The sequence below is a fragment of the Adiantum capillus-veneris genome, chromosome 10, assembly GCF_014529385.1.
Source record: "Adiantum capillus-veneris isolate H3 chromosome 10, ASM1452938v2, whole genome shotgun sequence".
In the NCBI taxonomy this organism is placed as follows: Eukaryota; Viridiplantae; Streptophyta; class Polypodiopsida; order Polypodiales; family Pteridaceae; genus Adiantum; species Adiantum capillus-veneris.
This window is the reverse complement of record NC_140940.1, coordinates 157,579,645-157,723,823: the sequence shown is the minus strand read 5'-3', so window position 1 is coordinate 157,723,823 and position 144,179 is coordinate 157,579,645. Positions and strand designations below refer to the sequence as shown.

General features: G+C 42.0%; 1 protein-coding gene across 2 annotated transcripts; it reads left to right on the top strand.

Annotated features, from left to right (window-relative positions):
• The first annotated feature begins 38,560 nt into the window (after positions 1-38,560).
• Positions 38,561-118,447, top strand: OVA1 (methionyl-tRNA synthetase / methionine-tRNA ligase / MetRS (cpMetRS)). Of its 2 annotated transcripts, XM_086522280.1 has the most exons (13): positions 38,561-38,969; positions 39,312-39,455; positions 39,613-39,762; positions 40,686-40,853; positions 40,927-41,051; positions 41,251-41,344; positions 41,440-41,538; positions 112,809-112,989; positions 113,485-113,600; positions 113,706-113,861; positions 117,701-117,829; positions 117,925-118,119; positions 118,268-118,447. In XM_086522280.1, the coding sequence occupies exons 1-12, from the start codon at positions 38,574-38,576 to the stop codon at positions 118,087-118,089; spliced, it is 1,923 nt and encodes a 640-aa protein (XP_086378406.1). In that variant the 5' UTR covers positions 38,561-38,573; the 3' UTR covers positions 118,090-118,119; positions 118,268-118,447. The 2 variants fall into 2 exon arrangements, with proteins under 2 accessions (XP_086378406.1, XP_086378405.1); XM_086522279.1 differs by having other exon boundaries at positions 117,925-118,447.
• The last annotated feature ends 25,732 nt before the right edge of the window (positions 118,448-144,179 follow it).

The following is a 144,179-nucleotide window of genomic DNA, read 5'->3' as shown; positions in this document are numbered from 1 at the left end:
CACTGTGTTGAGTGCGTGAGTGTCTTTTGGACTTCCTCCTTCACTTACCACTATACTACAATGACTTCGACTCTTATGCTCATCTATACTAGCGTGAGCGACAAAATGTAATTATACTCAAATCTTCTAGATTGAGCAGTACCTAGAATAACTAAGATGCTTGGACCATAGAGAATATTACATGAAGGTTTGGGACTAACGCCTTGCTCATTTAGTGGCTTAGCTGCCCGACTCTGACTTTTATGCCATGTATTTTTAATGCCGACTTGGACTTACCTGTTCAAGGCCAGAAACCCAATTCCATAAGTTCTTGAAATTTAGGCCTCTTCCATTGTGTTGGTCTTTGGATGCCACCATTTTGTCGAGTAGATTGGCATATTTTGGCTCCTCTTGACTTGCTTCGATTGTATGTTGATACTTCTTTGTAAAACAAGTCCTTTCGCTCTGATAGGGCTTGATGTAGCCTTTGCGTTAATTTCCATGAAAAGCAATTGTCGAGATGTGTGGGCTCCCTATGATTGAGTTTCCACTAGCAATTTTGGAACCCATCTTGTTTTTGGTCCTTGTGTGACCGTCTTTCGCATTTTATCTTCTTCTATAATTTGATGGACACTAGGCTTCGATATCCAAACCTGATGATTTTCGTTGTAAAAGCCTTGATTTTGTAACTGATGACAAGGTATCCATCTGTAGATTGCAGCAGCCTTGGTTGTAATTGACTTCTGTTGGCTTTTGGTTGTCATTGCTTGCTTTGGGGTAGAAGCTTGTGCTGCCTGATTTCTCTTCGTTGTTCCAGATTGAGCTACAATTTGTGATAACCATATTTGTGTGTTACCTTCATAAAATCCTTGTGCTTTGAGTAGCTTAAGTGGAATCATCCGCTGCCTCACCTATCTTTCTTGGGTACTTTGACTAGCGTCTGACTTTTGTATCCAAACTTGTCGCATTTCTTGCTTGGAAGGTCTTTTCTTCTGCCTTTTGTGGGTTTTCTTTCTCCTATTTGAGTTGTTTGTCTTGCGTTTATAGCGCATCTTGTTCTTTGTAGAACACTTTGCCATGAGGTGGGTAGGTCTAGGCGATTACTTTAGGATTTTTGGCCCAAACATTAGTGTTTCCTTGGAACTAGCCATGAGCACTGATTGACTCATTTGATGCTACCCACCCTATCACCTTTTGTTGATGTTGAACTTGTGCTTCATGTATCCAAATTGGGTCTTTGACTTTGATATGCTATTTGGATACCAACACTTGGTTGACATTATTTGGCTTCTTCCTAATGCTTTGATGTGATGGAAACTTTGGTTGATAGACTTTTTGTCTTGGTTTCCATTGCATTGTCGATGGTTTGGCTCTTGATGTAGAGGCTTCACGGGAAGTTTGATGGAAGCTTGTTGAAGGTAAATTCGTCTTGCGAGTTTGATATACTTCAAATTTTACCTTTGCTTTACCTTTTTTTGCTATGCTTGGTTGATCCTTTTTTGCATTGATTTGGGGTTCTTTTGGGATTTCTAATGGTGTCAGTGCTGAAGCTTTTCCTTGTGGTTGAAAGAAGATGTTCCTCCAGCTTTCTGTCAGGATCATACTCTCTTTTATATGGTGGGAGTCAATTATGTGGAAAGTATCCTTGTACTCCCCAGTACTAGCTTCTACCACTCCAAAGCTAGGAATCGGCATTTTTTGAACTTGTGTACACGATGTCCTCTAGCTCGATGATTGGTGGCTTTCCCATCATGATCCACATTCCATAATTCATTATATTCTTTGTTGCTTTTGGATCTATCATGGCTGAACATGTGATTTTGAGTCATGTTTCTCCGCATATGCTAAATTTGATCATCCTAGGAGACAATCGATCTTCTTCCTTATCCCTGTGCTTCTTTTGATCTTGAGTTTGTTGAGATTTGTCGTTGAACTTGGAAGCTTTTCTCCTTCATCTACTTTCATTTGCACTTTTTTTGGAGTCGGCTTCTTTGAAATAGCTTTTACCGATTCTTTAGGTATGGCAATGATGACATATTCTCGTTGTTGCTCTGCTTCCTTCTTGTGTACTTTGGCATCATGCTCCATGACGTAGCTATATGTTTCACCTTTTCTGATTTTACACTCACAAACTTCATTAAATTCCTTCAACACCTTTATCATAAATAAGGGAGTTATATCATACCCACCTTCATCACAAAATTTAGTCAAGGTCACCTCATTCACGCGGACATCAAGAGTTGCCAGTATTTGATCCCATCCAAAGGCTTTAAATAACTCCTCTGGAAAAGGTTCTGGTACATATGCCTCATCTTCTACTGAACGCTCTAGGATGCAATCTTGCTTTCTAAGACTTCCACTCTTAGGAGCTCCGTACATCCAAATATGTGCTTTGCTTTCCAAATCAGTTGTGGAGTTTAAGTCTTCCCCCGGGGTTCGCACTACATCTCTACAACTATGATCTTTGACACTGATTTTTGTTGTGACCTCTTTGTGTCTCAAGTAGATATAGCTATAGCCCCAGTCTTGTACCATTTTAAGCTGACGCATGAATGATCTACCCAATATGGTATCAAAGTTGCTGCTCTTGTCAAAATTCATTATGGCAAAGATATGCTCATACTATATGCCACACGAGGATACAATGATTTGTTCTAATATTTCTATTGGTTTCTCCATGTATCCATCTTCTAATTGCAGTTTCGTTTGATTTTTCCTAAGAGCAAGCTTTCCCCATTTTTTCCATATTTTCTTTGGTTGCAATGGCAATTCCTGCCCCACTATCTAATATGACAACCGTCTTTACGCCTTTGTACTCAAGTGGTAAAGTGGTGTTTCCTTCTTCTCCTTCATAGTAATCACCCACCTTATTTACTTGTATTGGCTTTGTTTGTGGCTTCTTAGGCGAGGTGTCATCCATGTTTTTGTACGCAAGTTGGTCATGTGAAGGGATTTTCAAGACCATCTTTTCCAGGTTTTTGCCCATTTGGCCCTATAGATGCGGTCTAATTTTTAGTAGCTCTAAGAGATAAAGTGTGCATTGTATAGGAGAAGACATCAATTCATGCAAGCTCTTGGTATCCATCATTTGTGGTGTGGATTTCCACTAAGAAGGTACCATTTTAACCTCCGATTTTGTCTCGTATTCTCCTATGAAAGATGGCAAAGTCTTTAGAGAGCATGGTTTACTCTCTTCAGATGCGACAGACCCAACATCCCCATATAGAGATCGTATATCCCCTGGGAAAAATTCGTGATCCATGTTGATCTCAGGGATAGGTGCTGACTGTAAAGTAGCACTACCATCTTTTCAGTTTTTGATTGATTCCTAAGGATTGTGGCCATGGTTCTTCTACCTCCGGAATAGGCATCATTGCTTGTGAGCCCATCCCATCTGTGGTATTGGCTACTTCCCGTGTATCTCTTGGCTCTTTCTCTTTGTTTACAATACCATGACTTTTTGACTCCTGGATGTTTTTACTGACTAGCACCTCCATTTTTGGAGCATTTGGAATTGGTTCCATAAGAGCTTGGACCTTTTGGATGAGCTCCTTGCACATTTGCAACCTCTCTTTTTCATACCCTGGATGAGGATATGTCGGCCATCTATCCTCCTGGGTTTGGTTGGGATTTAGCCTAGCTTCATAGGCCTTCAAAATTGCATCTAAAGGTTCAAAGACTTTTTCCACTAAGACTAAAACTCCCGAGTTAGTCTTTGACTCTTTAGGTCCCTTTGCGTTTTTGTTCCTTTTGTGCTCTTGTGTAAGATGCTCTCTTGTTTAATTTAGTTCATTTTCCAAAGCAGCTTTCTCCTTCGGCCTCTTTAATTTCATTTTATCTCGTCTACCTTTCCATGATCTTCTTTTGAAGGTTCTCATTGATTTGTTCTCAAATTCTGTTTGAATAGGCAATGTGGCTTTTTCAGCTGGTTTGTTTTTGGCAGCTTCTTGAGCTTGAGCTCAAGTCATCACGTTTAAAGGAATGGCGGATTCTACCTCAGATCCACTTGAAGAAGGCATTACGCCTACAATGTTCATTGTTGCTTTCCCCCTGTAATTTGGATTTTTAGCATAGTGTTGGCGTAGATGGTCTATCCCACAACGTTCACAAAATACAAATAATTCGATTTGTGGACCCTTGTTTGGACAACTTCGTGCCCAATGATCACCTCCACATTCATAGCATGGACCTTCTTGTTTCATAGCTAGAGATCTAGCCAATGGTTGTTCTTGCCTTTTGAGGATGTTCTTTGAACCATACTCCTTATGATTGGCTATGAACATGAGCATATTTGCATCCATGGAGTACAGGTTTCTCATGGGTTGTGGCACATATGCTAGTTGAGTGTAGTTGACTATCACTCTCCCATCATTCAAAAGTGGTGGTTTTTGCCCTACCACACATTGTGTCTTTGGTTGAGTGTTACACCATGGAGTGGGATGATCCCCTCCACAAGTATTACATCTCCTCAATTGAGATTGATGTACATTTAGTTTCTGTATGTAGCCTTGGTTTATTCTTCTAATCACCCCCTAAACCACTTGTTCAATGATTGGTTCCCAAAGAGTTTGAACATCTTGCTTTGTGGTTGATTCGCTCTTTGGAGACGAGAGGCTACTGATCATGTTGTCTGTATCTTCAGTCACCTCTTTGTAGGCCTTGCAATAGTCAACTAGATATAGAGCTTCTCTAGTGAGTTGCTCAAATGTTGTGCATCCTTTTAGATGTAGGTCCTTTTTGAGAGTTTCATTCCTCAAGCCCTCTATGAAGAGAACTGATAATCTCTCATCTTGCGGTAACTCTCTCACAGGACATCTATCAATGTATTGTTTGAAGCGAAGCAAAGCTTCCTTCACTCTTTCATTCGCTTTTTGTTTGAAAGTGTAGATTTGGGACACTGTGTTATGTTTGATTCTCCTTTTTGAGAACTCCTATGCAATGGTTGGAACCGATTCAAAGTTGTTCCTTCAAATGTCAACCCAAATCCCTCATATTGAGTATGGAAATCTGCAATTTGTTCAGCTCTCAACACTTGTTTGAAGAGATAGACATGAGCATATGGATCCCTTGACCCACTGTACTTTGTCTTGACACATTGAGCCACTTGATATGGTCTTAATCTTTGGGGTTTGGTCACTAATCTAACCAATTCGTTGTCTCTTGGAAAGACATCTCTCATTTGCTCCTCTCGTCTTGGAGAAAATCCTAGCGGAATCCTCTTTGATATGCGCTCTGGCATCATTTTTGACTGAAAGTAAGTAGAGATTAGAGTACCCTTGTATGTATATCTCTCGAGGTCAATGGGATCAACAAGTTTGTACTCACGTCCATACTTATCTACCATCAAAACTTTCACTCCGTGGGCATCTGTATATGTGAATGCATAGAGGTTTTTATGGGTGGTCAACTCTCTAGCATAAGGCTCTATACACTTGTAGAAGATATATGGATCCCCATTTTTGAATCTATATATGCCCTCATGAGCATAATCTGTAAGCACTCTCATGGATTCATTGGCTTTGATGAATCTCACGTCCGGTTTGTTGATCAGAGGATGCCTCTCCTCTATGTATTCTCCCAATCCCCCTATTGTTGGCATTGTTGCATTTTTCATGTCTCTGAGTGGAGTAGAAAACCCTGGTGGTGGATGATTTGTCATGGTTAAGGCTCACTCAAAAGTCTCAAGATAGTCCTTGACAATCCCAACTTGTCTTAGTGCAACTTATCTCTTTTTGCCCCTGGTAAGGTCTCTCAAAAGTCAGGAATTTGTGACTCTTTTGGTCTTTGAAAACTAGTTTTGGCCCACAAGCTTTCTTCCTAGCTATACCTGACTCAATTTGGAGTTGTCTATCAAAAGTTAGAGCAATTTTGGTGAACTGCACTTGAAACAGCACTCAAAATAGTCTCAGGACCAAAAAACAGGAACTTTGGCTTGTATCTTGGTCTCCAGAAGGTATTTTTAGCTCAAACTTGAGATTTGGGATATACTCAAGTATGTTTACAAGATCATCAAGTTAGATACCCCCACTATGTTGAGAGGTGTATGGATCTCGATCCATGTTCCTGTCAATTTTTTTTAAAATTACTCCAAATTTTGACTGTGTGTAGACAAGGTCAAGGTCATATGCAAGCTATATACCAATTTTCATCAAATTCTGAAATTGAGGTACAAGGATCACGATCCATGTTCAACCACATCTGGACTTGTCCTCTTAGGAGTTTGTTCCTAACTATCTCAAATATTTTTGGATTTGGACTTGTTTTGACAGATCAAATGACCAACACTAGGTCTGTACTGTGGTTTTTTGTCTGTCACTTGATTTTTTTCCTTTTTATCCAAATTTGCTCAATTTTTTTCCAAAATTGGACTTGGGGATATTTTTTCTTGTGTAAGCACTACTGATGTGGAAAGTTTCAGGTCAAGCTGTCACTGTGGGTACATGGATCGCGATCCGTGTTTGGAGCCCAAATTGACTTCTCTTGGTACCATCAGATTCAGCATGATTAAGACGTCCTATGGTATCAAAGTTTTTGAAAATGGACCTTTGGATTGAAAGTTAGGTCTGTTCTATCACTTTGTCAGAGTACTTTGAAGTTTCGGGCTTTTTAACAGGTTTTTGATATCCAATTTCACTTTTGAAAAGACCACTAGATTCCTTGTGATGTCCTCTAGCTACGGTGCAAGTTTGGTATCAGACTGTGACAAAGGAACATGGATCGTGATCCATGTACCTATGTGTCAGATTGCACTGAAACTTGGCACACAGCTTGTCCTTGGTCTCTTGATTCCTTCTATATGGTTTTTGTATGTCAGGCAAAAGTCAATTCACAGGTCTGTTTTAGAGTTTTCACCTTGAACAATTTATGGAACTTTTGATGACTTTTTTCGACTTTTTTGACAAAAACTCCTTTGGAGACTTTTGTTCACAATGGTCTCTGCTACAGGCTTTGAAAAGATTTTTTTCAAAAATTTCTCAAGGGTACATGGATCGTGATCCATGTTCCACCACTTTTGGATCTGAATTTTTGGTGTGCTAATAGCTTATGATGTTTGTAGACTGCTCACCAAGAATTTTTTAATTTGGAACAATTTTGCCCAACCAAAACTGACTTCTACAGTCTGCTGCGACAGTTTTAACAATGTTCAATTTTTAGCTCTTTTCACCACTTTTTTTAACTTTTTTGCATTTGGCTCCTTTGGGAAAAGTGTTTGTCTATGTCTTAGCTACCTACTTCTAAAATCTCAATCAAAAAAATTTCAAGAAGTTTTCATGAGGTACATGGATCGCGATCCATGTTTGGAAGCCAAAGTGACATTTCTTGGTACCATCAGGACGAGCATGTTTATTGGATGCTATGGTATCAAAAGTTTTGGATTTGGACCAGTTTTTGTCATTCAAAAGCAAGTTTTTCTGTCTGTCCTACGATTTTTTGGCTATCTGGAAAAATTTTGGTGTTTTTGCAACTTTTTTCAATTTTTTGCTATGGCCCCTTTTGGCAAAGTCGCTCCAAATGATATTAGGGATGTACTTGTCAAATATCAGCCCCAAATGTCAAAAAGGTACATGGATCGCGATCCATGTTTGGCAGCATTTTTCCATGAATTTTGCTATGTTGGTTCTTTATCTCTTGTAGAAGCCAAATCTTACCCCTTTTTGAATTTGGATCCTAGAAAGTTGAAAAAACCCAACTTTCGTGTCCGCAATGCCTGTTTTGCTGTTTTTTGCCCTAACAGTCAATTCTGATGTGATTTTTGAATTTTTCTTTCAAGAAACCTTGATCAAAGCAGTATCCCACTGATGCACACTGTAATTGATCACTTTTCAACAAAAATGGTCTCTAGGGTACATGGATCGCGATCCATGTTCCTCCACAGATTCTGGCCAAACTTCTCAAATTGCTTTTAGAGAGTCTGCTAATGCCCTTGATCCACAAATTTTTGAATTTGGATCACTTTTGAGGTCTCTACCATCTAATTTTCAAAATTTCAGAGTTATGGTCATTTCGGCCAAAATATGATTTTCACCCTTTTTTCCTCAATCTTTTAGCCCAAATTTGATGGTGGTAGTTTCTACTTACGCTACTCCTAAGTATTGAAATGAAACATAAAACAAAAACAAACAAAACGGTACAAAATAAAGTCGTAACGGAAAACGGCACAACACTCTGAAAGCATAGAGAAAATCAAAGAATGAAATGCTTTTGGCTATCTCACTCACAATCCTCTTTACTTCTTAAGAATAGATCTAGCAAGTCCTCGACTTCTAGACTTCATCAAGCACTAAACCGCGTGTCTAGCTGCTTCACTGCTAAGGTGTAAATGGAATGGAGAGACAAATCTTTTAAAAAGAAGACGCTCTAAATATGCACTAGGTCACTCATCATTCAAGGATCATATCCCCGACAGCGGCGCCAATGTTAGCAGGTCGCCATGATGGACGTCTACAACATAACTTTCTGGCACTCTCATAATGTCAATACTCAGGAAAAGTGACTCGGATGGGACACGGAGACTCTATGAGATCTTCAATCTCACGAAGTGAACCTTAACAAGAAAACACACTAGCTCAACAAGCAAACCAACACTCAATGATCAGGGAAATCTGCCTATGTCCTTTCTCACAGCTCTAGGTCATCACGCCATTTTGGCACTCGAACGGACTCAAAATGCAATGAAACTTTAGGAGGAGGTCTAGGACACCTAGGGGCACTATCCTAGCAAGTATTGTTGCAATCCAAAATGGTACCAAAATCACAATCCATCATGAAAAAGGTCCTGAAAACTGCAACAGGACTATTCATAACTGTTGTCCTGTGGTCTAAGAACAGTCTCCTATGGTCAAAATGACTAAAATCAGCAATTTAAGCACTCAAATCTGCAATTATAACTCACAAATGCGTAGTCACAAACCACAACAAAACTGACAATGCTTACACTTAAATTAAAGAGCAAATAGAGAGGAACACAATGCAACTTTCGGATTTGAAAACTGATTACCCATTCATTAGTTGCATCAAAAAATTGGAGCAGCTCGTAGCTTGAGCGTATGTTTTTTGAGCTCCCACTTCTTCTCAAGATAAGCCTCCTTTCACATTAAGGTTATTGACCTTTATATCTAGGGCATTGTAAATGGCCAGTGGCCGGCTCACACGGACCTTTCCATATATCATTACAACATTACAACTCAAGGGATTGATCCACTACTCTATAGTTAGGATTTACACAGAGTATTACTACACTAGCTCAAAAAACTAATAGAGTACAAATATGGTGTCCAGCTATGTGTCCGACCAATTGGACGCCCGTTTGATCTGTCCTCAGATAATTATAAATTAGTTATTTACACTCTCATTTTGTAATTTTGCAACCAAGAAACCTTTATGGATTTTTTAACTCATTTTATTCTCACAAGAATATCAAAACCTTAATCACAATCCAGGGAATCTATGTCCGTATTGTATGTGACCTCTATGATTCTTAGGCAATAAATTGACATATCTTCTTTCATAAGTTTGGTCTAGAATTAGCACACTATGACCCTAAGATCTTTAACAAGATAGTTAGGTCAAATGAAAAAAAAATTGAGACTCTGAAATAATTTTTAGGTGAGTTAGATGATGATAACCACCCTATGGCCTAAAGGCCATGAGGTGTCATGTGATATGCTATAAGGTGTCTCCATAGAGAGCCAAGTGATTTGCACCCTATGGCTCTAAGGTCATAGGGTATCCCAAATGGTCATGTGCTCTTCTAGAGATTCTATGTTATCACCCTATGGCTTTAAGGTTTTAGGGTAGTCCAAATGCTTTCAGGGGATCCTATGACCCTAAGTCCATAAGGGGACATGTCTACAAAGAACTCTATGATCCTCAAGTCAAAGAGTTCTCTAACCAAACCCATAGCTTTATTTGACACACTATAAATGGACTATAATAAACATCTTAGGTTCACTTAGCTTTAAAGTACTACATAATATATCTTATGACCATATATATGTAGGGTGCTATTTGCTTCAATACATTTATTGTAGAAAAACTCAAACTCACAAGTTGACATTTTTCAAATAAATTGAGAGAAAAAAACTAAATTTCAATATTTTGAACAACATGGGTGGATTTGAAATGGAAAAAATAAGATAAATTGATAAATGTAATAATCTGAGAATCAATGATGTAATATCATGGGTGGATAGCTTAACTTGTTTCCTGTACACTTTCTAGAATAGCATCAGCACTTGCATCCAATGGTTCTTCTGTTTCTTCTTCCTTTGACTCCTTGGAATTGAAAATCTCTATGGTATCTACACTTGCCCACCTTTGAAGATCAGGGTCTTCATCCACTATGGAATGACAAAGAGATTCCAATTGCGTCATTTGATCATCAATACAGGCAACTGATACTACCTTTGTCTATTGTTGTAGTGCCTCTTTAGTCTCATAGCCTAATGAGAAGATGTCTATTACTTGATCATCTTCTTTGACACAAATGCATTTGATTGTACAAAGTAGAAAAAAGACTTTGGTCGGGTCACAGCATCATACTTGTTTTTGTTGATGCAGAGAGAATGTGTTGGCTCCAACAATGACTCTTTAACCCTAGAATAGCTGGTGTATTTCTCTTCTTGACTAAATAATGGCCAAAATCAAAAAAGTACTTCACAAAGAGCACATGTTTGGATAGTCACTGATGCTATTAAGAATCTCAAAGGTAGAACATGCATTTCATACCATCTAGCTTTTTCAAAAACTACCTTCTCGAGGGAGGCAGCATGTTGATACTTAACAAAGCCAAGATTACAAACTCTAATGGTTGATGTGCCACACCACATACTCCATCAATTACTTTAGCAAATTGCACTCCACCCACTAGATATAAGACTTTTGTGTGTTATATCTATGATACACACACCAATACAAATTGTAGAGCTATTCTCATTGCAAAAAAAACTCAATGCCTTCCAAATTATTTCCAATGCAGTTGGTTGTCCATGGTAAAGTAAACTGCAAAGTAAAAGTTCCATTCTTTCTTTTCTGCAATGATCCATTGCACATATCCCTTGGTGATATCTAGAAGTGGTTGTTTCTCCTTTGCTTTTTGTAGCTCAATATTAAGCCATTGAGTACAGCTTGTGAAGAGAGATTTGTAGATCTCATCTGTAATGTTATAATGAGACTTACATTCTACCCATGAGGTAGCGTTTGCAGATGGATCTAGCTCTTTAAACAGCACTACCATTCGAGCCATAAAAATCTTGGTCTACTTTAAGTTCATTGCACGTGCAGAGAGGTCAAACATGTTTGCTTGATGTGGTTGCCTCAGTAAGCATATTTTCTCTTCTATCACCTCCTATGGTAGGAGCTTGAAATCACTATCTTCTAAACCTTTGAGGCATGTGAAAGTTGTTATGCATGGTTTTTTTCCATGAGAATCTGATGCATAATACTTCTCCAAGATGTTTACCCAATGCTCGTAGATTTCATCATCATACATGACCATGTGTCCTTCTCTATTGGGAAATGATTGATGATTGAACGTGATGTTTGCCACATTTACAACGGCCTTCAAAATAAACAAAAAAGAAAGTAACTTTATTTCAAGACGTATCTGTAAAGAAAATGAGCATAGGGAAGTGCTCGCATCACATGACAAATAGGAACTTCTGCCTTGGGTTTTGCTAGTTTAGAGTAGGCAATCCACTGACTACGACCATGCTTTAAGACCTCCACATAAGGTTGCTGCTTCAATGTTGTTATTGTCTCCATATTCTCCATTTTTTATATTAAATTTCAACCTCGTTGGGAGCATCTACCATTATCCTTGCAGTTCAAAACTTATAAAACTCTTGCCTAGAAGCATACTTAGTGCTCTTGTTGCGCAAAAAAACTATAGTTGCTATGATGGAATGTTGGCTAGAGAGAATCCAATAGTGGTATGTAGCTAGCTTGTCTCCATGCAATTCAGCTATTTGGAGAGGCAATTTTGTAATTGGATTATTCGGTATCAGGTCTACTGGAGTGGAGACTGGTCTAGAGTGCCCTGCAAGCTGCTTCAAAAGGTATTTCACATACATATCTGACAAGGGTCTGCATTTGTAGGCTTTTGGTGCAAGGTTGCATTAGTTTAGTGGGATTACTTGCATAAATTGCACTTCAAATTTAAAATAGTGTGCAATTCCAACATATTCATCTAGCCCACTCTTAGAAGTTTTTGCAACTTATTTATCAAGATCTTTCTCTTTTGGTTGGACAGTAGAGTTCAACACAGCTAAGGAGGTTGAGTCCATGACCATTGCCACAGAGCGGGTTTCAATTGTTGGGGCTACAGGTACACTAACATGTCTTGCTTGTTGAGTCTCTAAGGGTATAATTGAAAGATCTACTTGGGCCACATCTATACTATTTTCTCCAAATGAGGGATTCTCACTCCCCTCAAGAGTCTTAGCTTGACTTACTTTACCTATATTGTCATTCTTCCGCTTCTTATTGTTCTTTGTGCTGCTCAATCTACCCAAATATTGAGTGAGTTTCTAAAAGCCCTCAATATCTATTGATAGCCATTTTTTGGCTCTTGTTAATTGCCATAGTGAGCTACCTCACCCTATCAAAATCACCCAAACATTGTGGCTATCTTCACTGTTTCATTGTACAAGGCATGTGTGAGTTAGGGGACTTTTCCCATATCTACTTAAAACCCTCAGCTAGCTAGTCATTGGGTTAGTTGAACCAAAAAAATAAATCAAATAAAATAATATTTATATAAATTATGGCTCATTTCTGTGTAAATATTTCATTTTATATAGAGCCTAAATATAAGGAATTACTATAAATATATTTTATATCTATTAAAATATTTATATTTAGCTAAACGTTATTTGCCTATATATACTATATATATATATATTGGCTCACCATCATCGCAATTTTTCTTACCATTTTGCATACTCTTTATTCCATATAGAAATATTTTCATGCCAGCTTCTCTTATTTTTGGTGTGAATCCACTCCAAGGAAAAACCTCAAAAAAACACCTTCCACCATCAATCATTGCCTTTCACTAAATTCCTATTTTCTACATGTATTTTTCCTTTCCTCTTGTAAATAAATTTACATCAATAGAAACAAGGGAAAATTACCAAAATACCGCTCTAATTTGAGGAAATTCCCAAAATACCCCTCAAATTTCAAAAATTCCCAAAATGCCCTCGAAATTTTGTCATAAATTCCCAAAATGTCCTTCAAATTTTCCAAAATTCCCAAAATACCCCTTGTTGTGAGACTAAATTTCTCAAAAAATAATTTTTTTTATAGGTCTTCACAAGAAGAGTGATTGTCTATCATACAAGATGCTAAAACTACAATTGAGTTGGTTACGTAGGCTTTGGAGATGAATTGCTTCATTATTTTTAGACATAATTGCCTTTTTTGCGATGGTAACTGGTGACAAATTACATGTTGAGCACTCAAAAACGGATCTCTAATTTCCTCAAATTAGAGGGGTATTTTGGTAATTTTCCCTAGAAACAAATGAGAGCCCTCCTCATTTGATTCCCTATATTTTTATATATTTATTTTTTATTTGTATAACTCACACTATTTTAGATTCTATAAATTGTTTATATATACTAGCTTGTTTTCTTCATCATATCCATATAGTATATTTATGCATAATTCACAACCATACATATTTTCAAACCTCTAAGAATTTATGAGGTTGTGCTCTCACGCAAGCAGTGGCTCACCTTTGGGGCCTTATGCAAATTCAACAAAAGGGAGGCCACTGAAGACTTTTTTGTGAAGAAAACTAAGCATTTTGGTGGGATTTTTTTAATCCATCTCCACTTTGTATTTGAAGCGGTGGTTAGAAGACAAAATGTGGACCAAGAGCTGAATAATCACCTTAAAAATTTTGATAATTTTTTGGAGCTACCACCGGTGAGATTGGATTTTTTTGTGTAGACCCCAATCTGTCCACTTTTCTCACAAGGTAACCAATAGTCTTCTCTCACCTCCTTTCCTACTTCCACACACACACACACACACTCATTCCTCTCCATCCCTCACTCAAACCTGCAGTTTTCATGGCTTCTTTCATCTTCTTCACCATTCCCATCTCTGCCTTACTCCATAGCTCAAAAATTATCATATCTAGACACATATAGCTCAATTTCTATCTCTAAAATCCATTAGGAGAAAGTTGGACTCAATTTGGGGCCCTGTGAGAGGTAATCTTGAAAAGTACAAAAGTAGTTTTTTGGTATTCTATTTCTCATAGTACATGTAAAAGTTTTCTTGATCACTTAAATGCATGCTCGTACAAAATGCTTTTCGAGAGCCCGACTTAAGTTTGCACCAAAATCCATGTCCGTGAATCTTTATGAGTGATGTGATGTGCGATGAGAGAAAACACATAAGATGTATTTTCAAAATACAAAAAGAACACCATGGATGCATGAGGAACATCCAAAAACTTTATGATAGCACTTTAAAACACCGAAATCCGACGTCTCTAGCTCAAGATACAACCGTTTTAAGCCTAGGGCCGCATGAGGTCAGAACCAAGCAAATGGAGGCCCCCAAGACTCCTCATGGGCCTTTATTTTCTTGGTTTTGACCCCTTCACAGTCTTAAATCGTAACCCTATCAAGTACAATCCGTTCGAATTTGAATTACAAGTACCTCATAAAAAGGTGATTAATGGTTGTGTGAGATAGCAACAGTTGCTCATAAAAAGGTGCTCGGCGCTTTTGCAAGATGTCATTATCAACAATCACCTCACTTTTCTCATGACAATGATAATTTCACCAAAATGTTTTTCATGGGTATTTTCAAAAATGAGACAAAAGGCTTCTCAACGTAAACTTAGCCTTCTTCCTATTGGCTAAGGAGCATTCTCTCACTAGAGCTTAAAGGCCCAAAAAATGAGTTCATTTCTTTACTAAGGAAACTCATATTACCATAACCTCTTCATTCTTTCACAAAAAGAAAAAAACTCAACAAATAACCAAGCTAAAGCTCCAAAAAAGAAGGAGTTTGATGATGAAAAATTCAACTTTTCCATGGTCACAAGAACTACACCGACAGAGTTCTACAACCGCTTCATTCACTGCAGAAGATAGGTGAAAACTTCCTTTTCCATCTTGTGATTTCCATCAAAATGTGTATATTCTAATCCTTATCTTACTTTTTATCATTGTATAAATCATATAATGCACCTTGAGTGCATATGCCATGTAGTTTTACCCCATCCTACTAGCTACAAACTACTAACACTAATGGCTAACCCTTTCTTGTACATTGCACCCACTCTACTCTACCTTGGAGTAGGCAAACTCAAACTAAAAATCATTCACCTCTCTATAATCTTCTCTAATTCACCTCAATAATATTCTCCTCTTGAGCCCACATCCATATGACTCAAGAGACAAGAGAGCCGCACTCTCATAAGAACATATAAAAAATTTCATAAACATGTTTTTCTATGTAAATGTTGATCAAGAGATAATCCTAATAAGAGCTCTCCTAACCTATAAATAGAGCCCTTTTTCCTTTTCCCTTTTCACCTCGGGCCGCTTCAATTTTGGTGCCCCCATTGAGGACGGCTTGTGTATGTTTTTTTGTAGGTTCAACCTTTAGCATAGTCAGGTAGTAGTTTGCATGAATCACGAGAATTTGTATGATCCTTTCATTCCCATTGTTGCAAGGCAAAAGGTACACATAATTGTTAGTACTAAGTTACAATTTCAATATGTAATTCATACAATTTTAGGTCCTCTTAGGTTGGCTAAGATAAACGCTTTTGTAAATCCTTTTATTTTGCCTTTCATTAGGTACGATCTTAGTTTGGATGTCTATATTTTTGTTTTGTTTTAAGCATTAGGGCATGCATAAACCATGGATAATGGCCCATGAATAGAGGTTTTTCCCTTCCATTTCACTCCACACATTAGAATAAACGTTGCAATTAGTAGGAAGATCCATTTTCAACAACATATGGTGTTCATGTTTGGTGCCCAAAGAGTATGACAAATTCTTGCATCACCAAACCCTGTCATCCTGCCTCTTGTTAACTATCATAGATCATTTGATGTGCATGTTTCTATTTTGTTGTAGAATAGATTGCAATTTAGAAAATTTATTATGTAAATATTTTTTAGAAAAAAAAAATATTGTTGTCACTTTGAAATTGATTTATTGGAAAGCCAATGCCAAATGTCTGGATATCCTCTTTTCTTTGGAGAGCCTGGAGAGCATGCAGAATTATTTTAAGAAAATTTCAAGATGTCTTGCCGTATCGAAAGGATAGTACTCGATTAAGAACATATAGAAATGCTTGAGGTGGTCTTTAGGAAAGATGGTAGCACTTGGTTTGACTCTTTGCTTGATGAAGCTAAGGAAAATTACATGGAAGTTGTGAATCATTTCAAGGAATACTTCTTTGATCCCCAAAATACTCAAAAACTATGGCAAGACATTGTTTCTCATAAGCAAAAAGACTTAGATGACTACTACTTGTACAAGCAAGAGTTTCTGCATCTTTGGGCTCTATGGATACGAAATGTTGCTAACCCTGATGATGGCACATAATTTCTAAAGAAGGAGAGGTTCATAGCCGGACTCTTTCCTGATCTTAAGGTAAAAGTTGAGGCGGGTGTACCTGCTACCTTTGATGCAACTAAAACTAGGGTTGTTGAGAAGTATAGGAAACTCAAGTGCCTAATATAGGGTCGTAGACCCAAGGAAAAATTGCAAGAATCAACATCTAGAGAGATTCTTGAGGTAACAACTGAGGTGATTGATAAGATAAATGATTCCTTGAGCAATTTATCAATTCACCTTGCACAACCTGTAGGTCCCAAGGGACAAACAAAGAAAGATGAGGAGCGAGATCCATGACCCAAGAGAGTACAAAAATGTTGTAATTGCAAGGAATCTGGGCATGGGATGTATAATTGTCCTTGGCCCCGTGGGGAGCCAGGGAGACCTAACTTGAATTACCCAATGATGAATGCACGTGAAGGAACTAGTCAACAACCACTGCCTCTACAAAGGCCAAATGGAGCAAGACCACCTCCACAAGGAATAGAAAGAGTTCCACCTTTTTCAGATTCAAATGTGCATGTGGTAGAGGTGAAAAATTCAAATGAGGTTGACATGGAAGCAAATGGCATTAAGCGTGGCCATGGAAAAGGTAAGGAGAAAGAAGGATTCACGTCACAAAGTGATCATGGACGAGAAAAGAAGGTGAAGGAGACTAAGAAAATGAAGAGGACTCCATGTCGTATCAACCTCTAAGACTTACCTCTTGGACATGGTATGGACCCATACAACTTGTTGGAAGACATCAGAGGTAAGGGTCCTGATATCTCATGGCCTCAATTTCTTGCATTATGTCCATAAGTTAGGTGGGATTTAATGAAGGCAATTAGCACTACAAGAAAGGTAAAAGAGTGTGTGCCTCTTGTAAAAATTTCACGAGCTAAAATGAATGAGGACATTACACCGATGCTAGACTGTTACATCAAAGGAAGGTTAGTTAGGAAAGGTCTAGTGGATGAGGGTGCACAGATTTTCATCATGACAGAGGAACTCATGCAGAGAATAGGCATTCACATCCATGAGACACCTAAAATCAAAGTAAAAAGGGCAAACAATAGCAAGGCTAGTGCATAGGCATTTGTAAAAATGTTTTTGTGGAGGCATTTGGCATTAGGAAGGCAGTGGATTTGTATGTTATGTCTACCAAAGAAAATGGTTACCCATTTATCTTTGGAAGACCATGGCTAATGAAAATGTGAGCTTTGTAGGATTGGAAAAGTGGAAAGTTGATTTGCAGGAATGAAAATCATAAGAATGTTTCCTTTGACATGAAGGAGCAACATGAAGAGAAGCTTCATGAAGAATAATCTGAAAGTGAGCTTTGCAGGATTAGAACAGTGGAAAATTTATTTGCAGGAATGACAATCATAAGAAGGTTGTCTTTGACATGAAGGAGCAACGTCAAGAGAATCTCCATGAAGAATCATCTCAAAGTGAGATGGAGGAAGAGTGGACTGATAGCACTTCAGAAGAAGAAGGTAGCAATAGCACTACGGAAGAGGAGACTTCCATTAAAGTCATTGGGGTGAGGTTTAATCCAAACAACCAAAAGACCGATTATCAAGGTTTGGAGGAGGTAGGTTCCCAAGAGAAGCAAAATGTGGAATATGAAGGAATCTTAGAAGGTATGTTGTCTACAACACTTACAAAGGATGAAAGAGAGGAGTTCAAATGTAACATTTAATGGCCTAATAACTTGTGTGTAGCGGAAATGAGCATGAACATAGTGGGCATTTCATTAGAATAGATTCCTAATGAGAATTACAAGAGTTCTTGGGTGGAGAGAGCAACAAAAAGCATAACACCTAGTTAGATAGCATCAACAATACTTTCAAAAGAGAGAGAAATTAAGCTAATGACAACAGTTGAGAACCGGATTTGCATGGAGCCGGTCCCCCCTCCAAAAGGCTTTGTATTATGGTTTCTCCCATCAAGAGAGACATTGTACAATACAATTCTTTGTGTTCCTTCAAGACTAGCTAGTGCAATGAAGATGAAAGCTTCATGCACTAAGAAAACACTTAGCAAACACAACTTGAATTATCCCCGTTCTCAGACCCAAGACCTCACACACCTTCGAATATGGTGAGAGCTAGCAGGGTATGAGAGTAGATTGAGAAGAAGAAGGAGTATCTTACGAGAAAGATGTACATCTCCTCACATAATCACTCATATTATCATAGCTTAGCTTAGTAATTAGCTTGGTAGAGGAGATTAGCATGCATTGAAGCTTGGCTCTTGGTTGGATTTGCATCCACATGCCAAGAGAGTGTTGATGTAGGCTTCTATCTCACAAGCTTGGAGTAGGTGATGAGTTCTCCATTAAAGCTTGGAAAGAGATAGTCTTCTCTTTCTTCACACATGAGCTTGTGTGAGTGTGAGTGTGTGTGTGTGATAATGCCTTGCAAAAATCAGCCCCCTCTCTCTCTCTTGGGCGAGCCCTCTTGCTATTTGCTCTTGCTGAGCCCTCATTGGCTCTCCCCAAGTCAAGCCAATGACAATTAAGCAGCATAAGTGATAGCCTTCTGACATGTGTCCCCCTTTCCCCTTTTGTGAGAGCTTTAGGTAATTAAATAATTAAACTAAACTCTCATTGGACCCCTTTGCCTCCTGGCCAATAGGAATCAGGCAAGCCATTGGGCTCCTGAATGCTCATTGGACCCCTTGGGAGACTGCCCAATAGTCTTCTAGGAGACTTAATTCTCATTGGTTTCTTTTATTAAATGTTTTTAAATTAATTAAACTAGATTTACTTTAGCTTAATTCTCATTGGTCTACTTCAAGGGTCATCCAATACAAACTAGGCACACCTTGTGGGCATCTGGCCTAGGGAACTGACATGTGTCCCTCATTCCCTTTGTGTAAAGGAAGCCTGTGTGTGTGCGTGGCTTTCTCTCTCATCCCCTAGAAGAAGGGCTCGCCCCCTCCCATGTAGGGATATGCATTGACTTTGGAGAGCACACAAAGCATCCAATTCCCCCTAAGCTTTAACCCTTTGGACACAACCTTTGAATTTTGGAACCTTAGCATTTTTTAAGTCTTAATGGGCTGAACCTTAGGGTCTTTTTAGCCCATTGTTGCACATGGCTCTTTTGCAGATGGCCCCCCATTTGGATCCCTATTTTCCCTCCTTTGGATCCCTATTGTGGCCGGTCTGCAAGCTTAACCAATATTCTAGCCTTTTCTCCTCTGGCACTTCCCCACATTAAATGATCAGTTTAATATGAGAAAATCATTTAGGAGAATTAGATATTGATTATTATGACATCAAAGGTGTGTTAAGGAAATTTCCTAGGATTTTTGCTAAAGACTACATTGACGTACATGGAGTAGATGTTGTTCAGCACAAGATTGAGTTAAAGTCTGAGGCCACACCTAAAGCTCAGAAGCTATGAAGGCTAGGAGGTATCAAGGAGTAGGATATACTCAAGAAGGTAAGAAAGTTTCTAGCAGCAGGTTTTATTTATCTAGTGGATAATTTAAAGTGGGTCTCTCCTGTTGTTGTCACTCCCAAGAAGAATGGCAAGTGGAGGGTGTGTGTGGATTACCATCCACTAAATAAGGCAACAAGAAGAGATCACTTTTCTCTCCCTTTTCAGGATGAGATACAAATGAGATAGCTGGTCACAAGAAGTACACTATGTGTGATGGTTACTCAAGTTACTTTCAAATAGGTATCGCATTGGAAGATCATTTGAAAACAATCTTCATCACTCCTCCTTGGGGTTGTTATGCTTTTAGAGTCATGTAATCTGGCCTGACAAATTCTTCTGCAACTTTCCAATGCTTCATGAACATGGCGTTTCAAGAAATTTTTGGAAAGTCCATTAGGGTTTTTATTGATGACATTTGCATTTATAGTTCAAATCCATTGCACCTACAGAGAGTAGAAGAAGGTTTGAAGAAATTGTACAACATGGGAGGTCAACTCAACCCCGACAAGTGCCACATAGGTGAGGATGAAGTGATCTTACTTGGTCATAAAGTTTCTTACAAAGGCATCGCGGTGGATTCTTCAAAGGCAAAGGCTCTTATTGAGTTACCATCACCCAAGAGTCTTAAGGAGGGCATCTCATTCGTTCAAAAGGTGAAGTATATGTCATGCTTCATTCACTTAGCCTCGGAGTTACTTCACCCCTTGTAAAAATTGACACAACAAGTAGAATTTGCATGGTCTGATGAGCTTGAAGAGTACATTTGTAACATTAAATACTATCAGAGCGACCAACACTCATGCCTCCTTTTTGGGAGTACACATTCTTTGTTAGCTCCTCTAGTGTTGGAAAAGAAATAATTGGTGTTGTTTTGCTACAACAAGATCCCCACAATACCAGGATGTGACCCATCTATTTTGTTAGTAGGGTCATGAATGCCTTAGAGAGATGCTACACAGAGGTAGAACTCATGATGCTTTCTCTCATGTTTGCGGTGAGAAAGTCTAGGTCCTACTTGCTACCAGAACCTTTTGTAATTCTCACTGCAATTTTTTTTTCCCCTTGGGTGTCATCTCAAATGAATCTTAGTACTAGGATCTCTAAGTGGATTATGGAGTTGCAAGAGTTTCAATATTATTTCAAGGTAGAAGACAATGTGTGTGCACAATTGACAGTGATTCTCACTTAAAGGGTGCATGAAAAGGAGATTAAAGTGCCCAAAGTAAAGACCCTACCATTGCCACCACCAAAAAGTATTCCTAATTCTTTTACCTTATTCTTTGATGGAGCTTTTCAACGTAATCTACCAGGTTCAACTAGCAATAATCAAGCAGAATACAACACACTACTTCATGGTTTAAAGATGTGCATTGGCCAAGGTATACAACGTCTCATGGTAAAGGGGGGTACACTTCTCATTGTAAAGCAGATTTTAGGAATTTGGGCATGCAAGAATGAAAGCCTAAGGAAAAAATTTCATGCCATTCATAGGTTGTTTAATCAGTTTGAAGAAGTGCAACTATATCATATTCCTAGGAAACAAAATGAAGATGCAGATTTACTTGCACAACAAGCAGTTACATGTGTTGAGAAATAAGTGCAGGTCATCATGGTGGCAGTAGCTGTCAAGAAACCAAGGTACTAGGGATTTGAGTCATTGGCTCCCATTATTGGATACATTTTGGAGGGCGAGTTTCCACAAGATTTCACAAAATCTCAGAAGAGGAGACTCATGAAGAATGCAAGTGTCTATCTCTTCCTAGAAGGCTCCCTCTATCAAAGAGGGAAGGATCAAGTGTGCATAAGAGTACTTATTATTGAGGAAACTCCAACCATTTTTAAAGGGTTGCATGAGGAAGCATGTGGTGTTCATTTTTCCCAAGAGTTAACCGTGAAGAAGATTTTTCTTGCGGCCAAGCCTGCATGTGGATGTCTAGAATTGGTGTAAAAGCTGTCACAATTGTCAGGTAAATGTAAATAGAATACTGGTACATGGTCCAAGGCAAATTGTGCTTGCAAATAAACCCTTGGAAAAGTGGGGCATTGATGCTATGGGTCCTTTGCCTAGAACAAAAAATGGTAAACTCTACATTCTAGTGGCTGTTGATTACATGACTAAGTGGGTAGAGGCTCAAAGTATGGCAAGGGTAAATGGAAAAATAGTGAGCAAATTTTTCTACACTAATATTTTTTTATATTTGGCACACCTTTGGAGATTGTTTTTGATAATGGTCCAAGGTTCAAGAAGGTTTTACTCATTGAAGTTTGTGAAGAGCTTCACATTCTCCATCATCATAGCACACCCTACTACCCACAATCAAATGTTTTGGTGGAGGAGGCTAATGTTGTCATTGTAAGCATCATTAGAAAGATGGTGCAAAATAAGACAAAGTTGTGGGAGGACTTCTTGGATGGTGCCTTGTGGGCGTATCGAACCACACATAGGGAAGCCACAGACTTCACACAATTTCACTTGGTCTATGGTCAAGAGGCTTTATAGCTAAACTAATCACTATCACTTGATTAACATAATTTAGCATGTTTCACAAAATTAGAGAGAGGAAGAGGGGGAAGAGAGAGATGAATGGATTACACGACCAAAAAAATTCATAACTTAAAGTATGCAAAATGTTTATGAATCATCTTCCAAAAGATCCCTACAAGAAGCATCATCCAATTCTAAGCCCATGGCTCCTAAATTAATAGCGAGAGAAACGGAATTGTCATTTGTGGATGCGTTGGCTTCATCATCTTCAAATTTGTCATCCTCCATCTCATAATCTTCATCATCATGACAATCATCCTCGCTAAGACTTGAGGCCACCGGATGTGATTCATCGACCTCCCTCTCCTTTGTCTCCCCCCCCCTCATCCAAAGTAGGAGGTGGAAGAAGGTCAAAGATGGTCTCCACTTCATTAGTGGAAAAAATGGTTCTCCCTCGAGGTGTTACGAGAATTACGAATCAAAGTTTTGGTTGATGGATTGATGGGATATAGATGACCTATAGAAGAGAAGCTCAAAGTGAGTAACACTAGTATAATTAATGTTATAAGCAAATAAAAATAAAAAAGGTAGTCATTCATCTGCTCACAATTGCATGGAAAAACTAAATTGTTAGACCTCCCTGTGTGATGCATACTAGAGTCCACCATGTAGAGGCCATTCTCATGTTGTCTAGACACATTTGCAAACCACTTGCACTCAAAGATGAAGGTATGAAAGGTTCTAAAATTAACCTTTAGTATCCTTTCAATAGTTCTACAATACCTGGCTTCATCACCATCTGTGTCAAAGTTGCCCATGATGCCACAGTCCATGGTGCTTCTATGCTCATCAATGTGGCGTGTACAAAAGTGACGACCCATTGACCACATAAAGGAAAGGCACTACAAAATAAGAAAATATATTTTCTCAATTACAAAAGATAAAATCAAGAAAAAACTTTACAATATGGTTTAGGTATATAAGTACTCTACCTTTGGTACACAGCCTTGTGCATACTCCCATTCTTTGTCTATGATGTCTTCTCCGCGCGCTTTGCCTTTGGTCATTCTTTCATGAATCCACTCCTCGCTTATGAGATCTGGGAAACATGCAAGGTGTTTAGGCATTGGGGGTGCCCTCCTTCCTCCATGCACTTGTTTCCATGCTTTTCTCTCTTGCAAACGCCTTGCCTTTTCCATTGTCTACAAGTCCACCCACTTGGTCATAACCTTTGCATTGAGAATACAAAAGTTATTGACCACTCGGGATAGATTCATATCCATGTTAAATAGTTTTCCATTTCCACTTGGCAAGTGAGAAGTCATCCTCGCATCTTCTTCGTATGAGCACATGCGAAGCATTGAAGGATCAATTTGTGCCAAATACTCTGAGATGTAAACAAATTCCTCTTGCACGATCCACCCGTTGGCCATACATGCCTCTGGTTGAGACCGTAGCCGCAAAAATCTTTGAGTCTTTAAAAATCTCTCTAAGAAGAACATCCATCGTGCGTGTACTACTTCACATGTATCGATCTCCTCCACCACGTGAACCAAGAAGTGGATTTGACTAAGAAGGACCAATTGAGGAAATGCATCTCAATGGCACACATAGTTTCTGTTGCAAGTGTTTGAGCAACAGGGATAGCACCTATTTCAATTTCCTTGGAGCTAACAAATCTGCAAGAAAACACACAAGGATACACTAAGTGCTAGTTGAGATTAATGTACACATAAAAAAAGTGTAGTTGAGTGAAGTCTTGTGGTGTACCTTACTACCTCTCCAAGTTTGAAAATAGCATCCCTGACTTTCTTGTCCCGACATATACACATACTCACCGGCAGAATGAACTACAATGTAAATTAGGGGAAGGGAAAGTAAGAGAAATTCATACACACAAACTATAGATAGAATAGGGAGAGGGGCATTAGCTGAAGCATCTTGTGTCAATCGTGGAACTTCAACCCATACAAAAAGAACGCTTCCACCCTTCTTCGCTTTTGTGAAAGCTCTCTTTGACGACCTCATGTATACTGTTGGTGTGCAAATAAACGCAATGGTACCCTTCACTTTGTCTAATTCTTCTTTGGCTAGCATCCATGGTGCTTTAGGAAGCACAATCTTCCCATTGGGGGCACGGCATGGAGTAGCAAAGGCGTGGAGACGTTTCAAGACTTTCAAATCCTCCCTCGCACCCAATGAGTCCTTCTTGCCAATAATGTGGTCCCACGAGGTTTGGGCTACATTCTTGAATATGTGCATGGGATCCAAGAGGTGTTGTATTTTTAAGTCCTTCCAATATGCAAGCCTTAAAAATAGAGAGGATGTTTAATTCAAAGCATTTATATTTAGTCATATGTGCCCTAAAAATTAAACCATTAATCAAAGAAAATTACGTATTTCAATAAAAAAAGAGAAATGACTCAAAATTCAAAGAGAATAAAGTGCAATGAGTGCTACAAGTTTTTAAAAATAAAGTACAATCGGTACTTTCACTAAATGGGTTGATTTTCTAATCGCAAATATCTAAAAGTACTTTAAAAGTGCACTTAAAAAACATCTAAAAGTACCATAAAAATAAGTACTCAGAAAAAAATTAAAGTCCTCATCAAAAATATCAAAAGGCTAAAATGACATTATTGATATCTAAGGGTAGAGGGGGTGATTTGCAACCCTTCCCCCCCAGTGCTACCTCGGATATGTTTGTATCCGTTTGAAATTATGTTGCACGGTACTATATGCGGTAATGGCAGCAGTAATAACCGTGGTAATAGTCGCGGTAATGACTGGTGCCTAAAAAAGGAAGAAGGACAGAGTATGCGGCGTTTTTGTTGTATACTATGTCCTCTTCCTCTCGGCCATCATGCCTGCTCCAAGCTCCCTCCTCCCTACTCCACCTCTCTCTCTCTCTCTCTCTCTCTCTCTCTCTCTCTCTCTCGTCCATCTCTCTCCACCTTCTCTCTCACACAAACACACACACACACACACACACACACACCCACACACACACACACATTTTGGTTCGTTTCCAAAGGAGTTTCTTTTTGTTTGCAAATGGAGTCTTCAAAGGGGGTTTACCGCGATTGTCACAGGATGCTCATCCTAACGGTCGACCATTCTACAACTTAAGGTAATCTCAAAACATCCTCCCCTCCCTCCCCCCCCCCCCCCCCCCCTTTCCTATTGTATTCTACTCCACACACACACATTTGCATGCATAAATGTAGAAACAAAGCGAGAAAGAGAAGTGCACATACCTCATTCATTTGACGTAGATTGCTTAGTGAAGTAGACTGTGAGTGTGTGTGTGTGTGTTTCTCTCTCATCCCCTACTTCCAGAGCTCGCCCCCTCCTATGTAGGAACCTTTGAAGACTTTCTATACACACACAAATCATCCAATTTAACTAAGCTTTGACCATTGGACACAACCTTTGAATTTTGGAACCTTAGCCTTTTGGAAGTCTTAATGGGCTGAACCTTAGGGGCTTTAAAGCCCATTGTTGCACATTGCTCTTTTGCAGATGGCCCCCCCTTTGGATCCCTATTTTCCCTCCTTTTGATCCCTATTGTGGCCGGTTTGCCAGCTTAACCAATATTTTAGCTTTTTCTCCCTTGACACTTCCCCACATTAAATGATCAGTTTAACATGAGAAAATCATTTAGGAGAATTAGATATTAGTTATTATGACAGAGAGAGAAATAGAGAGAAAGAGGGGGAGGGAAAGAGAGAGGGAGGGAGAGGGAGACAAAGAGAGAGTTGAACTCAAGACCTGTTATTTAAGAGGGAAATGGCATAACCAATCTACAACACTTGGTGCTAGAAAGGTTATACCATTTTCCTCTTTTTATTAGCACGAGCGCGCACACACACACACACACACACACACTCGAGAAGAAGAGTTTTAACATCGTAGGAAACTATCCCAAGAGACTTTAAAGATTTAGCCGACGAGGAGAGTTGAACTCAAGACCTTCTATTTAAGATGGAAATGGCATAACCAATCTACCACACTTGGGTGATAGAAACGTTATACCATTTTCCTCTTTTTATTAGCACACACACACACACACACACACACACACACCCGAGAAGAAGAGAGTTTTAACGTCGTAGGAAACTATCCCAAGAGACCTTAAAGATCTAGCCGACAAGGAGAGTTGAACTCAAGACCTGTTATTTAAGAGGGAAATGCCATAACCAATCTACCACACTTGGGTGATAAAAAGGTTATACCATTTTCCTCTTTTTAATAGCACACCTTAAAGATCAAAAAACCGATTTGAAAAATGGCAATGAATTAAACACTTCTTCAGATAATCTTTTTTGCATAGAACCAGCTTCCTAGAAGTAGTCCGCTTGATCTGGAAAAGCAATAAAATCAAGAGATAAACATTTTCTTGATAGGGAGATTCTTCCCTCTTCCTTTGACATAGCTTCTAGCTTTATTACGTCCTTCAGAAGACCCAGGTCTAGAAGAGGGGGATAGAAATGAGGTGATAGAGTGAGAAGCAGAACTAGTCAACAGAGGCCTTTTAAGAGTTGGTTTTAAAAGCATAGTTTTATAAAATATAAAAAAAGAGAAGGAAAGAGAGATATACAGAGAGAGATGAAGAGATAAGTCCATCCATTCTCCAGATGTAACATATAATGAATCAGTTCAAAGGTTAAGCTAGTGTTAGACCAAGCCAGAGGTAGGATGTGGTAGATCAAATCCTGTAATACCAAGTAATATATATATATATATATATATATAGAGAGAGAGAGAGAGAGAGAGAGAGAGAGAGAGAGACCCACCCTTACCCAGGGGAAGATCTTCCACTTGGTGAGGGGGGTCATCACCAAGTGGTGAGACCTCCCCTACAACCAATGTATCAGTGTATGAGTGTTAGAAGTTCAATAATAGTCTCCTTGTCAGCCAAGCATAGGGGCCAATAGTTTTTAGCGAGAAAATTCCTAACCGTGCCTTGTAGTTCTTTCATGGAAAAACTATTTGCCTTATATTTCCTTATAAGGTGACAAATTGCCGGAAAGGCTAAGAATGAGCCCGAGGATGAGTACATAATCAAATATACCATGCCGAGACAGGTTTTTAGAGCTATCTTATGTGGACGATTACTCTTCCTTTTGACGTATTCGATCATGCTCAGGTGCAGATTGTCTCTTTTCCAGGAGAATTTTGTGACAAACCTTCCAGTTAATGGAGAAAGAAGTGATAACTCTATATTCAGAAATACTGTTTTAGTAATGATATTCAACCCGGTATCGTTCAAGCACTCCAATGAGGTAGGTTCAATTTGAAGTGTGTCGGGATATATTAGTGGTAAGTATTTTGCAAAATTGGGATTGTTTAAACTCAATAATCATCCATATATCTGTAGGTATGCCGAAAGAGTGTTAGGTCAATAGTGGTGTCCGTTGTCTCCAGTTGTTTCAGTACCCATCTATACTCAAAAAAAGCAAGGTAGAGATTGCACATAATAGGTGAACATGAGAATCCCATAGGGATACCATGGATCTGCCGAAAGCATTGATTCCCTAACAAAACAAAGCAATTCTAAAATAACCATTGAATAATCATAATCAGACCACACTGATTATAGTGAGTGGGTGGTCCTTTATGTGCGTTTTTTACCCATCTGGGACTCCGGTAAGTGAAATTGCGTGATAACCTATCAAACTTCTTTTTTCAAAAACCCATTTAATAATCTGTTGTAGGACAGAAAACAGCCCCAAAGGTTCAAATAGTGATATGTTTTCATAGCATTGCGTGATATCTGATGAAAACATGAAAAAGATGCACTGTGGTAGATTAATGAACACCTCAGTCGCATTTTTTACTAGCCAAAAGTTATTCACTTGAAGCCCCGTGAAGGTCTTAGCTGCTATAAATTTTTCTTCGCAGATGTTGGTAAAGTCAGTGAGAATGAGATTGAGACACACAGTAATTACGTTTGTGGCGTGTAACATAATGCAATTAGAGGCATCTGAAATCCACCTAAACTTGTGTTTGTGACTCTTATACGTGGGAAATAGTGAAGGTAGTTTAGAACTATGAGTGTCTAGTTTTAAGTTACTCAGTGAAATACCTAGGTATCGTGTGGTTTCTTCTGGACACATTTCAGATATCAGGAACTCTAGTCCTTTAAGTCTAGCCTCAACTGCTACTTTGGCTAGGTGATTGCAGCTAAGAGTAGGTATATGAGGGGCTTTGTCAAGTCCTACCACAAACCAATCTTGTTTTAGTTTATTTATCATATATAGCAGTGAAGGAGATAGCCAAGTTGTTTCCTAGATTAACCATGTCGGTGGGATTGCTCCAATACATGTTTGAAAATATGAGAAAATATAATCAGAAAGTCTAGCATGTTGTAGACTTTCTAAATTCAATATCTTGGCTATGTTAGCCAAGCAGGTAAGTAGTGCGGCAAAGGCCAAGTGTGGGTTTAAAGGTTGTAAGGGGATATGATTTAGACCTTTACTTAACAGGTCTTTGATTTCCTTTGGACCAATTAAAGATAGATCTATAGTACAAACGTGTTGTCCAAACTCACCAAAATCCGAACAGTAGTCTCTAAAAAGAGGACATGTGCATGATGGTTGTTTGTCAGAAGACAAAAATTCTGTAGAGTATACAAAATTCTTCGATGGTGAGTCAAAGGTCCAACCAAAAGTCAATTCATCTAACATATTAGTATTGCCAAACAATTGTTGAAAGGCATTTTGCATCAAAGACTTTGGTGTATAAAGATCAAAAAACCGATTTGAAAAATGGCAATGAATTAAACGCTTCTTCAGATAGTCTTTTTTGCATAGAACCAGCTTCCCAGAAGTAGTCCGCTTGATCTGAAAAAGCAATAAAATCAAGAGTTAAACATTTTCTTGATAGGGAGATTCTTTCCTCTTCCTTTGACATAGCTTCTAGCTTTATTACGTCCTTCACAAGACCCGGGTGTAGAAGAGGGGGATAGAAATGAGGTGATAGAGTGAGAAGCAGAACTAGTCAACAAAGGCCTTTTAAGAGTGGGGGACTCATTTGTATCTAGTGATGGTTTGAGAAGGGATAAAATATGTTTGATCCCTTTAGAAGCACTAAGATTTGAAAGTAAATGACTAGGTGCATCTAACTTTAGCTCCTTCAGAGCCTCATACATGAAATTCCTGAAGTGTAGATATGCAATCTGGGCTCGCACAGCTTCCTTAGCTTGGTCACCAAGCCATGAACAGATCATAGGTAAAAAATGCTCCTCCGTGTGTGATGGGAAGAGGTCCTCCAGATGGTTGAGAAGAAACCAGATGGCATGATCAAACCAGAGGACGTTGCTTTCACAGTCTGCTTTTGCATCCAAAGCTTTACAAGCACACTTGATGTAGGTATAGTAGATGTTCCAAATAGACTCAGAGTAGAATTCACTGGTTTGTTTAGAAAAGGTCATCGTCCCCTTGGTTCTAACATAGATGCCTGATAAGACCGGGCATTTCCTAGAATCCAAGAAGTGCATACTGAAAGATGCTTTTATTACATCACCAGTAGAGGCCAGTAGAGCTGCTAAGAAGACCCAAGTCTCTATAGGGATGGGTGCAATAAAAGCTTTGTTCTGAAGTTCCCAAAGCTGATGGTCAAGCTCAATTCCTTCGATTACAATCTGCCTAGGAGGGAGAAAATGAAAACATTTAGAGACTTTTGGAACCATATCAAGTAAAGAAGTTTCACTTGACGAGCTAAGTCCCTGTTGAAAGCTTTTTACTGCTTCCAGAGCCGCATCATCCCTACAAAAAAGGCCTTTAGGAGCCTTAGCAGGATCGAATGATTTAGTGGAAGCAAAACATGAAGTGAGGCCACATAATTTTTTGATGAAGTTAGATAGGTCGGCTCCCTTAGCTGAGAATTGTAGCAAATCAGTTTTATGACTTATTTAATAGGAGATAGATTGGAAGCCAATCCTACATATGAAGTAACCCTTCCTTTGAATCAGCAACCAGGTTGGCGAGGATCAAAACCCAGTCGTTGAAAGTTAACAGATTCATGATCGAATCATGGGCCTCTGTTACTTTTGAGTGTTGGTTCAGGAGGGAAATGGCTAAAGCATCTCGGATCAGTTTAATCATGAGCAGGATGCCAGTGAGAAGGGCAAGGTAGAAAGGTCAAGGGTAGCAGAGATAGGGATAATCTGAAGCCAGAAACAGGAAAATATTAGTAAGATCCATAAGAGGAGTTGGTAAGTATTCCACAACCAAGACAGAAGGTCATAACGGTTGTGTGGGATACTCCCTATCCCAGAAAATATGGTTGCAAGCCATATCTTCTAAGGATATAAATTCTGTAGACTAGGTCTTGGTGCTCTAGGGCAACCCGAGGGCCGAAAAGCACCCATGTGCTTAAGGAGAGAGAGTTTTAACTATTAACAATATACATAACACATGAAATATTCTACAAAGACCTTGGCCTACAGATAAAGTAAAAAGTCATGCATTTCTTTCGACAGTTTATCCAAAGCAAATACATCATAGTAACAGGCCATTAAAGGGTATGATGGTCCTGTTATAGTCCAATAGTTACAAGTACATCACTTCATCTTCTAAATCAATAGCCAAGGAGAGGACACCCTTACCTGCATCCACAGTAAGAAAACGAACCATTCGTTAGCTTCCAAACAGCATTGCAGGTAACTGGGGTGACCTAGTTGTCATCCATGTCACCAAGGTATCAAAAAAAGAAAAATCATGCTGCTAAGGTTTAAAGTGATTAGTAATATTTTATTTCCAGAATCTAGAATAAAATTTTGAAAAAACTTTCCAGTTTAAGTTCAAGTTTAGTTCTTTCCTTCCGTACTTTTAAGTGAAGTTTTTATAGACCTGAATAGTGTTCCCGCCATACCAATTATTTCTTATGTTACTGTGAAGTCAAGTTAAACAATCATTGGCATGGATGTCCTCTTCTACCGGTATTTCCACCATCAAAAAGATTTCAAAAAACCTATTTTAGTGAGTTATAGCAATCTTTGAGTCACAGCTTCTCTTCAAAAAAATTCCATAGTAATGTTCCGAGATCATAATCAGCCGAAAGAAGAACCTTTTACCACCAACCATTCAGTCTAGGTAGCAGTTTAATTCACCAGCAATCGAGTGGAAAAAGCCAGTCATCTTATCCAATATACCACTACTAGATAGTGCCAAGAGTCGGCAAAAACCAGTCGGCAAAAAAGGACCAGTCAAGACTAGCAAGGGATATCTTACCTTTATATATATCAATCATTGGCACGGATCCTCACAAAGTTGAACATAATCAGATAGCCTAGGCCAGCATAGGATAGCTTACCCTTGCATATATCAGTCATCGGCAAGGATCCTCACAAAGTCGAACATGATTCGAGACCATAATCAACAGAAAGAAGAACCTTTTACCACCAGCCATTCAGTCTAGGCTGCAATTTAATTCACAGCAATTCAGTCGAAAAAGCCAGTCATTCTATCCAATATACCACTACCAGATAGTGCCAAGAGTTGGCAAAAACCAATCGGCCAAAAAAACAGTCAAGACTAGCAAAGAATATCTTACCTTTACATATCCCATCCCTCGGCAAGGATCCTCACACAGTCGAACATAATCAGATAGTCTAGACCAGCATAGGATAGCTTAACTTTACATATATCAATCATTGGCAAGGATCCTCACAAAGTCAAACATGATCCGAGACCATAATCAGCAGAAAGAAGAACCTTTTACCACCATCCATTTAGTCTAGGCAACAGTTTAATTCATCAGTACTCCAGTCGGAAATACCAGTCGGCAAAAAAACCGGTCAAGACCAGCATAAGATAGCTTACCTTTATATGTATCAATCATTGGCAAGGATCCTCACAAAGTCAAACAGTTAATCTCAGTCCAACCCCTGATTAAACACAACATTACCAAATATTGCTAAGAGTTAAGGTATACCAAGCCCAACCCCTCAAACTAAGAGATAAGAGCAGTCTAACAGCCCGAGACCACCATATAGTGCCAAGAGTCAAGGTATATCAATCCCAAAAAGTCGGTCAGTAGTGAATGTACAACAAACCAGTCAGTTAAAAAAAACCCAGTCTAGACCAGCATAGGATATCTCCCCCTCTCATATATCAAAACATCGGCAAGGATCATCACACAGTTGAACAATCAACCTTAGTCCAACCACTGATTAGACACCCTACTACCAGATATAGGCAAGAGTCAAGGTAAGTCAAGCCCAACTCCTCGATCTGAGATAGAAGAGCAGTCCAACAGCCCGCGACTACTCTTTGTCTCAAACATTACTCCATAGTGGATACAATGATCCGTGCATCAATCCGAAGCCACTGATTAGACTTATCATTACCAGATATTGCCAAAAGCTTCGAAGTTCCCCATTAGAAATTGCAAGAGCATATAAATTATTTTGCATAGTTCAAACCGAAAATGGTGTAATCAATAGCAGTGAATACCCAACAGAAAAACCATCATTTCAGTCCGTTATATAAAAGCAAACCATACCCAAAGTGCCATTTAGTATTAAAATCACACAAGGTACCTCTGTAGATTCGGCCAGTGATTTTTTGTTGGGAGCCATCACCAAAAGACTTGCAGAGATGAATCCTCTCACCCACGGTATAGTGTGTGCAACAATATTGAAAAAGACAAGGTGGAACCTCTCACACCCTTACCCACTCAATGTATGCAAAAACAAGAAAGAACAAAATATCCTTTGCTCAATGACAGCTAAGTGAGCGTTATGCTCACCTTTAGAAGGATCCTCACAAAGTTGAACATGATTCGAGACCATAATCAGCAGAAAGAAGAACCTTTTACCACCAGCCATTCAGTGTAGGCGGCAGTTTAATTCACAGCAATCCAGTCGAAAAAGCCAGTCATTCTATCCAATATACCACTATCAGATAGTGCCAAGAGTCGGCAAAAACCAATCGGCCAAAAAAACAGTCAAGACCAGCAAATAATATCTTACCTTTACATATCCCATCCCTCGGCAAGGATCCTCACACATTCAAACATAATCAGATAGTCTATACCAGCATAGGATAGCTTACCTTTACATATATCAGTCATCGATAAGGATCCTCACAAAGTCGAACATGATCCGAGACCATAATCAGCAGGAAGAAGAACCTTTTACCACCAGCCATTCAGTCTAGGCAACATTTTAATTCATCAGTACTTCAGTCGGAAAAACCAGTCACCCTATTACTATACCACTACCAGATATTGACAAGATTCGGCAAAAACCAGTCAAGACCAGCATAAGATAGCTTACCTTTATATGTATCAATCATTGGCAAGGATCCTCACAAAATCAAACAGTTAATCTCAATCCAACCCCTGATTAAACACATTACCAGATATTGCTAAGAGTTAAGGTATACCAAGCCCAACCCCTCAAACTGAGAGAGAAGAGCAGTCTAACAGCCCAAGACCACCATATAGTGCCAAGAGTCAAGGTATATCAACCCCAGAAAGTCAGTCAGCAGTGAATGTACAACAAACCAATCAGTAAAAAAAAACCCAGTCTAGACCAGCATAGGATATCTCCCCCTCTCATATATCAAAACATCAGCAAGGATCATCACACAGTCGAACAATCAACCTTACTCCAACCACTGATTAGACACCCCACTACCAGATATTGGCAAGAGTCGAGGTAAGTCAAGCCCAACTCCTCAATCTCAGATAGAAGAGCAGTCCAACAACCCGCGGCTACTCTTTGTCTCAAACATTACTCCATAGTGGATACAATGATCCGTGCATCAGTCCGAAACCACTGATCAGACTTGTCATTACCACATATTGCCAAAAGCTTCTAAGTTCCCCATTAGAAATTACAAGAGCATATAAATTATTTTGCATAGTTCAAACCGAAAATGGTGTAATCAACAACAGTGAAATACCCAACAGAAAAACCATCATTTCAGTCCGTTATATCAAAGCAAACCATACCCAAAGTGCCATTTAGTATTAAAATCACACAAGGTACCTTTGTAGATTCGGTCAGTGATTTTTTGTTGGGAGCCATCACCAAAAGACTCGCAGAGATGAATCCTCTCACCCACGGTATAGTGTGTGCAACAATATTGAAAAAGACAAGGTGAAACCTCTCACACCCTTACCCACTCAATGTATGCAAAAACATGAAAGAACAGAATATCCTTTCCTCAATGGCAGCTAAGTGAGCGTTATGCTCACCTTTATAAGGTAGTGTCAAGCCTTGTAGTCTCTCGCCTCCGGCCGGGGAGCCCGCTCACGAGCACATGGAGTCTGGCGTCGCATTCGAATGCCCACCCACCCGCGCAGGGGCGGTGCTAGTTGCATGCACCCCAAAGATAGCAAGCGGCATCTGCAACATCCCACAGAGAAGCTCTGATTTCCTATCATGCCGCGCTGTGCCTTCAAGTGATGATTAGTGAACTTTCCCCAATAATACATGACCCAAATATAGCTGGCGTCCAAAAATTATGGGTTTCATACACCTTATGGCCAAACCATGTTCCCACGGTAAAGAGTTACCACATGGTAGCATACAAATACTTACATGACCTAAATCCTCATGAGGATATTATAGTTATTCCCAAGTTTTGAAAGAGGGAGAGGGAAGCCCAGTCGGGCCATATGGTCATTACCTGATAGTTTTAAAAGCATAGTTTTATAAAATATAAAAAAAGAGAAGGAAAGAGAGATATACAGAGAGAGATGAAGAGATAAGGCCATCCATTCTCCAGATGTAACATATAATGAATCAGTTCAGAGGTTAAGCTAGTTTTAGACCAAGCCAGAGGTAGGATGTGGTAGATCAAATCCCGTTGATACCAAGTATAGAGAGAGAGAGAGAGAGAGAGAGAGAGAGAGAGAGAGAGAGAGAGAGAGAGAGAGAGAGAGAGAGAGGAATAAAGAAAGAGAGAGAGAGAGAGAGAGAGAGAGAGAGAGAGAGAGAGAGAGAGAAAGAGGGGGAGGAAAAGAGAGAGAGATAGAGAAAGAGGGGGAGGGATAGATAGAGAAAGTGAGAGAGGGAGAGAGAGGTATATTTTTGATTTTGTATAGTGCTTTGAAAAAGACCTTTACGTGAAGCCGATGGAATTCATAAATTACTTTCTACTCTCTTTTCCTTACCTTCTCTATCTTTCTCTCGCTCTTTCTCCCCACGGACGCGACATTAGGTTGGACTGCTTTCAACGGTATCGTACCTCAGAATGGAGGTAGGCATGTAATGTGCATAGTAATCCCTCGAACAAGGAGCTGCTGTGAAGAGATGCTGCGCAAGAAGCACAATAAAGAAGTTCTTCTTCAAAGCACTCTACACAAGCATGAGCATTCTCACACTGCGCACAACACAAAACGATGGCTACATTTACAAGCCATAACACTTTATCTCTACTCAAAACTATGGCTACATTTACGTAATTGTATATATATTTGTGTCTACATATATATTTGTTTATACATGTATATAGGCACTAAGTACGAGAGCATAGCACCCGAAGGTTAGACGCTTCCTCTTGGGTATAGTCCTTTTTTAATCGTGGTGTTGCGGTCATTGATCCACTCATGCATGTATTACCGCGAAGTACCTTTGGTTTTACCACGATTGAGACTATGATGATATCTAAAGAGGTGCCAACTGACCTTTGGCACTACTAGCCCCTACTTAGGTCTACTAGTATGTATATGTATCTACGTGCTTATGTGCATATATACTTGTGTACGTATGTATAGATGAGTGAGTAGGGGGGGAAAGCTAAATCTCATATTGCTCTTTGTAATGTAGATGTCAGACGGGAGACCACCTGGTTCGGAGTAGCCATCTGGCTCTTCTTTTGGTTGGTTTACATCCCAGGTGGGCTACCACCCGGGGTGGACATCGCCTTCAGTGGACCCAAGTCTTGAGGCGGTGAGAACAAGCAAAGAAATAAAGATTATTTGTGGCTAGTTAATCCTAAACCACGAGCGTTATAGGTTTATTTTTGTTAATTGCAGGCATGGCCATCCTACACCTACTCTACTCAAGTTCCTGCACCGATTGTAGATCCAAACCTACAATGGGCTATCTCTTTACGAGACTAGTACCTCCGTTCAATGGAGGGATTGTTTGGCTGCTACACTCCGCAAAGCAGCTTGCGACCTAAGGTCTTCAAACGCACGTGCCTCTGGAGACAATGAGGAGGAGCAGGAGGATTAGATAGAAAAAATATTTGTCCAAACTTTCATAAAGTCCCAATGCAGCACAATGTATATACAACTATTTTCATTTTATTTGTAACTTTTTTAAGTAGTTGATCTTCTGCACATTAAATTGTCAAGGTACAATAAATTCAATTTCAATAAATTTTTAATGTATATTCTTTCAAAAAACAATTGATGTTTCATTGTTTTATGCAGGTAAAAAATAAAGGTGCTCATTTGGGCCACCCAATTTTGGGTGGCCCAAATGAGCACCTTTATTTTTGAATAGGCGTTTAGCGGTAATTAACGCGGTAATATCAATGGCAAGTAACGCGATAATAGCTGCGGGTATATTCTCGCAAATTACCGCGATTATTGCTTGTAAACCACTATCGCGTTTTTAGCCGCGGTTATTGCCGCGTACACAATATTTTCTCTTTCTATTTTCCTATGTTTTTCCACGGCAATGCTAGCGGTTATGGATTAGTCCTCTTATAGTGCTAGAGGCAAGAGCTGGCAATGTTTACATGGCACCCGAGTGGGTGATGGCACACCAACCCTATCTATTCCAAAGAGCATTCAAAGGAATTTAAATGTTTTTAAAGCAATTACCTCAAAATTGTGAATATATATATATATATATATATATATATATATATATATAGAGAGAGAGAGAGAGAGAGAGAGAGTATGAGGGAGAGAAAAATTGTATCGTGAAAGAGAGAAGCTCATCGGTGAGCATTAAGCAACACGTAGGTAGAGAGTCAGAAGAGAATACTTTTGCTAGGTGGAAGAGGCCGTCCTAGGCAGGTGGCTTACCTCTTTCGGCATAGCTTGAGTGGCGGACATCGACAAGATGCACGCCGTTGACATCGCCTCTTTGGGCACCTACACGTGGCCTAACGCTGCAAATGGCAAGTGCATCACTTCCCTTCTCAAACTCATGCAGTGTTATCTTTGTGTAGAGCAAGGGATTCTCTCTAAATGTGATATGTTGAAATGTACTTGTACGAGGATATGCCCAACAAAGCAATCAATTTTGTTGAATGTGCTCCATGTGCTCTTTGGTTGATGTATGTGTGTGTGTGTTTTCGTGCGTTTTTTGTCTCTGTATGTCTCAAGCTACCAGTTGTTGCTAAAGGCGGTAGAGTGGACTACTATTGCAAATAGAGAAATATTAAACATGCCAAAGTTAAGCATTGTGATGGATACGTTGATCATTAACGAAGTCAAAGGTTCAAAGATAGAGAAAGGTAGAGACGAATATGATTTAAACAAATGTTCATGATATGTAGATTTCTTTAGAGGCGGTGTGAGTCCCATCACCCCCCTATATTTCGTTGCTATTTTGTTTTTCAAAATGGGCAGCGCCTACCATAAATTTGTATAATACTCTCGACATAGACAATGTAGCTTCCATGCACATACTGCACAGTGTTAGGATTTGAAGGGCAACCTATTCTTTCAAAAGATGGGTTGTAGAAAAATGCACCCTTTCCTGTAGAAGGGTCTATTTTCAGTTTGCCCTTCCAATGAGAAAATTTCGCATAATTTACAAAGCAAGATACTATATTCTGTCAATTAGTATAACGAGTATACATATAGATATTGTAAATGAGCATTAATATATATAAAATGTTTTTTAATTAGCCCTTCCATTGACATGTACTCTATTTTTTTCACTCTTCTCTATAGAAGGATAATTTTTGAACAAGCTCTTCCATTGATAGACTCAAAAAAACTTTGGCCTTCATAGGACCTGCAAAATGCCTTAAGAAGGGAAGATGGGCGTCAAATCCTATGACGGTGACGTGACATGCACTTATACAATGACAATTTCTGCATAATTTGTAAGTATATAATAATCATTGTTTAAATTTGGCAGGCCTCGTGATTTTATGGTGTTGTTGAGAGTTCCATCGAAGCTGATTCGGGAGTTCAAGACTATGAGGACCAGCTCTTTTCATCTGCTCAAACCCCCATATTCACCCTCTGTGTCGTCTTATCGTTCCCGCACTTACTGCTCCGCACTCGTGAGTTACAACGGATCGCCTGCAGCAGTTCGTTTTTGTAAAAGAGCGCGGTTTACGAAGAGATCAGAAGCAAACTATGTGAACTCAGCCTTTTGCACCGTAGCACAGAGCTCAAATGAAGCAGACATTGTGAGGTCACTGGCAGATAAAGCTTCTAACAAACCCTTTATAATCACTACCCCCCTCTACTATGTCAATGCTTCCCCTCACATGGGTAGCGCTTACCCCACCATTGCTGCTGATGCCCTCAGCAGATTTCAGGTACGCCAATGTCACATACTACAATACTTTTGACTATTATCGCCAAGAATTTTGATGATAGGGGTGACTGTATCATGGGAGAGACTCAGCACTCTGCGTTTTGTCCTTTTTGTAATAGAGAATTAATGCAGATAAGGAATTCCAAACCTTATGCCTCTAGAGTACCAACAGTTGTACTTGACTTCATGTTCACCTTGGGTAGCAAGACTATGCTTAGGTCATAGCATAATGTTGGGTCATAGTTCAGAGTGAATCTTGATTGGTGTTACAGATTATTTGAAGGTTCTGTTTACTTTGTTTAAACTCCAAGATGTCAGTATTATGTTTTTGGCTGGCCTGCAGAGACTGCAAGGAGAGAAAGTAATCTTTATCACAGGAACTGATGAACATGGAGAGAAGATTGCTCTTGCAGCAGCTGTCAATGGCCGTGCACCCAAGGAACACTGTGACATAATTTCAGAGGACTATCAATCTTTGTGGAAAGATGTAGAGAGCTTAACCTGTTAGTTCCAGCTTGATTCTGATTTGTTTTCAAGTTTACCTTCTGTTATTTCAATCATTCTTCTTTTGTGAAATCCATGAGTTTCTATTTTAAGCTCTCTGATGTGACATTCTGCTTCTTCTGTTTTTTTCTTGAATGCAGCTGGATATTAGCTATGATAAGTTTATACGTACGACAAACAGCCGCCATGAAAAGATTGTTGATGAGTTTTACAGGAGAGTTTATGACAAGGGTGACATTTACAGAGCTGATTATGAGGGTCTATACTGCATCAACTGTGAAGAATTCAAGGTTGGTGATATTCTTATGTTATGTATTTTTTCTTTCTTTGAGTTGGAGAATAGGCATGTGACGTGAAAGACGAGCAAAGCAGACTACAGGGTTGTGGTGTTTTTTGTTAGTATAATGCATAGTTTTTTGCTCACGTGCCTGATTGGCCAACCATGCTTCCGGACGCGTACGAGCATGATTGACGTATGATTGCCTTTTCCATACATGGGGCAACGAATTTAATAATCCGGCAAAATTTAATTGTCTATGATGTTTAAACTTTAAACTTTAAAGTTTTAATGTATTCTGTGGTTTTGTGTTGCTCTAATGCTCTCTAGTGTTTCAAAGTTTAAACTTGCATTCTGTGGTTTTTGTGCTGCACTCTAGTGTCTTTTAGGGTGCCGTATGGTATTCCACGTATGGAATCTTCAGGGGGTTTGAAGTGGGCTTGTGGCGGGCTTCCATACCCGCCCGCGTATGCCGCATGGTTGATGTTAGAAAAAACTATGATATAATGCATGCATTTATGTGTGTGTTTCGGTGTACATTTAGGCATGCATACATCATTAGCTGTAAAAAACCCAAAGTCTGGTGACACTCCATTATTTGTGTCTTGTTGGTGCTTTAGCTACAAAAGGGCAATGCCAGCAGCACAGGCCGGGGGGCCAACACGGCATACTTGACCAAGAATTAACTGTAAATTAACAGAGGTTCTCTTGGCTTATTTTCATGTTTAGAATTCTTTATCTAGTTTGTAGTCTGGGCTTGATATTTATCATATATTTGGCCTAAACGCCCGTGCAAAAGTGCACCATGACTGTAGACAATGACATATTCCCACAGAATGTACATACACAAACACATTGAGCACTCATTGCAAACCCAATTAATATAACAAATGAAAAATATGTGATAAGAAATTGTTCTCTTTTCTGTTATGCTAGGAGGAGAAAGACTTACTGGAACATAAATGCTGCCCAATTCATCGCAAGCCTTGTGATTTTCGGAAAGAAGACAACTTCTTTTTTGCTCTGTCCAATTACCAGAAGGAGCTTGATGGTCTACTGTCTTCAGACTCGAAGTTTGTGCAGCCCAATTTTCGGTTAAATGAGGTAGCTTTTCTTTTTCGATGAGGGTGTGGGTATCGTCTTTCCCATGTAGTTATAAGAGATTGCGTTCTAGCAGGTTGTTGGATGGGTCAAGGATGGCCTGCGTGACTTCTCCATATCTCGAGCGGCAGTTGAATGGGGTATTCCTGTGCCCATGGACGTGAAGCAAACCATCTATGTCTGGTTTGATGCTCTTTTAGGGTAGGTGTGATGTAACCGGCAAATGACATTACACTTTTGTGTCTTACTTGTTTTTTGGTTCACTACTCAAATATGTATGCCAGTTCCATGTCCGGCAAGCGACAAGCTAAGAGTGGCTTGAACTGCTAAGATAAGTAGGAGATTTAATGTGAAATCTGTGCTCTGTTTGTCTACATCTTAGCAGCTTTTTGCATTTCAGATATGTTTCAGCTTTGCTACCTGAGGATTTAGAACCAACCCTAGAGAATGCACTCAATGCCGGTTGGCCAGCGTCTGTACACATCATAGGAAAGGTTATATCTGTTGACGAAGGCTTTGTAGAAGCAGAAAATTTGTGCTAAGATTCTAATCCTGTATAGAGATTTATTTGTTGAAACCTTTGTTTCAGGACATTTTAAGGTTTCATGCAGTTTATTGGCCTGCAATGCTGATGTCTGCAGGCTTTCCGCTTCCCAAAACTGTTTTTGGGCATGGATTTTTAACCAAGGCAAGCTCCTTTCGATTTTCCGTACTCCAAAATTCTGGTGTTGTTACAATTCTATCAAAACACTTTTCTGACAGTCATTTTACCTTTTCTGGGTGTTCATCTGTGCATCAGTTTTCATAGTTTTGACTTCATTTGCTACGATAAAGAATTAGGTGCTCTCTTTCTCTCTCTTTGTGCATATTAGACTTTGTGAATAGTAGGTGTCACAAACTGCTATAAAGAGCAGAGCCAACCTTCAGATCACGGTTGAGGGGCCTAAACCCTAAGAAGAACAAGTAACAGAAGAACAAGTCCTACCATATGGAGACCCCGTCCGATGGGGCCCCGACTTAAAGTAAAGCAGGACCCACACACACACACACCAAGAATTACGCAAAAGCTGATGACGTGGCAGCTGTACGGATGCTCCGAATTTTCCGCTGACATGATTACGTGGCACTGTTCGGATATCCGTGTTTTGCGCTGACTGGTGACGTGGCAGTTGTACGGATTTCCGTGATTTACGCTGGCAGCTTTTGGGCATTGCTTGTGGACCAGATGCTTTTGAGTTTGAAGGCTTTTCATGTAAACTGCTTTTGGGCCTAGGGCCTTTAAATATGAGGCCATGGTTCATTCTCTGGCATGCTTCGTGGAGAAGGTGCAGAGTCTGGAGTACCGGCTTGTACTGTGTTGATGCAATATAAAGAAATACCAAAAGGGGCGCCAAGGTTTGGGGCCAATACTCTCTGGGGTGGAATTCCGCCACTCCATGTCGCATGTCGTCTCTCTTTCTCTCTCTCAGTTTAGTTGTTATTGAAGTGCTAAAAGTCTGTTCAGTTTGTTCTTTTCTATTGGTACGTGGTGCCTGTCTTGTGACAGTGGTATCAGAGTTTCAGGCGTATGCTTTTCTGAAAGCATACCGGTCCTACCAAAGAGCAGTCAGAGAGATGGCACTTTCCAAGTCTATTAGAATTTTATTTGAAGTATCTTCGAGCCCCGACCCCGGACTTATTAGCCACTCCCACCGTTCATATATCACACATCGGGCGCGCTCCCATCTTCACTGCTCATGTCTTACAGGGCATAAGCCAAAAAGATCACTTACAAGAGAAGGATCCAAGATTTGTTTCGAGCTGCTTTTTTTTTCTCAGAGGCAGTGCCATGCAGATGTTGATGTCTATAGCTACCAAGCCGCACACTCCAAGGACTTGGCAAGCTTTCAAGAAAATTTTTGCCCAAAGTTATATTGTTTTTGACATCTTCCTTCGAAGTGCAACTTCTGGTAGAGTGGGAATGCTTTCCATGGAAACCCTAGAAGATTTATAACTTGAAATTTCTCGACATCTCTCAGGAGGTGTCTCTTTTCAAGCTAAAGACCTTGGAGGTCCGATGTGACTGCTATATTTTGGGACTACCATCACTGCCACAGGAACGCTGTCTGGCCAAGAGCTTATGGACCATGGTGCGGTCAGCTACGACCTTATGGAAGGAACGTAACCCTAATTTTTGGTGTAGGTTTCGGGATGGAAAGTCAGTCGACTTTTCGAGCTTGACTAATGTCGAGATTGCTTTTTAAGTTAGAGTTCTGTTTTAACTTGTTTGGTGATCCTGTTTGAAATTTGTTTGAAATGGATGGTATCTGTTTTGGTGCCGGTTTGAATTTGTTTGACTTTGGTTTTCAATGATTGGTGATTTTACTCTTGGGTGGAGAAGTGAGAAATACTGTTTTGGTATTGTTTGAACCTTGGAACGACGCATGCCGATGTCTGGGGAGTGTTTGTAATAGGCTTGGACACTCCAAGTCGAGAATCCACCGCGACACCACAATAAATCACTTCAAAACAGTTCACAGTTCACAATTGATTCGACACTGGCCCGACGGAGTTCCGTGCCTAGAGATGTTGGCCCCAAAGATTGGCGCCCCTTTCGGTATTTCTTTTTGTATTAATCTGTTGCAAAAGTACAAGTGAGTGGGAGGCTCTCACTCTTAGACTCTGCGTCCAGATGCTCTGAGAAGTAGGAAGCCTGTCCACTTATTTAAAGGGTTTACAAGGATGCCAAAAGCAGAGCCCCAAAAGCTGAGAATTAAAAGCCCGTCTCTCTCTTGAGAGAAATAAAGCAAAACCTCTCTCTCTCTCTCTCATATTGTGTAGCCAAAATAAAGCAAAGCCACACAAAAAGCTACCAGTTTTCTGTACGTAAAATTTGCAACCCCAGCAGTACGGAATCCCGTGTTATGTGCCGCAATTTGCGGGCTTGTTCGTACGGTGCCTGCCACATCAACATTACAATGGGTGGGGGTTCTTGCAAGAGAGGATGTGTGTGTGTACTGGGCAGCCAGTAGCCACGTCACCAGTTTGTGACATACCCCCCTCTTGAAAGCATTGTAATTGCCCTCGATTACGCCTGCAAAACAGACAGAAGCCATAAACTGTCTTAGAGACTGACTGTTAGTACCAACGCACGAGAAACACACATCTAGCACATGTATCAATCAGCAATCACATCACACGACATCACAGAACATCACAGGACATCACATGACAAATCACATTCAACATTTATATGGATCTCAGACCATGATTTATCGGCAATGCAATTAGCAATCGCATCTAGATCTACTTAGGACCTCATAAATGCCCGATTGACTAATCCCTATTGTAACCATGTCTATCGAGATCATTTAGACCAAAATGCTGCAATCATTTCGTCTATCAGTTCCTGCACTCAAACAAGTCAAGAACAAATCAGTTTCATATTATCCGGAATTCCATTTCATAAAGTCATACAACAGAATACTGTCAGCTCTCACTATCCTTGAAGCTCAAAGAGACATCAGTGACTCTAGTATTAAAAAATCGAGGCATCTGTTGACAAAGGAGCGGAGTAACTCCCCTCTTGTGCATACCCATTGCACCAGATATCCGGCCAAGTTGAATTCGGGGTTCCATTTGGAATAGACTATGCTAAACCAAAAGCTTCAAGGTAAAGTTTCACAATGTGAGGAGTATCTGCTAGGTCCTCCTTCTCCATCCACTTCGCATCCAATGTAGGATAGTTCTTGAATTTAACCAAGAACCGCCTTCTCCCTTTACCCTTAATCTTTCTATCCTTATGTGCCAATATCTGTTCTAGAACAAGGATCTCCTCGTTTTCTTCCACTTCGGGTTGCTCATCAAGCTCCCTATCTTTGGGCACATCGCCTTTAAAGGCTTCAAGAGACACATAAAATGCATTGTGAATCCTCCAAGTGTCGGGCAGTTCCAGTTGGAAGGAGACATCATGATTTTCTCGGAGATCTGGAAAGGTCCGTAGTATCGCATACTAAGCTTTGGAAAAAGCCTCTCCTTCCCCTTTTTCTTTCTCAGGCATGCCTCCTCAAAACCTAAGAGCACCCAATCATTCTCCTTCAATTTCAACTCGCGACGATGGTGTCTACTGCCCTTTTCTGTCTTTCTTGAGATTTTTGCAAAGCCTTGCGGACCTTGGCAAAAGCCGTGTCCAAGTCGCGCGTGTACTCATCGGCTTCAAAAATCTTATCTTTCGTGCTTAGGAAGGGTAGAACCTTCGTAGCACCTTTAATAATCTCAAATGGCGCCTTCCCCATCGAAGAGTGTATCGTGTTGTTGTAGGCAAGTTCCACCAAAGGTAGATACTTTTCCCATTGAGTCTTTTGATCCGAGATGTAAGACTTCAATAAATCTAAAACCATTGAATTGGCAATCTCAGATTGCTCGTCAGTCTGCGGGTGAAAAGATGACAAGAACTGCAACCGCGTGCCAATGTTCTCCCAAATAGCCTTCCAAAACAAACTCGTGAATCTGGGGTCCCTATCGAAGACAATCGTCTCGGGCATGCCATGTAATCTGAAGATCTGGGCCACATCCAATCTTGCTAAGTGATCCGGCTTGAGTGTTTTCTTCATTGGAATGAAATGAGCCTGCTTGCTAAATCTGTCAATAACAGTCCAGATTCCATTGTGATTACTCTGTGTTCTCGGGAGATCAAAAATGAAATCCATTGCAATACTTTCCTAGGGGCGGGTGGGTATGGGCAAAGGCTGTAACAATCCCTGTGCTTTATGCTTGTCAAACTTGACCTTCTGGCATACCAAGCAACTGCGCACAAACTTGTCCACATCCTTTTTGAGTCTCGGCCAAAAGAACTATCTCTCTACCCCTTTCAAGGTGGTAGCAATGCCGCAGTGACCCGTAAAAGGTGGACAGTGGCATTCGGTCATAGCCTTTTCCCTCAATGGCTGTGTAACGCACAACATGGTTTTCCTCATCAAGTAGCCATCCCAAATGGAATATCCCGCTACTGTCTCGCCATCCCGTATCTGTGTGAAAATGTCTGCAAAATCTGTATCTGTGGCATACGATCGACCATATCCTCGAAGCTCCTATGATGTATCGCAGAAATAGCCAGAATCAACGGCTTTTGAGACAAAGCATCTACCACCAAATTCTTCTGTCCCTGCACATAGACAATCTGGAAGTGTAACTGTGACAAGATGTTCGCCCACCGCTTTTGGTTTTCTGATAGTTGCTTTTGTGACAAGAAGTAGCATAAACTCTGATGGTCTGTGAAGACAGTAAAATCCGCTCTGAGTAGGTAATGTCGCCACTGAGCAAGAGCATGGATAACCGCCAAAAGCTCTTTCTTATAAATCTGTGCTGTCCATTCCGGCCTTGAGAACAATCGGCTCTGGTAGGCAATGACATGGCCTTCTTGCATTAAGATCGCACCCAGACTACGACCACAAGCATCACAATATACTTCAAATGACTTCTGCAAGTCCGACAAAGTCAAAACTGGTCCTGTAGTCAATTTCTCTTTCAAAGTGTGAAAGGCAGTCACCTCTGTGGGTCCCCACGAGAAAGGGACTCCTTTCTGTGTCAAGATATGCAAAGGGGAAGCAACCTCTGCAAACTTTCTAATGAACTGCCTGTGGTACGAACACAATCCCAAGAAGCTTCTAACTTCATGGACATTCTTCAAATCGGGCCAATCACGGATAGTCTCTATCTTGGCCAGGTCCATCTGCACTCCCACTGCTGAGACAATGTGTCCCAAAAAGTGTATTTCTGGTAAGAAAAATTCACTTTTCTTTGCACTAATCACCAACTTGTGATCTCGTAATGCCTGAAAGACCTGAAGCGGATGTTCTGTATGTTCTGCCTCATCCTTGGAGAAAACAATGATGTCGTCAAAGAAAGTGCCAACAAATAGTCTGTACTCTCGAAAAATCCTGTCCATCATCCGGTTAAATGTCGCAGGAGCAATGGTTAGGCCAAAAGGCATCACCAAAAAACTCAAATAACCCAAAAGTTGTCCGAAAGGCTGTCTTGTAGACATCTCCCGGCACGATTCGGATATGATGATATCCGCTTTTCAAGTCGATCCTGCTAAAGCACGAGGATCCCTGTAATCGGTCAAGTATATCATTGATTCTAGGAATTGAAAATCTGTTCTCGATGGTGATTTTTTTTAGAGCTCTATTATCGATGCACATTCTCCAAGATCCGTCTTTCTTCAAAACCAACAACACAAGAGAGTAGGACGGTGAAGTACTAGGCCGGACAAGACCCTTTTCCAAGAGGTCTTTCACTTGGTTCATAATTTCTTCATATTGGGCTCTGCACACACGGTAAGGCGGCCGGTTCAGTGGTGCGCTTCTAGGTATCAGATCAATGGTATGATCCTCAGGACGAGCGGGTGGTAACTTACCTGGCAGGCCCTTTGAGAAGCAATCAGCATGAGAGTGGAGATAATCTTGGCGTTCTTTATCAAGTTCAGACATATTTATCCTATTCTCATCATTCATCTCTCTCAAAAAGATCGAGTAAACAAACAGACTGGATTTCATTAATTTTGAAATGGCCGACGCCGATACAATAGGGGCAGACTCGCCCTTAAGTTTTACATCGAGTACAATGGTTCTGCCCCTCTGTAGTCAAAGGCGCTTTTCTTGCCCGATAATCGACCACGGTGTTGTTCTTGTGGTACCAGGGAATTCTGTCACGAGTGTGTGGCAACTTTACTTGTTGATTTCTTTTTGGGGAAATTTTATTGGACTTGTTTTAAAGCACCCCTCTGGAAATGCCAATGCCCGAGTTGCATGGTGTGAGGCGGACAATGAGAGTCTAGGCCGGACGGTCAGTGAGCATTGAAGTTGGGCAAATGGACTAAGGTTAGCCACGGTGGGGCTACGCGTGTAAATCACCTGATAGCTGGCAGACATTGCATTTTCCGATGTGGTTCCAGTGGTGATTGATGGTCAGACGACCAGTGTGAGTGCCGTGGAAGCATCTCCTAAAATTTAGGGAACTGCTATTTTTGACCTGAAAACGTGTTCGTGTCATTACCTCCGGTATGACAAGGGGAACATTTTATTACTTTGCCGTGAAGTCAACTGGGCAACCGGTCGGGAGATTTTTAGGCGGCAACCCCGAAGCGGGAAATGGCTTGTAAATGCGCCAAGTGGCACATTTTTGTGCACTTTCCTCATGCAAGAAGAAGTGGCGCTGAATTTATACCTGGGAGGCTCATTTGCAAGCTCTCTGTCACAGGTTAAGAGCTATGGAGTGCTTCCGTTCCCTCTTATGTACAGTGCGGTGCTAGGAGTGATGCCCTGCACGCTATGCACTTCTCTCTCTCCCCCCTATGAGTAGTTATGTTATGCCCCTCAAGTGGGCTTCTCATTTGACCAATGTACAGTTGTGTGGGTTCATGCGCGATTGCCGAGGCAAGAGCCTCTTGCTTAGGTACTGGATTAGCTAGTGGCTAATCCCCCGCAAGTACAGGTGAGTTCGGAGAGGATTCACGTGCGAAATCACGTCCGATTCAAAGGGCAAGTAGCCCTAAAGGTGCGGGAGCTCGAGGACTTGCTATGGATGCGACCGGCATGCGAAACGGAGCCCGAAACAGGGAATTACAGCCTGCTGTGTATTTTTGCAGGTTTAGGGTTTCGGCCCTAAACATACCCTAATTCCCCCAGGAGGTTCGGGGACGCGAGGGGACCGTTGTAGAGGTGATTTGGCGCATTTTCGGGGCAGAAAACGGAGAATTCAGCGTGCTGCAGATTCTCGCCAGGTCTTGCGAAGTGTCGGGAAAGTCGTCTATTTGGTGGGGATACTGACTGTGAAGCGTCCTAGTGCAGTTATGCTATCGAAATCGGGCCAAAACAAATGGAATTCAGCCCTGATTGTGCGGGGCAGCTTGTAGGAAATCACAGCTTTTATTCCCTCCGTTAAAGAATAAAGAAATACCGAAAGGGGCTCCAACCTTTGGGGCCTACTGGTGTCGCTGTCTGCTTGGGAGCATTTTAGCTTCTGGCCGTGCTTTTGTTTTGAAGTGTAATCCCATTCCCAGTTACAGGTTCCTTTTAAGTCATTGCTTTGTGTCGTAAAGTCAAGTGTTAAAGAATCGGGTGAAAGCTAACGTCTACCGGCCTACGGGCCGGTTTCATGGTTCCGTTGTCGAGACAAGATCACTTTTTCCTCACGAAGTGAGCCTTGGTTGGTTTGCGGCGAAGATACAAAGCACAGGAACTTGGAATTACACTATGGCTGACAGGACAGACGATGCTAGAGAAGAGGGTTCCTCTTCCCGTGGTAGACAGGCTATTCCTTTACAGCATGAAGTTGGCGAGAGTTCACGACCGCCACTGTCTACACCTTTTGTTCGTGTGAATGCACATCGAGAACAGGTTCAAGGATTCATGACTGGGCACTTTGAAGAGGATGCATTCAGGACACAGTTAGTTGCTGCTGTGAATGTCTTCACTCAGTTGGTGCAGAATCCCAGGTTTATGGATTATCTGCAAGCACCATAAAAGTCAAGAGCAGGCAAGAGAATGCCCTTAGCGTACAGAGCCCGTTGAGGCTCAAGCCCAGGTCCCCCATGCGATTGAGCAGGATAGGGAGCATTCACATGTTGTGGAGTCACGTCAGGCTCCTAGACAAGTCCCTCCTGTCCATGAACAGGTGGCGAGGATCCCTACTACACAGGTTTTTCCAGTTCAACCGGCCACCTTTCAGGGTCAAAATGCTGCATTGAATGGACAGGGAACCAGTCTCCAGGCAATGCGTCAAGTTTTTCCACTACCCACGGTACATCCTGGGTATTTCGGGGGTGGATCCGTGTTCCAAAGTATGGCTGGTTATGCGCCTGGAAACCAGCAGTACATGCTTGGAACAATGTTTGGGGGTATGCATGGCATAATGCCAAACCTCATGTATGGTAACATTGGCATGCAGCAAGGCTTTCAGAGCAATCAGGGCCAGTTTGGGGTGCCACAGGTCAATTTTGGCATGGTTGGTTTTTCTGGACAGTAGCCAGATATGGCACCTTTGATGCAGAATCTCAATGACCAAGGGGCACAGATGGTCCCTACTACAGTGCCCATGCTGCAGACGCTTCCCTATGACAATTTGGGGCCAATAGAGAAGCCAAAACCGTACAAAGAAGGTGGTGCAGCTGTGAAGTTCGGCACCTTTAGTGGCTTCGAGGATAAAGCGAAGGCTCTCACTTTCCTCCAACAGTTTGATACAGCTTATGCAGGAGGGAGTTTTACGGAGGCCTCTAAAGTAAGGAAAGTTGCCACTTTCGTAAAGGACAATGCGCTCACATGGTGGACGACATTGTTAATGCAAGGACAGGCACGCGCCACTTGGGTTTACTTCAAGCAAATGAATTTGAAGCCGACGTCATGACAGATTGGCACCAGCTTACTTCGGCTACATGCAAGAGCTTGCTGGAGTACAATAGGAGGTTCTGTAAAGCGTTACTCTCAGTGACCTCCTACAGATTTGTGCCATTGACAGAGCAGATAGAGAAGTACTGTTGTGGGTTGCCTAAAGGGCTTCGCGATTACTGTACCAAGAACAGAGTGGCTACCCTCACTCAGCTTATGGAAGTTGCTAACACTGGTCTTGCCTTGTTGAAAGGAGAAGACAATGGGTTTCCGAGCGAGCAACGAGAAAGGAGGGCAGCAAAAGAAAAATTCAGCAAAGCAGCCCTTTACGAGAGCGGCTCCTGAAGCGTCCCAAGGGCCAGCTAGGTTCAATAAAGGCAAAGGTTCAGTCGAGACTTCTAGAGCGCAGGCAAGGAAGCGGAAAAGAAAGCCTTTTATGCGTAAGACGCCCGAGGAAAAGAAGGTCTTGATGGTTGAAAACAAGTGCTTTATGTGCGAGCAGACTGGTCATTTTGCAACCAACTGTCCACAAAAGAAAAGGCCAGCTGACTCAGATGACAAAGAGGACAGGAAAGGAAAGAAGCCTATGCCCTCGGCAGGTTTAGTGCCAGACATGTTGGGCGACAGGCCTAGTACAGATGCCAGTGAGTTATGCAGAGCGTGGGGTAAAGTTAGAGACCAGATGGCACTTATCTTCTTTGATCTAGGTGCCAAAGCGAACTTTATCACGCCAGAATTAGCTATGAAGCTGGGCATCAAAGCTGAAGAGATGGGTATACCGCAGAGGTAGGATTGGCATGTCCTGGCCACTCAGAGTGCGTTACTCCCATCATTGGAAAGCTGCGTCTGCATATTCAGTCGTATGTGGACACAGAAGAGTTCTACATCATGCCACTGGAAGGATGCGATGTCTTGTTGGGGATCCCGTGGATGTTCCGAGTGCATGGAGTCTTGGATGCCTACACAAGAAGATCACTGTACAGCATAGGGGCAAAACTCACATCTTGGATGTAAAGCTAAAAGGAGAGTTAGTCCCTATTGTATCTGCTTTTGCTATCACTTCTGTAATAAAGAATCATCTTTCTGCGTACTTGGTTTTTGCACGTGATGTTTCAAATAGTTGCTAGTCAAATTTATCTGTGTTAGATGAAGACATGTTAGCATTTTTGCAGAAGTTTAATGGCTGTTTTTTTGATTCATCACTGTCTCAACTACCGCCGGAGAGGCCCGAGGATCATGCGATTGATTTGGTGCCAGGTTGTAGCCCACCAAATAGGCCACCGTATAGGGTTAGTGAGGCGCAACGGAAAGAGATTATGAGCCAAGTGGAGGAGCTCTTAGAGAAAGGGTTGATTCAGCCTAGCTCGTCACCCTATTGCTCTCCAGTTCTCTTAGTACAGAAAAAGGATGGCTCGTGGCGCATGTGTATTGACTACCGTGCGTTGAATAAGAATACCATCAAGAACTGGTTTCCTATTCCAAGGATTGATGATATTCTTGACCGCCTTGAGGGTGCGGGGATTTTCAACAGGATCGACCTTAAAAATGGGTACCATCAGATTCGAATTAGGCCTGAGGATGTGCACAAGACTGCGTTTAGAACGACATTTGGTCTCTATGAGTTCTTAGTGATGCCATTTGGTCTTACGAATGCTCTTGCTACGTTCAATCAGAGTTACCCGGAACGCGGAACGGGAACGGCGACGGGCCTCCCTGCGGAACGGGGGAACGGGAATGGGCCCGGAACGGGAACGGCGCGGAACGGCAGGCTAAAAAAACACCCAAATATTATTATTTTTAGCGTTATGTGTTTGAATACAAGTAGTATTAGAGTCCTTTGACTCTAATACCCACAAAAAACACGATTCGAAGACCATTTAACCTTATTATGACTTGATTGGGATGTGAGGCGCCCAGAGCACATAGCCAGATGAACAACATAGCGAGATGAACAACAATGAGCAAACACAATGCCCATAGTACATACACAATGCTCTCAAATAATTGCAAGAGTAGTAGTCAGAGATAACACTTTTGAATTAATTATGGCTAACATAGTAACAAGCCTCAAGGGCCGCCAGCGGCCAAGGTGCTACAAAAAAACCAAAGGGGGGCAAAGTTCAAACCAGACTTCAGTGACCACAATACCAAAAGACTGAAGGTGACAAATACCATAAAGATGCTAGTAGCTACAAATGGCAAAGAGGGCAAGGCTCAAGCAGCCATACAAAAAGGTGGATAAATGGCAAAGACTCAAGACTCAAGAGCCACTAGCCTGAGAGGCCTCCCAATCCGTAGTAGCCGGCTGTAAATCATGCACATCCTCCCATTCCTCATCATCGAGGTCTAGGTCCGGCTCGATCTCAGCCACAGATGAAGTACCTGGTGTTGGTGGATGTGCATCTCCACCCGCCTGAGAAGCCTCTTGCTCCATCTCCCACTGTGTAAAAGGATCTGTCTGTTTGTCTGTACTCTTGCAAAGCATTTTCAAATTTGCGCTGACGAAGACAAGATCATTAGCCTTCTCCACTCCAAGACGATTCCTCTTCTTGGAAGCAATGTGGCTAAAGGTACTCCACAATTGCTCCAAGCATGAGGTACTAACTGACTGGCTGAGAATACGGATCGCCAATCTCTGAAGCTCAGGGCCATCATAGCCATAGTCCTCCCACCAAAGCACTGAACCTATTTTCCTGCGATCAATCTGAGCATCTGGACTGCCAAATGACCCTCGCATCTCTCTGTACTGTCTTAGCTGATCTCTGACAATGCGTCGCCCATCTCTGTCTAGAACCATCTTGTTTAAGATCTCTGTAAATTGGTTCATGACTTCCCTATCTGTCTCTTGCCCTGCACCTTGGAACTCTGGATCCACCATGTACGCTGCCCCGTGTAAAGGAGAGGCATATGAATTCCACCTCGAGCTGCAAAGCGCATGGATCTCCTCATATCGCTCTGCGTTCGGCTCAAGCTGTGCAAGCTGCTCAATCATGCGGTCCATTGCCTCATAAATCTTGCCAATGCAAGGATCCATGCCATCCAGAACTCGAAGCAATGCAAGGATCCATGCCATCCAGAACTCGAAGCAAATGAACCACCGGTTTTACCTGTGCATCTAGACTCTTGAGCTCCTTCCAGAACTCAAGATCCTCTGCCTTATCCTTGCACAAAATCCCTGTAACTGTCTTTGCATAGGGGGAGGTGGTGAACTCATCACTGATGAAGACCTGTCGGACCGCATTTTGACATTCAGACAGCCTGCGTACAAGAAGAAAGTTGAATGCGAAGCGGGTATCTGAATACTTTAGAAGCACTTTGCCGCCCGACCTCTTGAGGTACTCACTCCGAACCAAGTTGTGATTGTTGATGAAAGTAACCATCTTCACTGCATCAGCAATGACTGGAGCAATCCAGTCTAGCTTGCCGATGTCTTTCAGAAGGTTGTTCAAGCAGTGTGCCATGCAAAAGCACACTGTCACATGCGGATAGTGGCCCTCTATGATAGCTGCTGCTGCCCTGTTTGATGCCTCCCCATCTGTGACAAAGGCCACCACGTGTTGCTCACCGATGGTTTCTATGGCTGCTTTCCACTCTGCAGAGAGGACATCGGCGGACTTGCCACTCTCAGTGGCATCATGAGAGTGCACAAAGTACATCTCTCCACTGGAGTATGCGACGAGACCATGGATAGATCTCTTCCTTGTATCGCTCCACCCGTCAGCAATGAGGGAAACGCCATGTTTTGCCCAAAGACGCTGAATGTTGAGGGTTGCTTGCTCCACGATAGCCTTCTCTCGATCGAGCAAGGTGGTTCGGAGAGCCTCTGAAGATGGCGGCACATAGCCGGTGCCATACTCTCCTATCTGTTACACCATGACTTTCCAATACTCCGACCTATTTCGATCAAACATAGAAGAGGTTAGTATCAAAAAAGTGGAAACGACGATAACGGAAGAAATGAGAGAGAAGATTGATGAATCATAAAACAATGTACATACCTCGCTGCGACAAATGGGATATGGTCGTGATAGAAGAATCGGGCCACGGCCGCATCCACCTCTTCTTTCTTCTTTGGGTCCCAAGAGGTGGTAAGGGTCTTTTGGCGACGAATTGGACCTTTTGAAGATGCACCAACACCTACACCGGGTAGAGAGGAAGAAGGGAAAATGAGGGTCTTTGGATCAATACCTTTGCATGCCGGCTTGGCTTTATGGTTGAATTGCCGATCCTTTTCCTCGAGCTCCTTCCTCTTCTCGATGGTTACGTTGGCACAAAATTTCACCTCATGTCCCGGCACTCGAAGAAAGTGTGCCCTCACTTTGTCATGCCCCCCTTTCCGCGTGTAAGAGCATAGCTTGCATCCCCATGCACGAGAACCTCCCGCCGCCGACAAGGTGCCCTCCGAGGTCACTTCATCCCACCACGACCATTCCTTCGCCTTTTGAGTGTTGCCCGAATGAACGGAGGGGGTTGAACGAGAAGAAGAGGCCATGGATGATGGATTATCCGTGAAAGAGAGAGCTTGATCTTGAACTTTGAGAGAGAGAGGGATTGAGAGAGAGAGGCTTGCCGCTTGATTCCGTGAGAGCTTGAGCCTTGAGCCTTGAAAGTTGAGGGTTAGAACTTAGAAGTTAGCCCAAGAGAGAGAGAGGTTGAGAGCTTGAGCCTTGAGGCATGCCGCGGCGCCACACTATGGCTTGAGAGTTGAGAGCAAGCTAGGGAGAATGAGCTTGGCTTGAGAGTTGAGAGCAAGGCTCAAGCAAGGGAGAATGGGCCTTGAGGCTTGATGAGTGTGTGAAGAATGGGGGAGGAGGGGGGCATTATATACTTTTTTGATTGCTGAAAATGGCCATTGGCTGCCTAACAGTCATTTTTTTCAATTTCAAAAACTGCCGTTTATGGCCGTTGGGGCCGTTCCGGTCCGTTCTGTCCCGTTCCAGCCCGTTCTGGTCGTCCCGTTCCGGTCGTCCCGTTCCGGTGACAGTTTCCAGCCGGAACGCCGTTCCGTTCCGACGCGTTCCAGAAAATCCCAGCCGGCCGGAACGCCGTTCTGGCGTTCCAAGGCCCGAAATGTCCGTTCCCTGGTAACTATGCGTTCAATAGGATGATGGATAGGATCTTCCGTCCATATTAGAACTTTGTTGGCACATTCTTTGATGACATGATAGTCTACTCGAAGAATGAAGAGGAGCATAGGCATCACTTGACCATTGTGTTCGAAGAGTTGCGCAGGAACAGATTGCTCATCAATGGCAAGAAAAGCGAGTTCTTCTTGGAAGAGATCCACTTTCTCGGACACATTGTGTCAAAGGATGGTGTCCGAATGGATCCTGCGAAGGTGGAAGCAATCAAGACATGGCCAGCTCTAAGGACTGTGCACGATGTCCGTAGCTTCTTAGGGCTATGTTCTTACTATAGAAATTCATTCGCAACTTTGCAGAGATTGTTTCACCTTTACATGCTTTGCAAAAGAAAGAGGTCACTTTCAGATGGACCCAGAAAGAGATTTCAGCTTTTAATCTCTTAAAGGGAAAGATGACTTCAGATCAAGTCATTGTTTTGCCAGATCTCAGGAAGTCATTTGTGGTTCAGTGTGACGCTTGTGGCAGTAGCATTGGTGCAATGCTATAATGCAAGATGGCAGGGTCTATGAGAGCAGAATCTTGCAAGGGCCAGAGATGACCATGCAGGTCTATGAAAAAGAGTTACTGGCTGTGATTCATGCCCTCTTAAGTTGGAAACACTATCTCCTGGGTGCTGATTTTGTTGTCCAAACGGATCATCAGACCTTGCGATACTTTCTGACATAGTCAAAGCTATCGGAAAAGCATATGCGATGGGCAAACATTCTCTCCATGTTTCACTTCCAAATTGTGCATGTGGAAGGCAAGAAGAATGTTGTGGCTGATGCGTTATCAAGAAAGCCACAAATTTCAGCTGTGTCAATTCCTTATCATCATGAGCTTGATGACATGAAGGAACAATATGTAAATGACGAAGATTTTGCAAGGATCTTCGAATAGTTACAGGAAGGACAACGTCATGAGCACTACCTCCTCAGAGATGGTTTTATGATGATGCATGGCAGACTCTGCGTCACTAGGCCATTGCGACATAAGGTCATGGTAGAGAGTCATGTCCCACCGTATGCAGGGCATCGTGGTATAGATGCTACAGTGAAATCGGTTGAGACATTCTTTTATTGGCCTACCTTGAGGAGAGATGTGGATGCCTTTGTGCGAGCATGCGTGATTTGCCAAAAGGTCAAGTTTGACAGGCAAAAGGCACTAGGGCTGTTACAGCCATTGCCGATTCCAGATAAACCATGGGAAAGCATAGCAATGGGTTTTATCTTTGATCTTCCAAGAACACAGACAAGGAATGATGGAATCTAGACCATTTTTTGCAGATTCAGCAAGGAAGCTCATTTCATTCCTGTTAGGAAGAAGATAAAACCATATCAGATGGCACGTCTTTTAATGTCTGTATCTTTAAGTACCATGGTATGCCACAGTCGATTGTCAATGACTGTGACCCACGGATGACAAGTCTATTCTGGAGAGGCATATTTGAGAATATGGGCACTACGCTTAAGTTCTTATCGTCGTTTCATCCACAGACAGATGGGCAGTCAGAAGAGGCAAATTCTATTGTCTTGGATCTGCTTAAGTGCTATGTGTTAGAGCACAAGGCGAAGTGGGAGCAGTATTTGCTGTTGGTTGAATATGCGTACAATAACACAGTGCATTCTTCAACAAGCAAAGCACCTTTTGAAATTGTCGAAGGTCATGTGAAAGTTCCTCCCATTTTGCATACCAAGGAAAAGATCTTTTAGGCATATCAATATGTACAGAATATGGATGAAATGTACCAGAAGATAAAGCATGCCCTTGAAAGGACACAGGCAAAGCAAAAGAAAGTTGCTGATCTCCATCGTCGTGAATTGCTGTTTTCACTTGGTGATTGGGTACTGTTGCGGTTTGAAAAGGCACGCTTAAAGAAGCAAAAAGGTAAAGAAAGTCTTTTTACAAAGCTTAGTATGTGCTATTATGGGCCTTTTCAAGTAACAAAGAAGATCAGTGACGTCAGTTATAGGCTGAAATTGCTTGAGAACTGGAAAATTCACAATGCATTTCACGTGAGTCTTTTCAAACCATTTATTGGTGATGTGCCAGAGGATATGCCAGTTGAAGAGCAGCCAGAAGTTGAAGAGCTTGATGAAATTTTGGTCCCAGAACAGATCATGGCACACAAGGAAAGAAAAGTCAAAGGCAAGGTTACAAGGCGATATTTGGTGAAGTTCAAGAACTATGCACCCATCGATGCCAAGTGGATGGAAGAGAGTGAACTGTTAGAGTCACCAAATGTATTGTAGCTCTACCTTGAAGCCTTTGGTTTACCACCTACGTATTCTCCAACTCAAGAAGAGTTTGGTCAAAAGGAAAAAGACCTGCGCTAGAGAGGGGTGACCCAGGAGCTAGCACTTCTCATGTATCTATGGATTTAGTGCAATAGAAGTGTACCTGCTTGGCAATTGCCCTTAGGGAATAAAAGTTTTGTCCAAAAGTTTGTTCAGTGCTATAGAAGTAAGTATGTCTTGTCAGTTGTCAAGAGTACAGTAATTCCTTCTAATGAGTACATGTTGACGTATTTTTAAACTGTTGGTTTATTATGCTTGAAAGGATTCGAAGTGTACTAAAAGTTATGGACTCTATTAAAGCTAGTGGCACAGTGTGAAAGCTATCCACTATGTCAATGGAACAGTCTCATAGGTAGACCATACATGAGTTAACAAGTGTTGATTACACGAGTGTTAACTACGAGCATGTATGTCTCGTACCATGTCGACCAGGTGTGTACACATGAAAAGGTTGACAACCGTGATATGGTGTCCACGAAGTGTTGTACACACTAATGGATTGATATTCATGCAAACGAGGGCGTTCGCGATTTCAAGAGGGGGGTATGTCACGAGTCTGTGGCAACTTTACTTGTTGATTTCTTTTTGGGGAAATTTTATTCGACTTGTTTTAAAGCACCCCTCTGGAAATGCCAATGCCCGAGTTGCATGGTGTGAGGCGGACAGTGAGAGTCTAGGCCGGATGGCCAGTGAGCACCGAAGTTGTGCAAATGGACTAAGGTTAGCCACGGTGGGGCTACGAGTGTAAATCACCTGATAGCTGGCCGACATTGCATTTTCCGATGTGGTTCGAGTGGTGATTGATGGTCAGACGACCAGTGTGAGTGCCGTGGAAGCATCTCCTAAAATTTATGGAACTGCTATTTTGGACTTGAAAATGTGTTCGCGTCATTACCTCCGGTATGACAAGGGGAACATTTTATTACTCTGCCGCGAAGTCAACTGGGCAACCGGTTGGGAGATTTTTAGGCGGCAACCCCGAAATGGGAAATGGCTTGTAAACGCGCCAAGTGGCACATTTCTGTGCACTTTCCTCATGCAAGAAGAAGTGGCGCTGAATTTATACCTGGGAGGCTCATTTGCAAGCTCTCTGTCACAGGTTAAGAGCTATGGAATGCTTCCTTTCCCTCTTATGTACAGTGTGGTGCCAGGAGTGATGCCCTGCATGCTACGCACTGCTCTCTCTCCCCCCTACGAGCAGTTATGTTATGCCCCTCAGGTGGGCTTCTCATTTGACCAATGTACAGTTGTGTGGGTTCATGCGCGATTGCCGAGGCAAGAGCCTCTTTCACAGGTACTGGATTAGCTAGTGGCTAATCCCCCGTAGGTACAGGTGAGTTCGGAGAGGTTTCACGTGCGAAATCTCGTCCGATTCAAAGGGCAAGTAGCCCTACGGGTGCGAGAGCTCGAGGACTTGCTACGGATGCGACCGGCATGCGAAACGGAGCCCGAAACAGGGAATTACAGCCTGCTGTGTATTTTTGCAGGTTTAGGGTTTCGGCCCTAAACGGACCCTAATACCCTCCGGAGGTTCGGGGACGTGAGGGGATCGCCGTAGAGGTGATTTAGCTTATTTTCGGGGCAGAAAACAGAGAATTCAGCGTGCTGCAGATTCTCGCCAGGTTTTGCAAAGTGTCCGTATGTGTCGGGAAAGTCATCTATTGCGTGGGGATTCTGACTGTGAAGCGTCCTAGTACAATTATGCTACCGAAATCGGGCCAGAACAGATGGAATTCAGCTCAAATTGTGCGGGGCAGCTTGTAGGAAATCACAGCTTTTATTTCCTCTGTTAAAGAATAAAGAAATACCGAAAGGGGCACCAACCTTTGGGGCCTACAGGTGTCGCTGTCTACTTGGGAGCATTTTAGCTTCCTGGCCGTGCTTTTGTTTTGAAGTGTAATCCCATTCTGAGTTACAGGTTCCTTTTAAGTCATTGCTTTGTGTCGTAAAGTCAAGTGTTAAAGAATCGGGTGAAAGCTAACATCTACCGCCCTACGGGCCGATTTCAAATTCCCAAGAGGACATCACAACCTTCGAAAGGCATTATGTAGAAGTCCTCATGCCCCAAATACCCCTTAACAATGCAACCGAAAATTGCCAATGACAGGTGTAATGGTTGCGTCCTTGCCGGGTGCGGCTAGAACTGCCTTTGCTAGTGGTCCCATCCCATCGGGTGTGATCTCGAGCCTCGTCGCCAATTCAAGTGAAATGAAGTTGGCCTTGGCTCCTTCATCAAAGAAGATCAGGGCTTCTTGGTCTTTTACTTTGCCCCAAGCTCGTCAAAGTTCTGTGCTCTCGTCCATCGTGCTGGGGTCAGTACCCACGCAACTGAACCCACGCAATCTGGAACCAGTCTTGTTTTCATTTTGCCTTTTCGTCCACGTTCCTCAGCTGCTCTCGAACTGTCAGGTCTTTGTCATTCTGTCCTTTCGACGCCTTTTTAGGGCACTTCGCGGAGATATGTCTAGTTTTCCTGCATCCAAAACACTTTCCCTCTTTGATGTAAAGAGCTCTCTCTTGAGGAGCGAGTTTGGGTCGTGGATCCTTTTCTTTCTTTTCTGGGTTACTCTTCCTCTTTCTACTTTTATTTTTCGAAGTCTGTTTGGTCCTTTACGTCATGATTTCATCTGTGGGGTATGTCAAACTGCCTGAATGAATGGCAAAACCCCGTTTTGCATGACTCATCAGTTCCTGAATGGAAGCTGACTTTTGTTCTAAGCAATGATCTCGGATCTTTGTAGGAAGACCCAAGGTAAACCGCTCAATTTGTTCTTTGAACGAGATCTTCTTAAATGAAAAGGCGGGTAGAAAAGAGCTCCAGAATCTCTCGCAATATGTCACGTGACACATCCAACCCTATGTGTCTGTGGACAAGCTACATCATGACCAGGGTTCAGTCAGTCAAGTCAGTCTAGAATAGGAAGCGATCTGGCACTTTTGTGAGTGTTCGCAGACACTTAGAGTAGATGCATATCCTCCGGTTGCACACAGCATGACCATCAGATTCCAGTCAGATCCCATCAGTAGCATTTTTACAGTGCATAGACCTATTTTTCCTATTTTTGACATTTTTCACTTATTATTTTTAAATGACTTTTGTTGGAAAGTAGGTAAGGGCAAATTTGCTAAGTTTGTATAAGCAAACCTAGCGCTAGCACTTTTTGGCAGAAGAGGCCGCGGGAGCACCTTGCTCAACAGGCAACTTCTTAGCAAGACAACCCCTGTGAAAACTCTAGCGTTTTTAGCATTGAAGAAGGCCTAGCGTTTTTGTATTAGATCAGCCAACGTTTTTACACTTGCAGATTCACGACGACAGTAGACAGTAGATCAGCCCTAGCGTTAGCAGTTTCCCCCACAACAATAGATCAGCCGTAGCATTAGCAGTTTTCCTCAGCAAGGACAGATTTCAGCCCCTAGCGTTTTTGGTTTGCATATCAACCTCAACGTTTTTGTAGACCTTCACGACAAGGACATCAAGAACACTAGCGTTTTCAGTTTTCAGCAGTTAGTACCCGCAAAAGAAGTCCCAAACCTTGCAGGTCTCACCTTCCCGCAATAGCATATCCTCGCCACACGGTTAGATCTCGCGTAGTTCACAGTTTCAGACCGGAAAACGCAGATTTCAGCATCTGCGTTTTCAACTCGTTGTCGTTGCATCGTCGTCATCGCCGTTGTCATCGACATAGCATCAGAATTCAATAGATAAAGATATGCAGATTTCAGTCATTAGCATTTTCAGATTTCAGCCCGTCTCGTTGTCGTCCTCATCGTCGGCAAGTCCAAGCATTGTAGAGATTTGTGCAATCATAAGTAGACCGCTCTCGCCATAGAGAGTGGGGCCCTTGGAGGAGGGTTTGACATCTCTTGGTGTCGTATTTTCTTCTCTCTCTATCTCTCAGTCTCATGCATTTCCATTCACAGTGTCCATTCACTTTGATTGTGTCCATTGCACTCTCTCACTAAAGGAACGGAAGGCTCTCCCTTTTGTAAGTAAAAGGAACCTTGAGCACAGTTCGGAGCACTCATCTTGAGCAAAGTTCAATATTCACTTCCGCTGCACCTTACATTGGTATCAGAGCTTTGGCAGTGTTTTGTATCACTCAAGGAAAGAACTAAATTTTTTTTTTTGCTTATTGTAGTCGCACGTAACCCAAGTCCTCTTGGGCGTGTCGATTCCTAATCTCGTTTTTGAAGAGTGACAGGTAACCCAAGAAAGAAGGTTCAAGGGCTTGTCCAACCTCCCCTTGTGCCTCTTTTCACTCATTGAGAGCGGACCGTGCACTTAGCAGCCGGCCAATCGACGTGAGGTGGGAAAAAGCAACCTTGGTGTGAGCGCAAGGCCGCCAAGGGGTGCGCCCACGGAAAAGAGCAGAACTCGCGTGAAGAGAAGATCCTTCTCTAACACAGATTGCAAGCGAAAGAAGGACCGCAAGAACCTCAAGAACCGCAAGAACTCAAGAACTTCAAGAACCCTAGAATCTCAAGAACCCAAGAACCTCAAGACCCTCAAGAACCCAAGACCCTCAAGAACCAAAGACCCACAAGAACCCAAGTTCCTCATGAACTTAAGAACCCATGACTTCAGTGGATGATCATCACTCGAAGCGGAATGGATACTTCGCTTGGAGGTGATGAGCATGAGAGAGGCGAAGAAGAATTTTCCCTACTAGGAGGTTTTTCTGACCCTCCCCCTTCCCCATCTACGACAAGGATTGCACTAACTCCTATGGAGGCTTTCGACAAGAGGATGATGAACAAGGAGTTAGAACGCAAAGCAAGAAACGCAGAAAGAATGGCAGCCATAGATCGTTAAACCGCAGAAAGAAGGGCAGCCATAGATCGTGAATATGAAGCAAGAATGGAAGCCATAGAGCGTGAGCACGAGCAAGCACGCCTGGAAAGACAAGCAGAATTTGATCGCGAGAACAAAGCAAGAAAAGAAAAGAGCGACCAACACATGAAAGAGTTCTTGCGACTCTTTTCTCAAGTTCAGACACAGATGCAAGAGATTCGGGAAAAGGAGACTCTCTCAGTCTCTTCTTCTCCAAAGCATGACACACCTGATTTGCATGATGATTTGAATGATAATGACAAGCATGATGGATTGCATGATAATGACAAGCATGATGATTTGCATGATGATCAAGATGTGATCTCTCACAAGCATGATGATTTGCATGAAGATGATGTGATTGTTCACAAGGATGATGTGTTAGTTGATACTTTCTCTAGTGAAGCTAACCTCATTGCAGATTCGGTCAATCACGAAGAATCGATCTTGGCTCTCAAGTTGAGATCCAAAGAACCCCATCAGGAAGAACCCCCTCAGAAAGAATCCCCTCAGGAAGAACCGATCTTAGCTCTCGCGCCGAGGTCCATAGAACCCCCATAGGAAGTACTATGTGTTTGAATGATTAGTCAGCACGCATTGTTTGAGTGTTTCATTCGTGATTGTTTCCTGTATTTTAGTCAGCGTCTTTATGTGACCCCTTTTCCTAGGCATGACATATTGTACGTTGAGTACGTTTCACTCATGAATGAGCACGGATGTATGCGGATTATTCATGAAAAGCTGCAAAGTATAGATTCAAGGAAGTCACATTTCATGTTTCTTCCTTGGCACGAGACAATTGTGGAAAGAGCACAAGAAAGTATGAGCACCAAGGCTCAACATGTCCATTGTGGTTTGCCATAGTTGATTGATTTGGATCCGAAAGACAAGATTCGATCTCATTGTTTGCGTGTGTGTGGTGAACGGTTTGGCACTCCGTCTATTTGTTCATCTACATTGCATGCATAGTCTTTTAGGAAGACAAGATTTTTTCCAGTCACTTGACATGGAATAGGTATGTTCATGTTTTTGTGTTGGAAGTGGTTTCAGGAATTTTCAGCCATGGAGATTCTTGTTGAAGCATTGAAGGAGCCATAGAAGACTTTGTGTCGCTTTCGGCGCGGCCCAAAGAATCAAGCGTTGCAGACCTTTATGAAGTTCAAGTATTGCATGACCCACGCATCAGAGTGGGCCGGCGAAGAGTCCTTCCCAGGATTCCAAACGTTGTTGGCGATCTCCCTCGACGCCATACAGTTCGGTACTAGTACCTCACTTTGAAAAGGAGGGGATGTCACGTGACACATCCAAGCCTATGTGTCCGTGGACAAGCTACAGCATGACCAGGGTTCAATCAGTCAAGTCAGTCTAGAATAGGAAGCGATTTGGCACTTTTGTGAGTCTGTTTGCAGACACTTAGAGTAGATGCATATCCTCCGGTTGCACACAACATGACCATCAGATTCCAATCAGATCCCATCAGTAGCATTTTTACAGTGCATAGACCTATTTCGACATTTTTCACTTATTATTTTTAAGTGACTTTTGTTGGAAAGTAGGTAGGGCAAATTTGCTAAGTTTGTATATAAGCAAACCTAGCGCTAGCACTTTTTGGCAGAAGAGGCAGCAGGAGCACCTTGCTCAATAGGCAACTTCTCAGGAACACCAACCCTCGCAAAAACTCTAGCGTTTTCAGCATTGCAGAAGGCCTAGCGTTTTTGTATTAGATCAGCCAGCGTTTTTGCACTTGCTGATTCACGGCGACAATAGACAATAGATCAGCCCTAGAGTTAGCAGTTTCCCCCACAACAACAGATCAGCCCTAGCGTTAGTAGTTTTCCTCAGCAAGGACAGATTTCAGCCCCTACCGTTTTTGGTTTGCAGATCAACCTCAACGTTTTTGCAAACCTTCATGAAGAACACTAGCGTTTTCAGTTTTCAGCAGTGAGTACCCGCAGAAGAAGCCCCGAACCTCGCAAGTCTGACCTTCCCGCACAGCAGATCCGCGCCGCACGGTCAGATCCCGCGTAGTTCACAGTTTCAGCCCGGAAAACACAGATTTCAGCATCTGCGTTTTCAGTGCGTCGTCATTGCCGTCGTCATCGACATAGCATCAGAATTCAGCAAATAAAGATATGCAGATTTCAGCCATTAGCATTTTCAAATTTCAGCCCGTCTCGTCGTCGTCCACTGTATCCTTCTTGGTCATCCGAAGATGGTTTCAAGCAGTTCGTATATCGCGTTCATACTCTCGAGTCAGCCAAGAAGAAATAAAAAGCCTTTTGAATTTCAACCATTTAATTGGCGCTTTCTTGTTTAATAGAAGCGTGGACCACCAAGTTTTAGCATTTCCCTTAAAGTAAGAGGCAGCCCTCTGAATCTTGGAGTGCTCTGAGTAACATTCTCCTTAGAAAGCTATGTCAAATTGCTGTATGAAAGACAAAGCCTTCGAAGCATCTCTATAACCAGAAAACGTGTCAAATTTAATTGACTGTCCAGACACCTTCCTTAAACTCTTGGACTTTCTTGCTTTTATCTTCCAGAAAGTCATACTGGTTGGCTTTATAAAAATTCTTCTTCTTTGCATAAAAGCTGTTGCGTCAGAGTTCGAACTATTTGAAGACTAGTCCTCTGTAGAACTGCCAATCATTGGGCGAGATTTAGGCTTCTTTGCCTTTCTCTTACCCTTTCCGAAGCTTTGCTTTTTGCTTCTCTTTTTGCCTTTTCTATCTTCTTCGCTCGAGTCAGAAGAGCTAGAAGAACCGTCAGAAGAAGAAGAAGAAGAAGAAGAAGAAGAAGAAGAAGAACTGGGTACTCCTTCAAATCGAACACGCTTCTTCTGCTTTCTTGCCGATGCAAAAGTAGACCGACGACCCAAATAACCCCGAAAGTCAGCGTCTTTCTTTTGCTTTTTGTCGTGCTTTTCTGCTTTGTTCTGCACGTCAAAAAGCTGAGCAATTCGTGCATCAACCACCTCTTCTAATTCTTGCTCTGTATACATCCTTGGAGTACGAGGTTTCTTCAGTGCCGGTTTGAGGGGTGGTTTTGTGGTCTGTCGCCATTGTGCATGCACCTTGTTGAAGGAGGTCTGGCTCATAAATTTTGCAAATTTCGGGCCCTTCGCAAAATTCAGCATCATCTTTGTTGCATCGCCGATCAATCGTCGATGCTTTATCTCTTCGATCTCCGTCTGAGTAGGCCGAGGCGGACCGTACTCCTCGCGTGAATCTTCGTTGTGATCTCTTCCCGCATCTCCTGATGCAGAGGAAGTCACCGATCTCTGTCTGAAGCCATAGGTGCCGCGTAAAAAGGATCAGATTTCCCGTAGAAGAGAAATCGGCCATGCTCTGATACCACTATAACAGACTTGGACACTCCAAGTCGAGAATCTACCGCGACACCACAATAAATCACTTCAAAACAGTTCACATTTCACAATTGATTTGACGGCGAAGTTCCGTGCCTAGAGATGTTGGCCCCAAAGTCTGGCGCCCCTTCGGATTAATCTGTTGCAAAAGTACAAGTGAGTGGGAGGCTCTCACTCTCAGACTCTGCGTTCAGATGCTCTGAGAAGTGGGAAGCCTGCCCACTTATGATGAGCGCGCGGCGGTGTGTGCAAGTGAAAGAGCACGCGAGGAAGTGCAGTGTGTGCAGAGAGGGGAGGCGAAGGCCAGCAGGAGAGGAAGCGCTAGAAGAAGAGAGAAAGCTCACGTTTTTGGGGAAAACTCAATAAGCGAGTTTTGGGTTTTCCCACTTTTATTATAAGTGACCTTTAAAAAATGTGTCCAGGTTCAATATGAACCTGAACAAAGTATAAAAATACAAAAAGGGGTTATTTAGGCCTTTAACCCAACAACCTTCCACTTAAAGGCATAAATGGCGCCTTTAAGCTACGTGACTCCCACCATCTCTATGCATAGATGATGTTGTGCTTTGGGTAAGCACTTAGTGAGAGCATCGGCTGGATTTTGTGATGTATGGACCTTAACCAATGTAATAAGGCCATCCTCAAGCACTTCTCGTATGAAGTGATACCGCACATCAATATGCTTTGTGCGTGCATGAAACATGGTGTTCTTTGCCAGACATATAGCACTCTGGCTATCACAACCAAGCATAGGTGCCTTGGCAGGCAAGCCAAACTCACTGCATAGGCGTGCTAACCAAATAGCTTCTTTGGAAGCCTCAGTGGCTGAAATATATTCAGCCTCTGCAGTAGACAATGCAACAATCTTTTGCAATCTAGAACACCATGAAACAACACCTCCCGCAAGAGTAAATACATAGCCACTTGTGGATTTCCGTGTATCCACATCACCAGCCATGTCAGAGTCACAAAATCCCTTCAACTCCATTGGTCCTTTACCATAGCAGAGGCATTTGTTTTTAGTCCCTTTCAAGTACCTCATAATGGACTTCACTGCATCCCAATGCAACCTGCCTGGATTAGCCATAAACCGGCTCACAACTCCCACTGCATGGGCTATGTCAGGCCTAGTAGCAACCATAGCATACATAAGTGAACCACAAGCTGAAGCATAAGGCACACTTTGCATGTCATTGACTTCTTCCTTTGACTTAGGACAATCATCCTCGGAGATTTTAACATATGGCTGTAATGGCACACCAAGAGGCTTTGCTTCAGCCATGTTAAATCTGTCCAGCACCTTTTCAATGTACTTTTCTTGCGACAAATACAATAGGCGCTTGTCTCTTTGCCGTGTAACACGCACTCCAAGTATATGTTCAGCTGCCCCAAGGTCTTTCATTGAAAACGCAGATTTCAGCTACCCTTTAAGAGCATCTACAGTGCTTCTTTTCTTTGTAGCTATCAACATATCATCTACATAGAGCACAAGAATGATCGGGCTGCCATCCTCATCACGTTTGGGATACAAACAATGGTCTGCATGGCTTCTTTTGTAACCATGTTTAAGCATGAAGCGATCAAACTTCTTGTACCACTGTCTACATGATTGTTTCAGCCCATACAAGCTTCTATTGAGCATACATACCAAATGTTCCTTGCCAGGGATGACAAAACCCTCGGGTTGCTTCATGTAAAGCTCTTCTTCCACATCACCATGCAAGAAAGCGGTATGTACATCCATTTGGTCCATTTCCAAATCAAGAGCAGCCACAATGGCAAACAATACACGCAAAGTGGTCATCTTCACAACTGGAGAGAACACTTCCTGAAAGTCTATGCTCTTGGTTTGAACATATCCCTTTGCCACAAGCCTTGCCTTATACTTGGGTTTTGCATCAACAATTTTGATTTTATACACCCATTTGTTAGGAATAGCCTTCCTTCCTTTGGGCAATTCAACCAAATCCCAAGTATGATTAGCATGCAAAGATTTAATCTCTTCCTGCATAGCAAGCTCCCACTTGTCGCTGCGCTCACATGTCTTTGCCTCTTTATACGGAAGAGGCTCTCCCTCATCTGTCAACATAATGTAATGCAAAGAGGGGTCATATCGACTCACAGGCCGTCTTTGACGAGTAGACCGCCTCACCCAATGATCCACATTATCCGGCAATGGGTTTACATCAGGTGGCACTACAAAATCATCAACAATGGGCTGCTGTACATCATTTTCAGCATTGTTTCTTGGCTGCAAATGCCCTTCAGGAGCCTCAATTTGTTGTCCAACATCATCTGGCTCAAACACCACTGGATCATCTACATTTTCAGCCATTTGTGGTGCATCCTGAGGGTCAAAAATAGGCCTAATAGGTGGCTGGTCATGCTGAAATTTCACCCTTTTATGGTCATGCTTTGAGACACAATTGTTTTGAAGCAGCCTTGCCTCATTAAAAACAACATCCCGGCTGCGTACAAACCTTTTGAGCTGAGGTAACCAAATCCTGTAACCCATTTCACCTTCTTCACCATATCCCATGAAGAGACCTTTAATGGACTTCGCATCTAGTTTACTCCTCAACTCAGGTCTAAGATGCACAAAAGCTTCGCAACCAAAAATGCGTAAGTGATCATATGAAGTAGGCTTGCCAGACCAAACCTCGTCAGGGAAGTCACCTTTCAAAGACATGTGAGGGGATCGATTGCATATATGCATTGCAGTTTTCAAAGCTTCTCCCCAAAATCCATGAGAGAGATTAGCTGTGGACAGCATGCATCTCACCCTCTCACAAAGTGTCCTATTGAATCTTTCAGCCACACTATTAGAAGAGGGGCTGTATGGTACAGTAAGCTCCCTCTTAATGCCCAAATTTTCACAAAACTTGTTAAATTCAGCACTTGTGTACTCCCTCCCATTGTCTGTACGCAAGCATTTTAGCTTTCTACCTGTTTGGGTGGTCACAAATGCATGAAATCTCTTAAACGCAGCAAAGGCTTCATCCTTAGACTTAAGCAAATAAACCCAAATTGTCCTAGAATGATCATCAACAAAGGAGACAAAATAACATGCACCACCCATAGACTTAGTAGGCATGCTACATACATTGGAATGTACAAGATCAAGCACACAAGATTTACGAGAGACACCAGAGTAATAAGAACGCTTTACTTGATTGCCATATTGACATTCATTACAAAAGTCAAGCTTTGTGCCTTTAGCATCAAGCTTGTTCAAAGTACAAAGCTTAGAAAGGCCCTTTTGGCTCATATGGCCAAGCCTCTTGTGCCACAACTCCATGTGAGAGTTAATTTCAGCCAATGCAATAAACTTGCCCAACACGACCTTTCCATGCATGCAGTAAAGTGTCCCTTTCTTTGTGCCCTTTACAATTAGCCTTGAGCCTTTAGTCATTTTCCATGACCCTCTCTCAAAGAAGATGCTGTAACCATGCATATCCATCTGACCAACAGAAAGCAGACTCTTCTTTATTCCCGGCACATATCGAACATCATGCAAGACAAGCTCATTTGTGCCATCTATGGAGAGATGCACAATGCCAATACCCTCAATGGAACATGCATGATTGTTTCCAAGGTATACATGGCCACGCTTGCCCGCATCAAAAGTAGAGAAACACTCCTTGATAGGAGTCACATGAAATGAAGCACCGGAATCAACAATCCAAGTCTGGGACAATGCATCATTGACGGTCAACAAAGCATCAATAAGATCACTCTTGGTGATCTGCATGTCCTATGAATGAACATTTAGAGAGGCATCAAAGTCATAAGCATCATCATCTGACAAAGTGGCAGCCAAGATGTTCTTTACATTTGACAGCTCCTCAATCACGACACTAGAAGCCACATTGGCCTTCTCTTTGTCCTTTGAGCTATCCTGTGCATCTGCCTTGACTTCCTTCTTCTCTTTCTTCTGTCTCCACCATTCTTTTTCCTTTCTAACTCAGCTTTATAGTACCTACAATCGGGTTTCTTGTGACCTTTCCTGCCACATTGATAGCAAGTCACATCACCCTTGCCTTTGCTTGCATTTCCCCTTTCTTTACTCTTACTCTTACTCCTTTGTGCATAAGCATTCTTCTTTTCTGTCCCGCCTCTAACCATGTTGGCAGAGCTGCCTCCCTCTCCACTTGCTTTCCTCCTGATTTCTTCATTCAAGATAGAACCCCTAACACCATCAAAGGTCAAATTGGGGTTATTGGACAACGAAACCACCAAAGTTTCCCATGACTCAGGTAAGGTCATAAGCAAGAAGATAGCTTTCAGCTTATCATCAAAAGGGGGCAAGCCAGAATCCTGTAACTGCGACAAAGTACCAGCAAATAATGACAAGTGCTCTGCCTCGCTCTTGGACTCATCTAGTTGCATGCCAACAAGTTTTCGCATCAAGTGCACCTGGTTGACAGGCGTTGTATTTTCATACATTCCCTTTAACTTCTCCAACACATCAAAAGCAGTCGTGAGACCTTTCACATCAATGACGGTCTCATCGGTCATAGCCATTTTAATGTATGTAACGGCCTTCCTGTTCATGCTAACCCATGCTTCATCCGTCATATTCCGTGGCTTCACCTGTTCAAGTGTTCCTTCGCAATCCTTAAGAAATAGCATTCCTTGAATCTTGTCTTTCCAAAGATCAAAACCTGTACTAACGAACCTCCTAATCTCGAAGAGGTTCTTCACATCCGAAGAAGATGAGGCCATAGTTGCACGAAATAAGAGGGATAATACGCTGAATTTTTGGGCAAAATGTGCAAAAATCGGAGTATAGCCTCACAGAGATGTGCACTACAGCTCCAAATGGTCACAAGAGCAATTTGGGGCAAAATAGGTCGATTTGGGCACAAATTCAATTTCTGAAATTTATGCGCAGGAAATTTCAGCGAGCGAATTTGTGCTCGAAAACAACAAATTTAGTTGTTTTTAGCCTCAGAAGACATACATAAGACTAATACACAGCCTTTCGAAGCATGTAAGCGCAAAAGCCCTAATTTGTAGCATCAAAATTGCATGCAATTGAGCCACAAATGGTCATACATCGACAAAATTTGTCAAATGTGCGTAGATTGCATCAATTTGCACTTTCCCCAATGTAATCACACCGTAAAAACACTTGCAAAAACCTGCGCAAATCTGAAATTTGCTTAAAACACCTGTTTTAGAGCTTGTTTTTCGGCAATTTCAGTGTTTTCGGGTAGCGGGGACTCTGCAAAAGTACTCCCACACCTTAATACATCATTTGCAAAACCTGTATTTCGCTGTCATAACCTGTAATTTCTTGTTTTTGACCTAATTTCAGCCTGTTTTGGGTCAATTTGTGTTGCAGGGAGCTCTCTAGTGTCCGGGGACGAGTCCTTTGGTGACGAAATTGCAAAATCTCGCGTGAAAGTTGACCTTCTTGGCTGAAATTCAGCGTTTACAGGTTTGGGGCAAACCCTAATCCAGGCTCTGATATCAGTTGATGAGCGCGCGACGGTGTGTGCAAGTGAAAGAGCACGCGAGGAAGTGCAGTGTGTGTGTAGAGAGGGGAGGCGAAGGCCAGTAGGAGAGGAAGCGCTAGCAGAAGAGAGAGAGCTCACGTTTTTGGGGAAAACTCAATAAGTGAGTTTTGGGTTTTCCCACTTTTATTATAAGTGACCTTTAAATAATGTGTCAGGTTCAATATGAACCTGGACAAAGTATAAAAATGTACAAAAAGGGGTTATTTAGGCCTTTAACCCAACAACTTATTTAAAGGGTTTACAAGGGATGCCAAAAGCAGAGCCCCAAAAGCTGAGAATTAAAAGCCTGTCTCTCTATCTCACAAGCTCTCTCTCTCTCTCTCTCTCTCTCTCTCTCAATAAAGCAATAGCTCTCTCTCTCTCTCTCTCTCTCTCTCTCTCTCAAATTGTTTAGCCAAAATAAAGCAAAGCCACGCAAAAAGCTGCTAGTTTTTTGTACACAAAATCTGTCATGTGAGCAGTACGGAATTCCGTGATATGCGCCGCAATTTGCGGGCCTGTCCGTTCGGTGCCGACCACGCCAGCATCACAGCGGGTGGGGGTTCTTGCAAGAGAGGTGTGTGTGTGTGTGTGTGTACTGCCAGCGGCCACATCACGAGTTTGTGACAACGTTCTCCATATTGATTTAAGAGGAGTATGCTAGAAAACCTCCGAACGATGCCTGGGGAGCATTTGGTTGTATGTTTGAACCTTCAAGCAATGCAGACTTTTGTCTAGGGAGCGTTTGGTTGTACAGTCCTCTGAGCTAATAGCTCGAACCTTTCTAGGTTATTTGCGGGGGGAGTGACGGGGTAGTCGTTGAGTAGCTTCATACCGTAGACCGTTTGTCTTGAGGGAGTGCTCAGCGGCGCTGTTTGTTGTGTCTGTAACATGCATATGTGAGCATTTGTGTTGCATTGTGATGTGTCAACCACTGAATATTCCTAATTGGATGAGATTGCTTGGGTATGTAATTTTAGTGCATCAAGACACCTGTGGAAGACCGCACTATTTTTCTACGTCGGAATATCAAGAGTTGTGATCTGGACGAAAGGAGAAGCCAACTCCTTGATCAAAATAGCCGAAAGGAGAAGCCAACTCCTTAACAAAAAAAATCAAACTGATTGTCCCTCTGAAATTTTTAAGCTAACTTGAGTTGTTTTGCAGATATGCTGCAATCGCGGACGATTACCCTCTTTCAAGAAGGGGGGATGTCACAAACTATTGACGTGTCAAGTCAGTAAAAAGCAGAGCCAACCTTCAGATCTTTGCCGAGGGTCCTAAACCCTAAGAAGAACAAGTAACAGAAGGACAAGTCCTTTAAGGTGCAGCGGAATGAATGTTGAACTTTGCTCAAGATGAGTGCTCCGAACTGTGCTCAAGGTTCCTTTTGTTCTTATGGAAGGGAGAGCCTTCCGTTCTTAATGAGAGAGTGCAATGAACACAAACAAAGTGAATGGACACTGTGGATGAAAGTGTATGAGACTGAGAGATAGAGAGAGAAGAGAATACGACATTAGAGACGTTGTCAAACCCTCCTCCAAGGGCCCCACTCTCGATGGCGAGAGTGGTCTACTGTTGATTGCACAATCTCTACAATGCTTGGACTTGCCGACAATGTCGACGATGATGAGGATGAGGAGGAGACGGACTGAAATCTGAAACTGCTAATGGCTGAAATCTGCAAATCTTTATCTGCTGAATTCTGACTCTATGTCGGTGACGATGTCGACAACGACGATGCGACGACGCGGCGGCATTGCATCTGTGTATGTGAGTGTATCTGGGAATGCCCGGAATGTGTGTGCAAGTATTTAATAGTATAATTCAGATTTGCTAAGGTTTTTGTAGGTGAATTTTTAAAGGTTTAAAGTGTTTAGCGGCCCATATGAAGTGGGCAAGGATTGGGGAACAATCCTCCTTGTGTAGAAACTTCCTCTTCTCCAACTTCACTCTCATCATCTTCACGCGAAGTATCCATTCCGGTTCGGGTGATGACCATGCACAAAGTTCTTGGGGTTCTTGTGTACTTAGGTTCCTGAGGTTCTTGAGTACTTGGATACTCGGGGTTCTTGAGTACTGGGGTTCTTGGCTTGCAACGTGTGTTTAAAAAGGCTTTTCTCTTACCCAAGCTCAACTCCTTGCAGGTGCACCCCTTGGCGGCCTTGCGCTCACACCAAGGTTGCTTTTTCCCACCTCACATCGATTGGCCTGCCGCTAAGTGCAAGGTCCGCTCTCAATGAGTAGAAAAGAGGAACGAGGGGAGGTTGGACAAGCCATTCTTTCTTGGGTTACCTGCCACTCTTCAAAAACACAAATTAGGGATTGACACGCCTAAGTGGTCTTGGGTTACGTGCAACCACAATAAGCAAAAAAAAATTCTTGTGGTTCTTGTGCTTCTTTCCTTAAGCGATGATACCGAACACTGCCAAAGAGCTTTGATACCAATGTAATGTGCAGCGGAAGTGAATGATGGTGTATGGCTCAGGATGAGTGATTAGTGGGTGCTCAAGGTTCCTTTTACTGTCAGGAAGGGAGAGCCTTCCTTGACTTAATGAGAGAATGTGCAATGACCAAAACAAAGAGAGTGGAAAACTATGAGTGCAAAGTGCGAGAGAGAGAGAGAGAGAGAGAGAGAGAGAGAGAGAGAGAGAGAGAGAGAGAGAGAGAGAGAGAGAGAGAGAGAGAGAGAGAGAGAGAGAGAGAGACGACACCAGATGGGGTCTATCACAAACTGGTGACGTGGCAGCCTCTCGGACACACACTGGTGACGTGGCAGGCCAATGGATAATGCGCCGATAGGCTGACGTGGTAGCAGGTCCCGAAAAACGCGTCGACAGGTTGACGTGGCAAGCCGTACGGACCTTCACAATTTTCGCTGACATGTTGATGCGGCAGTGTATGGATTTTCGAAAATTACGCTATTGCTTTTGGTTGGCTGAAATTACGCTGGCAAGCTTTTGAGACAGTTTGCTTTACTTTTGAGAAGCTTTTGAGTTTAAAAGATTTTTGGGGCTCTGCTTTTGGGCATCCCTTGTAAGAATACATAAGTCTTTTGGGCCTCATTATTCAGAGCATCTGGACGCAGAGTCTGGTGTGAGTTCCCGCCGACTCTTGTACTTTGCACAAATTAATATAAAAAGAAATACTGAAAGGGGCGCCAATCTTTGGGGTCAATACCTCTTGGCACGGAACTACGCCGGGCCGTGTCGTCTTTTGTAAACTGTTTTAAAGTGAATCTCTGCTGTGTCACGGTAGAATCTAGACTTGGGGTGTCCAAGTTTGTTACAGTGGTATCAGAGCGCGGTCGATTTCTCCTCTACCGGGAAATCCGATCCTTTTCTCGCGACACTTATGGATTCCAACAAGAATCAGTCGACTTCTTCTGCATCTGCTAATGCGGGAGGAGATCACAAAGAAGATTTTGATGACTTAATAGAGGAAGAGTACGGGCCACCTCGGACTACTCAGTACGAACGTCAAGAGATGGAACGTCGACAGCAGGTTGACGAGTGCACAAAGCAGATGATTAAATTTGTGAAGGACCCTCAGTTTGCAAATTTTTTGTCTCCCCTCAAGAAACCTCCTTCTCCGAAGATGTTTACATAGCAAGAATTATAGGAGGTGGTTTAGACACAGATTGTGGGTGAAAGGCCTAAATAACCCCGTTTTGTACATTTTTATACTTGTGAACCTGGACACATTTTTTAAAAGTCACTTATAATAAAAGTGGAAAAACCCAAAACTAATTCATTGAGTTTTTCCCAAAAACGTACGAGCTCTCTCTCTCTCTCTCTCTCTCTCTCTCTCTCTCTCTCTCTGTGCTTTCGATTGCTAGCACTTCTTCTCTGTTGCACTCTGCCTCCTGCTTCTTGACCCAATCCTGCACTACATTGTGACGCGCTACCGGTACCTTCTGCTTCGCGCTTACAACTGGAGAAGAAGAAAGATAAGAAGAAAGGGGAAAAATCAGCAGGCGATTACTTCAGGGATGCTAAGAATGCAAATGTATCCTCTAGTGTGGTCATTGAGGAGTTGTCAGACGTTCAGAAAATTTTGGTTGCTGCTTCATGCCCTCAGATTTGGTGATAGCTAATGTAGAAGACATGCTTATCTCGAAGAAAGATGTCATTGATGCATGGCTTAGTGCTAATGATGGCCTATCCCAGTCTTGGGTAGTGGATTCTGGTGCTTCTGTCACAAAGTGATGACGTGGCTACGAACATCAGAAACCCTAATTTGTGCCAGAAACCATAAAATTCCTGCAAACCCTAATTTCCGAAAATCAAGGAGGCTTAAAAAAAAAAAAAAAAAAAGATGAGCGACGCGAATTTCGCTTTTTACTCTATGCAAGAGAAAAGGAAGAGAATGCTTTTTTTAAACAAAAAAAGGAGAGCTTGAGAGAGAAGAGCTTTTGAGCTCTTATGCTTTTAACTGGAAGGCTTTTGGGGCTTTGCTTTTGGGCATCCCTTGTATCTTTAAATAAGTGGTGAGGGCCTCACTTCTTAGAGCATCTAGACGCAGAGTCTGAGAGTGAAACCCTAGCCACTCTCTTGTACTTGATCTGATCAATATAAAAAGAAATACCGAAAGGGGCGTCAGTCTGTGGGGCCAATATCTCTAGGCACGGAACTCCGCCGGGCGAGTGCAAATCTATTGTGATCTGTGAATTGTTTTGAAGTGGTTATTTGGTGCTGTTGCGGTTGATTCTTCACTTGGAGTGTCCAAGTCTGTTATAGTGGTATCAGAGCACGGCCGATTTCTCTTCTACGAGAAATCCGATCTCCAATTTTTTTTTTTTCCGCGGCACCTATGGCATCAGGCAATGATCAGTCGACTCCCTCTGCATCTGGAGATGCGGGCAAGGATCACAACGAAGATTCTGGCACCGAGTATGGCCCGCCTAGGCCTACTCCAACGGAGCAGCGAGAGATGGAGCGTCGAAAATTGATTAATGATGTAACAAAGATGATGCTCAATTTTGCCAAGGACCCGAAGATGGCAAAATATATGAACCATACCTCTTTGGAAGAGGTACAGATGGAGTGGCAAAGAACCATAACACCACTCCCGAAACCCGCTCTCAAGGAACCTTATGCCTCCAAGAAATATACGGAGAAGGAACGGGAGAACGTGGTTGATGCACGGATTGCTCAACTTTTCGACGTGCAAAAGAAAGGCAAAAAGCACGGCAAAAAGTAGAAGAAAGGCACTGACTTCCCGGGATATTTGGGTCGTCGGTCGACATTTGACAAGGCAAAGAAATTGAAGAAGCGCGTCAAGCTTGAAGACCTACCCAGTTCTTCTTCTTCTTCTTCTGACAGTCCTTCTAGCTCTTCAGACTCGAGCGAAGAAGACAGGAAAAGCAAGAAGCGAAGCAAGAAACTACGCTTCGGGAAGGGCAAGAAAAAGGCAAGGAAGTCTAAGTCTCGCCCAATGAGTGACACTTCTACCTACAGAGGACTCGTCTACGGACAGTTCAGACTCTGACAACGGAAACTTTTATGCGAACAACAAGAAGTTTTACAAAGCCAACCAGTATGACTTTCTCGAAGATAAAAGCAAGAAAGTCCGAGAGTTTAAGGAAGGTGGCCACTCGATCGAGTTTGATACTTTTTCAGGATACTCAGATGCTTCGAAGGCTTTGTCTTTTATACAACAGTTTGACATCGCTTTCGCGGGAGGACGCTATTCAGAGCACTCCAAGATTCGGAGAGCTGCCTCTTACTTTAAGAGGAATGCTCGTACTTGGTGGTCCACGCTTCTTTTAAACAAAACTGTGCCAGTTAAATGACTGAAATTTAAGAAGCTTTTTATTTCTTCTTGGTTGACGCAAAAATATGAACGAGATATACGAGCTGCTTGGAACCATCTTCGGATGACCAAGAAAGATACAATCACTGCTTACTGTGAAAGATTCTGGAGCTCTTTTCTACCCGCCTCTTCATTCAAGAAGATCTCGTTCAGAGAATAGATTGAGCGGTTTACCTTGGGTCTACCTACAGAGATCCGAGATCACTGCTTGGAACAGAAGTCAGCTTCTATTCAGGAGTTGATGAGTCATGCGAAGTGGGGCTTTGCCATTCACTCTGGCAGTCTGACCTACCCCACAGATGAGGCCATGACACAACAAGCAGAACAAACTTCTGGGAATGAAAGTAGAAAGAAAAAGAGCATCCCAGAGAAAAAGGATGCACGACCCAAGATTACTCCTGAGGAGAGAGGTCGCTTCATCAGAGAGGGCAAGTGCTTTGGATGTGGGGAACATGGATATATCTCCGCGAAGTGCCCTAAAAAGGCACAAAAAGAAGAGAATGATAAAGACGACGATAGGCCTGAGAGTTCGAGAGCAGCTGAGGAACGTGGTAGAAAAGGCAAATAGAAAAAACAGAACTGGTACCACATGGCGTGGAACCTGTACCGAATCTAATGAATGAAAGTACAAACTTTGCCCTCTTGGGGCAAAGTGAAGGATCAGGAAGCTCTTTTGAAGGAGCCAAGTCCAACTTCTTTTCACTTGGAATTGGCGGCTCGATTTGGAGATTACGCCCGACAGACTGACGCCATAGGCGGAGGTAGTTCGACTGGCACCCGGATGGGATGTTGCCATTACACCGAGCATCATTTGCAATGACAGGGGTGTTCAGGGCATGTGAGTGACGTTCTATTCAGGATCCCTTGGTATCACAAGAACTACGCCGTGGTTGACTACCGGGCCGAGAAAGCGACTTTGATAAATGCAGGGCTTAGAGATTGTACTTGATGAACTTCAAGTTTCTTACTCATTCTTTTGGGAGAGAACTGAACGATGGATAAAGGTTGAATATGTTTTGACCCGATCAAAAGAACGCCAAGATTTTTCTCCACACTCATGTCTTTTCAGACGGCCTGAAGATCAAACCATTGTTCTCATACCTGGAAGCACGCCACCGAATCGGCCACCTTATCGTGTGAGCCGAGTACAGAATGAAAAGATTATGAACCCAGTGAAAGACCTCTTGGAAAAGGGTCTTGTCCAGCCTAGTACTTCACCGTATTGCTCTCCAGTGTTGTTGGTTTTGAAGAAAGACGGATCTTGGAGAATGTGCATTGATTAATAGCGCTCTCGACGAAATCACCATCAAGAACAGATTTCCGATTCCTAGGATTGATGATATACTCGACAGGTTACAAGGATCCTCGTGCTTTAGCAGGATTGACTTGAAGAGTGGATATCATCAGATCAGGATAGTGCCAGGAGATGTCTACAAGACAGCTTTTCGGACGACTTTTGGGTTATTTGAGTTTTTGGTGATGCCTTTTGGCTTAACCAATGCTCTTGTGACATTTAATCGGATGATGGACAGGATTTTTCGAGAGTACAGACTATTTGTTGGTGCTTTCTTTGACGACATCATTGTTTTCTCCAAGAATGAGACAGAACACAGAGATCATCTACTTCAAGTCTTTCAGGCATTACGAGATCACTAGTTGGTGATTAATGCAAAGAAAAGTGAATTTTTCCTACTAGAGATACACTTTTTGGGACACATTGTGTCAGCAAGCAGGAGTGCAAATGGATCCAGCCAAGATAGAGACTATCCGTGATTGGCCCGACTTGAGGAATGTCCATGAAGTTAGAAGCTTCTTGGGATTGTGTTCGTACTACAGGCGGTTTATACGAAAGTTTGCAGAGGTTGCTTCCCCTTTGCATATCTTGACACAGAAAGGAGTACCTTTCTCGTAGCAATCCACAGAGGTGACTGCCTTTCAGACCTTGAAAGAGAAATTGACTATAGGACCTGTTTTGACTTTGCCGGACTTGCAGAAGTCATTGGAAGTATATTGTGATGCTTGTGGTCGTAGTCTGGGTGCGGTCTTGATGCAAGAAGGCCATCAAGATAGAGACTATCCGTGATTGGCCCGACTTGAGGAATGTCCATGAAGTTAGAAGCTTCTTGGGATTGTGTTCGTACTACAGGCGGTTTATACGAAAGTTTGCAGAGGTTGCTTCCCCTTTGCATATCTTGACACAGAAAGGAGTACCTTTCTCGTGGCAATCCACAAAGGTGACTGCCTTTCAGACCTTGAAAGAGAAATTCACTACAGGACCTGTTTTGACTTTGCTGGACTTGCAGAAGTCATTGGAAGTATATTGTGATGCTTGTGGTCGTAGTTTGGGTGCGGTCTTGATGCAAGAAGGCCATGTCATAGCTTATGAGAGCCGATTGTTCTGTAGGCGGGAGATGACAACACAGATATATGAGAAAGCGATTTTTGGCAGTTATCCATGCTCTTACTCAGTGGTGGCATTACCTACTCGGAGCGGATTTTACTGTCTTTACAGACCATCAGAGTTTACGCGTCACAGAAGCAGCTTTCGGAAAAGCAGATGCGGTGCGCGAACATCTTGTGACAGTTTCACTTCCAGATTGTCCACAGGGACGGAAGAACGTGGTGGCAGATGCTTTTTCTCGGAAGTCGTTGGTTCTGGCTATTTCTGCGATACATCATAGGAGCTTCGAGATATGGTCGATCAGTATGCCACAAACACAGATTTTGCAGATATTTTCACACGGATACGGGATGGGGAGACAGTAGTTGGATACTCCCTTCGGGAAGGCTACTTGATGAAAAAAGACTATGTTGTGTGTTACACAACCGTTGAGAGCAAAGGTTATGACTGAATGCCACTGTCCACCTTTTACGGGTCACCGCGGCATTGCTACCACCATGAAGGGGGTAGAGAGATACTTCTTTTGGGCCGAGACTCAAAAAGGATGTGGAAGAGTTTGTGCGCAGTTGCGTAGTATGCGAGAAGGTCAATTTTGACAGGCATAAGGCACAAGGATTGTTAAAGCTTTTACCCATACCCACCCGCCCCTGGGAAAGTATTGAAATGGATTTCATTTTTGATCTCCCGATCACACAGAATGATCACGATGATTTTCCGATTACATGGCATGTCTGAGACGATTGTCTCCGACAGAGACCCCAGATTTATGAGTTTGTTTTGGAAGGCAATTTGGGAGAACATTTGTACGCGGTTGTAGTTCTCGTCATCGTTTCACTTGCAGATTGACGGGCAATCTGAGATTGCCAATTCAGTGATTTTAGATTTATTGAAGTCTTGTATCTCGGATCAGAAGACTCAATGGAAAAAGAACTTACCTTTGGTGGAATTTGCCTACAATAACACGATACACTCTTCGACGGGGAAGACGTCATGTGAGATTGTTGAAAGTGCTGCGAAGGTTCCACCCTTCCTAAGCACGAAAGATAAGATCTTTGAAGCGGATGAATATACGCGAGATCTGGATACGGCTTTCGCCAAGGTTCGCGAGACTTTTCAAAAGTCTCAAGAACGACAGAAGAAGGCAGCGGATCGCCATCGGCGCGACATGAAATTGAAGGAGGATGATTGGGTGCTCTTACGTTTTGAGAAGGCACGCCTAAGAAAGAAAAAGGAAAAGGAGAGACTTTCTCCAAAGCTTAGTATGCGATACTACGGACCTTTCCAGATAACTGAAAAGATAAATGATGTCTCCTTCCGATTGAAACTGCAAGATACTTGGAGGATTCACAATGCGTTGCATGTGAGTCTCTTGAAACTTGTTAAGGGTGATGTGCCTGATGGTGGGGAGCCTGATGAGCGACCCGCAATGGAAGAAAACGAGGAGACCCTTGTTCCTGAACAGATTTTGGCACATACGGATACGAAGAAAGGTAAAGTCCGAAGGTGGTTCTTGGTTAAGTTCAAGAACTTTCTTGCATTTGATGCGAAGTGGATGGAGGAGGAGGACCTAGCAGATACTCCTCGGATTGTGAAACTTTACCTCGATGTTTTGGTTTAGCATAGTCTACTCCAAATGGAACCCATAAATTCAGCTTGGTCGAAGATCTGGTGCAGTGGGATGCACCAGAGGGGAGTCACTCCGCTCCTTTGTCAACAGATGCCTTGATTTTGATACTAAAGTCACTGATGTCTCTTTGAGCTTCAGGGATACTGAGAGCTGACAGTATTGTGCTGGATGACTTTACGAAATGGAATTCCTGATGATGATACTGATTTGTTCTTGACTTCTTGTGAGTGCAGGAACTGATAGCCGAAATGACTGCAGCATTTTGGTCTGATTGATCTCGAATAGACATGGTTGCAATAGGGGTTAGTCAATCGGACATCGATGAGGTCCCGATTGGACCTAGATGTGATTGCTAGCTACATTGCCGATAAATCATGCTCTAAGATCCAAATGAATGTTGAATGTCATGTGATGTCCTGTGATGTCGTGTGATGTGACTGTCGATTTTGTACATGGGCTAGATGTGTGTTCCTAGTACGTAGGTACTAACAGTCAGTGTCTGCTAAGACGGTTTATGGCTTTTGTCGGTTTTGTAGGCGTAATCGCGGTCGATTACAATGCTTTCAAGAGGGGGGTATGTCACAAAGTGATGACGTGGCTACGGACAGCAAAAACCCTAATTTCTGCCAGAAACCCTAAAATTCTTGCAAACCCTAATTTCTACAAAAAACCCTAATTTCCGGAAATCGCGAAGGCTTAAAAAAAAGAAAAAATAAAAAATATTTTTTAAAATGGTGATTTCGCTTTTTACTCTACGCAAGAGAAAAGGAAGAGAATGCTTTTTTTTAACAAAAAAAGGAGAGCTTGAAAGAGAAGAGCTTTTGAGCTCTTATGCTTTTAACTGGCTCTGCTTTTGGGCATCCCTTGTATCTTTAAATAAGTGGTGAGGGCCTTACTTCTCAGAGCATCTGGACGCAGAGTCTGAGAGTGAAACCCTAGCCACTCTCTTGTACTTTGATCTGATTAATATAAAAAGAAATACCGAAAGGGGTGCCAGTCTTTGGGGCCAATATCTCTAGGCACGGAACTCCGCCGGGCGAGTGCAAATCTATTGTGATCTGTGAATTGTTTTGAAGTGGTTATTTGGTGCTGTCGCAGTTGATTCTTGACTTGGAGTGTCCAGGTCTGTTACAGCTTCATTCCATGTGACTCCATCTTTGGAGTGTTTTGCAACATATGCTGCAGGCTATTATGGCAAGGTGTCCCTTGGTGATAATTTTGCCTGCAATATTGAGGGAATGGGTACTACGCGTTTGGTTCTTAACAATGGTCAAGAGCTTGTGTTGAATGATGTCAGGTTTGTACCATGCATCAAGAAAAGTTTACTATCTGTTGGCCAGTTAGATGCACATGGTTATATGACCATTTTTGTTGGGGGCTCATGGAAGTTGATTAAGGGCTCTATGCTTGTTGCAAAAGGGTCTAAAAGAGGTACTTTGTACTATCTTCGATGCAAAGCTTTGCCTCGTAAGTTTCTTGCTATTGCTGAAGTTGCTTCACACACGGAATTGTGGCATAAGAGACTTGGCCATATGAGCTAAAAGGGTATTGATGTGCTTTCCTCTCTGAAGAGGGTTGATGTAAAAGGCAAAGACTTGGATTTTTGTAACGATTGTCTTTATAGAAAGCAAAAGAGATCTTCTTATTACTCTGATGTCTCTCGCAAAGCTAATCCTCTTGATCTTATTCACTCTGATGTATGCACTATGCTTGTTGTCTTTTGGTGGTGCATTGTATTTTGTCACATTCATTGATGACTGTACTAGGAAAGGATGGGTGCATTTGTTGAAAAGTAAGAGTGAGACTTTTAATGCTTTTAAGAAGTTTCATGCTTTTGTCACTACGCAAAAGAGTACTAATGTCATGTGACACATCCCAACCCTATGTGTCCGTGGACAAGCTACACCACAGCATGGTTCAGTCAGTTCAATCAGTTTAGATTAGCAGTGATCTGGCACTTTTGTAAGTCTATTCGTAGACTGTGCATGCCCAGTCGCTTAGCATAGATGCATATCCTCCGGTTGCACACAACATGATCATTGGAATTTCCATCAGAATCCATTAGCATCAATTAGGGAAATTTTCCAGTGCATTTAGCCTATTTTTCTATTTTTGGTTCTTTTCACTTATTATTTTTAAGTGACTTTCCAACAAAAGTAGGTAGGGCAATTTTGCTAAGTTAATATATAAGCAAACCCAAGTTAGCACTTTCTGGCAGAAGAGGCAGCAGGAGCTTCCCGCTCAACAGGCAACTTCTCAGCAGTAACCCCCAACACACCCCAGCGTTTTTAGACCTCCTCCTTCGCAGGGATTCCCATCAGATTCCATTGCCAGACATCCCCCTTCATTGGCGTTTTCATTCCCAGTAGATCAGCCCTATCCGTGGAGTTTTCCCGCGACCAAACCATCTCAGCGTCAGCGTTTTTGTTCCAGCAAAACTCAGCATTTTTGCAGCATCTCACTAACGCTAGGAACTGCATCAAATTCAGCGTTTTGGGATCTCAAGGCCTCAGCATTTCAGCGTTTTGCAAGCATGGGGAACACTGCTGATCCAGCATTTTTCAGCATGCAACAGTAGCATTAAAACGCAGCCTAGACAGTCAGCAACATCAGCGTTTTCACCCTCAACATGACCCCCGACCAAGACAGTCATTTCCAGCCATGAAACAGGAAGAAAAACAGTCATTTTCAGCCCCGAAAACAGTCCCGAAATTCAGCGAAGAGAAGAACTCAGATTTCAGCCATCAAGTCGCCGTCGTCGTCATCGGCATAGTCCCATTGCCTCAGTCCATTGCATTCGCATTGTACACCTTTGTGCAATCAAAGTAGACCACTCTCGCCAACGAGAGTGGGGCCTTCGGAGGAGGGTTTTACAATCTCTCGGTGTCGTATCTCTTCTCTCTGCTTCTCTCAGTCTCATTCACTTGCACGCACAATCCACTCACTTTGTTCGTGATCATAGCACTCTCCATAAGACGGAAAGCTCTCTCTTTCCCTAAGAACTAAAAGGAACCTTGAGCAATAAAGATCACTAATCTTGAGAAAACACAACATTCATTCCGCTGCACCTTACAACTAAGCTTAAATGTCTCAGATTTGATAATGGAGGAGAGTATGTATCTGCTCAATTTCAAAGTTTTTGTGATGAAAATGGGATTAAAAGGGAGTTGACAGCCCCTTATAATCCGTCTTCTGATGGTGTGGTTGAGAGGTATAATCGTACTTTATGCGAGAGAGTGTGTTGCATGTTGTCCACCGCTAATCTTTCCCAAGAGTTTTGGGGGGAGGCATTGAAAACTGCAGTTCATATTTGCAGTCGTTCTCCTAATGGTACGCTGAAAAATGACATTCCAGAGGAGGTTTGATATGGCAAACCTGCCTCTTATGATCATTTCAAAGTTTTTGGCTGTGAAGCTTTTGTTCATGTACGCAATGACTTGAGAACGAAGCTTGATATGAAGTCCATTAATGGAGTCTTCCTCGGTTATGCGGAAGAAGGTGAAATGGGCTATAGTGTGGTTACCACAGTTTAGAAAGATAATATGCAGCCGAGATGTAGTGTTCAATGAGGCAAAATTGCTTAAGAATGCTACAAAATTTGATGCTGACAAGAAAACAGTCAGATTTCAGCTTTCCGTGCCACCCATTGATGTTGAAAAAGAGCCTCATGATGCATTTACCGCAAGCTGAAATTGATAATCAGCCGGTTAACCTTGAGCCAGAAGAGGTAAGACATGATATTGATGCTCCTAATGAGGATGGCCAGTCACCTGAATTGGCTGAAAATGATTTTCAGCAGCATGATAGAGCTGAAAATGAGTTGCCTTATGATGTAGAACCATTACCTGAGAATGTAAATCATTGGGTACGCAGGTCAACTCGTTTGAGAAGGCAACCGCAGAGATTTAACCCCTCTTTGAATCATGTAATGTTGACAGATGAGGGTGAACGTCTTACATATAAAGAGGCCAAATCATGTGAGTCAAGCAGTAAGTGGGAGCTTGCAATGCAAGAGGAAATGAAATCCTTGTATGCAAATGATACTTGGGATCTTGTGCCATTGCCTAAAGGGAGAAAGGCTCTTCCTAACAAATGGGTGTACAAGATAAGATTGTGGATGAAAAACCCAAGTACAAGGCAAGATTGATTGCAAAAGGATATATACAGAAAGAAGGAATTGATTTTTCAAGAAATCTTTTCCATTGTTGTAAAGCTTATGACTTTACATGTCCTTTTTGCTCTCGTTGTGGTGCTTGATTTGGAATTGAATCAAATGGATGTAAAGACAACGTTTATGCATGGTGACATTGAAGAGGACATATACATGAAAGAACCTGAAGGTTTTGTAGTTCCTACACGTGAGGAACTTGTATGCAAACTGAAAAGGGCTCTGTATGGTTTGAAAAAATCATCACGACAGTGGTATAAGAAGTTTGACACTTTTATGCTGTCTCAAGGCTTTAAACGCAACCATGCAGATCATTCTTTGTATACAAAAAGGGATGAAGATGGTAGTCCCATCATATTTGTTCTCTATGTTGATGACATGCTGCTTGTCGGGAAACATAAGACTAATTGATGTCTGAAACGCAAGCTACATTCAACATTTGCTATGAAGGATTTGGGTGATGCAGAGCATATTTTGGGCATGCGTATTAAAAGAGATAGAATGCTGAAATTGCTGTTTTTATCTCAAGAAAGGTACATTGCAAAAGTACTTGACAGGTTTAATATGGCTGATGCTAAGTACCTTTACCTCCATACACTAAGCTTAGCAAGGCAGATTGCCCAAAGGATGAGGTGGCATTGAAAGCAATGAAGGGAATCTTTTATACATCAGCTTGTGGTTCTCTTATGTATGCTATGTATGGTTGCCACTCGTCCCGACATTGCTTATGCAGTGGGAGTTGTTAGCCGATACATGTCGAATCCTGGCAAAGCGCATTGGGAAGCTGTCAAATGCATTCTGAGATATTTGAAAGGTACGCAATCAAAGTGTATTTGCTATGGCAAAAGTGACTTAAAGTTGCAGGGATATTGTGATGCAGACATGGCAGGTGACATGGGTACCAGGAAATCTACCTGTCACAAAGTGATGACGTTGCTACCCGTCTGCAAAAACCCTAAACACCTGCAAACCCTAATTCTGGAAACCCTAACCCTAAAACCTGCAAACCCTAATTCTGCTACCAGAAACCCTAAACTGTATAAACCCTAACCCTAACCCTAAAGACAGCAGGGGAAGATCCCAGAAAATGCGCAGACATGATGATGTGGCACCCTACGGCAGATCCCGGATTTTGCGGCGCGTTTCACGGGATTGTACAACAGATTTCCGGATTTTGCGCTGGGAAAAGCAGTGCTTCTATTCTACGCAATTTCAGAGAGAGAGAGAGAGAAAACTCCTTTGCTTTATTTTTAGAAGCTCAAGAGAGCTTGTGAGAGAAAGAGCCTTTGCTTTGTTTTCTTTTGATTTTAAGCTTTTGGCATCCCTTGTAAATAAATACGTGGTTTGGGCTCACACTCTATAGAGCATCTGGACGCAGAGTCTGAGAGTGAGACCCAACCACTCTTGTACTTTGAACTCATATTAATACAAAAAGAAATACCGAAAGGGGCGCCAGTCTTTGGGGCCAATATCTCTAGGCACGGAATTCCGCCGAGCCAGTGTAAATCAATTGTGAACTATTTTGAAGTGGTTATTTGGTGCTGCCGCGGTCGATTTTTGACTCGGAGTGTCCAAGTCTGTTACAGTGGTATCAGAGCACGGCCGATTTCTCTTCTACGGGAGATCAGATCCCAATTTTTTCCCCCCCGGAACCTATGGCTTCACGCAACGATCGGTCGACTCCCTCTGCATCTGGAGATGCGGGAAGGGATCACAACGAAGATTCCGGCAGAGTATGGCCCGCCTTGGCCTACTCTGGCGGAGCGACGAGAGATGGAGCGTCGTCAATTGATCGGCGATGCAACAAAGATGATGCTCAATTTTGCGAAGGACCCAAAATTTGCAAAATATATGAGCGAAACTTCTTTTCAGGAAGTGCACGAGCAGTGGTAGAAAACCACAACACCATTGTCGAAACCCTCTCTCAAGAAACTTTTTGCTCACAAGAAATATTCAGAGAAGGAATTAGAAGAGGCGGTTGATGCACAGATTGCTCAGCTTTTTGACGTGCAGAACAAAGCTAAAAAGCAGAAGAAAGGAACTGACTTCCCGGGATATTTGGGTCGTCAGTCGACATTTGATAAGGCAAAGAAACAGAAGAAGCGTGTTCGACTTGAAGGAGTACCTAGTTCTTCTTCTTCTTCTTCTTCTTCTGACAGTTCTTCTAGCTCTTCTGACTCGAGCGAAGAAGACAGAAAAGGCAAAAAGCGAAGCAATAAACAACGCTTCGGAAAGGGCAAGAAAAAGGCAAAGAAGTCTAAATCTTACCCAGTGAGTGACAGTTCTACAGAGGACTTGTCTACAGACAGTTCAGACTCTGATGGAGGCAACTTTTATGCAAACAAGAAGAATTTTTATAAAGCCAACCAGTATGACTTTCTGGAAGACAAAAGCAAGAAAGTCAGAGAGTTTAAGGAAGGTGGACAATCAATTAAATTTGACACTTTTTCAGGATATAAAGATGCTTCGAAGGCTTTGTCTTTTATACAGCAGTTTGACATTGCTTTCGCGGGAGGACGCTACTCAGAGCACTCCAAGAGTCGGAGAGCTGCCTCTTATTTTAAGGGAATGCTCGAACTTGGTGGTCCACGCTTCTTTTAAACAAGACTGCGCCAGTTAAATGGCTGAAATTTAAGAAGCTTTTTATTTCTTCTTGGCTAACTCAAGAGTATGAACGCGATATACGAGCTGCTTGGAACCATCTTCGGATGACCAAGAGAGATACAATGGATGCTTGTTGTGAGAGATTCTGGAGCTCTTTTCTACCCGTCTCTTCATTCAAGAAGATCTCGTTCAAGGAACAGATTGAGCGGTTTACCTTGGGTCTATCTACAGAGATCCGAGATCACTGCTTGGAACAGAAGTCAGCTTCTATTTAGGAGTTGACGAGTCATGCGAAACGGGGTTTTGCCATTCACTCTGGCAGTCTGACCTACCCCACCGATGAGGTCATGACACAACGAGCCGAACAAACTTCAGCGAATGAAAGTAGAAAGAGAAAGAGCAACCCAGAAAAGAAGGACGCACGACCCAAGCTTACTCCTCAGGAGAGAGCTCGCTTCATCAGGGAGGGGAAGTGCTTTGGATGCGGGGAACATGGACATATCTCCGCGAAGTGCCCTAAAAAGGCACAGAAAGATCAGAATGACAAGGACGAGGAAAGGCCTGTGTGTTTACTCGATCTTTATGAAAGAATTGAGTGATAAGGATAGGACAAATATGTCTAAACTTGATAAAGAACGCCAAGATTTTCTGCACTCTCACGCCAATTGCTTCTCAGAGGGCCTACGAGGCGAGTTACCACCTACTCGTCCTGAAGATCATACCATTGATCTGATACCTGGAAGCACCTTACCGAACCGGCAACCTTACCGCGTGAGCCGAGCACAAAATGAAGAGATTATGAACCAAGTGAAAGACCTCTTGGAAAAGGGTCTTGTCCAGCCTAGTACTTCACCGTATTGCTCTCCAGTGTTGTTGGTTTTGAAGAAAGACGGATCTTGGAGAATGTGCATCGATTATAGAGCTCTCAACAAAATCACCATCAAGAACAAATTTCGGATTCTTAGGATCGATGATATACTCGACAGATTACAGGGATCTAGCAGGATTGATTTGAAGAGTGGATATCATCAGATCAGAATCGCGCCGGGAGACGTCTACAAGATAGCTTTTCGGACGACTTTTGGGTTATTTGAGTTTTTGGTGATGCCTTTTGGATTAACCAATGCTCTTGCGACATTTAACCGGATGATGGACAGGATTTTTCGAGAGTACATGCTATTTGTTGGCATTTTCTTTGACGATATCATTGTTTTCTCCAAGAATGAGGCATAACATAGAGATCATCTGCTTCAGGTCTTTCAAGCATTGCGAAATCACAAGTTAGTGATTAATGCAATTAAAAAGTGAATTTTTTCTACCAAAGATACACTTTTTGGGACACATTGTCTCCGCAATGGGAGTGCAAATGGATCCGGCCAAGATAAAGACTATTCGTGATTGGCCCGTTTTGAAGAATGTCCATGAAGTTAGAAGCTTCTTGGGACTGTGTTTGTACTACAGACGGTTCATTTGAAAGTTTGCAAAGGTTGGACTGTGTTAGTACTACAGAAGCTTCTTGGGACTGTGCTCGTACTATAGGCGGTTCATTCGAAAGTTTGCAGAGGTTGCTTCCCCTTTGCATATCTTGACACAGAAAGGAGTTCCTTTCTCGTGGGGACCCACAAAGGTGACTGCCTTTCAGACATTGAAAGAGAAATTGACTACAAGACCAGTTTTGACTTTGCTGGACTTGGAGAAGTCTTTTGAAGTACATTGTGATGCTTGTGGTCGTAGTCTGGGTGCGGTCTTAATGCAAGAAGGCCATGTCATTGCTTATGAGAGTCGATTGTTCTCAAGGCCGGAAATGACAGCATTGATTTATGAGAGAGAGCTTTTGGCGGTTATCCATGCTCTTACTCAGTGGCGACATTACCTACTCGGAGCGGATTTTATGTCACGTGACACATCCCAACCCTATGTGTCCGTGGGCAAGCTATACCACATCAGGGTTCAGTCAGTCAAGTCAGTTTAGATTAGTAGTGATCTGGCACTTTTGGGAGTCTATTCGTAGACCGTGCATGCCCAGTCACTTAGCATAGATGCATATCCTCCGGTTGCACACAACATGATCATCGGAATTCCCATCAGAATCCATTAGCATCAGTTAGGGGAATTTTCCAGTGCATTTAGCCTATTTTCCTATTTTTGGTTATTTTCACGTAGTATTTTTAAGTGACTTTCCGACAAAAGTAGGTAGGGCAATTTTGCTAAGTTAATATATAAGCAAACCCAAGTTAGCACTTTCTGGCAGAAGAGGCAGCAGGAGCTTCCCGCTCAACAGGCAACTTCTTAGCAGTACCCCCCCCCCCCCTCAGCATTAGACCATCGCCATCCTCTCCCATCCCTTGGCGTTTTCCTTCACAACAGATCCTCACCATCAAGTGCCCCCTTTTGGCGCTTGTTTTCCCCTGCCTTCCTTAGCGTTTTGCTCACCAACGATCTGGCCCAAATCAGGGTTTTCACTAACGCTAGGAACTGCTGCAGATCAGCGCTTTTCTAGCATATAGCCCAGCGTTTTTGGCAAGGGAAAAGCCAGCAGGTCAGCGTTTTTGGGTTCAGCCCCTAACCGCCGCAGATACACACAGTTTCAGCATTGGACACAGAAGCAGATCAGCCCCAGGTTGGTTGGACACGTTCCCCCATTTTCAGTCATAAAAACGCAGCCAAAACAGTCAATTTCAGCCACCGAAACAGTCCCGAAAATCAGCAGTTAGAAGACCACAGATTTCAGCCACCAAGTCGTCATCTTCATCAGTGTTGTCGTCATCGGCATAGTCCCATTGCATCAGTCATTGCATTCGCATTGTACACCTTTATGCAATCAAAGCTAGACCACTCTCGCCGACGAGAGTGGGGCCTTCGGAGGAGGGTTTTACAACCTCTCGGGTGTCGTATCTCTTCTCTCTCCTTCTCTCAGTCTCATTCACTTGCACGCACAATATCCACTCACTTTGTTCGTGATCAAAGCACTCTCCATAAGACGGAAAGCTCTCTCTTTCCCTAAGAACTAAAAGGAACCGTGAGCAATAAAGATCACTAATCTTGAGAAAAAAACAACATTCATTCCGCTGCACCTTACATTTTACTGTCTTATAGACCATCAGAGTTTATGCTACTCTTTGTCATAGAAGCACCTATTGGAAAAGCACATGCGATGGGCGAACATCTTGTCACAGTTTCTCTTCCAGATTGTCCATGTTCAGGGACAGAAGAATGTGGTGGCAGATGCTTTGTCTTGGAAGCCGTTGGTTCTGGCTATTTCCGCGATACATCATAGGAGCTTCGAGGATATGGGCGACCAATATGCCACAGATACAGATTTTGCAGACATTTTCACACAGATACGGGATGGGGAGACAATAGCGGGATATTCCATTCGGGATGGCTACTTGATGAGAAAAACAATGTTGTGCGTTACATAGCCGTTGAGGGAAAAGGTTATGACTGAATGTCACTGTCCACCTTTTACGGGTCACCGCGGCATTGCTACCACCATGAAAGGGGTAGAGAGATACTTCTTTTGGCCGAGACTCAAGAAGGATGTGGAAGAGTTTGTGCGCAGTTGCTTGGTATGCCAGAAGGTCAAGTTTGACAGGCATAAAGCACAGGGATTGTTACAGCCTTTACCCATACCCACCCGCCCTTGGGAAAGTATTGCAATGGATTTCATTTTTGATCTCCCAAGAACACAGAGTGGTCAGGATGGTATCTGAACTGTTATTGACATATTTAGCAAGCAAGCTCATTTCATTCCAATATAGAAAACACTCAAGCCGGATCACTTAGCAAGATTGGATGTGGCCCAGACTTCAGATTACATGGCATGCCCGAGACGATTGTCTTCGACAGGGACCCTAGATTTACGAGCTTGTTTTGGAAGGCAATTTGGGAGAACATTGGCACGGGGTTGCAGTTCTTGTCCTCGTTCCACCCACAGACTGACGGGCAATCGGAGATTGCCAATTCAGTGGTTTTAGATTTAATGAAGTCTTGTATCTGGGATCAAAAGACTCAATGGAAAAAGTGCTTACCTTTGGTGGAATTTGCCTACAATAACACGATACACTCTTCGACGGGGAAGGCGCCACTTGAGATTGTTGAAGGTGTTGCGAAGGTTCCACCCTTCCTAAGCACGAAAGATAAGATTTCTGAAGCGGATGAGTATACGCGAGACTTAGACACGGCTTTTTGCCAAGGTTCGCGAGGTTTTGCAGAAATCTCAAGAATGACAGAAAAGGCAGCGGATCGCCATCGTTGCGACTTGAAATTGAAGGAGGATGATTGGGTGCTCTTACGTTTTGAGAAGGCACGCCTAAGAAAGAAAAAGGGAAAGGAGAGGCTTTTTCCAAAGCTTAGTATGCGATACTACGGACCTTTCCAGATCTCTAAAAAGATAAATGATATCTCCTTCCGAGTGAAATTGCCTGACACTTGGAGGATTCACAATGCATTTCATGTGAGTCTCTTGAAACCTTTCAAAGGTGATGTGCCTGATGATGGGGAGCCTGATGAGCAACCCGAAGTGGAAGAAAACGAGGAGATCCTTGTTCCTGAACAGATTTTGGTACATAAGGATACGAAGAATAAAGGTAAAGTTCGAAGGCGGTTCTTGGTTAAGTTCAAGAACTATCCTGCATTGGATGCGAAGTGGATGGAGGAGGAGGGCCTAACAGATACTCCTCAGATTGTGAAACTTTACCTCGAGGCTTTTGGTTTAGCATAGTCTACTCCAAATGGAACCGATAATTTAGCTTGGCCGGAGATGTGGTGCAGTGGGATGCACAAGAGGGGAGTTACTCCGCTCCTTTGTCAACAGATGCCTCGATTTTGATACTAGAGTCACTGATGTCTCTTTGAGCTTCAGGGATACTGAGAGCTGACAGTATTCCGCTGTGTGACTTTATGAAATGGAATTCCTGAATATGATACTGATTTGTTTGTGACTTCTTTTTAAGTGCAGGAACTGATAGATGAAATGACTGCAACATTTTGGTCTAATTGATCTCGAATAGACATGGTTGCAATAGGGGTTAGTCAATCGGACATCGATGAGGTCCCGACTTGATCTAGATGCGATTGCTAGCTACATTGCTGATAAATCATGGTTTAAGATCCGAATGAATTTTGAATGTCATGTGATCTCGAGTGATGTCCTGTGATATCGTGTGATGTGACTGTCGATTGGTACATGTGCTAGATGTGTGTTCCTAGTGCGTAGGTACTAACAATCAATGTCTGCTAAGACGGTTTATGGCCTCTGTCTGTTTTGCAGGCGTAATCGAGGGCGATTACAATGCTTTCAAGAGGGGGTTATGTCACAAAGTGATGACGTGGCTACCCGTCTGCAGAAACGCTAAAAACCTGCAAACCCTAATTCTGGAAACCCTAAATCTAAAAAACCTGCAAACCCTAATTCTGTTGCTAGAAACCCTACACTGCAGAAACCCTAACCCTAACCCTAAAGGCAGTAGGGGAGGATCTCGGAAAATGCGCAGACATGATGACGTGGCAGCGTATGGCAGATTTCCGGATTCTGCGATGGGAAAAGCAATGCTTTTATTCTACGCAATTTCAGAGAGAGAGAGGGAGAACTCCTTTGCTTTATGTTTAGAAGCTCAAGAGAGCTTGTGAGAGAAAGAGCCTTTGCTTTATTTTTCAGGCTTTTGATTTTAAGCTTTTGGGGCTCTGCTTTTGGCATCCCTTGTAAATAAATACATGGTTTGGGCTCACACTCTGCAGAGCATCTGGATGCAGAGTTTGAGAGTGAGACCCAACCACTCTTGTACTTTGAACTCAGATTAATACAAAAAGAAATAGCGAAAGGAGCGCCAGTCTTTGGGGCCAATATCTCTAGGCACGGAACTCCGTCGGCGCAGTGTAAATCAATTGTAAACTGTGAACTGTTTTGAAGTGGTTATTTGGTGCTGTCGCGGTCGATTCTTGACTTGGAGTGTCTAAGTCTGATACACTACCAGTGGATATGTATTTATCTATTGCTGGTGGTGCAGTCTCTTAGTGTGCTAGGTTGCAGAAAATTGCGGCATTGAATACTACTGAGGCTGAATACATTTCAGCCATAGATGTAAGGTGCAGCGAAATGAATGATGAACTTTGCTCAAGATGAGTGATGCGCTCATGCTCAAGGTTCCTTTTTTCTTAGGGAAGGGAGAGCCTTCCGTTCTTTAATGAGAGAGTGCAACGGACACAAACAAAGTGAATGGACTCTGTGCGTGAAGGTGCATGAGACTGAGAGATAGAGAGAGAAGAGAATACGACACCAGAGACGTAAAACCCTCCTCCGAAGGCCGCACTCTGGATGGCGAGAGTGGTCTACTATTGATTGCACAATCTGGTACAAAACTTTGATGCACTTGAAAACAATGATTCAATGGGCAACTAGGATGATGTCGACAGCGACGACTTGCCTATGTATTCTACTGCAAATGATGCTGAAGAAACGCTGATCTGACTGATTTTTGTGGACTCAAAAACGCTATTGTCTGATCCTCTAAATGCTGCTGAAAAGCCCTGTGGTACTGCTGTCCAAAGACGCTATAAGGGGCTGCAATCTGTTTCTTCAAAAACGCTGACTAAGCTGCTGTAAATTTGCTGTTTTATGGTGCTGAAAATCGCCCTAAAACAGTGTCTAAAGGCTGAGGTATTGCTGCTGAAAAACGCTGTCTGGGTCCTTCAAGGTAGGAAGATGCTGTATTGCTGGGTCCTTCAAGCGTTGGTGAATGAGGCTATGGGCGATGAGGTTGACTGCTGAAAATGCCAGGGTACTCAATGGAAAAACGCTGGAGTCATTTGGAAAATCGCCACCAAGGGGAGGGATTCTTGCTTGAGAGAGAGGGGGGAAACCTGCTGCACTTGTGCTTGTGTTCTCCTTGCTCTTCTGCCAAATAGTGCCAACCTTGGTTCCCTATATATTATCTTACCCAATTTGCCCTACAGAGTTCCCAATAAAAGTCACTTAAAATAATAAGTGAAAAATGTCAAAAATAGGGAAAATAGGTTTAATGAACTGGAAAATGCCCCTGATGGATTCTGTTGGATTCTGATGGTAATGTTGATGATCATGCTGTGTGCAACCAGAGGATATGCATCTATTCTAAGTGCCTGGGCATGCACGGTCTGCGAATAGACTCACAAAAGTGTCAGAACACTTCTTAAGCTAGACTGACTGGATTGACCGAACCCTTGTCATGCTGTAGCTTGTCCACGAACACATAGGGTTGGATGTGTCAAGTGACATCCCCTCCTTTTTAAAGTGAGGTACTGGTACCGAGCTGCATGGCTTCCTTGTAATCTGCCAACAACTCTGGATAATCCTTGAAAAACTCTTCGTCGACGCACACCGCTTCGTGGGTCCCTTGATCTTTGAACTTCAAAAAGTATTGTCTCACTTGCTTCTTCGAACCATGACGAAACCAATGCAACAACACTTGCTTTGGCTCCATGACTTCAGCGTCATCGATGATCTCCGGTTCTTCTTCTGAAATGTCCGTTGGAGGTGTTTCATGAAACACTTTCAACCAAGAAACATGGAAAACGTTGTGCATTGACCATGATTTAGGCAACTGCAATTTCATTGAAACCTCATTTATCTTTTTAATGACTGGAAATGGACAATACATTCAAAAGACAACTTGGGACTCTTTTCAACTTGTTTAAGACATTGCTTCATGATTCTTAAATATACCCAATCCCCTTCCTTGATCGAAATATCCTGACGATGCTTATTAGCTTGCCGTGAATAAGATTCCTGAGCCTTGCTTAGCCGAAGCTTCACACTCTCAGAAATCTCATCCAATGACTGACTTTCAGCATTGGCATATGGCATTTGATTGACCGAGCGAGTCAAAAGTGACTGGAACGGATGGCCAAAAGCTGCCTCATACAGAGTTCGACCAATGGCAGAGGAAAAAGAGTCATTCAAAATAGCCTGAACCAATGGGAGATAGAGCTCCCACTGAGACTGTCGATCATGCACATATGACTTTAAAACATCAAAAGCCAATCGATTGTAAATCTCTGTCTGACCATTTGATTGTGGATGAAAAGCCGATGAAAAATTCAACTTAGTGCCAAAATTTTCAAAGAGTGCACGCCAAAAATTGGACGTGAAATTAACATCCCTATCTGAAACAATTGATTTTGGCAAACCATAGAGGGGGTACCAATGCTTAATGAACAACCGTGCTACATCTTGTGCAGTGACTGTGGCTTTACAAGGAATCAACATGCAGAACTTGTTGAAACGATCGACAATTGTCAAACATCGAGTGTTCCTTGTGCAAACTTGGTGGAAGGTTAGTCACAAAATCCATGGAAATATCTTGAAAAGGTCCATCGGGAAGAGGCAGCGGAAGCAAGAGGCCTTGTTGCTTACCCCGAGGAGCTTTCACCTTTTGACATATAGTGCACTGAGTGACATAATGAAACACATCCTTTCGCATTTTAGGCCAATAAAAGAATCTTTCTATTTTTCCAAAGTGGTGTTCATTCCCCTGTGCCCACCCATGAGAGAATCATGTGCATCATGCAATATGGTTGGCCTGAGAGAGGACAACTCACATAAACGTTGACGAGAAGACAACAAACCATCACGAATGAGATAGTTGCTTGGCCCTTGGGATGCAAGAGCCTGCAACCAATGCTTACCAAATTCGGAATCCGTATATTGATTCTTCATGCTGTCGAAAGACACCCTGAATAGAAAATGTGGACCTTGACTCAAGAGCCAAAATCTGTCCTTTGCGACTCAACGCATCTGCAACAGGGTTAGCTTTCCAGGCACATACTCAATCAAATCTCCAAATTGCTTAAAAAATTGTGACCACCGTGCCTGGCGATCACTCCAATTGCACTAGGCATAGACTGGAGCTACTTGAGGGCTTTGATGATCTGTGCGAACTGTAAACTCTGTACCATAAAGAAAATGCTTTCGATGCTTAAGAGAGTGAATGACATGCAAAAGTTCTTTATTGTAAACTGAATAATTCTTTTCCTTACTATTGAGCTTCCGGCTAAGGAAAGCTACAGGACGACCATGCTGCTGAAGCACAACGCCTATGGCGACAATACTCGCATCCGTCCATACCTCAAAGGAATCATCCCAAGAGGCAAGGATAAGACACGGTGCTTCTATCACCGCAACCTTGAGAGCTGCGAAAGCCTCAATGGCTGCTTCGGGCAAGTCTATGCGCTGATGGCGAGTCTTTATCCCTTTCAAAACATCAATCATAGGTGCGGCAATATGCGTGCAAAATTCTCTATGTGCGAACTATATGCTTGATATAAACCAAGAAAAGAACGCACATCATATGCAGTTATGGGCAAATCTCAATTACGAACCTGTGTCACCTTCGCGGGATCTAGCTTGACGCCTTCTGCAGAAATAATATAACCCAGCTAAGTGACTTCAGTAAGAAAAAATTCAGACTTTTTAGCTGCAATGTACAACTGACACTCATCCAAACGGGTTAGTACCCTTTCGACATCCTTTTCATGTTGATCCCACGAAGCAGAAAAAATGAGAATATTATCCAAAAAGATGAACACACATACACCGACCATATCGCCGAAACGGCCTACTATGAGACGATTAAATGTACCGACGGCACGTGTCAATCCAAAAGGCATAACGATATACTCCCATTGCCCTCGCTCGATGCGAAAAGCGGTCTTGAAGATGTCGCCTTTGAATATCCGTACCTGATGGTATCCACTCTTGAGATCGACCTTGCTGAAAACCTTTGCCCCATTGAGCCTATTAAGGATATACTCAATGCAAGGCATCGGAAACTTGTTCTTGACGGTCATCTTGTTCAAAGCCCTGTAATCAACACACAAACGAGATGAACCATCCTTCTTGCGAACAAACTAAATAGGAGAAGCAAAAGGACTTACACAAGGACGTATAAATCCTCTAGCCACCAACTCCGTGAGTTGTCGCTTTAACTCTTTCTCGCGTGTCTTGTTCAAACAATAGGGAGCCTTATTGACAGGCTGTGCCCCCTCCATAAGCTCGATGCGATGGTCCTCCGGCCGCTCAGGTGGGAGACGGGGTGGAAGATCGTCCTGCAAAAAGAGATGTTTAAACTTGGTAAACAAATCTGAATACTTAGTTGGAGCCTGAATGCTCTGGGAAACTAGAGTAGCATAGATGAATGCCGCTTGTGCTTCTTGTCGTAATTCACGATTTACCTACACATGAGAGATGAGAGGCAAAGAATGCAAACCCTCCTCAACACGAATGATGAGGGGGGAGTCACTCTTGGCATTTAATGTGAGAGTGTTAGCCTCCCAATCAATGAGAGGGTTATGCTCACGAAACCATCTAATGCCCAAAAGCATATCATATCCTGAAAGAGGAGACACGAGAAATTTCCTACGGAAAGCAGCTTGTTGAACTGTAAACAACACATCAAGGTTCTCTTTCGTGATGAGAGAGTCCATACCAGGAGCGAAGCCAGAAACCTCGAGAGGAGATTTCTGACTACCCTCTAGGCGGGCTCTCTCAACAAGAGAGGCACTAATCACATCATGCATACTGCGTGGATCAAACAATATGATAAAACGCTGACCCTTTACATGACCATAACACTTCATGAGAGACTCATCAATGTGGGTGTCAGAGACATGAGAAGATTCAGCTTGGTTCATTAAAGTGCTTGTGGTTGTTGTGGGTGCCTTTGGTTCTTTAGGTGGGGCTGTCTTAGGACAAGCCTTCTTAATGTGACCCTTGACGTGACATTGATAACATCTACCTTCCTTAGCATAAATCACTTGTTCTTCAGCCTTGATGTATCCTTCTATAATTCCTTGTGCAACTTTTTCATCCGGGGTTAGCTTAGGTTTTGCAGGTGCTTTAGCTTTACCCTTTGATTTATTGGTAAAGTTCTTTTCCGAAGAATTAGAGGAAGATGGGCTAGAAGATTTACCATTCTTACCGTTCTTACCATTCTGCGTGTTTTGAGAATTTTGAGAGGTTCCTTGAGAGGTCTTATTCTCCTTAGGCTTTCCCTTACTGTGCTTTATCTCCTGTGCGAGAGCAATTGCTACCGCCTTGTTGAGATCGATTGGATCAAGCACCTCCACATCAAACTTGATATACTTGTCCAATCCATAAAGGAATGCCTCCTTGCACTCCGCATTTAATTTGCGTAATTGAGTGCCGAGCTGCAAAACACGATTAGAGAAAGACATAATTGGCATACCATTTTGCTTGGGAGCGCGCCAATCGTCCTTCAATCGTGCGAGGTATTGAGGTGGCATAAACCGCGCCTTGAGCTTGTCTTGGAAATCAGCCCCATTGAAGGAAAGGGGTGTGAACTCGTCGGCTTCCTCTAGGTGCGCGGTTAACTGTGTCTCTTGCCATGCGTGGTACCAATTGATGGCATCACCGACAAGGTACATAGCTGCCGTCAAAACCTTGCTATTTCATGTTTTCTTAGTTGTCGCAAAATAAGCATTAAATTGTTGCAACCAAGAATGAATAATCGTAGCATCCATCTTACCATCATCTTACTGAAAGTCAACTTCTCTGTGACTGGGTTGTTGGAGTCCAAATCTCGGCTTGCGCCACTTGAGGAACTACCAACATCTTTGGCTGGTTTGGACTTTGAGGAAAGAACCTGTCGAACCAATCCTTGAGTGCGGAGGTCCCTTTGAAGCTCTCGATCGGCCTCGAAGGCCACTCGTCTTGCTTCGGCTTCCAAACGCTCATGCTCAATAGCCGCTTTTCTATTTGCTTTTCTTTCTTTGCGTTCGTCGCGCTCGCGTTCCCTATCAATGCGAGTCGCTTCTTGTCGTGTCATCATGTCCATCATTGATTTTACCAAGGCCTTCATAGGATTTGGTGCAATCCCTGGCGTAGATGGCGAAGGGGGAGGGTGAGGAAAACCTCCATGGTGAGGAAATTCTTCTTCACTACTTTCATGCCCATCACCTCCATGCGAAGTATCCATTCCGCTTCGGGTGATGATCATGCATTGTGAGCTTTGGTTCTTAAGTTCACGAGGAACTTGGGTTCTTGAGTTCTTGAGTTCTTGAGGGTCTTGAGGTTCTTCTTTCGCTTGCAATCTGTGTTAGAGAAGGATCTTCTCTTCACCCAAGTTTTTCTCTTTCTTGCGGGTGCACCCCTCGGCGGCCTTGTGCTCACACCAAGGTTGCTTTCTCCCACCTCACATAGATTGGCCGGCCGCTAAGTGCACGATCCGCTCTCAATGAGTGAAAAGAGGCACAAGGGGAGGCTGGACAAGCCCTTCTTTCTTGGGATTCCTGTCACTCTTCAAAAACACGATTAGGAATTGACATGCCCAAGTGGACTTGGGTTACGTGCGACCGCAACAAGCAAAAAAATTTCTGTGGTTCTTGTGGTTCTTTCCTTGAGCGATACAGAACACTTCCAAAGCTCTGATACCAATGTAAGGTGCAACGGAATGAATGATGAACTTTACTCAAGATAGTGATCCGCTCGTGCTGAAGGTTCCTTTTTTCTTAGGGAAGGGAGAGCCTTCCGTTCTTTAATGAGAGAGTGCAACGGACACAAACAAAGTGAATGGACATTGTGCGTGAAGGTGCATGAGACTGGAGATAGAGAGAGAAGAGAATACGACACCAAAGACGTAAACCCCTCCTCCGAAGGCCCCACTCTTGATGACGAGAGTGGTCTACTATTGATTGCACAATCTGGTACAAAACTCTGATGCACTTGAAAACAATGATGCAATGGGCAACTAGGATGATGTCGACGGCGGCGACTTGCCTATGTATTCTGCTGCAAATGATGCTGAAGAAACGCTGATCTGGCTGACTTTTGAGGACTCAAAAACGCTATCGTTTGATCCTCTAAATGCTGCTGAAAAGCCTGTGGTACTGCTGTCCAAAGACGCTATAAGGGGCTGCAATCTGCTGCTTCAAAAACGCTGACTAAGCTGCTGTAAATTCGTTGTTTTATGGTGCTGAAAATCGCCCTAAAACGCTGCCTGCTGGTGCAGAAAACGCTAGATCAGCTGGCTGAAAAACGCTATACAGCAAGGTAGGAAGATGCTGTATTGCTGGGTCCTTCAAGCGCTGGTGAATGAGGCTATGGGCGATGAGGTTGACTGCTGAAAACGTCAGGGTACTCAATGGAAAAACGTTGGAGTCATTTGGAAAATCGCCACCAAGGGGAGGGATTCTTGCTTGAGAGAGAGAGAGGGAACCTGCTGCACTTGTGCCTGTGTTCTCCTTGCTCTTCTACCAAATAGTGCTAACCTTGGTTTCCTTATATATTATCTTACCCAATTTGCCCTACTTAGTTCCCAACAAAAGTCACTTAAAATAATAAGTGAAAAATGTCAAAAATAGGAAAAATAGGTTTAATGCACTGGAAAATGCCCCTGATGGATTTTGTTGGATTCTGATGGTAATGCTGATGATCATGCTGCGTGCAACCAGAGGATATGCATTTATTCTAAGTGCCTAGGCATGCACGGTCTGTGAACCTGATGGATTCTGTTGAATTCTGATGGTAATGCTGATGATCATGCTACGTGCAACCAGAGGATATGCATCTATTATAAGTGCCTGGGCATGCACGGTCAATCGCCAGAGAGCTCGAGAGCAACTGAGGAACGTGGTAGAAAAGGCAAGATGAAAGCAGGACTGGTACCATATTGCATGGGTACTGACCCAAGCTTGATTGATGAAAGTATAGAACTTTGCCGAGCTTGGGACAAAGTGAAAGACCAAGAAGCCCTGATTTTCTTCAATGGAGGAGCCGAGGCCAACTTCATTTCACCCGAATTGGCGGTGTGGCTCGAGATTACACCCGACATGATGGGACCACAAGCAGAGGCAGTTCTAGCGGCACCCGGACGGGACATAGCCATTACACCTGTCATTGGCAATCTTTGGTTGCATTGTCAGAGGTATTTGGGGCACGAGGACTTTTACATAATGCCCTTGGAAGGTTGTGACGTCCTCCTAGAGTCCCTTGGTACCATAAGAACAATACCGTGGTCGATTATTGGGCATTGAAAGTAACGTTGACGAATGAAAAGGGCCGAAAAATTATACTTGATGTAAAACTGAAGGGTGAGTCCATCCCTATTGTATCGGCTTCGGCCATTTCCAAATTAATGAAATCCAGTCTCTTTGTTTACTTGATCTACTTGAAAGAGTTAAATGATGAACACAGAACGAACATGTTTGAACTTGATAGAGAACGCCAAGATTTTCTCCACACTCATGCCGATTGCTTCTCTGAGGGCTTGCCAGGCGAGTTGCCCCCATCTCGACCTGAGGATCACACCATTAATTTGATTCTTGGAAGCGCACCACAGAACCGGCCACCTTACCGTGCTAGCCAAGCCCAGAACGAAGAGATCATGAACCAAGTGAAAGACCTTTTGGAAAAGGGTCTTATCCAGCCGAGTACTTCACCCTACTGTTCTCCGGTGTTGTTGGTTTTAAAGAAAGACGGATCTTGGAGAATGTGCATTGATTACAGAGCTCTCAATTAAATCATCATCAAGAACAGATTTCCGATTCCAAGGATCGATGATATTCTTGACGGACTTCAGGGATCCTCTTGTTTCAGCAGGATTGATTTGAAAAGCGGATATCATCAGATCCGAATCGCGTCGGGAGATGTCTACAAGACAGCCTTTCGGACGAGCTTCGGTTTGTATGAATTTTTGGTGTTGCCTTTTGGCCTTACCAATGCTTCAATCGAATGATAGATAGGACTTTCCGAGAGTATAGATCATTTGTCAGCACTTTCTTTGATGACATTATAGTCTTCTCCAAGGATGAAGCAGAACATAGACACCATCTGCTACAGGCCTTTTAGGCATTGCTATGTCGGGGGATTTAAGGGTTCAAAGGCGAGCTGGGACAGCACCGAGGTGTTAGCTGTGGGAAAAGAAAGGAGAGTAAAAAGCACCACACCGTACAGTAGACCAATAGTTGCTTTGAAATAAGATTATGTATAAAACAGATGGATTTGCTAGCATGAACAAGAAAAGACGCATGTTGACCAAGCGGCACCGTTATCAGCACCATACTGTAATTAAGCTGTAGAAAACCCCTTACAACAGGTTAATCCGGTTGATTACAGATTAATAGAGAAATTAGCCAAGGGAGATATGTAGAAGAAGTGTAAGCTGATGGGGTTGATGCGATCTCGATGAGTAGTCCGAATGCCGCCGTCTTTGCCTCCCAAAGACCTCCTCCTATTGATTTTCTTTCCCTTCCAAATTCTTTGATCTTGCGCTCTCCCTAGGGACAAAAACTCTCCCCTCCATAATCTTTTACAACCACTGAAAAATGGCTAAAAAATTTGTTTTATAGCCCATCTGCTCGTTTTTTAGTAAGTCCCTGTTATTGCATGTCGAACTCCCCCCTTATAGGGCACCGGACACTTGTTCTTTCAACCAAAGTTATTGCATGTGGAACTGCCCCTTATAGGGGGGTGACCTCTCTCTCTCTCTCTCTCTCTCTCTCTCTCTCTCTCTCTCTCTCTCCCTCTCTGTGCTTTGTGCACCGCGGGGAGGGCCCCTTGCACTAGCGATATCGCTAGTGGGGCTTCCCTTTTCCCTTCAAAAGAGGTGGCGGCTAATGCTCTGGAGAACCCGCCCGACCGTAGCTGCCACGTCATCATCATCTGCTCTGTCCCCTCACTACTGTCAAAACAGGCGGCGTTAAGCCCTTGGCGGCGCAAACAATTGCCGCGTGCACCGTCTTGACAGGTACAACCAATTCACCGGGCAGCAGCGCCACGGGCGCAACCCCCATAGCTAGGGCTCTCAAGGCTTCACGCCCCCTTGGTGTTGGTTGATGAAGTGCTTCTTAGCACATATATACCACGATGTCCATGTTAGGCTCCTCACATGTGGGTTAAAGCGTCGCCACGTGGCAGTAGCATGGCAACCCTAGCCTTAAGCCCTCACAAAACCCCCAAATTTACTAAGAAAACTTTCTTTGGTTGCCCTTTTTCTCTTACCACAATCCTCTCCTCAGGACTCCAGTGACTTGGCTGTAAGATCTCAACACAAGCTCGGTTATCTCGCTTCAGGCCGTGCCAATCCCATTGCTCTAGGACAGTGCCAAGCCCTCCAACTGAGGTGGAAAAATTCGGGAAAATTCATCCGGCCTTAACCGACTGGCAACTGCTGCCGACTTTGAATTGCAATATTTCACCCTTCCGACCTTCAATCGACAAACCGTAAATTCCTATGGCCTTCTCATACCACGTAGAACACATACAAACCCTGGCGGGGCTTCAAATCCTTCAGACAACACATTAACCGAGGCGACCAATCTGGTATAGAACTGGCTCCCGATATAACTTAAGCTGGCAATATCTTCGCAACCAAAACTTTGATCGCCGATCTGGAAAGACCGATGTGCTCTTCCAAGTGAGCACTTCATGCCCTTGCATTCATATCAACTTTGACCCTTCATCAGCAACTACCCAATTTGGTACGGATCTGCTATCAACTCAAACTTCAAACTGATATAACTTCCTATCCATAGCTCCGATTGACGAGCCGTAAAGACATGCGTGTAGATCACTTCAAGTATTGCAATTCTAATCAATAAAATCCCAGCTATGACCATTTCAAGAATACTCTGTTTTAGCATTAGCAAGGAAACTTTTGGCCCTTTAAAGCCGTATCTGGCATTCTTTTAACTTAAAATTGGCTTGTTATCAAGCCCTGACCACTGATCACTAAATACATAGCCTTCAAAGAGGCTTAATCTGTATTCTTTTGCTCACTTTCTCTCCATGGAAGTGGAGCTGCACGACATCCACCCCCTTTGAACCTGCATAGCCTTCGGTCTGTGCCAATTGCACAATCAGCGTCATCAAAAACATCATCAGACACATCGTCTGATGCATACATAACATTATCTTCTGGAGGTTGATCGGAATTGGGATCTTCAAGAACAATCTTGCCTTCTCGCTTCTTGAACAGCTTAATCCCCGTTTTCCTGCAATAGGCATCTTGAGGACTGCCTTGTAAGACAGAGCGATGAAGACAGGAGCGCGCCCGATGCGTGATGTATGAAGGGTGGGAGTGCCTAATAAGTCCGTGGTCAGGGCACGAAGATTCTTTCCCAAAAGTTGTGTGCGCTGCAAAAAAAGATCGGATCCTCCGTAGAAGAAAAATCTTTCTGTGCTCTGATACCACTGTAACAAACTTGGACACCCCAATTTAAGATTCTATTGCGACATAGTAGAGATTTATTGCAAACTTATTCACAATTCACAATAAAGTCGACATGGCCCGGCGTAGTTCTGTGCCAAGAGGTATTGGCCCCAAAGCCTGACTCCCCTTTCGGTATTTACTTTTATATTAATCTTTGAGCAAAGTACAATGTGCCCGTGGTTGCTCACTCTCAGACTCTGCGTCCAGATCCAGTGAGAATTGAGGCCCTTTGACGTATTTATTCTTACAAGGGATGCCCAAAAGCAGAGCCCCAAAAGCTTTCAAACTCAAAAGCAATTGATCTCTAAAAGCTTTAAACTTCAAAGCAAAAGTTTCAAAAGCAACTCGTTCCCAAAAATTTGCCAAAAGCAGTCAGCGCAAATTATGGACATACGTACACTGCGACGTCAGCATGTCAGCGGAAAAGACGGAGATCCGTACGGCCTGTCACGTCAACCTGTCAACGCGATTTCCAGAGATCTGCCACGTCATCAGCCCATTCCATTTTACGGGCTGTTGTTACGCCACCAATTTGTGAGTACGGCTCGAATCCTCTGTTGTAGTCTTGTGGATGCTGTGAAGCCTCTCCTCAGTGGGCGTCTCGATCTCCCTAGCTCCAATTCATCAAGAATATTATAAGCCTCCTTGCCACTAGCTTGAGCTTCGTAGTCGCTTGAGCGTACATACAACAGAGCTTATTTCTTCTTCAAAAGATAAGCCTCCCTTTCCTTTATACCTAGGGCTTTCTAAATGGCTAGTGGCCGGCTCACATGAGCTTTTACGCATATCAGGACATAATTACAACTCAAGGAATCGACCTGCTACTTTGGAATCAGGATTTACACACAATGTAGCTACAATAGCTCGAAAAAATAATAGAGTATAAATGTGGCGCGCGGCTACGTTTTCGGCTAGGTGTTTGGCTAGGTGGATGCCCGTTCAGTCAATCTGCTAATATTCTCCCCTTCTTAGCTCGAGTCGTCCTTGACACAACCATGTGCAATCTTGTTGTGAGGGTTGTCCTTAGCTTTGTCTTCAAGGTTGGTCTTAGCTTTGTATGCTTTGTGGTTGATGACACTCCCCCCTTCCTTAAGTGATTCATATCCATTGTGTTCTTGTTGATGGGTGTGTTGGACTTTGATTGTTGAGGCAACTTTATATCTCATTATGCTTTCTCCTTTTTAGTGGCCAATTTTGGTCGTGAAGATGCTTTTGGTGTTGCCAGCTTTTGTGGAAATTGAGCTTCTTTGGGTTGTGGACTTGATGATGGATTTTGCCCTCGGGTTCCACTTCAGTAGGAGTTCTTTGCAATATGCCATCAACTTTGATGCATTGTGTGAGTTATTCATGCTTGATCTGAGTGCCATACCGCTCGTTGGGTAACAAGCATTAGTTTCCTGAGTAGATTGTCCAACTTGCTCTTAGATAATTAGGGCCTTGACAAATTTAGGATTTCTTAGCCACACTCCCTTGTGAGGTAGAGCTAATTTTATCCTCTTTATGTTATGGTTACAATTTTTGACTCTACAAGAGTTCAACTACATACAAAAAGGGAATTCATGGACCTAATGGACTACTAAAACAAGTCGTAAAGCACCAGTTCCTTGAGTAGACTTTCTAATTTGCTCTTAAACGATTAGGACGTTGATGAATTTAGGATTTTCTAGCCATGCTTCCCTATGAGGTAGATCTATGTTTATTCTCTTCTTTCTATAGTTTCAATTGTTGACCACGACAGTTGAGCTACATGCAAAAGGAATTCATGGACCTAGTGGACTACTTAAACAAGCCCTTAGTGTGTGTACCTAGAGGGGCCGTTATAGAGAGAGACATCCACTTGAGATAAAACACTTCTTTAGGTTATCCACACTTCCCACACATCCTTGCTACCATGAGGCTTACCTTAACCTTGTCTATTGATTTAGCCTTGTGCTATCATCCTCTTCAAGTTAATGTTTTTCGTGCTTAGCTCCTTTGGCCAAGCTTTGACTTCCACCTTGGAGTTATACACACAGCATTAGCTACCTTTCAATGTCACGTGACACACCCAACCCTATGTGTCCGTGGACAAGCTACAGCATGATCAGGGTTCAGTCAATCCAGTCCGTCTAGATTAGCAGTGATCTGGCACTTTTGTGAGTCTATTCGTAGACCGTGCATGCTCAATCACTTAGTGTAGATGCATATCCTCTGGTTGCACACAGCATGATCATAAGCATTCCCATCAGAATCCTTCAGGAGAATTTTCCAGTGCATTTAGCCTATTTTACCTATTTTTGACATTTTTCACTTATTATTTATAAGTGACTTTTGTTGGAAAGTAGGTAGGGCAAATTGAGTAAGTTTGTGTATAAGCAAACCTAAACTAGCACTAATTGGCAGAAGAGGCGGCAGGAGCACCTTGCTCAACAGGCAACTTCTCAGCAAGAACCCCCCCCGGCAGAAGACTTAGCGTTTTTGGCCAAGGACAGCCAGCGTTTTTCTCCATTGCAGATCAGCCCGAGTGTTTTGCATTGCAGACCAACCCGGCGACAACAAGACACAACAGAAGCCTAGCGTTTTTGCAGAAGCACAGAATTCAGCCCTAGCGTTTTTGATTTGCAGACCAACCTCAACGTTTTTGCAGATCTTCGCGACGGAAGCAGCCCTAGACTGAACGTTTTCAGTTTTCAGCCCTTAGACATCGCAGATCAAGTCCCGAACCTCGCAGATCTCACCTTCTCGCAGCATTTCCTCGCCGCACGGTCAGTTTCCGTAAGGTTTACAGTTTCAGCCCGGAAAACGCAGATTTCAGCGCATCGTCGTCTTCGACATCATCACCGACATAGAGTCAGAATTCAGCAGATAAAGATTTGCAGATTTTAGCCATTAGCAGTTTCAGATTTCAGCCCGTCCCGTCGTCGTCTTCATCGTCGTCAACATCGTCGGCAAGTCCAAGAATTGTAGAGATTTGTGCAATCATAAGTAGACCGCTCTCGCCATAGAGAGTGGGGCCTTTGGAGGAGGGTTTGACAACTTTTTGGTGTCGTATTCTCTTCTCTCTCTATCTCTCAGTCTCAGCACCTTCACGCACAGTGTCTATTCACTTTGCTTGTGATCACTTGCACTCTCTCGCTAAAGGAACGGAAGGCTTTCTCTTCCGTAAGTAAAAGGGTTCGTGCAATCATAAGTAGACCGCTCTCGCCATAGAGAGTGGGGCCTTTGGAGGAGGGTTTGACAACTTTCTGGTGTCGTATTCTCTTCTCTCTATATCTCTCAATCTCAGCACCTTCACGCACAGTGTCTATTCACTTTGCTTGTGATCACTTGCACTCTCTCGCTAAAGGAACGGAAGGCTCTCCCTTCCGTAAGTAAAAGGAACCCTTGAGCACAGTTCGGAGCACTCATCTTGAGCAAAGTTCAAACATTCATTCCGCTACACTTTACATTGGTATCAGAGCTTTGGCAGTGTTCTGTATCACTCAAGGAAAGAACCACAAGAATCACAAGAATTTTTTATTTATTTTTGCTTGTTGCGGTCGCACGAACCCAAGTTCGCTTGGGCGTTTCGATTCCTAATCGTGTTTTTGAAGAGTGATAGGAATCCCAAGAAAGAAGGTCTTGTCCAGCCTCCCCTTGTGTCTCTTTTCACTCATTGAGAGCGGACCGTGCACTTAGCGGCCGGCCAATCGACGTGAGGTGGAAAAAAGCAACCTTGGTGTGAGCGTAAGGCCGCCAAGGGATGCACCCGTGGAAAAGAGTAGAACTCGGGTGAAGAGAAGATCCTTCTCAAACACGGTTTGTAATTGAACTGAAGAACCTCAAGACCCTCAAGAACTCAAGAACCCCAAGAACCAAGACCCGCAAGAACCTAAGTTCCTTGTGAACTTAAGAACCCAAGACCACTAGAACCCACAAGAACCCACGACTTCAGAATGGTCATCACTCGAAGCGGAATGGATACTTCGCTTGGAGGTGATGAGCATGAGAGAGGCGAAGAAGGATTTTCCCCACCAGGAGGTTTTTCCGACCCTCCCCCTTCCCTATCTAGGCCAAGGATTGCACTAACTCCTATGGAGGAGTTGAAGCAAATGTTTATGGAAAGGAAGTTAGAACGCGAAGCAAGACACGCAGAAAGAAAAGCAGAAGTAGAGCGTGAACACGAAGAAAGAGTGGCAACCATACATCGCAAAGCCAAAGCAAGACAAGAACAGAGTGACCGACACATCAAATAGTTCTTGCGACTCTTTTCTCAAGTTCAGGCACAGATGCAAGAGAATCAGGAAAGGAGACTCTCTCAGTCTCTTCTTTTCCCAAGCATGACACACAGGATTTGCATGATGATAAGCATGATGATTTGAATGACAATGATAAGCATGATGAATTGGATGATAATGACAAGCATGATGATTTGCATGATCAAGGTGTGATTTCTCACAAGCATGATGATTTGCATGATCAAGATGTGATTTCTCACAAGCATGATGAGTTGCATGAAGATGATGTGATTGTTCACAAGGATGATGTGTTAGTGGATGCTTTTTCTAGCGAAGCTAACCTCGTTGTAGATTCGATCAATCACGAAGAACCGATCTTGGCTTTCGAGTCGAGGTCCAAAGAACCCCCACAGGACGATTCGATCACACTTCAGGAAGAACCGATCTTGGCTCTCGAGCTTAGGTCCAAAGAACCCTCACAGGAAGTATTATGTGTTCGCATGATTGATACGCACACATTGTTCGAGTGTTTCATTCGTGATCGTTGCTTGTATTTTAGTCAACGTATTTATGCGATCCTTCTACTAGGCATGACATATTGTACGTTGAGCACGTTTCACTCATGGATGAGCACGAATGTATGCGGATTTTTCATGAAAAGCTGAAAAGTATGCATTCAAGGAAGTCACGTTCCATGTCTCTTCCTTGGCACGACATAGTTGTAGAACGAGCACATGAAAGTATGAGCACCAAGCATGGGCATTTCCGTTGTGAATTGCCACAGTTGATTGCTCTAGATCAAAAGAGAAAGATTCGGTCTCATTGTTTGCATGTGTCTGATGAACGGGTTGTCACTCCGTGTGTATGTTCATCTACATTGTATACACAGTCTTTAGCGAAGACAAGATTTTTTCCACTCACTTTACATGGAATAGGTATGTTCATGTTTTTGTGTTGGAAGTGGTTTCAGGAATTTTCAGCCGTGGAGATTCTTGAAGACGGAAGAAGCATGACTCTCGACGAAGTTGAAGCATTGAAGGAGCCATAGAAGACTTTGTGTCGCTTTCGGCGCGGCTCAAAGAAGCAAGCGTTGCAGACCATTATGAAGTTCAAGTACCGCACGAGCCACACATCAGAGTGGGCCGGCGAAGAGTCCCTTCCAGGATTCTGGATGCTATTGGCGATCTCCCTCGACGCCATATAGTTCGGTACCAATACCTCACTTTGACAAGGAGGGGATGTCACGTGACACACCCAACCCTATGTGTCCGTGGACAAGTTACAGCATGATCAGGGTTCAGTCCATTCAGTCTAGATTAGAAGTGATCTGGCACTTTTGTGAGTCTATTTGTAGACCGCGTATGCCCAGTCACTTAGTGTAGATGCATATCCTCTGGTTGCACACAACATGATCATAAGCATTCCCATAAGAATCCATCAGAATCCTTCAGGGAAATTTTCCAGTGCATTTAGCCTATTTTACCTATTTTTGACATTTTTCACTTATTATTTTTAAGTGACTTTTGTTGGAAAGTAGGTAGGGCAAATTGAGTAAGTTTGTATATAAGCAAACCTATACTTGCACTAATTGGCAGAAGAGGCAGTAGGAGCACCTTGCTCAACAGGCAACTTCTCAGCAAGAACCCCCCCGGCAGGAGACTTAGCGTTTTCGGCCAAGGACAGCCAGCGTTTTTCTCCATTGCAGATCAGCCCCAACGTTTTGCATTGCAGACCGACCCGGCGACAGCAAGACACAGCAGAAGCTTAGCGTTTTTGCAGAAGCATAGAATTCAGCCCTAGCGTTTTTGATTTGCAGACCAACCTCAGCGTTTTTGCAGATCTTCGCGACGGAATCAGCCCTAGACTCAGCGTTTTCAGTTTTCAGCCCTTAGACATCGCAGATCAAGTCCGGAACCTCGCAGATCTCACCTTCCCGCAACATTTCCTCGCCGCATGGTCAGTTTCCGTAAGGTTTACAGTTTCAGCCCGGAAAACGCAGATTTCAATGCATCGTCGTCATTGACATCATCACCGACATAGAGTCAGAATTTGGCAGATAAAGATTTGCAGATTTTAGCCATTAGCAGTTTCAGATTTCAGCCCGTCTCGTCGTCGTCTTCATCGTCGTCGACATCGTTGGCAAGTCCAAGCATTGTAGAGATTTGTGCAATCATAAGTAGACCGCTCTCGCCATAGAGAGTGGGGCCTTTGGAGGAGGGTTTGACAACTTGTTGGTGTCGTATTCTCTTCTCTCTCTATCTCTCAGTCTCAGCACCTTCACGCACAATGTCTATTCACTTTGCTTGTGATCACTTGCACTCTCGCTAAAGGAACGGAAGGCTCTCCCTTCAATAAGTAAAAGGAACCCTTGAGCAGAGTTCGGAGCACTCATCTTGAGCAAAGTTCAAACATTCATTCCGCTGCACCTTACATTCAACTACTCATTTGCCTCTTGCGAGGCACGTGCACACACGAATAAAAACTTTTTTACTCTACGCTTTCATCGACTGTTGTATCCCTTTGAAACTCCCTAAATCATGAACCCTAAAACCCTAGCCCCTAAAGCCCTAAAACCCAAAAATCTAAACCATAAACAAAGCCAAAACCCTAAACCCTAAAACCTTCAACCTTAAATCCTAAATCCTGAACCTTAAACCCCAACTCATACCCTACACCCTAAACCCTGAAACCCTTAAATTGTAAACCTTGAATCCCAAAACCAAAGCCCAAATCCTAAACCCCAACCCCTAATTCCTAAACCCTAACTCTCATTCCTAAACCCATAGTTTGCTATTATGATGTAGATGACAAGGTCAAGGTAGTGAAGCAGACCAAGTCATTACAAAGTCCATTAGTGTGGATTTGAAATGAGGTGAGACCCATGCAACTAATGGATAGAGCCAAAGTTAGAGAAGCAAGGAAGCAAGGAAAAAAGAGGAAAAAAATCTATCATCAGAGATTTCAAGATTCCATCACCCTTCTCAAAGAAAAGGACTTGACACTTGTACCATCTTAACACCTTACATGGTGATTTATACCATTGTAATATTTATCATGAATCATGAGAGTTTTGAGGTTAGGGTGCACAATCACCCGCACTTTTTTCTTTTCTTATACCCGAAGTGGATTAATAGCCAAGGATGTATCCGATTTGTCCCATGGGTCAACTTTGACCTCCAGAGGACGTCAATAGTCTTCTTCTTCTCTCTCTCTCTCTCTCTCTCTCTCTCTCTCTCTCTCTCTCTCTCTCTCTCTCTCTCTCTTTGATATTCTTCTTCCTCATAGTTTTGTCTGTTTGGCCTGCCCCAAAGGGCTGAGGCCTTAGTGATGCCTCCCCTTTTTGCTAATGAAAAAGGAGAAATGTAATTTAAGTAATAGAATGTCGGCTATGCTTTTCTTATCACTAAAACAAAGGGATCTTTGTTGGAGTACTGAATTTAGTCTAATTATTTTCAACTTTCAGGATGGATTGAAAATGGGAAAGTCCTTGGGGAATACTATTGAGCCGAGGGATCTTGTGAGCAGATTTGGTTCCGATGCTGTCCGTTACTACTTCCTTAAAGAAATTGAGTTTGGAAGAGATGGAGACTATTCAGAGGAACGCTTTATAAATATTGTTAATGCTAATCTAGCAAATACAATTGGTAAGAGTGTTCTCTAGTGCACAGTATGTTTTTGCCAATAACATTTTTGGAAAGTGCAACATTTTCAAAAGTGCCACTCCATTTGTATTGTTACACTTAATATCCATGGAGTAGGAACAATGTGTTTACAGTGGGTGTTGGATAGTTGAAGGCTGAGGTAATTTGCCCATGGGGAAGGAGGTAGGGTTTTAGAGGCATGTCAGTTCTCACATAGGTATTTGGATGCCAAATCGAGCCTCTTTAGCATTATTTGGGGTGGTTTGTGAATTTTGTATTTCCCATAAGAGTTTGGATCTCTTTGACTGATTACCATGTCTAGCTGGAGGGCAGATTTAATCCCATCCCCGTCAGTGGTCCCCATTTCCTGGCCTTCCCCTCCGGAACTCTGAAACGACCTGAAACAGCGAACCATGTTGGAAGGGCCGAAAACAACTCACCACATGGCTAAGTTTTTATCAAAACAATAAGATCATCCTTGCGTTTTTGGTGATTTAGGGAACCTTCTCAACAGAACACTCGGGTTGCTTAAGAAAAATTGTGATTCTCGCATCGGAATTGATTCTCTCGCAGTTGCAAGTGAGAATCCTGTGAGGGTTGCAGCAGCAGAAGTGGTATGTGCTCTATTTGTACAAACTTGGTAAAATAAAAAGAATGATTCTTTCGTTAACATCTGGATTTTCAAATTCTCTTTCTTAAGAGTTATTTTGTGGTAACAGATGAGAACACTTAAGGAAGATTTCTCCCGTCTCCAGTTTTCTTCTGCTTGTGAAAAAATACTCTCAATTGCGACAACTGGAAATGTCTACCTTGATGACCGTGCTCCCTGGTCTCTCTTCAAGAAGGGTGTAACAAGTGCAGCTGAGGCTGCTCAGGTTGGTATATCAGCCTCTTAACATTGTTCATTGTCATTAGATATGATATTTTGTACTCTTCCTGTGTGCTTACATGCTCATGAGTAATAAATTTGAAAACGTCAAGTAGAAAATGTGTATGCATTGACATCCCGGTTTCTTACCCTAGTAGCGTGGGTTAAGCTTTGTAACAATGTAAAGGCTTCTGGTGCAAAAATGAAGGCTTAATGTTTGATAATTATTGTTTGCACAATAGGAAATGATTTGGAATCTCTTTGAACAGAAGATCATCTTTATGTTGACGTAACACCCGGGAATGACTTGGCTCTCTCTCTCTCTCTCTCTCTCTCTCTCTCTCTTTCTCTCTCTGCTGGATGTGGGTGAGTTGGGACTTGACAGATGCTCAGATGACAGAGAGCAAACGGAGTATGGGAGATACCTCATGGAAATGACGACTACACATGGATTAGCCATACTTAATGGCTTACAACGATTTCTTGGAGCAGCTGGTTTCACATGCTTTCCACATAGACATGGGGCCAGTACAGTGGATTATGTTATGACACAACCGAGCTTTGTCCCCTGCATTCAGGATTTCGCAGTGGGAGCCAGGCCAATGGGCATAGCAGTAGATCATGCTCTCTTGACACTATCCATTAAATTTCAGTATAGTACAACCCAGACATCAAGAGGCAGGTCACACACCCGCTATACATTCACACCAGAGACTGATTTCGTTTATTCAGAGGAGATCTGGGACCGTCTATTGGAAGGCACAACTGGCACAAATGGTACATGCCTCTCAGTGGAGGAGTGCACCACTCTATTGACTGAGACATTGCATGGGGCTGCATCAGTGGCTTACCCACACACTCAGCCGGGCAAGAGACGACATTCTGGGAGCATGCCCCATAATAGTTGGTATGATGAGGAGTGCAGAGAGATGAGAGCCTAGCTTCAGAAGGATCTTCTTTTAGGAGTCATCACTTACAGATAGTCTCGGATTGCTTTCCGACGCCTTATGCGACGGAAGAAGCGAGCTTACCTAGCTCAGATGGAGCGAGACTTGTATCAGATGTTCTTGAGTAGGGACTCAGGAGAGGCATGGCGACTCTTCCATGAACACTCCCCTCCCCCAGTGATTACTTCACCTGAGGTGTGGGGCCAATATGCGACATCATTATATACGGTTCCTGGACAGGAACCCCTTCCAGACCCTACCAAGCCTTGCCCAGCTACAAGCACTTTCTTTACACCTGAGATGGTACAAAGGGCCATCGACAGGATGAAGACCGGGAAGGCATATGATCATGACGGTCTAGTAGCGGAGCACTTTATACATGCCAGGGATATGCTGATGGAGGTTCTCGCAGTGTTGTTCAATCGTGCCATGTGTGAGGGATTACCTGAGACTTGGCGGCTGTCTAATATTGTGCCTATCTTCAAGGCTGGTGACCCTACAGAGCCTGGGAACTACCGCACTATTATGGTTGGACACACATTGGCACGGTTGTATGCATCTATCCTGGAGCAACACTTGAGTAATTGGGCAGAGGGCGAGGGTGTACGAGCGAAGGGTCAAGCTGGCTTCAGGAGGGGTTTCTCCACTCTTGATCATATTCTGACACTCAGGGCCATCATTGAGGAGGGCAGAGCACATGGGAGACGGATCTATTGTAGCTTTGTGGATTTTCGTAAAGCATTTGACATGGTACCAAGAGCTCGATTGATGCACAGATTACAGGAGATGGGGGTGCCCATAGAGGTGATTTGGGGAATTATGGCTTTGTACATATCAGTGATGGGGCATGTACGCACTCCGGAAGGGGTATCTGATTTAATTCACTCTACTATTGGAGTGAAACAGGGCTGCCCATTGTCTCCTACGCTATTTGGTATGTATGTTGATGAGGTGTCTGATTACATCGACAGAGAGGGTGACAAAGGTGCACAGCTGGCAGGGACGTGGATCCCATTGTTGCTTTATGCTGATGATATTGTGCTGATATCTGATTCACCAGAAGGTATGCAACGACAGTTGGATGCACTACGCAGTTTTGCATAGGATAGTGGATTGTGTGTAAACCTAGGTAAAACCAAGGTTATGGTGTTTAACACCACACCGCAATGGGTCAGGAGATCAGTACCTACTTTCAAGTATGGTCAAGAGACTGTGGAGTATACAGATGCATACACTTACCTGGGGGTAGTCTTTACTGGGCTGAGATTTTCCTTGAAAAGAGCGGCAGAGACTAGACTAACCAGAGCTGGTGCAACTCTGGGAGGAATGGAGAGGATGTGTTCGCAAGTTCAGTTCCAGGAACCCAGGACAAAGTTATGGCTCTTTGATACTATGGTTGCCTCTACTATGTTATATGGGGTGCAGGTTTGGGGACCTTCTGTAGGCCAGGAGGGTTGGAGGCGTATGGAGAAGCCCCTGGTATCTATGATCTCTCGGCTGATTAGAGCCAAGGCTTCCGTACCGCATGATATCATTCGAGCGGAATTAGCTGCTCCCCCTATGGTGATTGAGGCACTTACTAGATCAGTCTCCTTTGTTCACAGTCTGTGGGATACTACCAGAGACAGATATGCCAGGGTGGCTCTAGAGTCCTCTAGACAATTAGCTCTTAATGGGGATACATCATGCTGGTATGCACAGATGGCATCATGGTTTTAGACACATGGTTTCACCATGGACAAGTTGCCTCCTTTTCAATACTCTCTACAGGCACCCTTGAGGTCTTTGACGCGGGTAGAGATTAATAGACTCATTCGTCAGGATCTGATTCAGCTGGACACGAGGAGGACATGGATAGAGCCGATACAGGAGTTGGGCACAAAGACGGATTTCTATAGAGAGCATTTTCTCCACCTCACGGAGGATGGGTTTGTGATTCGACCTAGCTATATGGATAGGCATCTTTCTCATGGTATCCGATGTGCCATTGGCCAGATACGCACGTCCTCACATCAGCTCGAGATTGAGACTGGCAGATTCAAAGGGGCACCAGCAGATAGCAGGATATGCCGCTTATGCCATCTAGAGCCAGAGACAGAGGTACACTACATATGTCATTGCACAGTGTACTATGAGATACGAGGCCGTTTTCATTGTCTATTCAGAGAAGGTTTCGGGCCACTATCTAGGGTCATGAGTTATGAGGATCAGAGATGTCTTGGGCTATATCTACTTGAGCTACACAGGCATAGAGAAACTTTACTGAGGAGAGCTGAAGAGAGACAACCCCAGAGACAGATCACAGATTTCTTTACACTAGATACTGTACACCCAGAAGAACATACAGAGGAGCAACCAACAGTGGAGAGGTCTACCCGCACTACGGGCATTCTAATAGACCGTGCATTGGAGCTAGGGAGATCTAGACGACCCCGATGGAGAAGAGGAGCTACACAGTTTCGAAGGAGGCTACAACAAAGGATTCGAGCCATACTTTTTCGTCGTCCAGAGTGCAGATGAAGATGGATCTCTATGCAGATAGATTTCTACTTCCCTCCCAAATTGTCTACACATTGTATAGCTCAGTTCACACGATTCACACCTTTTGCCTTTCACACCTATCCGCTTAGTTTAGGATTCCGCAGTGTTTATATCTTGTTATCCCTAGTTTAATTTATTTTGTTAATCTGACTTGATATCAGATACACCGCATTGTAACTTCCTGGTCTCATAGGTCACTTTGGCCTTTTGAAGACGTTAATATAACATTTCATTTCATTTCTCTCTCTCTCTCTCTCTCTCTCTCTCTCTCTCTCTCTCTCTCTCTCTCTCTCTCTCTTCAGGTCATTTATCAATCAGTTCCTCTTTGGTAATCCAATTTCCTTTTGTGAATAAAAAGGACCTTGTTACTGTGCTGGAGGCAGTGCGAATAGTAGCTGTCGCCTTGTCACCAGTGACACCGCAGTTGAGCCTTAGAATCTACTTGCAGCTGGGATATTCTGTAGAGGACTACCTATCCTTATCATGGGTTAGTAACTGTGTTGTAACTTGTACTGTTTATGCCGTGATTCAATTGACACATTGAGCTTGTTCACATGTGCTTGCTTTTGTATATCGAAACAGGAAGATACCAATTGGGGGGCCCTAAAAGAAGGGCGGGTGATGCCTGAAGCTCAGCCTGTCTTCAAGAAAATTGAAGTGCAAAATAGTGTAGATTCGTCAAAATCAAGTCCGGCACAGAAGAAAAAGAAACAAGCTAAGCAAGTAGTTCAGTCTGCAGCTCCATGACTGCTGTCAACAGTGAATCCGCGACAGAAAGTAAGGAATGTTGCGTGTTAATGTTATCTGTCGAGGGCGTCACTTTCTCAAGTGTCACAATACACATTTTTTTAAAGTTGTCATGCACACAATCCATTTTTGAGAAAAGGCTTCTTGGGGGTTGAATGCTTTTGTCTGAAATGGACAGCCGCACCAATTTGGAATCAATGGATTTTTTACACAATTGATGCCCAGCAAATGGGGGACATGAGTGTACAGCAGACATGATTACCTTGAAACATCACATGTCCTTTGCAGGTTACCTTTTCTTGTAAGATTATAAAGTTAGTGATATTTTGGTCTGATAGAATTCATGACTGTTCTGTGAGATTTTTTTTGCATAAGTGGTCACATTGGTCAGTGTACCACTTTCAATCTCTCCCTGTTAAAGGATAGAGGGAACTTTCGTACATGCGAGTCCACTGCAGTACAAAATTTTTGGAATACCTTATGGATCTTGGCTATTTGAGGAGTTATGCTCAGTTGTTTTTCATTCAAGAAGTGTCGCAGAAGATCGAGCAAGAGCAAGAAATATTGAGTTGTCCTTTGTCATAATACTATTGCCTCTATTTCTTACTTCTCTTGAGTATGTTGTGAGCATGCTGCAATGTTGTGGTACTGAATGCTTTCAGTCTTACATTTATTGATAATCTTATTAGTTAGACATTTCATGATTGAATATTTTATGTGCACATACAAGAAGTCTAATCAATTGTTTGCAAATGAAGGAAAGTGTGGGAGCTTGTGTGCTTGAAAGCTATAAGAAAGTGCAATGCCGCCAAGAGAGTAAGAAATGCATTTGTGCACCATCATGATCTTGTTAGCCTTTCTTTTGACCTTGGGTATAAGCACATTTACACAATTCCAAATCAAACTTTGGGTGCATTTCTAAAAAGGGTCTCTTTGGTAACAATAACTGCCGGTTTAATAATAACACAAGAAATCCTCGTACAAAAGCGTGTTCAACTCTTTCTTGAACAGGGAAAGTGTGGGAATTTGTGGGGTAGGGAGCTACAAGGAGCACATCTTGAGCTAGTGAGAGAGTGTGTTTGCCTCCATGAGGAAAATATTCACTCTTCTTGCACCATCCTCACTCTTTAGCTTGCGTTTTGTATTCCTTAAACTAAGGTCAAATAGTAGATTGATGGACAAAGTAGAAAAATCAACCTAGCATTGTTGGATTATGAAGAGAAGGTGGTAATATATCGTGAAATATTATTTCCATCTCTAATAACTTGGCCCTCTTGATCACCGGTTCTTGCAACTAGATACAAGAACATTTAGGCAATGACCATCAAAGCCAATACTGTGGTGGATATATAAGAGGATTGATGGAAAGAGTGAGAACACCAAGTATCTACAATTTGAAGCTTATTATTTGCACTGTTAAACCTAATATTGATAAAAAGAGTAAGAAACAAGCTTGCTATTTGCAGGATAAAAGCTAGTATTGAATGCTTGTGAAGAGGAGGTGGTCTATTATAGAAACAGAGTCTCATTTCCTAATAGCTTTTTGGTCCACTTGGTTTCCTTACTCTACATAGTCTGTTTGAAACATTATTCATAGCAAAGACTAAGGACGTGTCATTTCGAAATCTCACTATAAAAAAAAATTCGAACATTTTGAACATACTTGCGATTAGCTAAGTAAAGAAAGCAAAACAACTTGGGTAGCTATCTAGAAAGGTTTCTTGTGTAATGATAACCTTGCACTTGATGTTAGCACAAAAAGTGCTCATAAATGTATCTTCAATTGTTTTTTCTCTTTGGAATCAGTGTGTCCCCATATAGATGTGTCATTAGGTGCTTTGACAATAACAAATGTAAAGCTTATACAAGCTTGCCCCATTTTTAGTCAATAAAGAAATTCACTACAAGAAAAAATAGTCGAAGTGGTGGGAAAAAGTGCCATTCTTGCAGAAGAATTGGCACTTTAGGCTGTCATCTATACACTCATGGTTCTTTTAAAAGAGCCATTTATGATATATAACCAAGTGCCATTTTTGTGATCCTTTTTTTTGTCTCATTTTGAGGTCTATTTTCTCCATTTTTGGGTCATTCATATCATTATTGTGTCATTGTGCAAAGGATCTCTCATGTTTTCCCTATTTCTACTTGCTTCTTGAGCTTGTATGGTGAGATGGAGTGGACATCAATGCATTTCAGAAACATAATCGTCATACAGAAGGTACCCTTTGTTATTTGTAAATTTGGGTCAATTATGTGTAGTCTGCTCAAAAGCTCTTTGTGACCACCTTCTATTTTGAGAGATTGTAAGGTGGGTTGTAGTGGGGTATTAATATGTTTCAATAACATAGTCATCCTTGTGGGAGCCTATGTATTAATTCTAAATTTGGGTTCACATAGAGTATTCTACTAAGAAACTCTACATGATCACATTTTGTTTTGAGAGATTTATAGCTCATTGTGTTCCTTAAGGTATGCACTATTTGTCACCATGTTTTGATTGTTCTTGGAGTCCATCAGCACACGATTTTTAGATTAAAGTAAGCGGATAAGTTTTTTAGATTCTTTGGTTTCCATTGTAATTTTGAGCTCAATGCTTTGTAGTTCCCTTTGGTCTTTTGATAGCATTCTTGCAAAGTGCTTTGAGCCTCCCATGTCCTGGTTGAGTTTATCACATCCATTGACATTATGTTGGGCAAAGTCTACATTGTCCCTCATTGCAAATTTCTTATAAGGCTGATCTCCTCCACAATGTTTGCATTTTTTTTGGGGTTTAAAAGCAAGTGGTAGCTGGAAAATTTGGTTTTTTTCTTCATAAGCTCATTATCTTTATCCTTGGCATCCATCGGCTAATCATTTTTAATAAGACGTGTTTCTTTTTGTAGATTCATTGGAAATTTTTGCTTTCTCAATGCGTGTATTCTCACATTGTCATCCAAATTTATGGGTTCCAATAGTTAATCTCTTGAGATATTTGTCGCTTTTGAGGTGCTTATTGAGAAATAAAGAAACTGAGAAAGTATAAGTAGTTGATTCTTTGAACAACAATCCATGTACAACTTCGTGCTATTGGTTACATCTTGTATAGATCATGTTGCTTCCGCTTGATGTTGTGGATATAGAGACTGTTTTGTAACTAATGTCTCTTTAAGGGATTTTACATATAAATTTGTTTAAGAGAGTATTCACACAATATTGACATCTTTAAATTATCTAACATTTGGTGGGTGGAACCATTTTCAAATGCACAATCCAGGCCCTTGAATGTTGCCATATGCTCATATGGCTCCAATTTAGCATTGAATGGATTCTTCTCTTATTTCTTCGCTTGAGATAACCTTATGTTTTGCATGTACTCTATAACATATCAACTCACGTATGGAATCTCATTGAGAACAACAATCGTTCCAATAGGGCGTGGTGGTAAGATTGACCATGTCTTGTTCTCGAAAATTGACCTACGGTTCTCTTTGTTAAAGTAAGATAAAATTAGAGTTAAGGGGAAAATTATAATCAACCCTTTCATAATACATATATAATGATGAAAGAAAACTAGAGTTAAGTGGCAAATTATAAAATTAAAGTTAAGGGGAAAATTATAATCAACCCTCTCATAATCAAAGTTTTGGTTCAGCTAGAAGGACACATAGGCCACACATGGCTCCGTATGCTCACCACTTAATTGAGTGCCTCAATAAAAGGGTGTACATACCAAGATATAGAAGAGATCTCCAAGAAAGGATTCACATAGATGCTAGGTTAGAGCATACTTTGGGTTGTGGACCATGAGAAATGGATATAAGAAAATCTACATATCCATTAAAGATGACCACCACTTGGGAGAAAAATGGATCCACTCAAGAGAAAAAGTTGCACAATGACTCAAGAGAATACAGCTAGAAGAAGAAAATCCTCCCCTCAAACACTGCAGGCATGATAGGACCAAGCTCACCCAGGCTATCCCAAAAATGAATCCCATAAAGGAGAGAGAAAGTACAAGATAAGTTGTCTTAATAAAACTTTACTAGCCACATAATATACATGGTTATTCCCTTTTCTTCATCATCATCTTCTTCTTGTGTTGCTGGCGATACATTTGCTATTGCCTTGAAATATTTATTGTGTTGTTTCTGCTACTGCCCTTACCCTTTGAATAGCCTTTGGAAATAGGAATAGATGCAATGCTCGATGATATAGAATCTTTTGCAATAGGCCATGATCTCTCACATTGGCTACACTTCTTAACATTTCTATTGACCGAAGATGTATGAGATGATGATGATGATGATGTTATGAGAGCACTCTCTAGAAGTTGAGGGTTCTTCCCTTTTGTGCCTTTTTTCTTTAGCTTGTAGATAATTTTTTACACCTTGTAGACCTAGTGTAGGTGTTTTCTCTTGTAATATGGTAGGTAGATAATCAAATGAAGATGGAAGAGCACTCAAAAACACAACTACCTTGTCCTCATTTGTGACCTTAAGTTTGTGTATATGAGTTGATTCACAACACAATTTTGAGCCTACTACTAGGCTAGATGCCTTCATCTTGGTACGTTGTGAGTTTTTGTAGTTCCATTTCAAGATAAATTTCCTTTGCTTGATTGTGGCTCCAAAGGGTCTTGTCTAATGCTTACCATGCGAAGTGTATATGGAGTGAGCACAAGGTAGCAAACATAAATTGGAGATGTGATAGGCATGCAAAACCAAGGAAACCCTGATAAGTAAGCATATGTTCATTTTTCTCCAACCCCCATGATTCCTATGTTCATTTTGCACAATAAATCATTTTTGGGCATAATCAATAATAAAGAAAAAATAAAATTGGATGTTTTATATTTTTTTAGTGCCTTACTTTCTAAAGTGTCAATTCTAACCTAAATCTCATACAATATGTTGGCATATGATAAAACTTGCAAATGCAAACTGAGATGGAATAACACCAGATTCTACTTAATGAGACCCAAAACAATCATTTGTACCACCTTCTTGTATTTAGCTTGTGGATTAAATAGCAAGCTCTCTAGGAAATGTCCACGATTTAGTTAGGCAGTGATATAAAAACTAGTTTGCCTTGATTGCTTCGCCATGAAAATGGTGTGAATTAAAAAAGTGGAGCTGTGTTGTACCTTTCACTTGACATCATAGCTTATTCGCAAGGATTTGTAGCATCTCTCGTCAAAGTTCTAGAGTCTCGCCACACAATTAGAATTTGGATTTAGATGATGTGTAAAGGCGAAGAATTAGCAATGATAATATGTGGAAATGCAGAGAGATGAATTTGTGTGCAGGAATGCTTGTGTCTTAAAAAAAAAAGGAAAAACCAAACATCGTATAGTGTGGAGTTGGCACCGTCCTCCGCATTGTCAATAATATCATAAAAAATGTGCCCTTTCCCCAATGCGTTTATCCCCGAGTGTTGGAGGGGAGCGTCTGCTTGCCCCGAAAATAATTCAATTGCACAAAGAAGAATTCATTATCTTTAATTCATGTAGACGTGCAAATTTCTTGATGATGTGGATGACAAGCTCTGGCTTACTCTTCTTATGTCCACTCATTGGATAGTGCGGATGCTCCTTGGAAAATCTTTTTCATCTCCATTTACAACCTTTTGGACACAAACATTGTGAATTGATTGCTTTAATAACAAATGTGAAAATTAATCTATGTAGTTTGAGATCACATGCATGAAGTTGAAACACGGAGTGTAAGAACCATTTGTATCAATCATAGCTTAATGTTGCAACTTTGTAGGATCTCCTCTCTGAGATAGGAGGAGCTATGGAATGAGCTGGTCTCTTTACGTAGCTGTTTTAGTGTTGGAGTTCAGAGCTAGTTGTGAGTTCAGAGAATTCAGATGGTGGGTATCAAATCAGGTAACTGCAATCAAAGTACTGAACTGGAATAGAGAATTGAACTAAGATAGAGTACTAAACTGGAAAGAGTAATGAATTGGAAAGACTATAGATTGAAACACTAGAACTGATAATGTATATTCATATTAGTATGCATAATATAGAAAGAGTACAAGCTAAGCATTAAAGTACAAATGGCTCCAAGCCCAAAAGGTTCCCAGGATTAATACAAGGAATTTAGAGATAAGTACAAAGGCTAACAAGAGTACATGACAACCAACCCGCAACCAACCAACCCCGTAAAATTTGTAATGGGCCTTATTTATAGGATTTTGTAGAGTTACCACGGTAACTACTATAGTTATTGCCTATCGGATACTTTTGGAAATTGCCGCTGGTAATTCCTAAGGAAATGCTCGCGCCTGATACATCTACATCCTTCCCTTCTCACTTGAATTTTTGTATGAACTAAAATTTTTCATCAACGCCGTCGAAATGAATCTTCTGCCTTCAAAAGTATAGGGTCATTCTTGATCTATGTATCTGGAAAATCCACCTCCGGATTTTGATATCAGAAAGTGGACTACCCATTATCCCTCCACTGAACGTGCTTTCTCTTGCCTTTCCTCTTTGGTGCCTCAAAAGGACTAGTACCAGCATTTTCCTTCTGGATGAGTCTGTAAATGACCTCTTGTTCAAGCTGTTCCTCAAACGTTGGAGCCGGTCACTCTTTACTACTGGTAAAGCCGACTCACTGCTTTGCTGACTTGATCCTTTCCTTTGTCAGTTTTATCTATTGGCACTGATTACTCAGTAGGTTGGGTTTCTAGAGGCACAATGGAAGATGTTGGTGCGCTCAATCTTTTGTGCAAATCCTTCAATACCTCAGAGCTTATAGCCAAACTGGTCCTACGTTTTTAAGGGATACTGGTCTTTGTAGCTTCATTAGTTCTTTTTTGATCTACATCAACCAATTGCTGGCCTGGATGTGTATCTTGGTTTGGTGCTTCCTCTACTGTAACCTTTTTAGGCGGTGCACCAGGTGATGTTGCCCAGGCTTGTTTTTACTTTTTGATGAGGATCTCAACTTTGAGCGTAGTAGAGAAATTGTCAAACATACCAAGCTTTGAATAGATTTTGTGATTTAAGCTTGGCAGCTTGATGCAACACACTGGTAGCCAAAACTTGACTGAGATTGATAGGAGCATGAGGGTTCAATATCTTTGCCAGTAGCATGGCAAAGAGATTTTTAGAGACGTAGTTGTTCTTTAAATTGATGGCTTCAGCAATAAACCAGTATATTGAAGGAAATTCCAATGCTGCTATTGGAACCCCTTGGCCACCAGCTTTCCTCTTCTTTCTGGCGTGCTCATCTTCCTTCAGTACCGTATTGACCTGCTCGGGTGTAGTTGGATAGGGTTTCTTCTCATGAGGTAGTAGAAAAGCATAATAGATTTCACTAGTTGTGACTTGCAATTAGACTCCATTGACTATAGCAATACCATGGTCAACATCAAATTAATGATTTCTGCATCAAAACCGAGTTTTGTGGCCTCAACCACTACCTGCAAATCCCAAAGCTTTAGGAGATTTACTGCTTGGTCCGTGAATACATATTTGTGAATCTTGCTATACTGAATGGAAGGTAGAGCTTTTGTGATAGTACTGATCATTGATGTAGCTTCATCCATTTGCTTTGCATCCTTTCTGACATCTTTCATCTGCCCATACACTGTGTTTGCATTGAACGTGGTGGAGAGGAAGAAGACTCACTTGTATTCTCAAGGTCGTAGCATGGTGTCTAAGGTAAAGCAGGATGAGGTGTTGCAGGGACGACGACGAGGTTGCAGGTAGTACTGTGGGAGTCTTGGAGCTTGGCGATGGCGAATGGGCAACAACAAATAGTCATCGTGCAGGAGACTTGTGCATGAAAATGCTTACATGTCTCATTGTTATACGGGTCCGCTCCATAAAAGCTCCACTACTTTCCGTTTTTGGGTTTATGTGTACAGGATTTAACGTGGAACACATGCATTGGTCACTTTTGCTAGATGTTTTTGACATAATCCCCTTAATGATTTGATCACTGATTCCCTTTGGATCGTTACCTAAGACTAGCTTGGGCTGTGTCTAGTCCTGAAGACTTACTGGCTCTGGAAGTGATGCTATTACAGGCCTGATATAAAAAATATTTAGAGACTCTGCTTCTGGTTCATATTTGTCTACTGGTACCAATGTCTCTGAAGGACCAGTACGAACATCTCTGGAACCCCTTCACTGCTCGAATAGTAAAGCTTATTTTTGGCCCCACTATACACTCTAGGCAATAGTAATCTGGACAGATCTCGAAGTCTGACTGTACCATTGGGGAACACCCAATCTACTTCATATGGCCTAGACCAAGCTATCTTGAGGTTTGGTTTTCTTGATCCCAGTTTAGACTGGTAAAGTAGAATCATATCTCCTCTCTACAAATCTTTGTCTTTGATTCTACTGCCATGCGAGTGCTTCCTTTACTGCTGAACCACCTCTGTTCTAGCATTGCCCGTTGCCTTAATTCATCTAGTCATAGCAATTCTTCCAATCTCTGCTGAAGATTATGATTGAAGTCCATGCCATGCTCCGCTGTCAGTCGAAGACTAGGAATAATAAACTCCATTGGCACAGCTACTTTTGTTCCATGTACCATTCAAAATGGTGTCATTCCAATGGTAGCCTTATAAGATATTCCGGTAAGCCCATAAAGCAGTTTGAAGTTTAGCATCCCACTGGTGTGGCTCCTTCTAAACTCTTTTTCTTTCTTGGCTTGTTGCTCTAATTTGAGGGCCCTTTGCACCAAGTCATAGAATTTGTTTGTTGGTGCAGGTACTTCTTGTTCTTTGAGTTTCTTAATACGGAGTCCATTCAAGAACCATGCTCTCATTCTCTTTTCAGAAGGAGGTTCTTGCAATTGTCTAGTCAACTCCTTGATTTTCTCCACATAGCCTCTGACATGCAATTTCCCTTGTTTAATCTGATCCAACTCATAGAGTATATCCTCATCCCCTCTATTATTTGAATACTCTAGTGTGAAAGCTTTTAGTAATTTATTGTATGGCTTGAGATGGAAAGCTGGGTAATGGTAATACCATTTTCTGCCTGTCGCTTTCAGCGTTTGGGAAAAATATCCCCCCCACTCATCTTCGCCAATGTGCTTCAGCTCAGCATAGTGTTGAAAAGCTTGGATATGAACATATGGATCATCTTTCTTACCTCCTTTGAAGACAAGAAATGATATTTTTAATGAGGTATTGATAGTAGCTTCTCTAGTACTTCTAGCTTTGGAAGTATGACGATGGTGCTTGGATTGTGATTTACGATAATGATCAATATCACCTTCCCAGTGACCATCTTTTTGAGTCTCAGACTCAGTACCAGTACCAATATCTATTACTGGCTTCTTCTCTGTTCTGCGGTGAGTTCCCTTGGTGCCCTTACTTTCGGTGTGCTTATTTGCGAACCTACCCCTGAGACCTGGTTCGGAGTTGCTCACGTTCAGCCCTTCGTCGCCTGGAATGACTGGAGTGTTGAGAGTCCTCTTGCCTCTTCACCAGCAGTATCATGCTCGAGAGGAGCTTCAATTTCATTCCCACGCTCCTGTTCTGTGTCAGATCCTTGCTCCAATTCTTCAGGAACGGTACTGACCCGCTCTGCTTCGCCACAAAACCTGGTCGCTGGCTTTTGGCCACGCGTAACTCTGGGCGGCATGACTACATCTTAGAACACCAACGGGGAGAGAGTTTGCTGGTCAAAGAGCACTTTAGCTCTAGCCACAGTGATTGCCAAAATGGAATGAGCTGGTCTCTTTAGGTAGCTATTTGAGTGTTGGAGTCTAGAGCTAGTTTGTGAGTTCAGAGAATTCAAATGGTGCATATCAGATCAGACAATTGGAAGTAAAGTACTGAATTGGAATAGGGAACTAAACTAAGATAGAGTATTGAATTGAAAAGAGTAATGAATCGGAAAAATTGAATATTGGAACACTAGAACTAATAATGTATATTCAGATCAGTATGCATAATACAAAAAGTACAAGCTAAGCATTAAAGTACAAATGGCTCCAAGCCAAAAGGTTCCCAGGATTAATAAAGAACTTTAGAAATAAGTACAAAGGCTAACAACAGTACATGACAACCAACCCGCAACCAACCAACCCCATAGAATGTGTAATGGGTCCTATTTATAGGATTGTGTAGAGTTACTATAGTGACGACTGTAGTTACGATCTGTCGGATACTTCTGGAAGTTATCGCTTGTAATTCCTAAGGAACTGTTCCCGCCTGCTACATCTACAAGTTACTACACTCAAAATGTATGAGAGAAAAGAAATTTCCTTTCTTCCTCCTCCTTCTCCTTGTATTCAAGTCCTCACCATCGTAAACCATGGGCTTGTTGTTCCCAATAGTGGTTTTTTTGGTGGTGGCAATTTGGCTTACAACCCTCTTTCTTCTTCTACTCAAATCTGAGGGGGTGCACTATGTAATTATGTTAATGTATAACGTGAGTTCGAAAGGAGGGGTTTTAAAAAGCAAAATTTTTTGGCAATTTAACAGAGATATATTAAAATAAAGGGTTTTTATATTCAATTTTGGAAAAAATTTAAAAAATAAGGGGTCATTTTATTCATTTTGACATGTTAAAAGAGAGGTTTTTTAATACCCTGCGAATGCACGTTATATAGGGGGTATTGAACAATGAACCCCTTGAGGCTCAAATTTAGTGTTATTGAGGACACATGAACATCAAACAATAGGAAATTAGAAAAATTATTTTGCTTAGCCTACCCGTTGCTTTCAAAAGTGAAATACAAGCTCAATAAGGCAAGAATGGTTTGTCCCATTGACAAGATAAAGCACATCTTCATGCTTTGAAACCCTAAGATGAATTATACAAGAACAATGGGGGAATCATGTTCCAAGCTTGGCTCCACACCATACTTTACCTAAAATTGGAACAATGTATAAAGCAACCTCAACAAGTGCATATAAGTAGTCACCAAATCTTGTGAAACTACCTCTAACACATTCTTGAAACAATGGAGGACATCGTGATCCATCCTATTTGGGAAATCATTAGCATCTTCCAAGAGTTAACATGCCAAATTGAGAGTACATGCACGAGAACCTCGTACATGGTTTACACCATTGACAAACTTCAACTAGCCACCATGCCAGTATAACAATAGGTGAAAGAACATACATAATTTTGTAGCTTGGAGTTGGCCTCGGCACCTCTAGAGTGCCAAAAGCTTGAGTTGGTATCTAACATGAATTGGACGGCTTCTTACTTAAGGAGAACTCTAAAGGTGAAAGAAAACCTCAAAACAAGTTCCAACTCTGCCATTCTTTTGGATGTACTACATAGTCCATTGCATCAATGGTAAAAGATGCCTCTACTACATTCTTTTGGATCTACTATATAGTCCATTGTGTAAATGATTGAAGATGCCTCAACAATGCTGGTTGCAACCACCACTTTCCTTGTTACTTATGGTGCTTACTCAAAATTCTTGTTTGCATTTCACTAGAAAGGCCACTATAAATTGGAAGTATAATCAACTCTGGAACATTGGGACCCAACCCCTTTATTCTCTCATACAAGGTCTGTCATGATGTATTAATTTCTTCAAGTCCTACTAAAAAGAAAATATTATCACCTTCTGGATCAGTCAAATGTATCTGAATAATAGTAATAAGTGCAACATCTAGATCATCACTCTCTGGTTTCTTTGCATTGTGTAACTCTTTGTTGTCCAATCAAAACTAAAGCCTAGTTCTCATGGGTTGCTCTAACTTATAAATGATAAGACTTTATCTTTTCTCTAGTATTGATAGCTTTCACTACTAGCCAAATGTGGGTGCGTTACCAAATGCACGCTTCTTCCTCTCCGGCATGTCATGGAGAACTTTATCATTACTTGAGTTTATCTTTTTCTTGACTTTAAGCAGTGTTTGCTCATCAAATGGTTCAATAGAAACAATAAAAGATCCTAGAATTTTAATGAGTTTTAGGCACATTTGTTGGTAAAATTTCTTTCCTGTACACACTCTTTGTGTACAAACGATAACACTTTTCTAGTCCTATTCTGCCAGCTGTTTGCTTTGCAAAAGCTTGAGAAATGTGTGATGAGAAGTGAATCTAACCCAAGCTTGGGACTATAAACATGTTGCTTTACGAAACCTGGATCTACTACATAGTCAATCCCATAAATGATTAAAGATTCCTATGCAATGTTGCTTGCAATCACCACTTGCCTTGTTCTTCTTCAAGTCTTACCATAGCCCGAGCGAGATTTCTCGAGCGAACGAAAACCCGAGCGAGTATCGATATGGAATCTATCCATGTTGTGCTATGTATGCTCTTAATCTTTTGCTTACTTACATTTCATTCCATGTATTGAACATGTATTTGAGTCATTTTTTGTAGAGAGGGTATGAATAAGAACCATCAAAAGTTTCCCAAGGTTGTGTATGCAAGATGGACTACATCTTGAACATGATCTTCTATGCAAATTTTCCAATGAGGCACAATAGTGGAAGTCAAGTGTTATGTATCAAAGAAAAAATTCAAAAAATGAGGTTACTAACCCATAAAATTTTCCTATACCACCATGAATGCACAAAGATCCATCAAAGCATGCTTGAGTCATTTACAAACCAATTGTAAATGGCCATTTTCCTACTACTTCTTTGCCTTATTTCTAAAGCATGGAGTTATTATGCATGTCGAGTACTTATATGCTTGACACTATATTTGTCGTGAAGTCTGGCACTATATGGCAAGTGAGCATATTTGAGGCCTCTAGATTTGTGTTGTCAAAAGAACCTAAACTTAGAAACTTGGGCTCATTTGTAATCCACATTTAAAACTTGGGCTTTCTCATGTTTTGTGTTTTGTGTACAATTGTGATAGTGCAATGTTGTGGGCCTCACAGTCCTGTCTACTAGCCTTTGCAATGTGGCTCAACCCCAATGTTGTGCAAGGTGTGCGCCTCATAGACATCGTTGCTGCACCGTTTCTCTCTACTGGTCTTGCACAGTTAGCGATACGGTCTCTAGATCCAACTGCCGATCATGGAGCTGAACATCACCACATATGAACACTCACTATTGCAAGCATTTAGTAACAAATTTTGGGGTGTGTTTGATTTAGGTCGAACGTTGTAGACCACTAAGCCAATTTTGCTTGACTACCTAATTGACATTATTTACTTGGACCATTTAAAATGAAACAAGGCTTAGTTGTGCTTAGTTACACCACGCTCTTCATTGCTATCCAGCTTAAGAGCTATCTAACAAGGTACCAAAATCCCAATCCATCATGGTTCAAGTCCTGAAAACTGCAATAGAATAGTACTATGGTAATACTCATTGATGGCCCAAGTACGTATTGTACATTTTTTAAATTAAAAAAGTAAGAATATGCCATGCAAATTGCGCAAGCAGAAAACAAACAACGACGGATGGAAAAATTGAATCCTTAAAGTCAAGAGGCCAAAAGCCTTTGAAAGTGCAGATAACTAGGGCATGATACATGTGATGAAAGGTTACTTCGTGGCTGGTGATGGAAGAGGCAACACAACATTCATGTGGTCAAGTTCTTCAAAGCTATAAGGCCTATACCCACTCATTTAGGAGATCACATGTTGAGGCTTCGTTCAAGTAGACCTATTAGGGTTCAAGTCTCTCTCTCTCTCTCTCTCTCTCTCTCTCTCTCTCTCTCTCTCTCTCTCTCTCTCGCGTGTGCCTATAGATTTTGAGTTCAACTCTCCCTCGTCGAATAAATAGTTAAGGTCTCTTGGGATAGTTTCCTACGATGCAAAAATTCTCCTCTTCTTCTTCTTCTTCTTCTTCTTCTTTCTCTCTCTCTCTCTCTCTCTCTCTCTCTCGAGCCTAGTGATTTTGGGGGCTCGGGGACATTCCAGCTTGTGCTCGGTGTTCAATATAGTAGATATAAGGTAACACGCTACTGGCCCCTCCACTTTTCGACCCCACATTCCAGTCTCCAAGTCCTCTAGCCGCCTTCTCGCTCGCTCCTCCCCCTGCTACCTTCCCCATGCAGTAGAGTAGCTCTTCACCGTGCAGCCTGACCAAATTTTCTTCCTCGTTCACAACGCCCACATGTCTCGTCTCTCTCTCTCTCTCTCTCTCTCTCTCTCTCTCACACACACACACACACACACACACACACACATGTCTCTGTCTCTCTGTCTCTCTCTCTCTCTCACACACACACACACACACACACACACACACACAGGTCGAGGCACGACATGCCTCTCTCATTGTCGAGGCTCATGGCCTTTGCTTGCAAGAGTGCTGTGAACGCATCAGGGCCTGCCTTTGCATCTGCATGCAATTGCAAGATTCATATGCATCTTTTAGCTATCGAATTATATTATAAAGCTCCTACATAGCCAATAGCTAAATGGGCGCCGAGTAACTCTGCAGCAAAACAGGGAAACTCAGCAGCGAGGAATATGGGCATCATGGCCGGGTAACTTTGCAGCGGGGACGGATGAGCTCGTCAGTGTCAAACTATGCACCGAGTACTTTGCAGCGAGGAAGAGAGTCAACTTTGCCCTGCGTTATTACCTGCAGCAATGACCGCACGCTGGCGTGCAAACGATCTTTAGCAAGAGTAGACATCTTACGTCGTGCGCAGAACAAAGCGCAGAACAAAGCTTTAAAACTCTGAACCGTGAAACTCTTTGCACTCAAACTCAGGAGCGAGGAGAGTGTCTGATTCTACCCGCATCAAAAACACACACACACACACACACACACACACACACAAATACACGGCACTTTCATATGTGGATTAATGTGCTGAGAATGGATACTTGCTGATATTTAACATTATATGGATGGTACATATACGATAAAAAAGTTTTAAGTAAAACATGGATAACAAATGATAGGTTTGTTGACACTTATAATACATATTCAAAGAAGCTAACGAATCTGTTGTTTTGTTTATACGGATGCAGGTGAGGACTCTATCTTTAATTAGAATCTTTTTGGCTAAGTTGGTGTCCATCACTATCGAATCTGGTTTTTCTCACTATAGAATAAGTTGTTCTTGAGTATCTTATGTACAAAACATTAGAATGATATCTCATTCTCACTATGATGTACAAAAATCAATGAAAGACTGAGTTGTTTTTGTTCTACTCATTATTCTTTGTCTAAAGACAACTGTCTTTTGAATTGTTATGTTCTTTTGTGTATAAGTATAAACCTAAAAACACACATGTCGTAAACACAAAGTTCTTCCAGAAAGCTGGGAAACCACGACGTCGACTTCGGAGATTTTTGTCTATATTTAAAAGTAAAAATTGTAAATGTGTTACTTCAAGTAAAAAACCATCAAACCTCAGGTCAAAACGCTGAGGTTAACAATTATGCATAGTTATTGCAATCAATCAATATGTTTTTCAAGTTTTCGGTGAGATTCAATACTCATATAGTGTATACAAGATCCAAGAAATGGTTATGCCCAGATTTGGTTTTTTGTGCATCTGCCCAATTTTCAAAAATTTGCCAGGAAATGAATCATATTTTGGTTATTTTTTAAGATTGTGTATGCTTAACACTTTTCTTGAAAAATGCGCCAACATTTCGTTGTATTTTGGAGATATTGTCAAAAAATCCAGTAATAACTGCCATCTCTTTGGAGATCCCTACTTGAGGTATAAGGCACAGAATAACCTGTATATATGTCTAAACATTTTTATACAATTGAGTTATTCAAGCCATGTATTCCAAGCAAAGCTGCAACCAAAAAATCGTTCCAAGCAAATGTTCAGGTAGATGAAAATGATAGCTCTATCCAATATCCATTACGTCAATGACTAAATTTAGATCACCAAATGAGTAATCATAAAAAAAATAGTTTTCATTAACTTTTAGCTGAGCACGAATAATGCCAGCAAATTGATTGTGTTAATGATCATTTTTTCAAAAAAAAAAAACCATCATCAAATTGCATTATAGGACCCAAAAAGGGCATCAAAAAGTACAAATAAGTAAACTTTATCATTATCCTATACTATTTTCGGCTTAGAGGGAATACACACCAGTATTAGAAATATGCCTCATCAATCAAAACAAAGTTATTCATCTATTATACATCTAATGAGCCTGCAAATCCTGCAAATCTACACAGATTCTAAGTCATGTTTTTCATACTGAGTAGGTTCAAGGGCACCTGCCTGTTATGTTGACGTTGGTAGCACAGTCGAGTGAAATGTTTGGTGGATTTTGATCAACCTTCAGTTTGTTGGTCCAGTCCATGCCAAGCATGATGAGGTCGAAATGTGGCTATTGATTGCAGCCTCATGAAATTGTGGTTGGTTGCAGCCTCATGAAATTTTCCAGATTTGCTTTCGTTGTAGAATAGTGAAGGGGGACTGCATGTACAAATAGGAGGGTCATCTCGACACTCCTCCCCATGGAAGATCCTCAATAGCCGAACTTTCAACCCCGTCCTTGTGGTTGTGTGTGTGTGTGTGTACAGTATGTATCACGCGCATGAAGAAGCTTAGTATGTAAAAGACCCTCTTGCAACACTACCAATGCGTCAAAGAGGAAGGGCAGATTGTGTCCGCATGCGCATGAGTATGTGTGTGTTTGTGTAAGAGAGAGTGAGATCTATTTGTACATGTAGTCAAAGTTGATGAGAATAGAATAGTCAAGTCTAAAGCCAAAGAGCTGTATCATATTAGAAAATCCATGAGTCTCATCGGAGCTATACGTGAAAATGTTAATAGAGAAAATTATACTTCAGTTGGAGTTTTACGGCTTTGTTAGCCAATAGAGAATAGTATGGATGTCTTTCATAGTCAATCATAGAAGTTTTCCATGCTTTAAATAGTTTCCATGGGTAGTCCTCAAAGGAACCGTCCATCCAAGAGTAGTTTGTTTATAGGTAAAATGTTCCTAAAATCATAAGAATTGAAATAATTACACAAGGGTAAGTAATTGTGGATTAACCTGCAATCTAAAACCAACAGAGTCAAAGACTATTATAGTTGTGAGTAGGAATCTGATAGACAATGGTCCATCAAAGCCTTAAAATGACAACTGCAACAATAACAGAAAATCATTCATTGTTCGGTTATTTTTATTAGTGATAGATAACCCTTGTATATGATTCTTAACATGTAATACACTATATGTCAGTATCAATGTCAATTGTAGTTTTAACTTTATCTACTTGTTAAATAATGTATACATAAGGTTTTGTTATTTACACTTTGACTTGTCTCTAGTCCCATTGTATAGTTCCATAGTTTGTGAAATCAGACTATTGTTAGATGAATCATTCTTAAAAACACACACACACACACACACACACACACACACACACACACACACACACACACACACACACACACACACACACACACACACACACTTGTTTCTATCTAACCTTTGGTCGGGTTAGCACCATACAATGGGCATAGACAGGCTATAATTTTTTTGACTTGACCCACCTAATCCAAAGGAATGGGTTGGGGCCATGGCTCCTAATCTAGTCAAGCATATATATCATATAATTCTATTACCTTAGACTGGCACATTCTCTTTGACTCTGACAAGGTATACTTAATTAGATGGTTGCTTTAAGAATGTGAAGCATATATAATTTAGCCCTATTGGCACCACTTTTACCAAAATGGCAACCTCTTTCCATATGATAAATGCCTCTTTGGACACTTCATACTGATTATTTGGATATCTTTATTGCTAAATTTGTTTATATTTGGTTGGGGGTTGGGTTCCACATGGTGGGCCCTACCTCCCACCATGTAGATCATCTCCTCAGGGATGGGGGTGGGGCACGCACGCACACACACACACACACACACACACACACACACACACACTTAAACATGACAATTTTTTTAAAACCCTTACTAGATGAGAACTTTTCGTCTCATTCCATATTCTTGTTCGGATTCCCTATCCTGTATTTTCATTTTGAGCATCCTTGACAAGGATTAGATTCCCACCATGTAGACCCTACCTTTGCCACCACATTGTCCAACTCTAAGGATCACACACACATTCTTACCTAGAAAAAAGAGTTTATTTTTACCCTCCATTGTCAAATCAGGCTCAAGCATCTGCTCATACTACTCAGTATCATAAGCTCAATGATGGTCTATTTTAATCTCTCACAATTTCTCAATGATAGTGCTTTCTTTAAGAGTTTAGCTAAGTCCCCAATGGCTTGATCATATCTACCTAAAAATCGACACACACATAAAGACATACTTGTAGCTGGTTGACTTATAAAATGTTGTGTATCATTAAATTGGATCTAACAGGATATTTAGATACCGTGTACCTGACCTACCTTCCCTACCTACACATGCTTTAAATGATGTCCCAATGGTCTGCTTCATAACCTAACCGTGTGTGGATGAGTTATGATCCATTTATTCCAAATAGACATTTGCAAAAATAGAAAAATCAACTTCTTAAACCCCAACATAAAAAATACTGGTCTTTTTCTCTGTTATCTCTCTTTCTCTCGCTCGTAAGAACTTTTCTGTGTTTTTCATCTACAACTATTTGCGGGACACATCCTCAAAGATGGCATGAACTTGCCTCGACACACACTTCCCGGGGTATGTATTGTCCCATCCTTTGACTACGTGTACAGATAGATCTCGCACTCTCTTACACAAACCTACACACACACACACACACACACACACACACACACACACACACACACACACACACACACACACACACACACACACACACACACACACACACACACACACACACACATGCGCATGCAGACACACATTGCCCTTCCTCTTTGATGCATTGGTAGTGCTGCAAGAGGGTCTTTTACATACTAAAATTCTTTATGCATGATGCATATTGCGCACGCGTGCGCACATGCACGCGCGCGCGCACACACACACACACACACACAACCACGAGGATGGCGTTGGAAGTTCGGCTACTAAGGATCTTCCATGGGGAGCAGTGCCAAGATAACCCTCCTATTTGTACATGCAATCCTCCTTCACTATTCTACAACGGAAGCAAATTTGGAAAATTTCATGAGGCTGCAACCAATAGCCACATTTCAACCTCATCATGCTTGGCATGGACTGGACCAACAAACTGAACGTTGACCAAAATCCACCAAAAATTTCACTCGGTTGTGCTACCAACATCAACATAATAGGTAGGTGCCCTTGCACCTACTCAGTATGAAAACATGACTTAGAAGCTGTGCAGACTTGCAGGGTTTGGAGGATCATTAGATGTATAGTAGTTGACTGACTTTGTTTTGATTGATGAGGCATATTCCTAATATTGGTGTATATTCCCTCTAAGCCGGAAATAGTATAGGATAATGATAAAGTTTACTTATTTGTACTTTTTGATGCACTTCCTGGGTCTTATAATACAATGCTAGATGCACTTTTTGGGTCCTATAATGCAATTTGATGATGGTTTATTGTTTTTTTTGAAAAAATGATAAAAAACACAAGCAATTTGTTGGCTTAATTCATGCTCAGCTGAAAGTTAATGAAAAGTAAATTTTTGATGATTACTCATTTGGATCTACATTGAGTCATTGATGTTATGGATATTGGATAGAGCTATCATTTTCATCTTCTTGAACATTTGCTTGGAAGGATTTTTTGGCTGCAGCTTTTCTTGGAATACATGGCTTGAATAACTCAATTGTATAAAAGTGTAGACATATATACAACTTATTATGTGCCTTATACCTCAAGTGGGGATCTCCAAAGAGATGGTAGTTATTACTGGAACTTTTGACAATATCTCCGAAATACAAAGAAATGCTGATGAATTTTTTGAGAAAAGGGTTAAGCATACGCAATTTAAAAAACTAACCAAAATATGATTCATTTTCTAGCAAATTTTTGAAAATTAGACAAATGCACAAAAAATCGAATCTGGACATTACCGTTTCTTGGATCTTGTATACACTATATGAGTATTGAACCTCACCGAAAACTTGAAAAACATGTTGATTGATTGCGATAACTATGCATTATTGTTAACCTCAACATTTTGACTCATGGTTTGATGGTTTTTGACTTGAAGTAACACATTTACATTTTTACTTTTGAATATTTTAGATTTCGATTGGTTGCTAGAGCCTTAAACCTTATGTGGGGATCTCGGATGAGATGGCATTAGACTGGACTTTTGAGAATTGATCCAATTTACAAAGGAGATGCTGTCCAATTTTCTTTGGATGTAAACATTATCGTAAATAAATGGCTCATTCTCTAAACATAAAATTTGATCTATGTTATGTTGTCAGTTTTTGTTGTAATTTTTGACACCTCTAACAAGGCCCAGGGAGTTGTTGACACCTGTCTTCCCAAGTAATGCCAGCTCTAACGGGCTTGTGTTTCTTGGATGGGGTGACAAGTAAAAGATTTTTCCCTTGGGGTTACAACGACAACTGCAGCAATAACAAAAGATCATCCAATGTTCGCTTATTTTTATTAGTGATAGATAACCCTTGTATATGATTCTTTGAAAATAACATGTAATACACTATATGTCAGTATCAATATCAATTGTAGTCTTAACTTTATCTACATGTTATATAATGTATACAAAAGGTTTGGCTATTTACACTTTGATTGGTCTCTAGTCCCATTGTATGGTTCAATAGTTTGTGAAATCAAACTATTGCTAGACAAATCATTCTATAACACACACACACACACACACACACACACACAAACACACACACACACACACACACACACACACACACACACATGTCACTTTCACTGTGGCTTATTGTTCAGGGAATGGATACTTGCTGATATTTAACACTACATGGATGGTACATATAAGTTAAAAAGGTTTTAAGTAGGAGATGGATAACAATTGATAGGTTGACACCTGAAACACGTATTCAAGGCTAACAAATGTATTGTCTTGTCTAAATGGATACAAGTGAGGACTCTATCTTTACTTAGGATATTTTTGGCTAAGTTGTTGTCCATCACTGTCGAACCTGGCCTCTTTCACTTCAGAATAAGTTGTCCTTGACTATCTTATGTACAAAACACTAGAATGATACCTCAATCTCACTATGATGTACGAAAATGAATCAAAGAGTGAGTTGTTTTTGTGCTTATTATTGTCCTTTGTCTAAAGCCACCTGTCTTTTAAATTGTTATGTTTTTTTTTGTATAAGTCTAAAAACAGCAACACACATGCATGCGCGCACGTGCACGCGCGCGCGCGCACACACACACACACACACACACACGCACACACACACACATGTAGATATATGTATGTATGCATCGATGGATAGAGAAACTTGTTTTTGAGGCCTTGTTTTTTAGGTACTGATCAAGACGATGTGGGGTACTGGAGTCTCTGTCTCTCTCTCTCTCTCTACAAAACATAATCTCTCTCTCTCTCTCTCTCTCTCTCTCTCTCTCTCTCTCTCTCTCTCTTTCACGTTTGTTCCTTGTGACAAGCATCCTGCCTTGGAGTTGATTTGTTAAAGATGAGATCTTTCCCTTGCTTTGGCACATACCTATAGATATGGAGAGCTAGTAGACACCATTATTGCCACTAGCTCCAATACTGGAAATGGAGGTGCACTATAATATGATGGTAAGAAAATCTTGTGGGTAGCCCATCACTTCAAATGAAGTTAATGGTTTAGTTGGTTACATCATTCCATGTTTGGAGCTGGCATGTTTGGAATTACATCATCAAGTGTTGAGAGTTGTTTAAGTGATTTCAAGTAAGTAGTATATCATGCACGTTTATAGTCCTCATGAAAAAGTAGAAGAGAGCCATTATAGGAAACACTATACAGAGCGTAGTTGTCTCCAATGTTCCCAACGCACTGGCTACCATGAAGCAACAAGGTTTTAACAAGGAGTTGTGTTTGAAGAATGCAGCAGCATTGCAGATGATGTTGATTTACAGAAGAAAAACATGCCTATTGCAAAATTCTCCAGGGTTCTAAAATTTGGCCATCGCACCTTGTTCAAGGCAAAATCACGGTGAGCAAAGCCTAATGCCGATGGTCAATTGTTTTCATTGGCTGCATGTCACAAGCAACACCGTCATATCCCTATCACACATGCAGTTAAGGAATTGGTCTAGACATTTTGGAGAGAGGAGACTCGCGTTTCACCCAAGAAGGAGGATGTTTGTTGAGAAAGAGAATGCGGAGGAAATGCTACATAAAATGCCCTATGAACCTTCTAGATGAGCCTCATGCGATCAACCAAATACTTATGCCATAACTTATGCATTCTATGTATTGCATCTCTAATGCATAATAACTTGTATATGATGATCAATAGCCTACTCATTTGTAGACTGATACTAGTAACCACACTGTACATAATATTGAGAATGCTTGTTAACATGATATGTAATATAGGTAGCATGCCAAGTATGCTAATTAGCATACTTGGTATGCTGGTACACAATGTATATGATGGTCAGCATACTGTGTAAGATGGTTAACTCACTGTCTATGGTAGTAAGCATATTGGGTGTGATGTTTAACCAACTATGTATAGTAGTTATCACAATGTTTATGCTAGTTAGCATTCCTAGTATGGTAGTTAGCATTCCCACTATGCTCATAAGAATACAGAGTATGCTGGTCAAAACAAGATGTATTCTATTTACCACACTATATGCTAGTTAGCATACCTACTATGCTCCCCCATCATGTTGAATATGTTGTTTAACATAATAAGTATGCTAGTTAGCATGCACAATAATCTACCTATTATACAAAGTATGTTGGTTAACACAATATGTTATGCTAGTTAACATTCCTAGTATGCTGTCTAGTATGGTTGCTATGTTGCTTAACATAATGAGTATGCTAGTTAGCATGCCTAGTAACCTACCTAGCATACAAAGTATGCTGGGTAATAAAACATGTATGATAACTAGCACCCTTTATGCTAGTTAATATACCTAGTATGCTCACTAGCATTTTGAATATGTTGTTTAACACAAGGTTTATGCTAGTTAGCATTCCTAGTATGTTTTATATACTGTTTAGTATAATGAGTATGATAGTTAGCATGCCTAAAAATCTTACAGAGTATGATGGTTAACACAATATGTATGCTAATTAGCACCCTTTATGCTAGTTAGTATACCTAGTATGCTCACTAGCATGCTGAATATGCTATTTAACACAAGGTTTATGCTAGTTAGCATTCCTAATATACTAGTTATGCTGTTTAGCATAATGGGTATGCTAGTTAGCATACCTAGTAATATACCTAGCATATAGAGTATGATGTTAACATAATATGTATGTTAATTAACACCCTTTATGCTAGTTAGCATACCTAATATACTCACCACCATGCTACATATAGTGCTTAACACAATGTTTATGGTAGTTAGCATTCCTAGTATCCAAACTAGCAGGTTGAGTATGTTGTTTGACGTAATGAATATGCTAGATACCTTTCCTAGTATGCTAACTAGAGTAATGGGTATACTAGTTGGCATATTCTATGCTAGTTAGCATACCTAGTATGCTAATTACCATACTAGGTATGCTAAATTGCATAATCGTTATGCTAATTAGCTAGCATACCTATTATGCTAATGGAAACACTGTAGATGGTAGTCAACACACTTTACTATATGCATGTAGGATGATGAATGTGGTATTTAACACTCCAATTTTTTTTCATGGACATGATGGATGTCCTAGGTGTCTATATGTATATTCCTACTTGGATTCATTTATCCTAGTAAACATATTGATATAAATATTCCATTCTTTTGTAGGCGAATGAAGGATAGATACACATGCTATTGCGAATACCATGTGAAAGTGTCCTTTCTAAAGGACACACTGAACTACATGTGCTCTCGTCCTTTTGGGTTGCATGATGCGAGTTGCAACTGTGTATGCAATAGCTATGCCACATGCAAGAACATTAGCAAGGAATGCTTGGCTTCACATCACTTATTCAAAGGTGCCACACAAATGTGGGAGTTTGTTCTCTATCCAAAGCTAGCATATGCAATTTTCCATAGAAGAGAATCCCTATTGGGAGACTGTAAGATATATGGAGTTAAGAGGTTAGAATTATGTTGCTTGTAGAAAGAAAATCCAGGTAAGAGTATTACTCTAAAAGTATTTGCATATGTAGAAGCAAAAGACAAGCATGGAAATAGAGAAAAAAGAAAATATCTTTTGCATAAAGAAATGTACTGTTGGGAGTTTCTTCAACTCTTGAAGAACAAGTTGAAGCTCTTCATCACTCATAACTATGTAGCTCGATGGCAAGGACAACAATTTAAGGATTTTCTACTTTATTTTTTGGATGATGTCAGTGTCTCAGTTGTTGATTTTGCCGAGAATTATGCCTTCAAGGTGCAAAATGAGATTCAGTCAATGCATTGGCACTCTAGTCAGGTAACCATTTTTGTACACATAATGTACTTCCGCAAGGCAGTTGGGGTAGTCAAACCAATCTACTTATTCATATCTGATGACAAGGTCCATGACACATTGTTTGTGTAACATTACTTCATGCTACACCGTGACTGGTTTCAACAAGAGGGTGTCACTCCTAAACAACATTGGTTGTGGTTCGATGGTGCGGCATCACAGTTCAAGGGAACCATGGCTTTTTTATTTTGTTGCAAGATATGGTGGACTCATAGGGATTGGGATGAGGTGGTCCTTCTTTGGAACAAGGAACAACAAGGGTGAGCACGATGGTGCATGAGCAATTGTGAAAAGAACCTTGACCCATGAACAACTAAAATCTAATGGAGCTATTTTGCGGTGTACATTAGATGTGGTTGCTACCTGTCATAGGGATCACTTGTATCATATACTTCAAAGGAAAGGGAATGTGCCCTCATGTTTTGGGTGGTTAAAGAGGGGGATGTAAACAAAGAAGTCAAGTGGAATTGTGCCACCGTGGCAAAATATCGCTCTTTGCATGCATTTTGTGGTGGTCACAACCCGTAGGATCCAACTATCCTTGCAACAAGAAACTTGGCATGCTTTTGTGATGCATGCATGCACGGAAGGTGGAATTTTTGCATCAATAAAGCTCAGGTCCAGGCTTGGGATTATCGTATTTTGTTGCCAAGTTGTGGTGGATTCTCATCCAACATGTAAACATCTGCTAGAGGAAGTTGTTGTCTATGGTGACTTCACATACAAAGGTCATCATGATGTGTTGATTAGCACTCTATGTGCTGGCAACACATTTAGCTAGAATACCTAGTTATTCTAGTCAACATACATGATTTTGTGTGTGTACTCAGTATATACATGCTAATTACACTATATATGCTAGTTAGCAAAGTTTGTATGCTAGCTATCATAGTGGGTATGGTGGCTACCCTAGTGTGTTTAGTTAGCATACCCACTTGTGCTAGTTATGCTAGTTAGCATACATGCTAGTTGGCATAGTGGCTAGCATGCCTAGTTATGCTTGTTAGAATACATGGAATTGTGTATTCTAGTTAGCATACCCATTTATAATAATTAGCATCATACATGCTATCGTGTATGCTAATCAGCATACATGCTAGTTATGCTATGTATGCTAGTCATCATACCCCATGTGCTAGTTAGAATACATGATACTGTGTATGCTAGTTAGCATACCCAGTTATGCTAGTTAGCATACATGCTCTTGTGTATGCTAGTCAATATACATGCTTATTATGCTACGTATGCTAGTCACCATAGTCTGTATGCTAGTTAGCATACCCAATTATGCTAGAAGGCGCACATGGTACTGTGTATGCTAGTTATGCTTGTTAGCATAGTTTGAATGCTTGTTAGCATAGTTTGTATGCTAATTAGCATAGTGGGTATGCTAGTTAGCATACATTTTATGCTAGCTCGCATACATGTTGAGTATGTTGTGCATATTGGGTGTACTAATTAGCATACCCATTTATGTTAGTCATGAAATTGTATGCTAGTTGGCATACTGTGGGAGACTAAAAGCATGCTATGTATGCTAGTTAGCATAGTCTAATGCTAGTTAGGATAGTGGGTATAATGTCTAGCATACACAGTATGCTAGTTAGCATAACCAGTTACGCTAGTTAGCATTCCAAGTACATAACATGATATAGATGGAATACTTATTGGCATTCTAAGCATACAAGAAATCATAATGGTATGCTAG

Coding starts and splice junctions, on each gene's coding strand:
- OVA1 (XM_086522280.1), top strand. CDS start 38,574: ATGGTGTTGTTGAGAGTTCCATCGAAGCTGATTCGGGAGTTCAAGACT. Junction 38,970..39,311: donor ATGCCCTCAGCAGATTTCAG/GTACGCCAATGT, acceptor GCTGGCCTGCAG/AGACTGCAAGGAGAGAAAGT. Junction 117,830..117,924: donor ACTACCTATCCTTATCATGG/GTTAGTAACTGT, acceptor ATATCGAAACAG/GAAGATACCAATTGGGGGGC.